Below are 130217 nucleotides of genomic sequence, written 5' to 3'. Positions count from 1 at the left end.
AGTCCTGGATTTAATATTAGCCAAAAATGCATACCTCCCAAAATTTGCATTTGTTAAATCGAGGATGGAGCAGGATTGGCCATGAGCACATAACATTATGGGGGTGAACACATGAAGATGGGCGTGTTCACAACCGTGGGGGGGGGGGCGTGTCTAGAGTTTCTGAAGCGCTAAGCTTACCCTCTACATGTGATCACAGTCCCCCTGTAGACCAGAAATAGTGTTTAATTTAGGCAAAAATAATATATGCCTATTTTTAGCACTTTAGTTTTCCTTTACAATGCAGCGCCGCTTTAAATTTAATCGCCGAAGATGCTGAACACGCCGGAGTTGAAGAATCCGGACATTAATACATTTACCCCCAGGTGTTGTGAAACTACAAGCCCCGGAATGCTTTGCCAGTAGATAACTAGCTAATAGCTGGCAGGGCAGCTGACTTGTAGTTTCGCAACACCTGGAGTGTCACAGGTTAGTCATCACTGGTATAAATACATCATATTATCTAGCGAAACTAAGATTGGAAACCCCCTATAAAAATATGTTCTTTCCATTGCAAATTGCGGCTCTGTGAAGCACAGAAATCAATGAGCAAAAACCGAGTTTAATTATAATATGAGTTAAACAGTAAAACCACAACCAAAGACAAGACTGCGAGAAAAGATTTATATTATGCCTTCTAGACTGTAATAAATTAACTCCTCGGTGTCACTCCATACATACAATATTCTTCCCGCACTGAGGACAGAGCCACCTGCCCATCAGCAGTGGGTCCCTGGAAATTTCAGATGTAGGCAAGCATGACGTCCACTGTTTGCCTAAAACAAATAAATTCCTGGTCTCATAAAAGAAACAACAAAAGGTGAAAAAGCAACAACGAGGCATCTGAGTGATACGAGAGCAATTACATTTAGCTGATTGAATACATCATCTTAAACAGGTCACTCCGCGACGAGCCAAGTTTATGGAATAAAAATCCAATATTAGTTTAACCTTCATATTTTATTATATTCTCATAACAATGACTATATATATATATATATAATATAAAGCAGTGAGAAATTTTCCAAAAACTATGGAACAGCTGGTCAATCTTTGTGTTATTATCAAATTCCAGCAGCTGTTAAAAAAAATCCCCAAGGCCTCAATGTACTTTCCTCGGTAATGTGTGTTCTTATACGGGAACCCATCGAATGAACCACGCAGGCTAATGTACACATAGAAATGACTTATTGTCACTTCTACCAGTTGCTACACGCATTAAAAATCCGTATTAAACTTCAATTATTACAACACTATAACATAATCCAATATCGCAAGACATAATTTGAGCCATTTCTACTATAATTATTACACATGACTTTTAGGCCAATGTGTATATTTATTACAGTAATTTCACAGAACGGGAACCTGAGTATTTGTCTTTCAGCTCAGATTGAAAAAGGTCGTATTCTCTGCTCATATTGAAGAAAATACACCCTGTAGCTTTTCTACGAAAATACCAAGAATTAGCCACTTTAGATTATTTATTGGATTACAGCATATTCGAGTATGGGATATATTGTTATGATTTGATATCATATTAAGGAATTTAATTTGTTTTCTATTTGTAGAACACTTAGATCTTTGACGGCACTGTTTCAGCATATGCCCTGCAGAAATGGTTGGGACCATAGTAAAATTGTGTTGGGGCCCTCAATGCTATATAATAAACAGAACTAATAGCATTAATAGCAATCTGGTACATTAGTCTGAATTATAATTACAGCCATTATAATCCTCATTATTTTCAAAATCATATATAACTGCCTGGATAAATTTGTTTTGAAGCCATATTAAGTACTTTAAGGTACATTAGTCCTCTGGGACAGGGCCCCCTTAATACCGATTATTTCTCAAATATTAACAATAGTATAGGATAAGCCGTTATTATAGTTGCTCTTAAACAGAAAGCCTCATTGGCCACATATACATAAGGACTTTATTCTGCCCAATCCACAAGAGGCTTTGGGTTAGGAATCTTTTGTGATCCATCGGTAAGGTATCAAAGCACTGGGGTCATGAGTTCCATTCCCGACCGGTACTTCATATCCAACTATCTTTTTCGACAACTGAAATTACTCCCTCAAAATGGTATAATATAATATAATATCTACAGGCAGCACAGTGGCTTAGTGGTTAGCACTTCTGCCTCACAGCACTGGGGTCATGAGTTTGATTCCCAACCATGGCAGCGCATTTCTCCTCCCCTGGCAGCCCATTTCTCCTCCCCTGGCAGCACATTTCTCCTTCCCTGGCATCGCATTTCTCCTCCCCTGGCAGCACATTTCTACTCCCCTGGCAGCACATTTCTCCTCCCCTGGCAGCCCATTTCTCCTCCCCTGGCAGCACATTTCTCCTTCCCTGGCATCGCATTTCTCCTCCCCTGGCAGCACATCTCTCCTCCCCTGGCAGCACATTTCTCCTTCCCTGGCATAGCATTTCTCCTCCACTGACAGCACATTTCTACTCCCCTGGCAGTGCATTTCTCCTCCCCTGGCAGCACATTTCTACTCCCCTTACAGCGCATTTCTCCTCCCCTGACAGCGCATTTCTCCTTCCCTGGCAGCGAATTTCTCCTCCACTTGCAGCGCATCTCTCCTCCCCTGGCAGCACATTTCTCCTTCCCTGGCATCGCATTTCTCCTTCCCTGGCAGCACATTTCTACTCCCCTGGCAGCACATTTCTCCTCCCTTGGCAGCACATTTCTCCTTCCCTGGCATCGCATTTCTCCTCCCCTGACAGCACATTTATACTCCCCTGCAGCGCATTTCTCCTCCCCTGGCAGCACATTTCTCCTTCCCTAGCAGCGCATTTCTCCTCCGCTTGCAGCGCATCTCTCCTCCCCTGGCAGCGCATTTCTCTTCTCCTTGCAGCGCATCTCTCCTCCCCTTGCAGTGCATTTCTCCTCCTCTGGCAGCACATTCCTCCTCTCCTTGCAGCGCATTTCTCCTCCCCTGGCAGCACATTTCTACTCCCCTGGCAGTGCATTTCTCCTCCCCTGACAGCACATTTCTACTCCCCTGGCAGCGCATTTCTCCTCCTCTGGCAGCGCATTTCTCCTCCCCTGGCAGCGCATTTCTCCTCCCCTGACAGCGCATTTCTCCTCCCCTGGTAGCACATTCCTCCTCCCCTTGCAACGCATTTCTCCTCCCCTGGCAGCACATTCCTCCTCCCCTTGCAGGCCATGTCTTCCCCCCTTGCAGTGCATGTCTTCCCCCCTTGCAGCGCATGTCTTACCTCCAGTCCCAGTCCTGCTGTCTCCATTATTATCATCACTCTACTTATCTGTCCTGTGGGATGAACGAGGTGAGTCCCAGGCAGTCTTAGCGAAACATATTCTCAGGAGATGAACCTTTGATTATGTCAGTCACAAAACTGCAGTACAGTGACGGTCTGGCAGCAAATCAGAGTACAGCTTCATTCTGATTGGCTGGAAGACTGTCTAAACTCACTGTCACAGTCCCCAGCCCTGCAGCCGCAGTAAGATCCGGTACAATGCAGGACAGTTGCAGGGATAGAAATACTACATTAGTTCTGCCCTTTATCTATCCCCCTTCCAGCAAAACACAAAAAATGACCTTACAGACCCTGTGGAGCCTGAGGAACTCAGATTGCTCATTAGACAAATAAAAAGAGAAAATAAAAAATGTAAACTAAAGTATAGTAAGTATTAAGTATTTATAGCATTCATTTCATTACTGAAACAAAATAGAAGAAAAAACATAATGAATATATTATCTCACCACTTATGCTGTGAATTAGATTATTTAATCTAAAATTAAAAATAAATCATTCTCAAGAACAAATTGGCAAATAATAGACAGGAACGTTGGCACTTTAAGGAAATATGTGTTCTTTTCCTTGAGATGTGGTAAACTTTTGATTTCCTGCTATCACCAAGTACAAGTCATTGCAACTACCTTGAACTTTTGTTGCATGTAAAATTCATCCTTGAGACAAGTTTTACTCGCTGAGACAAAAAAATCCTACAAAGAGAAAACAAAATTAGATAACAAATCATGGCATTAAACCAGATAAACTTTTACAGAAAATAAAACCAATGGCAAAGTTTTGATAGCAGGTCCCAACATGCAATCCCTCAAAGAAAATAAAATTGTATTAATATATTAATAAATAATATATCTTTTAAACATATATCTAATAGTCTTTTTTGTTCAGCTATCATCCTACAAATCATTATTTCCATTTCAGAATATCTCAAAATTGCAACCATACACAGACACAGTCAATCACAGGCATAAGGGGGAGAAGGAGGATCTTACAGAGCAGACAGAGCTCAGAGGGGCATTCCAAAGCCTCTCTGATCACTACATCATGTGCCATGTGACTGTGATTGCCATGGTAATCCAACCATAAATCACTAACATCAGGTTGAAGTTTGTAGATACCAACAGTCTTCTTATAGCCTGCGATTTATTTTAAAAAAACACCTTTTTCCATGGAATTTCTGGATCACAGTTGGATGTAGAGTGTGATGCCTCAGGAAAAGACACATGAATATTCAACCCACAAACCCTGAAACAAAGTCTACACTGTTTAATTAGAGGTAATTGTCCTACTTTCCTTAGATATGGATATCTGTAATTTACTAATCAATAAGTGCTATCCTATGAAGAGAAAATCTTGAGTCCTGATTCGAGCAGCAAGTGTGAAAAATACAGATCACACAAAGGACCTATTTAAAGATGGAATACAAGTTGTGCGCAAATTTGTTGTTTAAAAGAAAGTATGTAACTTGTGCTTATTCCCGCCCGCATTCAAATTTAAACGGGTTTTAAGATATGGTACGATTTGAATACTCGTGGAAGTACGCTCTGCACAAGTAGTGTGTAGTTTCCATAAGCGTAAACACACATACAGGCCGAAGTACTTTTTAGGAGCAATTGCACTATATTTAATACATCCATATTTACAATGAAATCAAAATGAATCAGAATGCACATAATTTTTATATAATCATAAATTAAAATAACAACTGGCATCAACAGAATAACAAATCAGCAAGAAAAAAAACTAATGTAAATATTTTTTTTTCAATATCAATATATTTGAGATTTTTTTTATTAAATCTATTTTAAAACAACAAAATAAGTAAATCATCGATGCGCACAATGCATACAAGGCGTATAGAAAATATCATCATCATCATTTATTTATATAGCGCCAGCAAATTCCGTAGCGCTTTACAATTGGGAACAAACATTGATAAAACAATACTGGGTAATACATACAGACAGAGAGGTAAGAGAACCCTGCTCGCAAGCTTACAATCTAGAGGACAATGGGAGTTAGAAACACAAGGGCATGTGCTACATCATATTGCACAATGTACCAGCTAGAATGCAAAGGTAAAAGTATTGAGTGGGCTGTGTGTGTTGCAATGTTGGTCAGAGGGTTGTTGTCTTGCGTTAGCAGTGTAGAGGGTGGTAATAGGGTAATCTAGGGAAATTAAGATGGTGGTTGAGGAATATCATAACCTTGTCTGAAGAGGTGGGTTTTCAGTGAACGCTTGAAAGTTTGAAGAGCAAAGTCTTACTGTGTGAGGGAGGGAATTCCACAAAATGGGTGCAGCCCGGAAAAAATCCTGTAACCGAGAGTGGGAGGATGTGATGAGAGTGGAGGAGAGACGCAGATCTTGTGCAGAATGGAGGTGTCGAGTGGGGAGATATTTCTAGACCAGTGAGGAAATGTATGTCGGTGCAATTTTGTTGATGGCCTTGTATGTTAGTAGAAGAATTTTATATTGGATTCGTTGAAATACAGGCAGCCAATGTAGAGACTGACAGAGTGGCTCAGCAGAGGAAGAACGGTTAGTAAGGAAAATCAATCTTCAATGTGTACAGTTGTCCTGTACTAGGTACTGAGACGCATGCGTGAAAGGTAGTAAACATAAAAAAAGATACGGTCAAGAACAAGTGTACACAGGATTTAAATTAGCTGCATCTGCATGAACACATTTACTGCATATGGCCTACGTTAGTCTGCTCCTTCCCTCCCCCGTTACGCCTGGCAAATCGTAAAGGGTCAGAAGTGTCAAATGCGCACGTATATGAATTCCATGGAAATTCTGAAGTTTATTTTCTGGGCATGAGGACTGCACAATCAAGATACGCTACGCAAACGGGCACATGTCCGGGCTTGAACCAGGCCCAAAGTGTTTCCACCAGATAATAAAAAGCCCTATTTATGTGTACAATGATAAAACTAGACCACGGGGCACATTTGCAGGGGAATTAGCATGACTTCAGCTCTACCTTCAAGGGCGATTCAGAATTAAAGTGGCTGTAAGAGGTTTTGTAAGGTTCAACCATCTTTATGAGAAGCTCACAGAGATAGTGGCATCTACTATGGGTATGTCATTTAAAGCTCTAGTGCGATTTTCTTACTGTGCACTGTCAGATTATATGAGCTGGGGAGATCAGGGCTTTATTTGTTGAATACAGGGTAGGAGAAGACGAGAGCCTTGTGTTGCAGTCACATACAAAAACATGTCACTTTGTTGGTGTTTTATTTTCGTTGTGGTTTTTACACGCCACATCGGTGATCGGTCCTCGGATACATTCAATAGGTCACCTCTTACATCATCCAGACGCAGTTTATATGGGAAAGATTTTTAGGCCATTAAACTGTACATTAGTAACACATGAAATAGGGACAATCTTGAGGGTCCCTTAAGCTGAGTACACACCTATGCAATCATACCTCAGATGAAATGTATGTTGTATGTTCTCTCCGTGTTTGCATGGGTTTCCTCCCACACTCCAAAAATATACTAGTATGTTAATTGGCTGCTATAAAATTGACCGTAGTCTGTGTGTATGTTAAGAAATTTAGATTTGTAAGCTCTATTGTGGCAGGGACCGATGTGAGTGAGTTCTCTGTACAGCGCTGCGGAATTAGTGGCGCTATATAAATAAAGGATGATGGTGATGATGATGAAATGCCTCTATAACAATTTCACCAACAATTGAAAGTCCCGATGAGCACGTAGATTCATACATACACACCTATAATAATTTACCTTCAGAACTGTGGTCTTCATCTCTCATAGCTATCTGCTGAAAATACATCTTTCCAGCGTTGATAATGATTTTTAGGAAGTTTATAAAACCAAATCAACAGATGCAATGTGTTTTGGTATAATAAAAAATATCTTGGGAGCGTACTCTCTTGCAATATCTGACCAAATGGTTGTGAATTTTGCGATCTGCATAGGTATGTACACTGCTTAACTTTCATTATTAATTAAAGAGAAATTAGCACCACTTCTTTTTCAGGCCTTTATTGAGACTTCAGATGTGACAAGTTTCCTGGCACAATCCCTTGAGGCCCATATTATTGTTATCATCAGCAGCAATTTATATAGCGCAACTAATTCCGCAGCGCTGTACAGAGAACTCACTCACATCAGTCCCTGTCCCATTGGGGCTTACAGTCTAAATTCCCTAACATACACACAGACAGACAGAGAGGAGCCGGACTACACCACCAAAGTCATTGACTTGATTCATTTAATTTCTACTACCAAATCCCCCACTCTACTGATGCCAAAAGGCTTTTGAGTGCATTGGTGTTTCATGAGTGCACATGAGTGGATTCTTCTTGCTTCCATAGGATTGTAGCACTATATCACTCCCCCTTTGCTAAGGTAAGTCTCTTGGACCCTGTCCCGATTACTAATGGCACCCATAGGGATTCCAGCTATCGCTATTAATTTTTGTAGTTTCTATGGAAGCCCTGACTATGGCTATCTGTCAAAATCCTAATGTCTCAGGCCTCCATTTAGGAGATAACGACTACAGTCTAACTTTCTTTCCAGATTATTTACTAACCACAGTCAGCAAACCGACCACGCCCTTGCCCAACTTAATGGCGGCATTTGGAAAATTTGGTTGCTAATCAAAATTTACTATGCTATATCCACAGCCCTTAACACCTGAACCCTACCCCCTGTGATAGCAAGCCTTCAGGTCGCCTTTCTGTTCAAATGACAGTCCTCCCACAGCCGCTATTTAGGTGTTGCCATTGCCCAGGACAATGCTCATCTTTCATTTAAATTACTCTCCCATTCTGGCTAAAATTTGTGGACAGTTCCGATAGACATTTCCTGTAATTTTTTCTCCAGAAGGCTGTTCAGGATTTTGATGGGGGGGATTTAAACCCACTACTCTCTTTAGATGTAGGTACCAGGGTGGTGTGCAGGTGCATGAGTTCATGAGTTAAAATCACACAATTGTCCGTAGCAGAGTTATGGAGTGGACTAGGGGAGACACCCCTCTACATATTTTACCCTGACTCTGCAAATGACTTAGTCTGTCCTATCCCACTGTGGGTCCCATGCATGCGGTTTGGAAAAACTTTGACCATGTACTGTGTTTCTGCATACCCCTCCCCATTGTATCCCATTCTATTTAATCCAGATTTTTCTCCTGTATACTCCATTCAAAAGGTGGCCTTCAGTGGGTAGGCTCAGGCAACTGGTGGTCTATGAGCAACTCTGCTCTTTCACGGAATTGCAGGCTAAATATTCTCTGGAGGAAAAAGAGTTCTGGGGTTACCTTCAAGTAAAGCATTTCTAGGTCTGAGGTAGGGGTTAAGACTTTTGGTTGGGACCTCTCCCACATTGACTCTTTGTACTTTGCATAACCCCACACATACCATTTCCGGCATTTAAAAAAGTCCCTTAGATGAGCTCCTTGTCCTTGCATTTGTGATGTCCTGAAATGAGAGATTTAGCTTCGGCAGCAGTGCAAGTGTCTTGGCCCAAGATATTTCAAGCTACGCATGGGTGCTCTTGGTTGGGAAACGCAATATTAACGATTATCCAGGTGGTACAGATGCCCACCCTCCTTACATAAATTTCACAACAGCTTCTTCGACCTGCTGAAGATGTAACAGAGCTCCCGGATAGCTTTACCATATTTGGTGGGAATATATTTATTATTATTATACCATTTTGGGTTTGTTTTTTTGGGGGGGGAAGGGGGTATTCTAGTTTTTGAAAAAGTTGGATATGGTCCTGTTTGACCCAGGTTTTTGGCTGCTTTCCCACACTAGCAACCTTATTTCCAAGTATAAATAGACTTTGCTGAAGCATTTGAATAATGCAGCTAGAGCAGTTATCATCATCTCCTCCGTCAATTACTGAACGATTCCATCGGATAGACTTTTACATAGCAATGGATGATATTATCTTGTCAGCTTTGGATAAATACTCAGACTTCATGTCTACTTAGGTCAGCTAACTATGGTCTAGGGCAGGGGTAGGCTACCTGCGGCTATCCAGGCAGGGCCGATGCCAGGTTTCACAGCACCCTGGGCAAAACTTCAGCCTACCGCCCCTGCTCGCCCCAAAACCATCTTCTCAGCCACTCACACACACACTTGACTTTTGAAAATAAATGAATACAAATTCTGCATTAATTGTTTAGGAACAAACACAGGATTTGTAGAGAGGAGTTTCCACTCCATGCCACCAGGGTGGGCATGACCATCACGTAAGGGGAGTTGCTGTAATTTTATACAGTGCTAGGCTGCTCCACAACTCCTTCCTATGCTCATCAAATAAACAGGCAATGCTGCGTACACAACTATTAGGTGCACGTAGTTTACCCTTCACTAGCAGAGCAGTGTGAAGTAGGACATACCTCACAATTGTCCTTGCAACGGGGACAAAGTCCTGACTGAGCAAAACAAGCAAACCCAAAATCAGGACTGCCCCATCATATTCAGGACTGTTGGCAGACTGTCCTGCTTTCTCCTACCTGTTCTTGAAGCTTTCCTTACCTGCAGCTGCTGGTGGCTTAAACTCAAATGCTGCTTGTCTGGATCCTGGCATGTTGATGCCCTGTTTGGAATAAAGGATAGGTACATAAATTATGGAACATTTAGCAATGAGAGAACCCTCTGGGCCTTCCTCCCCCAAATCAAGAGCACCCAAGTTTAATAATTAGGACTCCCTCCCTGCAAGCAGCCCAGACCTTAAATTAATATAATTCCCATTTAATAAATAGACATATTTCTCCAAACAGCTCTGACATTAAATTAATATAATTTCCATTTAATAATAAACTTATTTCCCTCCTATGATCTCCAACATTAAATTAATAGTTTTCACATTTAATAAATTGACCTACTTGCATCCCAAAAGTCCCGACCTTTAATAAGTAGTATTCACATTTAATAAATAGCCCTTTTTCTCTACAAACTCTGCCTGCTCCCATTCAATTAATAGCCCCCAAATCATCCCAGTACTATAAATTTATAGTCCCACATTAAATAGGCACCACCATGACAACACTTTTATATTAAATACCCCCAAATAAATAGCCCCTATCCACAAATTAATAGTTCCCACCCACCATTAAATGATTAACCCCGTGCTATGTGGAAAAACATAATACCTAATTTATCATTGTTTTTATCATTAAATAGCAATGTAATGTATAATTGCATACAGTAAGTACTTAAATAAAATGTCAGAAACACTCACTAAGGCATTAAATACTGCAGAAATGCAAAACTTGTTTTATAACATGTAACTATATTTTGTTTTGAGCAGCATCACCCTACTATTAAATTAATAGCCCAGACCTTTTTCCCAAAACATTAATAGAACTCCCTCTCTCCTCCCTGACCCTTACCTTCTTCCATGTGAATGTCAGCAGGTAAGAGTATCCACGCCTGTTTGATCCTGCAGCCCACCATAGCTTATCTTTGCCTCATCTGGGGGCGGAGCTTAACAGGCGGAAGGGGCGGAGCTTAACGGCTTGTTGTGGGAGTGCTGCTGAGACTCTCGATAAATGTGAATGTCAGCCCGACATTGTAATTACGGCTGAAACTAACACAACTGTGCGGCGGCCGGCAGCTTTAGATGTTACTTTAGAGCAGCGGCTGCTGCCTGCATGGAGTTCAATGCCTGCTCAATGCCCGATGGCCGCCTCAGTGGCGCCCCCGCAAGACCCAGCGCCCTAGGCAGCTGCCTAACGCTGCCTAATGGTAGCGCCGGGCCTGTATCCAGGTGTTGTGAAACTACAAGTCCCAGCATCCTTTGCCAGTAGATAACCAGCAGATAGGTGGCAAGGCATGCTGGGATTTGTAGTTTCACAAACACCTGGAGAGCCGCAGGTTGCCTACCCCGGGTCTAGGGACTATGTGAAACAACGCTTAGTTCCTCATAAAGCTTCTACCTTACGACCCGAGACTTTACCTCCTCCCGAGGCTCGTCTTTCTCTGACGCACTCATTTGTGATGCTCCCAATCAATTCTCATTTTTTTTAATTTGGTCTCCTTTGGTTTACACCTACTTCACCTTCTCCTCTCTATCGCCCACTCATCGCTCCTCTCCCACATTTTTCTTTTTCCATATATATATATATATATATATATATATATATATATAAACACAAATATTATGGTGTTTTACATCATTCTTGATTGGACTTTTGTGTGTCACTATTCATTGGATTGATGTGTTTTATCTAGTGCCAATGACACTTTACAGTTTCCCTTTTTCCTGTTGATGACCAGAATGCTAAATAAAGAAAATATTTGAAAACAAATTAGCTGATACTGTATCTGCTACAAAACCCATGTTCCCAGGTCATTGTATCATGTGTTTTCCAAGCAAACCCATATTTACAGAACACCAGACCTAATTATAGCAGTAGAGACAAGATAAAAAGGCAATACCAGTTTAATAAACATAAATGCATTCCTGAGAGAATATAAAACAAGGTGTAGCAATAAACCAGCATAGTAACATAGCAACAAACAGTCAAAGTTTTCTGTGTTTTACCAATTAGCCACTGTACTTAATTATTGATAATTCTTCTATAGTGCATTGACCCAAATCTCATGTCTGTCTGGTTTAACTTTAAGATCTGTTCTGGTAATGAAGAAGATGTAATAGCTCTGAGAAGGCTTTGGTTGCTTTTAAGCTGTTGTTGAACTAAATTTCTACCAGCTTGCAACATAAGGTAATTAAAAGTTGATTATCCTTATCATAACACATCCATGCGTGCATCCAATCAAGGAAATGTTTTGTCAACAAAAAAGGGAGAACCTTGCAAAGTGTTAAATAATATTTACTATATCCAAGAGGTTGTTTGTGATTCTCTGATGTTATTTATGATAAACAGATTCTTTATTTCCATGTTTAACCAACTTTGCTTTTACAATACATACAGTACCTTTTAGTGCTCAAGTGTGCCGTGAATGTGGTACATTTAAATATTATACTTGGATTATATGAAACAGATTTCCAGGGCACCCTTTTCTTTTATGAAACTTGGCCTTTATTGTAGTTAGAATATAATAGCTAATTTGTACATGAGGAATAAATGTAACTTATGCAGCCGGCCCCAACATGGCAACCATAAGTAGGGCACACGTACAAATGTATCTAACAAGTTCATAGCATGTACCACTTTCCGTGTGCTTGTATTTTGTATACTTTACGCTGCATTCTGATTTCCTTCAATAAAATGTTCTTACTGGTTGCTCCCTATCTGGAGTGATCTGTAAGGGGTTTTGCAGAATATGGGGTATTTTATGGTTACAAGCACCCCAGTTCTGGTCATAGTGGAATGAATGTCATTAAAAAAATATACACCGTTGGAAAATGTAATTTTTAACTCTAAATTCTTATGGATACATTTTATTTCAATCGTTAAAAGTTGATTGCAGCTTTATTATCCTGGAATTATTGCAGACAGGAATACTCCTTATATGTTGCAAACACCTCACCTGTGGTTAAAGGTTCACAATCCTCAAACCAGCATAGCTAAATTTATCAGTTTGCACCTTTGGAGCATACTGCATAATCATAACTGCGCCACCAACACACAGACTTGTATTTGTGACTTCTTTGCATGCAAAGATTACATAAATGTGATACATTTTTAAACACTTTGGGCAGAAATGATTGAAAGAAAATGCCCCAGTCCTCTGGCTTAGTAACACTGCAGAGGTCCTGCACCATTTTTCCAGATCACAGGGATTGTTGAAGCTGGATCCCAACTAGTCTGCAGTCAACGTATTGAAGAAACTGGACAAGTCACACAGTGGTGCTGGCGATGGTCCACTTAGTTTGTTTTATTTCAAATATTATTATGCTGGAGATCTCCACTACACTCCATATGCTGGTCAGTGTTTAATCTATGTATTTCTATTGAAGACAGCCCCTGAAATCATTTTAATCTAATGACTGCATCCTCATTTGACTTTAATTGTAGCAGATACTAGAGAATCCCATCGTAAGCCTATTATACAATAATAATCATATTTTTTAATCGTTTAATATTATGCTATTTTAGTGTTCTGTAGTTACCTTTGTGTGGATGTTAAGAAAGCGGTTTACTAAGAAAATGAGAAGTTACTTGGTTGCTGCCATGTTTCATGTGAAATCTGTCCTACAAACAAGTCACTGACTTTCATCAGTAAATACCTAGTCCCATTATACATTAGACTTTTTATATGTATCGCAGATTTTTACTTGTAATTTCCATTGTATTGTATATTCTTTACTCTTGGCTCAGCATTTATATCACAGTAAATAGTGCATTAGGGCTGACAGCATAGAGTAAAACCAAAGTCTATTCTATATATGCTACATATTTGTCACATTTAAAAGCATTAATAAATGTGTCTTAAATAAATTTCAAATCTGGAGGGTTTTATTCTTTCTGGAACAGGAGTAGAGTCAGAGATTAAAGGAACAGTCGTATTTGTGAATTATTCAAATGTTCTGTTCTTAATCTGGTCTTGCATTTTATTTTGTCCATTACAGTACTGCTTGCAAAATACGGGTTTACATTTATTATGAATAGGGTCTAGGTTCCCAAAGTGTGTGCCACGGCGCTGTCACAGGGGTGCTGTGGCCAGGGGATCAAGAAAAAAAAACAACTTACCAATCCGACGGCGCTCGGGACACAGCATCCTCCTCTCTGGCACCGCCAAATTGGTTATAAGAAAGAAGAAAAGATAGAAGAAATAGAAGGAAAAAGGTCAAGTATGGTAAGTAAAGAAACGGAGGGGAATAGTGATAGGGAACTGCAATGGAGGGGCAAAAGAATGAAAGAGGGGGCAGAGCGAGGATGCAGAGGGGGCACAGAGTGAGGATGCAGAGGGGGCACAGAGTGAGGATGCAGAGGGGGCACAGAGTGAGGATGCAGAGGGGGCACAGAGTGAGGATGCAGAGGGGGCACAGAGTAAGGATGCATAGGGGGCACAGAGTGAGGATGCAAAGGGGGCACAGAGTGAGGATGCAAAGGGGGCACAGAGTGAGGATGCAGAGGGGGCACAGAGTGAGGATGCAGAGGGGGCACAGAGTGAGGATGCAGAGGGGGCACAGAGTGAGGATGCAGAGGGGGCACAGAGAGTGTGGATGATGATGCAGGGGCAAAGAGTTAGAAATATAATTGAAAAAAATATATAAAATTATTATTTTCCCTTGGATTTCTGTGCATCTTTGCATACGGCTAAATATTTCTATGCCGACCTAAATACTTATTACGTTTTTTGACCCAACTGCTTATAAAACAGGACTGCTCGATAATTATTTTGGAGGGGTGCCTTGAAAAAATTATGTAGACTCTAAGGGTGCCGCGAACTGCAAAAGTTTGGGAACCACTGGAATAGGGTAATCCAGAATCTCACTCAAACTACGTTTTTTTTATTCATCTGAATTACCATGTAGTGAACGGCGCTGAAACAGAATCTGCCGTAAGGATTAATGCTCGCTAACGAAATCTGTGCACCGAGAAATTAGTGCATGTATGAGACAAGATTATAGCAATATAAAGAGGGGGGAAATATGTGCTTTCTCCTTGTGTATGCACACTGAACTAAAATATTGATGTTAGATCCCTGATTTCAGAGGTTCATCAACCATATACAGGCAAACATTTATCTTAATCTCCAACATGGCTTTATCCAAGTCACTAGGATTATTATGTAATCATTATTTTCCATCTTATTATTGCAAAATCGGTTTATTAAAAGCAACTATCACATCAAACATGCAGATAGGCCTCAATTAATAATCACACAAAGGATAATTGAAGCCAAAACTGAAAAAAACAGTTTTGTATGGAATATCCCAAGACGACCCAATTCTGAAAAGGTTATTAATCTGGGGTCTGGTGTTCAGACTATCCTACAGGCTTCCCAATTTCTTGCGTTAGCCCATTCATGGCATCTGCACACTGTGGCAGGTACCACGGTGCTGTCGGCTGTCAACATTTGTCCGTAACAGATTGAGTCGACCGGAGAGAGGAAAGTGCGGAGAACATCACGGGACTATCCTCTCTCCTGCCATCCCAGTCCTTTTAAGGACAGGCAACATGTTGTCCACCAGAGGGACTGTACAGGATCAAGAATAATACCTTAGATTTTAGCAGCTGACCCAGGAAATGAATATAACTTTTGAATTTTTGTCTACAGATAACAGAAACCCAAACAGGAACAAAAAAGAGTAAGAAAAAAAAAAAAGTTGGAAGAATCATAATAAGTGTTGTAGAGAAATAATATTTAACATAAGCAAACATGTCAAGAAAGTCGCATATGTGAACATAGTAATAATAAAATGAATAGACATTATAATTAAAAATAATAATAAAACACAAATTTTAAGCAAGCTGTTCAGTATAAACTGTAAAAAACATTTACCTTTTGTAAATAATGGACGAACGTATGTCTAATGCACAGAAAGAACGAACCTGTAATTAATATGTACAACTAAAACCTTTTATTTGGCAGTGGAAGAAATTCAGTTATAACGTGGAGGATACAGTGTGAATTTGTGTACGCGGAGAGGCTTTAATGTAATATAAAAGAAGTAAACATTTATTAAAGCTTATGATTTTTCTTTACATCTGTCAGAAAATTGTAATACACATATATCAAAAAAATAAAAAGTAGATTTAAGGTCACGGTAACAGGTATAGCAACATTTTAATTAGAATTCTAGAATCCAGGTGAATGCTGCTTGAAGCAGATTTATTTAAATTATCTTTGTAACATTGAGGCAATAATGGCAGTTATATACAGTAAATTTAAGTAATCAAAATCGTTTAAAGAATTATTACATCATGTTCCGAGAAAAAAAAAAGAAAATGTTGCAGCATTTAAATTTACAAATAACAGCAAATATAACTTTCTAAGGATTTCTTAGTCTCATATTATATTTAAATTTCAATAATCAGCCATTAGAACAAAAACATCTACAACTATAGAAAATGGCAGGCCACATACTTAAAGTAGACCTGTCACTGATTCCAGTAGCGTTATTATATTGCATACAAAATATCGCTTTTTATTTATTCAGCAGTATATAGAATTTACGCTACAGGACCAGGTGACATTTCTGCTTTAAGTTAATTACAAAAAAAAAAAATAAAAAAAAAAAATATTTTTTTCTGAAACTTTCCTATGAAAGAAAACTGTGATATTCCATATTATTTTAATATATTAATAGATATTTTAATTTAACTCACAACACTTATACAGTATAACCATTAACTTGGTAGATGCAGCTTGATGTAATTATGAAAAGGCCGAATTATTTTGGCACAATTTCTAGACTTCTGGTAGTGATTCCGAGAACACTGGATGACTGATTTTAGATTTTCCATTAATAGAAATAGTGTTTGAGCGGATAGTGATCTGGAAGTAAAAAAGAATAAGATAAAAAAAATAATAATACAGTTTTGTTAACTTATTTGCAGACAAATAGCAATATTGTAGCAGAGCATATGAAATCTTTGCAAAACTAAAAAAATGTGCTTCTGTCAAGATGATCCCAATGAGATTCAATAAATAGAAGAATTAAAATTGCCCCATATATCTACAGGAAGGTTATTAACACAAAGGGCTAAGGAGTCCTCCTAGTGGTAACTTGAACAGCCTAAGGCAACTTTAATTTTGTAATTTTCAGTAGCTCCTAAGCCTGCACTTTCACTCTGCTATTTTAAGGTACACATGGAGTGTAGAGTTTTAGACAGTGTTGATTGTGCTAGATAGGAAATGCCTCTGGCCATATTACTGAAATAGACAGCAAGGTAATATGGATGTAGACATCATCGGATTTCTTTACAATATACTTCTATATTGAATTTGCATGCTCAAAACAAACTTCTGATAAAATAGAAGTACTGGTTATAATTTCAGATGTTAACTTTGTATAAACAGCCTGAAATATTTCTAAATTACCCCCCCCCCCCCCAAAAAAAGAGCATATTATGGGGGAAATTGAAAACACTGGTTAATAGTTGCAAAAAAAAAAAAAAAAAAAGTCCTATAACCTGTAGCAACCAGTCTGGCGCTTAATTTAATTCTCTACAGTGCTCTAGAAAAAAATGATTGATTGCTGTTGGAAATATCATTTTGCAAATCTGCTTTCATAAATATCTCCAGATATATTTTAAATTTGCAACAGGATAACGCCTGGGCTAGAATGTAACAATAGTGACAAGTTAATCTTAAATGACATGAGAAAAAATTAAAATATTTGAAAAAAAATACAAATTTAGTATTTTCAAATCATTTGCCATATCTGGTCACTAATTCAAATTGTAACGTGAACTTCAGTAAAATTTAGGGTTTTAAAAATTACCAGGTTGGTTATATAGTTACACAAGAAACACTCACGCCAGGAGACAGAGACATGAGTCCATGACACACACTACACAAACCCTGCACCTGCTCAGTGCGTCGCGTTCGTAAACAAGCAGAAAGAAAATGGTTCAGAAACGGGAAAAGTCAAATTCCATCAAAGCATAGGTAATGTAAAGTTCACATTTAATTAAAAAGCACTGAGGATTATGTGTGACATTTAAATACTTCTCTGCTCACAAGACCTGCAGAACATTGGGCTTGACATTAGTGGAAGGCAACGCCAGACCAAAGTCAACTATTTTTAATCTAAGGTATAAAAAAAAAAAAAACAGTGGGGGATATTTATCAAGTCTGTGACAGCTTTATGGAGCCTAATTGGTCATATGTCCCTGTGATTTCGATGGGAGATTACAGCTAACTGCAGACAAGGTGCAGGGAATTGATTTACAAGTAAAAATGTCCGGATTGTGATGGCTCTAAGAAGAGAAATGTTGTTTAGAAAACTAAGTATGGAACAGGGCTCTTGCTGAAACCAATTGCTCTCCAAGTACATATTGTCAAAAACGTATGTTGAATTTGACCTTGTTTTTGGTCACACTCATTTTCTATGATTGCCGTCACTGCTGCAATGTGGTTGAATTTCCGTACCTAGAACACTACTGTTAATTGCTTTAAAAACTCATAATTAGACCTATGTCTGGCTGATTGATTTTTTTTTTAATTCTATGAAGATTCTAAAATGTGTCCAGGTCGCCACTTTCTAGGACGCACTCACCCTTTTCAGGTTGGCAGCCGCCTCCCCCGAGCGAATGGCAGCCATGATATTCTGGCGGAGGTGTTCTGGGTCAGGGCTTGGGAAGGATACTGTGGTCTTTTTTTCAGGAACGGGAGGTGGACTGTGCACTCTGTATTTTAGTTCAGGGGTTAGTGTCTACAAGACAAAATTTCTCTCTGTAACAACATTCTGAGGGTTAAACAGATTAATAGCACATTTTATTAAAAGCCACGTATTCGTGCTATCCTGTTAATTGGCAAAGCTATAACAATATCGAAAGTTACCTTAAATACAAATTTTCTACCACTCCCACAATCTTAACAATTTGTAATTTTTATAAAGTTAACTGTGCCCCCATCCTTCCCTATGTACCCAATTTAGCGCTGGCCGGGATGCAAAATACCAGGGGAGAGTGCAGGACTTCTCGCTCTCCTCTGCCGAAAAATGATATCATTGATCTGGACGAAACGTTCACCAAGGTGCTGCCTGGCCGTACTCTAATATACTATAGTGTGTCAACACACACAACGCAACTAGTGCTAACAGATAGACAGGTAAGAATGGGGGGGCACGGTTCTTTCTATAATAATTACAACAAATGGCAAAGCCTAGGAGGGAGAGAGAAAGTTTATTTTTAATGGGAGTTATCCTTTAAAAACAATAATCATTCGTTTTAACTGCACATACAAGATAAACACACTTCGTTAAAAACCGTATATTATTACCACATGTATGTAGCAGAGTTAGGCAACCTATTTTGGGTCCAGTAAAGATTAATTTATTATATGACGAGAGACAAACAACAATTATAAGTAGTAGAACACGTGGAATCTTGTGGCTCGGGTATACTTGCCACAACTTAACCAATCAACTTCCAAACCCTGGCCCGTGCGGTTTATATTTGAACTTCTCCATGCTCACAGCATGAGAGCTGAGACATTAGCAGGGATGAGAACCTTCTGAGTGACCGAACTATCTTCTATTCTAGTAGTGGATGGATGGCAAGTTTGCCGGCAGGGGACATGCTAGTCCGCTAGTGGATCAGAATGGGTGTTTTGCCCTTTAATTCGACCAAGTTGAATAGAAATATCTTTGATTTCTGAGGGACTGAATGTTTTACTACTGAAGTACACAGGGTTTTCAGAAAGGGAAATAAAGGATGTCATGAAAAATGAAAACAAGATATTGTTCCATATAATGGTGCACTTGACACTACGATCTACCTGTATCACTTTGACAGAAGCTGCACATTATTACTCTGTGTTGTGAACATTCCAATTCTCTAGGTAGTCTGTATCTGCTCACTGCCATGTGGATGAATGGGAGAGGAAGAACAACAACAAGTTGGACGTATGAACTCCCAGAGCTTCAGGTCACTGCTTCACACATCATCTCCTGATGCTGTTTCTGATTATCAGTTTGGCTTGGCTGTAAATATTCCAATGATTTGATTGGCTAATAAACAAGTTGTGATGAATACTGAAGATGGTGCTCAGTCAAATGCACCTTTAAAAAAAAAAAAAAAAAGGCACCCGAGGGGGATTTAAATTTGTGTGCTACGTATTTACAGCTGAAATGTCACTAAATGCATGTTCTTTCCCCCTACAATAATAACACAAAGTAAGACATTGCTGATCATAAGTGATGCAATTTTGTGAGAATTCGAGTAGGCGCTATAATTGGTAACATTGGCATAATTGGTTTTACAGATAATAAAAATCTGCACATCTGTTGTATCCCTAACATTGTACAGAACCTGGACTGTGATCAAAATACAAAATACATAATAACAAACGTATAACAAATGTTTCTGGCCCAAATCAATTTTAGATTAAATAAAAATGTACAAAGGTGATGGCATATAAAGACTCGAAAAAACCATGTTAAGTCTGCCCATGTTACTGGTTAGTTCCCAGGAAAGCAGCATATTTAAATCCATTACTGTTGCTTTTAAAATCACTGAGCATATCAATGCATTGATAGGGAGGGCCCCGCGAATTTAACTGAAGTCCTCAAACTGAGTGTCAGAAATCTAAAACATGTAGGGTAAAGAGAAGGTGCAACTGATTCAAAGTTCACAAGACAAAAAAACATTGCAGCTCGGTGCCATTTCCAATCTTACATGGACTTTTCTGCATACTATAGCCCTAGTCAACCCTCCTTATTCACCATTGGTGCTGCATTCCATGTTTCTTTCTCTATAAGTTCATTCTAAGCACTTTTTAGCAAAATAATACTCTGTAAGATAACGCCTGAGATTCTCTACTGTATTGAAAATGTTGAGCTGGAATGTGCATTGGAAACAGAAATGCTGCCTTGCAGGGACAGAACATGGCATCTGTGGGCCACGTTGCAAAGTTTGGGGGGATAGACGGGCATTTACCCCTTCCCTCTCACCTCCATACACCCCTGCAGTGGCTGTCATTCTGCTGAATCTTGTTAAATCTCTTGAGGTATTTTAATGTTACAAAACGAACCCCCCCCTAAAAAATGTACTATTTATAATATTGAATGTTATTTATAATGGGAAAACATACATGAACTTGAACCACATGTAAATGGAGGAGAGTGCTATTTAAATTTTCTAATATAGACTTCAAAATTCAAAAGTCAATCACTTGCATAAACAAGCATATGCATAAAAGCCTGCATCAAGGAAAATATTGATTCAAAATGTTACAATTTCTATACAGTACATAAATCTGCACTTTAGCTATAAAAATATATTGATACATTGTAAGCTCTCACGAGCCCTCTGTCCAATGTTTTCCTGCCTTCACTATTCTATTCACCTGGTATACCCACCCCACACCCGAACCTCCACCACCCCAACAGTCCACTATGCAACTTGTTTTACTGCAACCATATCAAACATATGCTTTGTACTATGTATGTCCTAGTCATGCTGTTTGTTCTTTGTGTTCCTTGATCTTATTTGCTCTCCTCCATTGTCCGGGGCTGCAAACCCTTTGGAGGTGCTTGTAAATAAATAATATTAATTGTCAAAATGCAACATTTGATAAGATTTACCATTGTTTTTGAGTGTAAAAAAAAAAACGGTCACATTTTTAACAATCCAGTAGCTATTACCTGACTTTCGGTCTGCTCCTGTGAATTTACTGCGAAGGGTGGATAATCGTTCTTGGACTCGCTTGGAGAAGTAACAGGAGACCATCCAATGGGAGCATCCACGTGTAATGTCTGTTTGACAGGCGAGGAACCAGAACTGAATGACTGAGACCGTTTAACTGCTGATGTGACAGCAGAAGCAAAAGGATTAGGATTTGTACTTAGAAATGGTCTTGGGGTGGCAAAAGCTCTCAACTTTTGCAGGCTTAATGGAGCGGACTGACCAGTCGGAGAGCTCACAGGTCGCGTTGTTTTGCTAGTTGTTGTAGAAACGGCTTCTTGTTGGTATTCATGATGGACAACCTGAGACGTTTTCTCAGCAGAGGGGACGTCAGGTAACACCTTTGTTGGTTCAGAATGTTTTCCTTCCAGAGATGGCACAAAGTCAACATTTTGCTTTGTCTCTTCAAATGACACATGCTTATGGTGTTGTACAGAAACGTTATAAGGAGAAACCTCAATTGGCACTTTGCTTTGTGTAGACTCTCGTTCAACATGAGACCGTGAGCTACTAATGTTGTTTCCAACTTCCAAGAGCATTTCACCATTTTTGACCTCAGTATGTCTTTCTGCTAACATTGATGTGTCCTCCTGTTTACTTTCCTCCAAGTTAGAAGACAAATTTAGCACATTGAATCTAGAAGGAAGTGTTTTAATAGTTATCTGTGAAGCCTCATTACCTAGATTCTTAAGTTTAACAGTACTGTTTGTGGCATTAGTGGAAGATTTTGACTTGGCAATAGCAGAGGTCACGTACATGCCCGAAGCTCTCCTCTGCATCTGTAAGTAGAAAGAACTTGGACCTTTTACTGGGCTTGTAGGACTTTGTTTTGTTTTGATCTCCGGAACAGTTGTACTATCAGTTTTTAAGACGGGCGCAGACGATATACTTCTTGCTAATGCAAAATGGACTTTTCGACTTGGGTCAGCGACAGTTTTGGAAACCGTACTTAGTGGGTTAACACTTGTACCCTGTGGCGAGTGATTCCCATTTTTCATTGCTGTTGAAAGATCACTTCTTTCAATAATTGGATCAAATCTTTCAATAATTGGATCAAATCTTTCAATAATTGGATCAAATCTTTCAATAATTGGATCAAAAGACGATGTAAAATTGCTATTTGTAACAGTATGATTTATCTCATGTTCATTCACAGATGAATATACATCCTGAGAACTTTCCGGCTCCACGTATCTTTCTACGTCAAACGATCTCTGCGGTACAATTTTGTAAGTAGTCATTCCAATCTTGGGAAGATAGTCTCTTGTGAGTTCATTGGAAGGCTTGGGCTTGGGTTCGGAATGTTGTCTATACAACTGGAATGTTTTTGATTGTGAACTCTCAACAGTGTTCTCCTGAACAGTCTGGGTTGGCACATTTTCCCTGAGACTGTTGACATGTTCCTTTTTATTTTCTTCTATTCCCGTTACAATCACCGTATACTCCTTGACTTGTGGCTGCCGACTTCTGTGACTGTTAAGTTCAGACTGGACATTATCAGTGTAGCTCACAGATGTCGAACAAGAATTGCCCTGAGAATTTACAAACTCCTCTTCTGCAGTTATCTTCAAATCGCTGTCAAAATTAACAGTTTGAACTGCTGAATCCTGCGTTTTTCCCTTTTCTGTCATAGCCTGTGTCAAATTCGCTTCGGTTTCAGCCTCAGCAATGTGGCTATTCGTTTGAAAACCAAGATTTGTCGTTTCATTGTGCTGCTCCAATGATTGGGTTTGTGAAGCCTGTTCTGTAACGATTGCTTTACTTTCAAATATTTGATGGTTCTCTAATTCCATGGTTGTAGTTAAAGATCCTATTTCACTTTTACCTTGTGGGGAGGAAAAAAAATAGGTTGGTAAAATGTATAACATGCAAGAGTTTTTAGAATTGTTTAAAGGGGCACATTAGTGCGACAGTGCAATGGGCTTATTAAGAGGTTCATAAATAAATTAGATCTAATAATGTATATTTTTTAAAAAAATCGTCAAAAGAAAAATATACAGTCAATACAAAGGCAATGCAGAAATCTTATGACAGTCTAGAAGAGTTGACTTATATGTAATAAAGTTTCTATATTGCCTCTCTAAAAGTCTGGTGTGCATAGGACCATTTTGAATGTTGATGGGAGTCTGTTCCTTTACTGTAAGCTGGCAGGTGTGCATTATCATTTCTCTATTTGTTAAGAGCAAAATACTGCTAACAACATTGTCTTCAATTGTTTTGTCCATTCTCCATTTAGCATTCCTGGGTTTGTGAATGACAGCTGTGTATTGGCATAGGAATACCCATGCCTGCAGCACTTTGCCTTGGAGCTCTTCTGTGTGTGTTCTGTTCAGAATGTTATGAAGGCAAATGAAAAAAGCATTTAGAAAGCACATCTTTTATGTAAAGCAATCTGTAATTTGAATTTAGTCCTCATTTATAGGAAAACACAATATTCATACGTAATCGTCTCCAAACCGTCTTTGCACTATATGTATATATGAATTTGTTCTGTAGTGAAGCTATATATATCTTTACATGTGCAGTTTGCTCTACACTTCATGAGAATGGTTGTATCTTTTTTAATAGTGAACTAGTTATATTACAAAGAGATGCATAACATCAGACACTCACCAAAAATTGGCAATTTACTCTTACTACTGTTAACATCAAGAGAGACCCAACTGTTGGCTGGTGTGAATGTATATAGGTGTGCATGTTTTAGTGCAGCGAGGCCTGACTTAAGACATGTTGTCTTGGGAAGAATGTGTTCTTTGTAGGGGCTATAACTTGCCTCCTAGATGATATCTCTGTTGAAGGAAAATTCCTGTATAGCTAAAGTATGTCAAGCATTTCATGCCATGTACATAAGTGTGGGCTATTGGCCATATTATGTGTTTACTTTAGTGACGTACCAAGTCCTGTGGCTGAATCTAGCCATTTTTCAAAGGGTTTGATTGAGTTTTCCAAAATCGAACCAAATTCACCACCTTCTCCTCTGCCACCTCAACCACAGGTCCGCACACCGGCAGCTGCCTGCTGGCAGCAGAGGAGACGGCCTCACCTATCATCAACTCTGTAATCTCTGCACCATTCTGCAGTCATAAGGACTAATGAGTGCTAAGTGCTCAAAGGCCTATAGGACTCCTTACAGCAGCAATTCCTCCCAAGTACCTCGACACTACTTCTGGGATTATCAGGACCCATGTATGCTCGTCGAATGACCCCGGGACAGAGAGAATGGAATGGAGGTGCCAAGAGATTCAGAAGAGGACTTGTAAGTTCCTGGGATAGAAGAGTCTGGCTGGAAGATGAGTGGGGCCTCTATTCAATGTATGGCATTCAGGAAAGGTTTCTGCAATCTGTTGCTTGCACTTTGAAGGGGGGGGGGGGGAGGGGGGGGCAGATCAGTCAACTGGTGGCTGGCAGTAAGGGGAAAATCTGTACAACATTTAAATGGCAAATGGGGGTTTGTGTGTAAAACGTGGCAACAGCTGGGGGTATTTCTCTGCAACGTAGTTTGCAATGGGGCGGTATTTCATTGCAATAATTGGTTTGCAATTTGTGTGTGTGCAGGGTGGTATGTTTGCAATATATGATTTACAGTGGGTTGTATTTTATTTCAATAGGTGATATTTATAGAGGTAATCAGTCTGGACCCACTTAGGGGTGGCTTTGGGAGCAGCACCTGCTTCCTACAATATGTTACTCTGCTGGAGTACAGTTGTTGTCTGGCAGGACAGAAGGTCAGACAATTAGCCTAAACCACCTCTCTCCCATTGGCTCCCTCTATGCATGTTATAAAATGTTTGATTTCCTGCCTGAAGTTCAGACAGCTTCCTGGGCTGCAGTTTCAGCTCCATTCTGCAAGCACAAATCCGGCTGCATCAGAAATCTCCATCCTGTGACAGCGAGCTGGGATAGGGCATGTTTGGGATAAGTATTCGTATATGTAAAGTGAACTACGCCATGTGTTTGCACATTCCGTAAATACAATTACATGCTCAAATCCACAGCATATTAAAAACTAATAATAATATAGTCTCTCTTTAAGTTATCCAAACAGATTATATTTATAAACTGCAGCTCCGGGGAACAGTTATTCCAGACAAATTTAAAGTGAAAAAAGAAAACAAAAGTTGATATTTGTTACAAGAAACAAATGTTCTGTTTGTCGCTACAGAGGTGACAGACAGAGTTTTGTAGCCGTGCATATTATACGGCACACGCGGAAAATACATCTCGGAACATTTACATAACGCGCGTCAAAAATGTCAACTTAATAACAGATTTTTGTATTATCCCTGCATTTTATGTCTGAATGTTGCTAGCACAACATTACTGGACTGAAGGGGAAGTACAGTAATTAAACAAGAGGGATGTAAAATGTGTTGACACCCCAGCATTTTTGCATCAGTTTAAAAGAAACCTCACATCACTCGTCTGTGCTATTGGGGACCCTGCTCCATCCAATAATCTAACTCTCAGTCTGTGGCGTTCTGCGTACATCCATTCCCCATCTCACATCGTGGCACTGCTCAGTCACATGCAGCCCTATCCTCACTAACAGAATGATTGGACTGCCTCACACATGATCAGCACACTCATCTTCTGAAATGCTTTGTGCTGCTGTGAACAGTGAGATGATCAGGTGGCTCTATACCCAACAACAGTGAACATTAAAAACAAAAAAAAATCCAATTTTGCAGAATATACTTAAAGTAATTCTAACATGCAACAATGAAAACATTTATATAAAAAAGTGTTTTCATTTCTTAGCCTGGCTGGAAACTCTGAAATAAAAAGAAGCTTCAAATGTTGCAGATGCAATGTCCTAGAGAGAATTATCCTGAGCCTCCGCTCCTTGGAAGGAGTCACATAATGCAGAAATCTGATTGTTCATGAGACACTGAGGCCTCAACGAAGTCTAAACCTAAAATGTGAGCTCTGATATCCTTAGGTTAGGGACTGTATGTGAGCAACAGTGAGGTCCACCTACCAGGCTACCACCTGCAATGAAAATGCTCAGTCTTAAAAATATGACAATTATCTTTTAGCTACAAGTTTTCAACCTTTTGAATGCATCATAAATTAACCCCATTAAACATTCCTGTGAAAGCCCATGGTGGTGAAGGGGTTCCCTATAAACAGAACCGTAACTTAAAATTCTAGTGCCCTGGGCGAGAAAGACAAATGCCGCCCCCCTAGCCCTCAATTTTAACCAAATTAACCTAAAATATTCCTAAATTGCGCCCCCCTTCAGTGTTGCGCCCTGGGCGGTCGCCCCTGTCGCACAGCCCTAGTTACGGCCCTGCCTATAAAGCACAATTATTTTATGTGGTTTGTAAAGTTTGCCACACATGCCATGAACAGAATGACTGGTGGCCAAATTGGACGATATCCTGCCACTAAATGCTTGGGCCAAACAGCTGGAACATCTCTGGCAATACTGGAGCGGTTTCTGTGGCTGGTAGATAACTGCACACAATCGGATTACGTTCATTTTTTGATAACATTCCCCAACATGCCATATAATGATCCCATGGTTTATGAAAGCTCTTTATAGACACTGCGGACATACATGGAGCCACAAATGCTGCGATACTGTGACATTTTCAAGATACTGCCTGCGATATAGCAGCTCATATAGCATAAATGTGGCAATTGATCTAACTAAGGGCAGGCCTGGATAAATACCAGGAGCAAGATATTGAATGTGTCTAAAAAATGACCACTGGTGTCTAACAGTTGGCCGTCATATCTATTACTGTCAATGGAATCACACCTTTCTCGGCTCCTACAAAAATATTGCTGATTCCTAGATTTAACTAGATCCTGAATTCTACATTACTTTGTCCACCCTTTGCCTCGGGGCATGTACAAGTGGGTTTCCCCTTGCGGTTGTCCGTTAGCCGAGTCCAGCTGTATTCACCTAGTGCTGAAGTACCATGAATAACAGTGAACAGAGATCATTGTTTATGGTAAATGTATTGTCAGTACTTACGGACACTTTGGAACACAAACAGAACAAGCAGCATTTAAGGTCTGTCCAACGCTTTAATAAGCATCAATGTAACTAACAATATATTCTGCAAAGAGATAAATGATTTATATGTTCACCGCCAAACAAGCTGCAGGGAAGTGCAGCCACACATAGCTAAATAACAAGTGAAGGGGGAAGGTTAGTGTGAATATATTATATATATAATATAAATATATATAAGTCGAGAATATTTAATATTCTCGACGCTCCTCTTCTGCCTCCCCCTTGCTGCCGTGCCCTACACTGGTTCCCCTACCGAATCCTTTTCAAACTTCTTACCCTCACCTACAAGGCTCTGTCCCACTCTACTGCCCCCTATATCTCCAACCTTCTCTCCATCCACACTCCCACCGGGTCCCTGCGTTCGGCCAATGACCGTCGCCTCTCGTCCACTCTGATCACCTCATCCCACTCCAGAATTCAAGACTTCTCCCGAGCTGCCCCCCTGCACTGGAATGACCTCCCTCGCTCCATCCGTTTGTCTCCTAACTTGTGCTCTTTCAAACGGGCGCTCAAAACTCATCTCTTCCTTAAAGCCTACCAGCCTTCCACCTAACCCTCTCTCCATACTCGCTCCCATCCCCTTGTTCTTCCTCTGTAGAGGGGTGCGCTTGCTCCCCCCTCTCTGACTCCCTTTGTGCCGGCTGTCTGTTTCCCCTCCCTTTAAGATGTAAGCTCTTATGAGCAGGGCCCTTCTCCCTCCTGTCTCTATACCTTCTCTTCTGCTCCTACTCCATTACATCTGCTTTGCCTGGAGCCTCTGAAGTCTTGGTATTACTCGTTTATTGTTCTGTACTGTTATTCCCTGTACTGTCCATTGTTTGTACGCTGCGGAAACCTTGTGGCGCCTTATAAATAAATAATAATAATAATATACTGTCAATGTGCTTATCCTCTACGCAGGGGTCATCACTCCTACCCAACAGTGTGTGTTATACAGACTTCCCATCAATAGAAGATGCGCAGTGATAGGGAAAAAATTCCAAAGTTGCTAATTGGGGGCACTTGCGAACAGATACAAGAACCACTGGTGATCTCTTAAAAAATGTAATTTATAATTGGATTTAAGCATCTACCATGAAGTCTACGGTGCATACTGTACTCACCACCTTTGTCGTATTCCAGTGTTGTACTTGCAGTCACAGTTTCTTCCTCTGTGCACGGATTTGACCTGCAAGACATAGTTATTGAAATCTACGCTGTGGCTTCAAAATGCATGGAACATATATATATATGTTTTTAAGTAGAAAAAGAACAGAAACTGAATAACTTTTTAGGACATGTGCAACCATCTTTAAAGAATAACTTAACTGTCATTATGTTTACTCAAACTATTTGAGTCACATATATGCTTTAGTTTTCCTATGCATTTATAATGTCTGCAGGGCTAATCTTTAATTATTAAGAGCATGCTTCTTTCCTGCACATGGGACTTCAGGCTTTAGCCTCGGTGCTAAATGCATTATCAGCATGGGGTGATCGGTAGAGCAGTTTTATAACTATAGAATCAGTTCAAAACACCTCAATGTCCTGTGAATAAGACTGAGGCTGCAGGTACTTTAACTGCTGTGACTTCAACAGTCCTGAACGTGTCTAGAGCCCACCAATCCACACCTGAACGTGTCTGAGCCCACCAATCCACACCTGAACGTGTCTGAGCCCACCAATCCACACCTGAACGTGTCTGAGCCCACCAATCCACACCTGAACGTGTCTGAGCCCACCAATCCACACCTGAACGTGTCTGAGCCCACCAAACCACACCTGAACGTGTCTGAGCCCACCAATCCACACCTGAACGTGTCTGAGCCCACCAATCCACACCTGAACGTGTCTGAGCCCACCAATCCACACCTGAACGTGTCTGAGCCCACCAATCCACACAGTGCATTATTGCAGAGCAAGTCTGTTTTCCTGTCTTCCACTCTGTGTCTGCTATGAGAGAGACACATACATCCCTCCTAACCTGACAAACTGAAGTAGAGGGGAGATAGAGTGAACAGTGGACATATTTAAAAACTCTTTTGCATTGGAGTGGGGGTGGGGGTAATTTAAAATGTGGGGACAGATTTATAGTTGGGGTAGGGAATATCCTAGATCAACTTTAAATTTCAGTTTAAAATAAAGCTATCAATTATTTGTGTGCTACATGAAAAAACAGCCAGTATTTTTTATACATGCAAAATAGTAAACTAATTTGCACCCCTTGCATTGTAACATGGTTTGTCCATGATCAAATTTACTCCTTTTTTTGCCTTGCTTTCCTTAATGATTCAGGCCCTGTGCGTTTTGTCCATTTTAGTACTCTTAATGAATATCGGCATGTTAGCATGTAAAACACTACCAAGAAAGCCTTACTGTGTAAAAAAACAAAACCAGTGTTGCATTTTTCAGTATAGCAGTGCCGTATGTGTCCACAGAACCCACCAAAACAAATAATAGGAAAATTAGAGAGATTATAAAACAGAAAAATATAGATTACATGGTACTTACGTAATTATTTCATCTTCTGAAATATTAAAGGTATTTTCTGCATCAGAAAGCTCAAAAGAATTGTGTGTTTCAGAAATCACAATTTCTGCATCTGAAAGTTCTTTGGCAGAAGATAAACTGGTTTCTTCATTGATCGAACCATTCACTTCTTCTTCTTTGGAAGTTGAATTGTCTTCTGCCTTGAGGCTAAAGCTCATCTCCTCCTTCTCCTCAATCTCCTGCAGCTCTGGTTCAGATATTACAACAACTGCAATCAAAACAGAAATCACAGTGAGAACAGAAACATACTGTATTGATATTAAAGGATATCTCCACCCAATGCTGAAACTTTTTGGTAGATAGTTCAACATCAATCAAATATCTGAATTACCCCAGGTGCGGTGTTCCACCCATTCCTACAGGCCCACAGATGTTTGGGACGATCCGGCAATGCTCTCCTCACTCCCACCAATAGTGTGTTGTTGGTAGACAACACATTGCCTGTGTAGGACACCTTCTTACAGGCAGGAGCAAGGAGAGCATCCCGCAGCAGCCGTTGGCCACTCACCAAATCTGGTGAAATTCTGGACTCCAGGAAAATAAGATTGGTATAAATGGTGAAAAAATGAAAACAGAAAATGAAAACTGAATTTTCAATTTTGGGTGAAATTATACTTTAAGAAAAATATATACAGTAAACAACATGACAGTGGGTGGTAGATTTTAAACTCTTTAAAGCCTGTAAATCATCAAAACTCAAACTCTCCCGTTACATTTCATTTTTATTTTTGTTACAATAATGGTTTTATTAAAGTTTTTTCTTTTTAGTTACATAGCACATGAAAAAAAACAGAAAAACGTACATTGTAAAGTACATGGGGGGTTACATTTCATTTTTAAAGAAAATATTTTAGGAGATACTTGACATGTGGAGTATCGCTATATGATATTTTGAAAATTCAAAGTCAATTGAGACAAGCAGAGATTTAATATAATACATATACTATACCATCCAGTCTGCTGCCAACCACAACAAATGCCTATTAGGTTGTGTACAATTCATACTAGGAAAGCACCTACCGTCACATTTATTAAAAAAATTTATTTCTGTTCTAACCAAAAAGAATGTGACCAATTGCTGCTCCTAACCCCTTTATATACTACATGACCAGCCAGCTACAGCAATTGGGCAGCACAGTGGCTCAGTGGTTAGCACTTCTCCCTCACAGCAAGTTAGACACACAGAGGCAGATGCAGAGTTGGTTGCCATAGTGCCCCAATTTGCATTCACTAAAAAAGCAATTGCACCTGTCTGGTCTGCATTAGTAGCATATGTGCCAGGCTAACATTGCTTATACCTAAACCCATTTTTATAACCATTTGTTTGGTTTGCATAATATGCATTTCCTATAAGGAATCAATAAAACATCAAAATCGTCTCTAATTGGGGAGAAACTCCCCGTCTCCCGTACATGAATAAAAATGCTTAAGAACTCACACAAATGCATAATATATTCGCATGCAATGAAGATCTATCAGCAATGAACACCTATCGGCATCAGCGGAGCATTGGCAAACATCCAATCACAAACAGTTCGCTATTGCTGGTGACCATCATCTGCTATTTGCACCACCCACATATAATACAGCTATCTAAAAACTATTAAAAATTTACTTTTCACAGTCAAGGAAAAATTGTGATTATGGTGTTTTATTGAACAGCAAAAATATGCTACAAAAGGTGGAATTTCAAACTAGTTTTGCCATAAAGTGAAAAAATACACAACGCAAAATTGCACGTCAATAAATGTGACCCTTTGTGACACCGGAAGAGAAATGCGGACTGCTGGGAAAGTAGTGCAGTGCATCACGCAGTGAAGAATAACGGTTAGCAAAGCAAAAGGGGGAGGGCATGTAGACATGTAGTACTGTGAAAATAACCTGCTTATTCCTAAAACCGCTTCATGAAGCCGGTTTCATTCGTCTCATTGAATTTTGTTTACTTGCAGTGTTGAGTTTAAATCTATTTCAACATACACACATAATAGTAAGTAATACATATATGTAGAAGGGCAGATAAAGCATTAGAGTAAGCATGCATTATTCCAAATTATTAGTGGATATATTTCAGCAACCAGTGTTAATAATCATCCGAAAACACTGTACAAATTGAATCTAATAGAGCAGTGGCTGCAGTTCAGCTACTTTCCAGCAGGTGTAGCTATAGGATTGTATAATCTAACAAGGAACTTACTGCTGCAGTAGATTTTAACCAGTGGATTTAACTTTACAAGAATATTATGTATCCTTATCTCTTCTGGAGTTTTAAAACGACTCGCAAAACATCACGACCAATTTATGTAAACATAGGTTAGTTTGCAAGTCTTTGATCAAAGCATTAGTGTGGTGTATGTAAGGAATAAAACTGCCCATATTTTCTATAGCATTAACCTCACAGAATCAGACTGAAGAATAATAAAAACTGGGAAAAAAAACAAAAAACATGTCTGCAAAAAATTCTCCCAGGGGATCATAAAATCAATCTATCCTTACTTACTCTATATACATGTATAGTCACGTAACTATCTAAAGGTTTATACATGAATGAGGTTTCTTAGCTTGGACCAACTATAGTTCCTAAATGCATTTAGTATACAGTGCCAGGGGCAAACGCAGGATTTGTAGAGGGGGGTTTCCACACCACGCCACCAGTGGGAGTGACCAGCATGCATGGGGGCGTAGCTATAATTTTAGACAGTGCTTGGCAGCTCTCCAACTCTTCCTATCCCCATAATATACATGGGCAATGCTGCGTGGACTACCATTAGATACATGCAGCTCTCCCTTTTCAAGCAGAGCTGTGTAAAATGGGGGCAGGGTCCAGCCACCTCAATTATACAGTGCCCCAGGCTTGGAGGAGGGTTTCCAGGCACTAGGAACCCCCCCCCCCCCCTCGGTTTGCCTATGAGTGCTGCCACAATATAATATAGTAAAGTTCATGGGCAGCAGGAAGTAATGAGCCACAAATGCCAAGTATTTTATATTGGAAACCCATTATTATTTCCATAAGGGAAGTCACTAGGAGTTATGAACATTTTCCTATCAAATCCTGCCTTTTGTATAGCAAAAATGGGAAGATTTCAACATCCCCCTCATCCGTAGAATCTCGCTGTAGACAAAAAGAGCACGTCAATAGGCCTCTGATTCATGTAACTGCGAGGTTCCCCATTTGTTATATAATTAAATGGGTGTTCCCACATACATGTTACAAAACTTTGAATGCCTTTTCCTTCTGAGAGAATGCCAGGATTTTAATATAAACTACCGTTGTCCAATACTTGGCACATGAAGCAGCATATAACTCCTTTAACAAACAAGCACACAAATGTTTACCTGTTGGAGAGGTCACATGAAGACTGTTCTCCTGGTTCATGTCTTCTGACACACCTGGTATCAGAGTAAAATGCAAGAAAATCATTATTTATTTTTGCATTAGTGTAAATAATAATACAAAATATTTACTTTGTTGATAGTTTAAAGACATGTGATGCATATACATACCAACATTTGAAAACCTTTCTAGGTACACATTGCCATTAGGTGCATATCTGTGAGTCTTTAGTGTGGAATACGCTATAGCTATATATATATATATATATATATATATATATATATATATATATATATATATATATATATATATATATATATATATATATATATATATATATATATGACACTACACCCCCAACATGACCTGATCATAATACAATTCTACTACACTGTATATAGGACACTACACCCCCAACATGACCTGATCATATTACAATTCTATTACACTGTATACAAATATAGGACACTACACCCCCAACATGACCTGATCAGAATACAATTCTACTACACTGTATATAGGACACTACACCCCCAACATGACCTGATCATAATACAATTCTATTACACTGTATACAGATATAGGACACTACACCCCCAACATGACCTGACCACTGGACATGATCATAATACAATTATATTACACTGTATACAGACATAGGACACTACACCCCCAACATGACCTGACCACTGGACATGATCATAATACAATTATATTACACTCTACACAGACATAGGACACTACACCCCAACATGACCTGACCACTGGACATTGTCATTATTATCCTTTATTTATAAAGCGCCACCATTACATAACACTGTATATTGTTTGGAGAATTATTCCTTCAATATACTAAGACATAAAACATAAGGTTAAGATGATCAAAATACCATTGTACAACAGTCAGTAAAAAGACACTGCATACACCCAACATAATCTGACCACAAAAAATGATCACAATATAATTCTATAACACTGTTCAGACATTAATACTACATGATCTGACCACTGGACATTTTACTCTAAACCCACAAAATGCCTTTTAGAACTCTACTCAACATGGCTTGACCGCTGCATATGATCATAATAAAAACCTATTGCATTTCCATGTATTCTGCATTGATAGATCCAGACCATCTACTCAGATACACTACCATATTCATTCCTGTTCTCGCCGTTGCTGTCCTGCAGTGTTTTCGGAGGCGGGGATGGCGGCAGTGGTGCTTTCCGCTTTGTCCTCCTTAGAGAAGAGTTGAATGAGGATGTTCCGCTGTGCTGAAAAGAGCCTGTTCTAGATCTGTCAAATCCAGGTAGGGCCTGCAAAGATGCACAGCGAATACCTTTATAAACAGAAAATATTCTATAGCACATAATTCAATGCATTCAACATTTTACATCAATATGGAGGAAAAAATAAATAAATCTTGATTTGTTGTTATTAGAAGTTTGTGTTAATCACAATAAAAACAAACGTATAAAATACCTTTCATACAACACACTAAGCTTTGTTGTGCTGTGTGATAAGTGGTTTTCTTAAAGTGGAACTAAAGCAGGCCTGTCCAACCTGCGGCCCTCCAGGTGTTGTGAAACTACAAGCCCCAGCATGCTTTGCCAGTAGACAACCAGTTGATAGCTGGAAGGGTATGCTGGGACTTGTAGTTTCCCAACACCTGGAGGGCCACAGGTTGGACAGGCCTGAACTAAAGTGAATATTCTCTTTCCTACCTCTGGGGGACACTGCGACACATTGGGGTATAGTAGTGGGTATGGGAGTTCAGGCACTAAAACTCTATGGTTTTTACTCCCCTCCTCTACTATGTCCCTCCTCTCCTGGAGAACTCAGTTTTTTTTTAGTGCCTTAGGAGTCAGGTCATTGGGTATACCCTGTTTAGTTAGATTTGTACATGTTTTTATTTTATTTTTTCTTATCAGGGTGCCCGCAGGGATCGATCCCAAGACCCAGAGGGAGTGACAGTCCTGGACTTCCTTCACTCTGATCCCCGCACAATGCAAGAAGTGGCTGTGCCCTATATCTTCCTTGCACCTTCTTGCCGGCAGTTCAATCCCCTAGACACGAGCTTAAAGATATTTTAGTATTTTTGGCAGCCATTAGGGCTTTAGGTGCCCATACAGTTATATAGCTTGGGGCACTGTGTAATTAGGTCGCGCGGGGGAGATAAGGGATCCATCTCTCCCCGCCGACGGACTGGCCGGCAAGCACCCCGCCTCCCTGGGGACAACGAGCAGCGGGGACTGTGAAGCGCTTCGCTCTATTATAGAGAGCGGCGCTGATGTGAGGAGGGGAAAAGCGCACACGCTGCCTGGGCATGTAACTCTGCGTGTTGTGCGTAAGCCTCCAACAGCCATAACTTTAGTATAGGCTGATCGGAGTAGCGCTGAGGAGAGGTTATTTTTTTAAATTCTGTCGGTGGGCGGAGCCAGAGAAGGGATTCCCGCCTCCATCTTCAGTCCCTGCAGTGCGGAGGCGCCAATTTTGGGCTCAGACACGGAGCTGCAGGCTAGAGTTTCTCTCCTCGGCTGTACCTCTCTGCTGTGTGGTATCGTTTTTGACTAAAAATATACCTGCATTTGATTGTCACTAATGTGTATTGAACATTCACTGGCAAAACTGTTTATATTGGCAAAGAGGTTAAGAGAGTATTATTACAATTTGTAACCTGGTATATAGATCTGGTGTACAAGTCTTGTAATACTGTCTGGGGTCTTCTGTTGGACATATTACTGGTGTTATATATTCTGTGACACAGTATCTACATACATACGACATCATATAGGACACAGTAGTCTCAGGGTATAAAAGAGGGGGCTGGGAGCCCACAAGTCATTTGCTCCTGGCTGAAAGGCAAAAAGGCTGATACCATGGTCTACCGAAGTAAACCAAAGAAGGCCCACACGCCCAAAAAGAGGCCGGTGAAAACCCCAAAGAGAAGAAGCTACCGGAACCAGAGGAAGTACGTGCCCACTAATAAAGGCACAAGGAAAGGTAAATATATATGGTCCAGCTACTGTATAAATTACAGTCTAGGCCAGTGTTGTACAAGATTTCTTTAACAAATTCTGTCTACCATGAAAAACTGAATCTTTAACCTAATAAGCTGTTATTTTTCATTGTTGCAGGTGACAGACGTAAACGTCTGACGTTTTAGAGGCATAAGACATGACGAAGGTGACCTGCGCCACCCACCGCCACAGTCACCTCATCTGATCCTAAACAGACCCCTCCCCTGACCTGAAAAAGCATCAGAAAACGCAAAAAAAAAGACAAAAATGAAGAAAAGGAAAAAAAATAAGTTAGCGTGCAAGGCTTAGTTACTCTGATCGTGTCAGCTTTCTTCTGCATGGGACTATTGCCATTAAGTTAGGTAACATTGAAGTTGCACCAGTTACTCTGATCGTGTCAGCTTTCTTCTGCATGGGACTATTGCCATTTAGTTAGGTAGCATTTAAATTAATCTAGGCGCAACTAAAAAGCATGGAATAAAAAAAATAAGCAGAATTTGGTCTCCTGTGATCTTTTAAGTATTAAGGGATTAATGTACATGTTATATGCACGCTGCACAAATGGTGCAGAATAAACACGTTTAAAAGTCTTAAGACAAGAAGACTAAAGTCTAAAGATAAATAAGGTTTTTGATATCCCAAACATCAAGAATTATGAATAAAAACAAAACTTACATATAAAAAAAAAAAGATAAATGAGGAATACATAATTATACTGCCCAGCCACAAAATAATAAAGGGGCGCCACAAAGCCAGATCAGTTTGTAATCTGGAAAAGAGCAGAGAAAAATTGTCTTGGAATACTCGTGGATATCTAATGACTGCCGGTAAGGAAGGGTTCAATAACCAGAGAGAAGACCAGAGACGACAACGGACATCATTGTCTAGTACCGTCTCGGATATTAATCCTGTTGGATGGTGTGTCATTTATCCCTATCATTGCTGATGGGTCTGAATATAGAGCAAATATGCCTGTAAGCAAATCTCTAATCTCCAGGTGCTAACCGCTTCCAGAATGAGAGACATAAATTTCCAGGATATTCTATTGAACAACTTTTTTAGCATCAAAAGACAGAAACATAGCAGGGATTCTTTTAGCATATATAATATAAGATTTATGTATTGACCAGTTTTCATACAGCACCTACATATTGATCTGTGCCTTACAGGAAATATCTTATCATTCACATCACTCTCAGAGGAGCTTACAATCTATATTCCCTACCACCCACAGACTAGAGTTAATATTGTCAAAAGTCAATGAACCCACCAGTATGCTTTAAGGCAGGCCTGTCCAACCTGCGGCCCTCCAGATGTTGTGAAACTACAAGTCCCAGCATGCCCTTCCAGCTATCAACAGGTTGTCTACTGGCAAAGCATGCTGGGGCTTGTAGTTTCACAACACCTGGAGGGCCGCAGGTTGGACAGGCCTGCTTTAAGGGATGTATTAGTATATTCAATGTACCCATTTGCTTGCCTTGGATTAGAAATGACTGGACCTTACAGAATTACTGTGAAGAAGGCTTGTATGGTCAACTAGATAATTTCATTGTTAAAATGCCAGCCATCCGTCGTGATCTGTTCAACTTCCAAACAATACCCAACACTGTGGTGTAACGGTTTCCCCTTAACCAATCCAACAATACACACTAACTTCTTTTTTTTTCCACGGAGTGTCAAGAACACATTTTTTTAAAGCGTCGTTAGAGAACCAGGTGCAAAAAAGGTACTTAAAGCCCAGGTGAGTGAAGAAAGTTATTATAAGATCAGGATATATGTATTGTCGACGAGACACGTTTAAGAGATACTCTCAGATTGGCACGCCATTCTGCCACTGAATAGTGCCACGAGATTGTTGTACACATGATGGCGTCAGTTATATACAGGCCCTTTCAGAGGTTTATAGATATCCGGGGGAAACCCAAATTAAGAGGCCCCAAACCCCCCTTTTCTAAAAAAAAACAAAAAAAAAAAAACATTAAAAATGTATTTTAAATTGATTTTAATGCTTAACTTAGAAATGCTCAAATTAGAAGTGCTTGACTAGTTTCTATTTTTTTTTTTTTTTGCGGCAATCAATTTGGAAAATTCGTCTTGCCCCATAGTTGAGCAATGATAGTTTTTTTACGGTCTTCAACACACTGAACATTTGTTCACCAGCAGCAACAGATGTTGGCAAACTGAAGAAAATGCTCATTGACACTGTGATGTTGGGAAACACCCCAGACAGTCCTAGTTCTAGGATTTCTGTAAGAGGTTCCTTTGCCTTGCTTTATATAAATTCGATTCAGGAAAATTAGTTTGTCGCTGAAATCTTGGGCGATATCTTCCTTGTATTGTTGCTGAAAGTTTTCAGCTGTGGAGCACAGGTCTTCAATACTCATTTTGTTGAACTCCCAAAGAAACTTAAACAAGTTACAAATCACTTCCAATGACGTACATCGACGATTAAGACCAGACAGAATGGAGTCTATAAGGAGGCAAGTTTGGTTGATTATTGTAAGTCGTTGTATCTACAAAGATGACATTAGAACAAATTCAAATTTCGGCAAGTACTTCTTAATGGACTGAATTTCTGATAGCGTTTGTGCAGATGGAGAATTTCAATATTTGATAAAGCCGTTCCCATAGAATGCAAATGATGTACAACTGGTGTAACAGAATCAATGCGTGCAGGCCATCTAGTTGTGGATATATTAGGAACTGAAGATCTGCACAGTTCCACAGTGAGTAATGGGCTCCTTACAGGATTCAGTACAGTCAACACCCACAAGGTTTAGTGTGTGGTTTCCACAGCTGGAGAAAACACAGTATGAATCCAGTCCAGTTTTCTACTTATAAACAATCTACTCCCTTGCGATGTTGCGAATCATTGATCCCGGGAAATCTCAAGGACAAGAGAGGATCTCATGTGTCTGTGTGGATAGATGCATCATGCGCAGAAACAGCAAGAAGCGCATGCGCCACCATGTTTAGGCGCTAGCTTTGAACTTTTATTACTTGGAAATTGCCAAATTAGCAAATGGATAAATATAAAGCACAAAACCAATAAGTCAGAAAATGTTGGGGCCCCCTGCCAGTTGGAGGCACAGGGAAATGTTTTCCCTTGCCCCCCCCTCCTCTAGTAGAGCCTGTTCCCAGGTCAATGAATGCTGCAACATCTATGAGAAAGTCCATTTCACTCAAGTCAATGATTTGTGTTTAGTGTACACACTGCCCAAATGGATATTCTACATTAGTTTTCTTTTTTTTTTTTTTTTAAAAAAATTGTTTTAAAACATCCATTTGAATTAAACTAGGCTAAGTATTTAGGAAAAGAATATACATTGTCATTAGAGCTCAATTACCAATATTGCAGAGCAGCCAATAAGCAGATTTTATATTTTTAATGCAAATTAGACAATGAAAGTCAGATATGGTTTAGAGCGATTTTTTTGCCTAAATGTACTGTTAGAAAGGCCCCTTACCCACTGGCTTCTAATGTTTATAAAAGAGCACAGGATCTACTGACCCACTCTCTGTATATGGTAGCGAGCGGTGAAACACTATCTTATCTTTAACTTCCTTGGCCACAATTGCAATCGCTGGTTCCCACACTACATGTACAAAGTGATCTGGCGTCTTCCTTACGGACAATAGGTAACTATCATACATAAGTCATACTGCCATGGAAATGTATTTCAGCATGACCAGTAAATGACTCTCCTTTGTATAATGATGGGAGCCTCTAGTTAGCCAACACTGATGGTTCTTAGCTAGTGGATGTAGGAAAGAATTACTAGTTACAGCTGTAAACGGCACACATAGATGTTTTAAATTACATTTTTGGTGTTTACTTCCACTTTAAATATATTTACAAGTTTAAAGTAAAACAAAAACAAAAAAAAAAATCACTCACCCTTTCTGTTTCATCCACGCTGACAGATTTTACGACACAAGATGAAGTACAGATCTGGCCGCGGGATATGTCATTTGCGGCATTTTGTGGCGGGTACATAGGCGGCAGCGGGGCTCTCCGTTTCTTTGGAACATCGGAAGGCAGCGTGTTTGAGTCATAGGACTTTGAGACGGTGTTCTCTCTCATCGCATTTGGCGGTTTGGTTTTATTGAGCAGAGGAGTGGCCGGGGCGCTATTAGTCTGGACAGAAGACAGGAACAGGATAATGTTACGGGTGGTTTAAGAAGCAATGGAAAAACAGAACTATATGAATTCCAGGACCTATATGTAGCTCCATGCCCTTTTCTTGAATATGCCAACATAATCTCACTCAATCCCCCCCCCCCTTCCCCAAGTACACTAAACAAAATATTGAGCAAAATGTTGAATAAGCACAGAAAATAATTTTGCTCAATTTTTAAAAAAAATAATAATAAAAGTAAAAGATCAGCTATGCAACGTTTAACTCGTCAGTAAAATATTACTTCAATAGAGACTATTAGGGGCATAGTCAGACACTGTGTCCATTAAAATACAACTGTGCCTTACACATAGAGAAGGCAGCCTATGCCTATGGACATCAATGAGGCGCTGTGTAGCCGAGAGGTGCACTTTAAAAGGAGCAAGTTACATTCCCTGTTTAGGGGTACAAAAGGCGCCTCTTTGAAGCCCTTGCATTTGGTAGTGGGATGAACTTTTATTGCCGGGTAGAGCGATGCCCCCAGTGGAACGGATAACATTATCTTTGATACTCATTGGGCAAGCTGCAGCATCTAAGTTGACATTAACCAAAAATGTACACAGAATACCGACCAACATTCCTGATTGGAAAATAGGGGCAAATTAGGGCATACCCCCAATCCACCCCTCGATCCTACCCATGGCGTAACCATTTTCTGCAAGGTCACAGCCCATTTGGGTAGAGAATGCCTCTTACCACCTCTGAAGATTGGGATGAAAATGTAAGATACAAGCAGTGCAGGACAGAACCTTCAAATTGTACAAACAGAGACTGAGGTTCTGAACGTTCCATTACAAGAGTTGCAACTATATTAGAATATGTTATAAAGATAAGGACATATTTACCTGATCACGTTTCTTTTTAGTACTTCTTCGGAAGAAGTTGAAGAACCGTTTGTCATCATTCTGTTTTATTTCCAGGTTCTGACAAGACTCTGTAAAACATGTTACACACGTTAACTAATAAACATGCTGTATTTACATGACGACAAATGTTACATCTCTTTTAAGATTAATAAATTTGGGGCAGATCATAATGTTATTTATAAGGATAGCGCCACTTAGGACAAACGTGTGCTCACGTTCTTCCCGTCAATGAATTGAAACTGAAGCTGATCAGAACCTTGTTTATCGAGTCTTCAATAAGAAGCACCAAAGTTCTGCCACAATCCGAGATATAACAAAGTCAGGAACTGAGCGCTTGCTTCCCTTTGACTGCTATGTGTAAGTAAACAAGCTTCTGAAGGCCGCACTACATTTCAATCCAAACACTTATCACAGAAAGTACACTCTTAATAAAATGTTTCAAATGTTGCAGAAAAGTCTATTTTACTTAAAGATATTTGGAATAAACATACTTCAGGACCTCATGTTTCAGGTTCATATGACCAGGCCAATATTCACATTTCTCAAGTCACTTTTACTTTATTATGTAATCTACCCAAATTTATTTTAGGTCTGTTTTTTTTGGGACAAGTGAAATATATTATTTCAGTAGAATTGCAGGAAGCTCACGAATTCTGCTTGCTGGAATTCGGTCAAAGAAAATCATCCCGCTAACCTCCGTACCGATCTTAATTTTACAGGGTTGGCAGTAAGAAATAAATAATAATTTTTAAAATGGGCAGCGTGCTCCCCTATCCAAATCCTCAACTAGCCCCAGAGCTGGACAGCCTTGGGCGGTTTTCCAGCATAACAGGGTTACCATGTAAGTCCAGTATACCAGGGGCTCACATGCCATAGTGTAAACTAGCTTCAGAATGTTCCCTTGGCTGGTGCGGCTATGGCTTCCCTGGAGTGACCAGCCCAGTGGCCCCAGTATAATGGACAGGAATCCCACCTATGCCCATTATAACAAAACAGTAAAAAAAAAAAAAACAATAAAAACACACACAAACCCCAAAACCTTCATTCACTTACTACACCCAGGAGCTGTTCAATGCTCTATAGAAACCACAGTGATGGTGTCCAGAGTAGGTAGACGGGGAACATTGCTTTCCATGTACAAATATTTAACTCAAAACATTGTGCGAGAGCGATCTACCGGCCAGGGTCCTGGCTATTACGTAAGGACCAGCCACTGTCAGGTGTTCCCAGTAGCTCGCTGCCCAAATTCTACAGAACGTAACTCTATAGCCTGGTGCTGTAGACCTTTCGGCAGAGCTGGATCCGGAGAGTCCCGGGGGATATTTACTAAACTGCGGGTTTGAGAAAGAAGCAACCAATCAGATTCTAGTTATTTATTTAGTACATTCTACAAAATGATAGCTAGAATCTGATTGGTTGCTATAGGCAACATCTCCACTTATTCAGACCCACAGTATAGTAAATATACCCTCAGGAGATACTTACCTCTGGGCACTTTGCTAATGGTTCGCTCTCTTGCCACTGGTGACAGGGCCCTTTTAACAAATGGGAGGACACATTTTTCATGAGATGTAACTGTATTTGTTTTTATTTTCATATATGTAATTATCATTGGGGGAAAAAGGAAGAGAAACTATTTAAATATAGATTTACACTTAATGATATAACTACTGTAATGAATGTATTCCTGAGACTGTGTTAATTCTGATTACATGGTAAGTAACACAAACAGACTTATGCAAGAACCTGCTCCAATCAGCTCTAATCTGCTAAACCCACAACCACCATTCACAAACTTTGATCAGTTACAGAAAGTTGAGCAGATTTATTTATTTTTTTAGCGTTACATTTAGACTTTGATAATAATGAAAGTGGAGCACTTGCCTTGCAAAGGTGGGGGCCTGAACCCTGTAGGAGATGTAGGAGTCGTTGCTAAAAGGAAAGAAAACCGAATTAAATGAAGATTAAATAAAAACAAAAAAACCCACAAAAATGCTGCAGACAGACAAAAGTAACTTAAATCCGAAATCAATTAAAATGATAAAATTAAACATTTGTATTTATGTCCAGCACAATACGTAAGTAGTGTTTTTACGTGTTGCAAATGGCAAAAAAACAAGTTATTCTGTCTATTGCTATTAAAGGGGTTGCCCACTTAAGGGGGAAATCTCCAAGTGCTCACCTCCTCCCCCCCATGTGACCAATAAATCACATGGCCATGCAGAATGCATGATTATAGAAGAGTTTTTACTAAGAGAACTAAAGAACTGTATTATAGTTTAGCAATCCTACGTCAACAACACATAATCCATATACCACTTACCTTTGCTGCGATCCAATGCATAGAGCTCCCTTAAGCCAAGATCATTGAGAGACTTTGTCAGATCTAGAGGCTTTTGGGACTCGTAGTCATGTAGCAACACTGTAGTACGTGGTTCAAATTCACATTTACTGCAAATTGAGGGGATGAGATCTTGTAGTGAAATAAAGGGGCTGACTCGCATCACCGTCTTCTGTGTTCTTTTGTAGTTTATTACAACGCGGACGGTTTGCTGAGAAACAAAAAATGGTATTTATGAGTTATTTCCAGCTGCACAAACTCAAAGTAATCACATCGCTGGAAGATTTATCTGTAGAAGTGATTAGCGTTTCCATGTTGGCGTACCACAAAAAATCAATATAGGACCCTTAGCTCTGAAAACACCATAGGAGTACATAATATCCCGGGAGGAAGTTTTGGTAAGCGAGTCATGATTCATTTTGGTTGTTCCAAGCATTTATCCACCATAAATGTATTGTCCAATGATTTTTTTTGGCGATGTGCACTTCTATTTACTCCACACTAAGTTAGCAGTATTGGAACCACCACAGTTCATATTCCATTGATAAAATGCTCTGCATTACTTAAGCTGCATTCTCATGTAATGCCTCAATGCACTGTGGTATATGTAGTGTTATAGAACTGCATTCCACTAAACACAGCTCTGCAGAACTACATATTCCACAATGCACTGGGATGTCATGTGACACCGTGTCTAGGATAACAGAGAGTGCACTCTGCCAGTGGAAAATAAACTGTGAAAGATGCTATGCATGCTTAACACACCTTATAACAATAAAAATAGAGGTACATGGGTCCTAGATATGGGAAGAACATCACAGCAAGTCTGGATCAGAAGCCCAATCACATTTATTATTATTTATTATCATTTATCATCATTTATTCATTTATTAATGCAGAACTGCACAGTGGAGAAACACAGTATAGTACAAAGGTGTAAAGGACCAACAGGCAATGTGCAAAACAGGCAAAGGCAAAAATACAACACAATGGTAGGAAATTAAGCATAATACTATACAAAAGACATAATAGGTAAGGTATATAACAATTAAATGTCCAACAGAACAAAGCAAGAGGCATATTACACCGAATCACAGTTGGATGAGACAGGGGAAGACTAAAAAACAGGAGAAGAGGGCATTGTTCGTGTGAGCTTACACTCTAATAAATACTTTTTTTGAGAAACCCTTTAAATCAACAACAAGTAAGAAATGCTTAAAGGCACAGACTATGTGTTCTGAAATTAGCATATCAACAAATCATTATCTGGGTTGTTCCCCAAAATTTGGGAAAGTGATATATCCTCTACAATGGGGATATTACAAGAGAACGTCCATCATCTGTAGATGGTTTGTGTAGCTGTTTACACACTCGCACAAATTCACAGCAGCTATTTGTACCATATGTACTCAGAGTTTTACTACTCACACAAACCTATAAACCACATGACTATAATTCTTTTTGTGGTTTTCCCATGAAGTAATATGAATATGGAAATTGAAATATATACAAAAGCAAATTTATTTAGAAGCAATAAAACTCACCTCTGGCACGATCGGACCAGGCTTTTTATTTTTGTCATCTGGATTTTTCGACTTCAAAACGACACTCTCCACCTCCAGCATTCCTATGGGCGTGTTGGGTTTGAACTTGAGCTGACTCTTATCTGCAGCAATGAGATCTATGGTGTAGGTGGATGGGTTTAAATGGTACTGACCACACAGGAACACAAGCAGGTCCATCGTGGGTTTGCTGTACAAACATAAGGGAAATATTTTCATTCATCAATAGTTATAAAGGGAATGATATAAAGTTTTAAATGATTAAGTGTACTGTTAAATTCAAGTTATCAGCAATCCGAATACCCCCACCAATGACTTCTGATAAAAATGACATCTCGGGACTGTGGTCTAATTCAAAGTGGAGTTTCATCATATCCATGGCGTGTGCTTTTATTATATTTTTCTATCTTTCAATAACGTTGCGCTTATTCCTGGAATTTGTTAAAGCAGAACATCTTATTCATTTAGTGGGTGAAGCCCAAAGGGCAGGGGAGGTAATTGTATTCCAGTATGTCAACTGTGGCGTGACAAGGCAGGAAGTTTATTGGCGAGATGGTAAGGTTTGTTCTCTGTGTAGAAAGCCACACCACTATGGGAGGAGATATTTTAGATTCGAACTATTAGAGATTTAATCTGTTGGTATTAAAGGGGTTGTATATTTAAGTGGCGTTAAACGTCACAGAAGAATTTTACAACTTTGGCACGTCAGTGCTATGAGGAGGGGGAGGTGTTCATTGACAGAGGATGACAACTGATCGGTTGTGACTTCCATGGCACTGAACACTTTCCCCAAAGCATGGCTGTCTGAAAGCTGTCAAATCCTCTGCCGCTTAAGTGGACAACAATGCATTAAATGACTGTAAATATTTTAAATATCACCTAAGCCACTTCATGGAATAAAACAGGCGTCAGCAACCTTTGGCAGGCGTGCTACAAGGTGGCACTGGAGGACATATTGAGAGTCACCCAAGTCCCGTCGCCCGCTCCTCCTCCTTCGTCATAAAGAACAACAACATGTTGTGTAGCGCAGTTCTGCATATTGGGGCTTCTAATAACTCTGCAGGCACCACCAGAGGTTCTCCAAAAGTCCATCAGCAAGACATCGCCCAGCAATCCTGGTATGTTGTATACCACAGACCACCAATGCATTAGACCTCTGCACCCACATTTGGAACGCTGCGTCCTACCCCACTACTGCAACTGGATCCAGCCTGGTCCCCACGCTCTTATCCTGGTGCCTGTTGGGGACACACAAGCCCCAACCATGTAAGTTGGGTATGAGCACACCCGGCACAGAGCGACAACCACTCGTGCGGGTGATCCCCAATTCCCACACTGACACCCTAAGTCGGTGCTCAGCAGGGGCTAATCGACCGTGGCTCTGTGTTTCCTAATGCAAACAAGTGCTGTGCTCAATGTCCTGGCAACCCTAAACTAAACATTAGGAACAAATACCCACCTCACACTCAATTGCAAATACTGCAGAATAAACTTCAAACCATATAGTGCTCACTTCAAATAAAAATTATACCAATACCTGAAAATTTTGTGCTGTATCAGAATCTGTACACATGTAAGTGGGACTTTGCTGCCACATAGTGGCCATTCTGCATATAACAGTTTAATAAACATTCTCCCTGCTAAATTTTAGCAGACTACCTGTGTAACCCTAATAATTTCTAATATAACGTCACTGTGTCCATTAGAGAATTATTTTATTTAACTGCAATCATTCTTCCTTCAGCATTAAAGTTAACATGTTTCTTTATTGGAAGTTTCTTTATCAAAAAGATTATTGTTTTTTAATCATTTCTTTTTTTTTTTTTTTTAATAAATTTCCCCCACCCAATTCTCACCTAGTAGGTTTTTAAAAAGCTGACTTCATACACAAGCTGTCAGTATTAAATCAATGTTTTCTCTAGGACAGTGTTTCTCAAATCCAGTCCTCAGGACCCCCTAGCAGTACATGTTTTTCATATCTCCTTGCTGGAGCAAAGGTGTATTCATTACTGACTGACACAGTGTAGCAGGTGGTATCATTATTTCACTGGTCACCTGGTAATCTTGCACTGTTAGTGGGCCCTGAGGACTGGAGTTGAGAAACACTGCTCTAGAAGATTTAAAAATAAAAAAAAAATCACAAACCCCCCCCCCCCCCCCCCAACGTTTAGAAACGCTTATGACAACGCTCCTATTTTTTCTCAATGTCAGTAAGCAGCAGAAATAGGCTTAAAGCTAGCATACTAATAAGTCAGCACTTCCTATTGGTCAGGAAAGCTGACAAATAGAAGAGGAAGCAGCGGAGAGGACACAGCAAAGCCCATATATGTTCTACAACATCCTTTTGTCTTTCCTGGCCGAACAGGTGGGGGAAATGTATTTAATGTTAGAAAACTCATTTATATTTTCAAAAATAAAATAAAACTCTCTACACCTCCTGGTTATAGGTCCACTTTAAGCCTTTAATAACTATCATCCGATTCCCACGTGTCTGTGGAAGTCAAGTAATTGGATGAAGTAAACCAAATTGATTAATATTGTTTTACCGTGCGATTGCAATTGATACGCCACGTGTTAGGACGTAATCGCACAGGTTAATAACACACACATTTACATTCACACTTGCACTTGTAAACAACACACGTCTATGAAGGTTCTGATCCACATTTGTTTATTAGTAAAATGTATTAGAGATTGTTTATACATAAATGATAATATATTAAAGGTATCTAAGACTCAGGATATAGGAAGTGTATCATGTTTAGTGTCATTTTGATATGCACATTACCATCTCTAATCCGCTACTTTCGGCTTTGCGATCGCTTCCTGCGATCAATAGTTATGGAAGCTAAAAGATTAATGGTCAAAATGACACTGTGTAGAAACTGGTTTAGATCAGTTTCCTTAAGCGCCACATGTTCAGCAGTTAAGGGTGAGGTGGTCACACCTTATCAGAGGAATCCTTTGAATGAACCTATGATCAACAAGCAACTGGAACATCATTAACCCTGAGCCAATGAAGACCCATAGACGTGATGCTTATAAGCACCCTGGCCATTGTTCTCTCTCTCTGATCCTGACTACAGACAACATGACTTATCCTGGGTGAAGCTCATTAGAAAATGTAACGTATTCTGTGTTTTTATACTTTCCTGCTTTAGTATAATATCTTTTATGCATAAAAATGGCTTATTATAAATCCTGCTATATTATGCAATTAAATATCTTTGTGCTTTGGAACCACACTAAATCGCATTGGACAATGTTTATTTAATAAGCGATAAAATGACTTTAATATGTCTCACACACATACCTGCCATTCACGATAGTTGATGTGAGTCTGTCACCAGGAAGAACTACTTTTAACTCAATGTCTCTATCGATAATATTCTCCTTTTGATCCATGTTATATTGTCCTGTGTCCCCTGAATCAAATGATGGCAAGCTGTCAGAGTACCTGGCTTCTCCGGGAGGAAGAGGAGCCTTGCCTTTGGCTTTTTTCCTAAAAATACAAGACAAATAAACAGTTTGTGTTAAATAGATTTCCAGCTGGCAAGTCATTTCTATTCATAATGTGTCAAAGGGTCACATTTTTCAAATATGTTCTATATTCTTAAAGGACCACTCAACCAACAAAACTTACATAAAAGCAACTACGAACATTTAAATAGTTAGAAACATAGAAGTTGACGGTATATAAGAACCGCTTGGCCCATCTTGTCTGTCCAATTTTTAACCTATTGTAAACTCAAACCTTCTTTGATCCCTTATGCTTGTATAATATATATATATATATATATATATATATATATATATATATATATATATATATATATATATATATATATATATATATATATATGCCTATAAGTCTATCCCAAGCACATTTAAATTGCTCTACCGTTATTAGCCTCAACCATCTCTGATAGGCGGCTAGGTAACACCTATTCAGATTAACACACTTCTGGCAAATGCCATTTACAAGGCTGTGGAGCAAACATGATCCTGTGCTGAGTTCTAATAAGGGCAAAACAGTCTCTCTACATGTTGGAATTCTGTTTCAGCACAAGTAAGTCATTGCTCTAAAAACCCATTGACTCAAATAGTTGCCATGTATATGCATATCCCAGAAGTCTATTCTCCTGCATAGGGGAGGCTTATTTGCATGTTCTGCTGTTAAGTAGCTTTAAAAGCTCCCTGTTTAAAGTGAGCTTAAAATTCACAAACATATATTCCGAAAACGTCCGAATCTCAACAGAACTATAGATATTTATAACAAAGATTGTCATCTGTCAGCAATCCCTTTGAAGTACGTACATTTCTATGTTCACTCTGATTGCTCATATATACTGCCGATGAACCCTACATGCAGGGTCTGATAAGCTGCATTAGTAGCGCAGGGCAAATGTACCACGTGCATATAAAAAGCACACCTGTACATGTCTTTAAAGTCACCAGTTACAGCAGATTAACAATTACTTTTCCAGCGGTTAACTATATGTATTATAGGCCATTTTATGAAGAAAAAATTTTTTTTTAATTATCTTTATTTACCGATAATGACACAGATCAGAATATCTGTATAAAGCTCAACAATGAAACCTGGTTTAGCACCACTCAGTGACGTCACGGCGTCCTATGTGTAGAAACATGTTGGAAATGTGCATCCTTGACGGTATACAGGTCTATTGTATATATCCAGTAAGTGATATAAAGGAATATTCTTAGTTGTATTTTTTGCATTGTTTTCTTCACATTCTATATCAGACAATGATTCATGCCAGGAAGACGTAAAAACTAAAGATTACCAGTAGGTGGACACTACACAGTGGAACCCTTGATCTACCATTGGCGACTCTTCTTATCTATATATGGAGGTATTTATTGTGTGTGAAGATATTTCTGGAATTTTTAATCTACATCCAGCCTTTCTAAAGATACCTTGTGTGTGTGATCATATCTGTAGGCTCATGGTTGTTCTTTATTTTCTTTTATCCCATTCTGCCATTAGTCACTGTATGTTTCCATGCAGATGAAGAGAGTAACAAATAAATAGAAGTCCCAGAAATAGACAGACAGATGGTAGAGAAAAATAGGCAAAAATGGAACTGGTTGCTGTGAGAACTCTTAAAGAATCATATAAGCAAAAAAGTAAACAGCGCTATAACCAATAACATGAATGAGTTCACAAAATGGTAAAAAAAACAACTGATTTATTGGATTACAGACATAAAAACATTAAATATAGATATATAGTCCACATGATAATATCACATCGCCTGAATACATATATACTTATATAGGCTCAATGTGAACTCGATACAAGTCACAGCTGATAAGTAGATGTTGAAGTGAATCACATTGTATGCCGGTGTTCTAAAAGGGGTTATACCATAGAGTCCTGTGGATGGTAATGAATAATTCATGAACCTAGTCCACTCTAGATAAAGAGTATACAATAAGCATGGGGACTACAATCTTACTGACAGATCTATCCAAGTCTATCCACCCTAATAAATTCCATATGAATCTCCTGGAACAACCTCTTCCAAATGATACAAGTGATCCAATAGATGTCAGTCTAACTGCTTCGCTAGGTACATAAATGTCCATGACAAAAAAAGTGTTGAAAGAGTCCGGTAAAACAGGGTACCTTAGGGTAAGGTGAACAAACCCACTTCTTTCGCTCCCTCCGGTCTCCGATGTGAACAATGAACAGCCTAACTAACATGGATTGGCATTCGTGGTATAACCCCTTTTAGAACACAGGCATACAATGTGATTCACTTCAACATCTACATATCAGCTGTGACTTGTATCGAGTTCACATTGAGCCTATATAAGTATATATGTATTCAGGCGATGTGATATAATTTGGACAATATATCTATATTTAATGTTTTTATGTCTGTAATGCAATAAATCAGATGAAGAGAGTAAACTGTTTGAGAAGACATCCTAGCAGATAAAAAAAAGCCTGCTTTTATCTAACCTATTTAAGAATATTATGTAGATACAAAGTAACACACTAATACAATTATATATATATATATATATATATATATATATATATATATATATATATATATATATATATATATATATATATATATATAATCTTGTTTAGAAAAAAACCAGCATGGATCTCTTTAGTGATCAGCCACAATTGTTCCAGAGACAAGATTTCTGCTTAATATCAATTGTTTGACTTTTATCTGTGAGTAGTAGCAATAACAATCTCCCTACAGTCCTCCATACACGGCATGGGCATCAAGATCACTTTCAAATTTGGCCACATATGTGAGCAACCAAGCTGGATGAGATCTGTCCGTTTTTGGCACTTGGGCAAAATATTTGGATCAGTTCCCGCTGTCAGGGCATGCTGGGAAATGCTGTCTGACGATGACCACCATTAGTCAATCATCTTCCAACATCTACAAATCATGCTCCATTCACATGCAAGAACAGGAGATGGCATCAACTGGGAACATTCTTCTCTGTGGTAAACGCTTCTGCTTAATCAAAAGAACCTGCTCTTTTCTTCAGTGCAGTGAAATGTAGCGCACATCACAGAGCGATTATCAGACAAACATTATCTTCTGATAATATAATAACACTGTGGATCATTATCAGACATTCCACTCATTGTTAGGCCGCCCAAGCAACAATATTGGACCAATTGGCCAATACTGAAGTGTATGCAGCCAGCCTACACTAATTGTTCCTGTGAGGTTACCTCTTTGGCGGTAAAGTAGATAAGAATGAAGTGACATTATCTGTCAGAGCTCAGCAAGTAACAGGGCGTGCTGTATTTGACTGAAGACGTTACTGTTTACATTAGTTGTCTAAACTGGCAGGAATTCATTTTCTGCGGTTTGATCTTGGGATGCATGTGACCATCTTTCAATGCTCTTGATTTACCTAATAGATGTAGGCTACACAAACATGTAAACCAGGCTTTGGCTTTAGTTAGTCTCAATTCAAATATCAGCAATAGAATTGTGTTTGACTGAGAATACGGTAACCCATAATTGCCTACTTTCCCGAAATGTCTGGGAGACTCACACATTTTTGGGAGTTTTCCCAGACTCCCAGGAGAGCAGGGCAACCTCCCGCATCCTGCCCATTTCGTTAGTGAAGTGGGTGGGGCGGGGCTAAATGTGTCACCCTGGCCCTACCCTCTGCTGTAACAGGTCAAAATTGGTATTGTTTAGCAGATGGGTGGGGCTTAATGACAAGAAACACGTGGCCACGCCCTCAAGACACTGCAGAGAGAATTCCCCTCCCGAAGTGGGGGGATCTCCAAAGTTGGTAAATAAGCGGTAACCCCATTCAAATCTCAGGCAAAATAGTGCAGCCACTGTTTCCTATGAAATCTTAAAACATATGTAATATGTGCTATATTTCAATGCACTGAAAAACAGTTTCTTTGGAACAAACAGGTGAGTTTGCCATAGAAAACAAGGTTCCCTGTGGCTCCTCTTTTTCGCCTGTGCTTTAAGTTCAGTTACACCACAGTAACATAGCTTGTACGGGACTGATTAAATCTTATTGCTGACTGATTACTGCATACTTGTACAATGTTAGAACGCGCCAGCAATGGCTTCTGTGCATCTGAATTTAAATTATTGTACGACTCGAAAACAATAAAAAATAAAAAAAAATACTCTGTTAATATCGTAACTACAAGAATAAAAAAAATGCAGTTCTTGTAACACCTTGTAAAATCACAATCTACCCTAAGGCAATTGGCAGGACATGAAATCTGGTTTCTTTGACTTCGGTCCCCAATAGTCCAGCTCCATTTCCTTCCTACCAACAGAACTCTTATTTTTTATTTTTAAAAATAAAATAATTAAAAAATAAATCTATCCTGGGAGTACATTTGAGCAGCAGCCTGCTTGACATCTCTACCCATACAGGTCTACAAATAACTGTATCAATATTTATGTTAGTCACTGCAAACAAACGCTGGTAACTTAGAAATAATAATATGCAGCCTGACCACGTGGCAGATTTAAGTAAATCTACTTAATTCATGGATACTAAAAAGAAGCTATTAATCGTACAGCTTGCCTTTTAATCAATTGTATTTTTAATTAAGGAAAAATATAAATATGTTTTATCATTATATATATATATATATATATATATATATATATATATATATATAAGTTTCAGATGTGAATTCACAGCCAGTAGCGGCCAGCTAGTAGTGGTGACCGTCATCCTAAATGCCCTCAGGCATCCACAAGCTACCGACAGGGGTATCCGAATGATTTCTGTACTCAGACTGTGCTTGCAGTCCCTCCTCTGTTCCATCTCTCCAAGCGTCAGATCTATATGTGGTCATAAGAGTACACTTTTTTGTAGACAGTACAAATACAGACCAATTCAGCATGAGCCACTCCATAGCTAGACCAATCAGCATTGTCCTGATAACCAGTGAAAGCCCTGCTAAATTTGAAAGTTCTCTAGCTTCAGTTGCCGGAGAATAGACTACATGGAGCTGGTGTGGGGGTGAATAATGCCTTTCAGTTGGGAAAGGGGCGAGGTCGGGGGGATTTTACAGATAAAAAGATTCTGAATGGAGTTTTCCCTTGAAGACTAACACCCGTGTTACAGAGTGTACACAGCGCTACCTGTCCTGAAGCTCTACTTATCTTTAGGGGATAGGCCTTCGCAAGTCCTCTGTCTATGACCAAGCCCCCGTGCCCCATCATCTTTCCGACATCATCAGATTTGAACAGAGTAGCATGAAAATCTGTTTATGTTTGTCCATTGAAATCATAGACAGAGGACTAAACACAATCCCTCTCTGCTAAAGAGTATATACAGAAACAGTTATATATAGGACAGGAATATATTTGCAAAATATACCCTTTACGGAAAATAAAATAAATAAATAAACCAATTGAAGCCTTACAATCTATTTTGCAAAATAACACCTAAATTATAACAAAACTCCATGAAAGTGGAATTTTCCTTTAAACTAAATTATATAGCGATTACAGTTATGCAGCACTTTAACATTAAAAAGGTAAATATACACATCCAAAATAAAATCACAAAGACTTCTATTAGTAAATCCAAGGTGTAGATGTCATTTCAAAGGCACCAGGTGCAGTAAGGTGTTCTACACAATCAGGACCAGCTTCTATGTTTGACTGATAGCTTGTGAATAGCCTGTCTCCTACATGATATCACCAGCAGACCAACAATTCTATGCTGAACACCTGCTAAAGCTTGACTGTAGCATTGGGAAGCAGAAATGACAATGGATACACAGGAGTGCACTTTTAGGACATACTCTATACTACTGGTATAAGTACCTGGATTTATCCAACTGTGGATTAATCCACTTGCGGGTAGATCTTCACTTTTACCGTAGTGATGATCCCTCATAGTAACACACAGTAAAGCACATTCAAGGCAGAGACCACACTGAGCATTTCATAGTCACTACATGGACTGCTTACTTGGCAATTCCATAGAAATCTGCGCATGACTGGGTAGCTAGCTGAGGTTAGTGATCCTTTACCGATTTTCAGTCACAAGTTTATATTGCACATGATGTATTGCATATGACAACACAGCATCGCTACATGTAATTGAATGCATTTATTCACATGCTTTGCTTTTTTAATTATATTTGTATTTATTTTTGTGGGATTAACTGTACTATTCAGTGCTGTAGCAAAAGCTATGAGTGAACCGAAAGCAGAAGAGCTTTACCATGCTGATGATTTTCACTGAATCGTCACTCAACTGAACTAAAAAAACAAAAAACAGTGAAGGCGTAAGAGACTTAGAGATGTGTTTGACATCACAATCTTCCTGCACCAATTTGCCAAGAGCCTCATCTCACCTCACCTGTCTGTGCGGAACCACCCACTAACGCCCAGTCTGTGGGCTTCTCCTTGCCTACACATGAAAACACTGGAGGCCTGTCCTCATTGTCACAGAAGTGGACAGGTTACTGCCTCCCACAGAATCAGCATACTTATCTCCTAATATACTCTGCGCTGCTGTGATCATTCAGATGACGCAATTGGCTACCAATGCTCTGGGTCCGTCCGTTTTAAAACAGAGTACACACGGACATACAGGGGATGCCAAAAGAAGGTTGTGTGACTGTAGTCAAGTCCACCTTAACAATGAATTCAGTTTTGCCCTTCGACATTCACTTGTGGACCTGCATTTGCACCACATTTCCAGGGATATCTTTATAGCGACAAACCCCTACATTTATTTAATTATAGAAACTTGAACATTCTATGTTCTTTAAAGACGCTACATTCCTTTTTCCATGCATGGTTTACCATCTTGAAAAACTGTACCATACAAGGATTCTAACATCTGACTGGACCGGATATAGGATGCCTACTTTTTAACGAGTTTGCCAAATTTCTTCCCTGCTAGAGCTGCCCCAGGTCAACTGTAAGTGATGTTACTGTGAAGTGACACCAGCACTGTTCGTCAGGAGCCTCCTAAATTGGGGTTCCTTGGCAGAGCAGCCGCACAGAAGCCTCGGATCACCAAACACAATTGCCAAATGTTGACTGGACTGGGTGTAAAGCACAACGACATTGGACTCTGGAGCAGTGGAAATGCGTTCTCTGGTGTAACGAATCACGCTTCATCATCTGCCAGAAGTTGCTGGATGCTAGGAGAAAGCTTCCTTCACAAAACGCATACTGCGAACTGTAAAGTTTGGCGAAGGAATAATGGTCTGCGACTGTTTGTCATGGTTTGGCCTGGAGTATTGGCTCAGCACACAAAAATGGTTACTGTCAGTAGATACATTTTAAACCAGTGATAGGCAACCCGATATACTTCAAGGTTCACATGAGCGGCCCTTTAACCTTCAAAAGGGCCGCACATTATCCTTAATCTCATTAATAAGTTAAAACAATGCATTTAATCAAAGAGACGCCTATCTGTAATAAAACATCACCAGACATTTTATATAAGTGTTACAAGTAATAACAAACATCTGGCAAGAAAGCAGGAAGAAGCTGGGCCGCAGGCGAAGACTGTTGTGTCCATCACGATGCAAACTAACCATATCCCACATCTATAGGTATTTTTTGCGCTTTCATCGATTCTTTTATAGAATTCTTCAAAACAAAAAAAAACAACACAAGTCTATACCGAACAATGTCCCCAAGTTGATGTTCAAGTCAAATGTTAAGCGATTACATATAGATAACACATACTTGCGCTCCCACAATGTCTGGGAGACTCCCAAAATTCAGGTAGGTCTCCCGGACTCCCGGGAGAGCAGGCAAGTATCCCGCATACGGAACGCACTCATTAAAATTACTCAATTTGCGGTGAATCGCGTCATTTTGCCCCCGCAACAAAATGATGTTTTTGTCGTGGGGGTGGGGCCAAAATGAAGTGATCGACCGCACCCCGCCCCCTCCAACCACGCCCCCTGACCTAGATCTCCCGGAATTGCCTTTTCAATTGTTGGCAAATATGTGATAACATATAGGCATCTAAATGTACTTTAAGTGAACCTTACTATTGGCAAAACACAGATAATCATTATAATACAGGCCTGACCAACGTGTGGCTCTCCAGGTATTGTGAAACTACAAGCCCCAGCATGCTTTTCCAGTAGATAGCCAGCCGATAGCTGGCAAGACATGCTGGGACTTGTAGTTTCACAACCCCTGGAGAGCCACAGGCCTGCTGTAGAACATTTATTAGAAGATTAGCAAATATCTGCAAAAGTGTGCACACTTAAAACAGTAGCTAATGACAATATTCAAAGTAAGCGGCTTTATCAAGTCTTATGCTAAAAGAATATGAATCGAGCAAGGCTGATTAACTTGCTGAAATGTCTAATCGTTACAACATCTACACAGACTGAAAAATGAATCATGTTTCACTTCTGTCAACCAGACACATGTCAGGAATTTTAATGTCCCATGTTTTACCAGTTAAAAACACTAGTCAAAAAAAAAGCCTGCCTGTACAAAAAAGGAAGTTTTATAAAAGATGGATTTAAAACACATTGGCAGTCTGGCACGCTGCGCGCACAGATGTTTAAACTGCTCCCGCTATGCAATCTGAAGAAATTGAAAATGAAAACACTTTCTGTTTCAGTCAAATCTCAATTACTTAAAGGCTGCAGAATGTAAACACAGCATTGTTATGTTCAGTGATCCAAGAGTAACATGTCACAATGCTGTGCAAACTCTGGATTATGCCGAAATAAAAGGGCTTCAGTTTGAAAGTTCCTTGTTATAAAGGGTTTTCCATGTGCTGAGGTTGTGATTTATAATATATATAAAGAAGCAGAATAACTGGGTGAGTCAGACGAAACAGCGTGCTAAAATGTCATTGGCCACTATGAATTTACAATGCATGTACAATACAGAGCAGACGGCATAAACATTGCCATTCATTTTCTATTGTTCTCTCTCTTTTTGTTTTGTTTTTATTATTGTGATTGTATTATTATTATATTATTATACACCTGGTCCTCCTAGATAAATGCATTGGTGGAGGTTCACAATTGCTTTAACATAATTGCAGTAGCAGAGATTTCTGATGCAATGGTTGTAATGACAACTGGCTCCAAACTGGAGGACATTCGCTCTTGTGCTGCTAAGAGCCAGCTGTGATGATAACCAGTGCATTGGGTCCCTCCTCTACTTCAGCACTCATGAAGCCCTCCAGCAGAGTAGTATAAGGGGGCAGCAGTACTGCACAAATTGTGGGCATCCTAGTGAAGGGATCCTCAAGAAGAACTTTTCATAATCTAGTTTCTGGAAAGATAACTAGACCCCGATGACTGGAAGCCACTGAAACCCAGTATCAAATATCTGTACAGAATTAGAAATATGTGTAGAATGCAGTGTATATAAAAGATCAAAAGACAGACCTGGTCTGGAACCACAACCTGCTTTACCATCAGCAACACAGATGTCTTGATAATTGCTGTACAGGAATGCCAACAAAGATGATGCATAAATAGGCATGTACATAGGACTGTACAGGCCATAGGTAAACGGTAAGTTCAGAGCGAAGGCTTAGGACATAGACCATGAGGAAGCGATGGCCTGAATTCCGAACTGAATACAATAAGCAGGCAGTGGATAAGCAGTTGTTAAGCACCTGTAGCAAACGGTCCAAGGTTAAGGTTCTCCGAGGAATAAAAGTACAAGTATAAGATAAACAATAGTAAAAATCCTCAACAAGAATCCGTTATCCGTAGAGCAAGTGAGTAACAGCAAACGCTCCCAGGTATATGAGCAGCAGATCACAATAAAATCTTCAGCAGGAACCCCCATACTCTGCAGTGACACAATGCTCAAAGTAAACAGAGATACAGCCACGGTCACATATGCAGGCAGCTGACAAATGGTAGCCGAACAGGATAGCCATAGTCTATATACAGCAGCGAACAAATGGCGATAAAGCAGATACTGTGAATACATCACAGGACATCACTGAATATTCAGGAAATCACCTGTGCATTCCGTTATTCAACTCTAATCTGCAGACATGTGAATCTCCATCCTTGTCTGACCATCTCCTTCTTAGCCCCAGTTCAGATGTCAACACAACAAATGCATGCGAGTTATACTGTTCTGACAGTTTTCTAAAGGATGCTTTTCTTCACCGTATAAGCGGCTTCAGGATGCTGAACACCAACATAAGTGACTACTGCTATGATTTGTGACAGTACTAGTCTGATGGAGGGTATTGCAAACGTCACCTCCAAAAAGGTTAAAAAATACTTTAGTACAAGCGGATTCATTTTTCTGTATCAATATTCTAATTAGTGCGTGATCCACCAATATTTTAGTGTTCTATAAATTAAAAGTGAACCACAGTAAGCTTTTGACAATCTTAAAGATTATGTCCCACCATGAAGTACATTTCAGCCTCCCTCTATCTAGGAGAATGGTGATGGTCCCGTGCCAGGGACCTGTGTATCTCAGGAGTAGTCACCACCAACAGCAATGCACCAGGTTCTCTCCCATTGTTGACAAACCAGGTTTCAAAACGAAGTAGCTCGGTGTTAGAATGAGAAAGGTTTGGACAGAGACGTGGCTGTGTGATACTAACAGTGCTGTTTTCACCTCCCCTTCCCCCTGATGGAGGCATAAGAGGGGGGTAATGTACAGAAAAGGGGAGGGCAAGTACTCCCGAACTGCGCAGGGATGCCTGACACACTACTCATATCTTTCTACTGGTTGGAAGAAAAGAGGCAGGTGACTGGAAATTTATTTTTCTGGGGGACATATCCTTTTAAGACTAATGCAAATAGGTAGGGAGGGCCATGATTATAAGAGCTTACAAACTACAGAGATAAAGTGGGAAAGATGCAATTTTAATTTCTGCAATTTTATTTCCCTGAAACATTGGGGGACAGCAACTGGTATCCAGGGAAAAAGTCCTGTAAGACATAGCCATTCAATTCTGTCTGTTTCTAGCTTATATGTGAAACCGAAAGCAAATGTCTGTTGCATGCTGTGTATTGTATGCGCATGTTCTTACAGCTTAACCTAGTATCATCTTGGATTAGCTGACAGCCCAGCCCCACTGCAAAAATGCATTGCAAAACTGGGTATACACTACAGATGCAATTATCGTGCAGATCCCACGATAAACGTCCATTTGGTCAGATATTGCATTAGTTTGTACTCTCCCACGATCACGTTTTATCATACCAAAGCACGTTGTATTGGTGGTTTGATTTTATAAACTTCCTAAAAATCACAACCAAGAATGGAACAATGTCAGGCAAATGTGGACGTGTGTATGCACTCACAACCAGCAGTGTAGGCAGATATCTGTAGAGTCACCATATTTTCAGCAAATGGTTATGAGAGATAAAGAGCACAGATCTGAAGGTAAATCACGTAGGTGTGTACACATGAATCGGAAAGGTCAACGGGACTTTCAGTCATTGGTAAAATCGTTACGTAAATCGCATCTGCAGCAATTTTCTGTAGTGTGCACCCAGCATAGAACTCATTAGGATCTTGTGACTGGATCATTCATAAGGACAGAACTGGCATTGACTCGCACTTTGGGCTGTATGTAATGTTTGAAGCATTTGCTTCCAAAATGTACACAATAGGGAAAGTAATCTCATTAGCAACACTGCTGGTAGCTGGTGCAACAACAATGTTTTCATTGCAACTAAATATGGCAATGATGCAGTATGATTAAATCTATTGTTGGCGATACAGGCCAACTGGCCTGGTAACACAGCTGGTTCCCCAAAACAAGCCAGATACCTGTTACTAACCCCATCAAAGTGGATCATTATTGGCTTGCCTGTAAATGAGGATGGAAGATGTCTGCTATTGGTTTTTAGGTCAGGTTATCATCCAACCACTCTAACAAGTGTGGTAAACTGGACACGTAGGCCCAGCACCAAACAACTGGATCTCTGCTAATTTATGCAGCATGTATGGATACCCAGCCCTGTGGTAGCGCAGAAGGGTCAACCCACGAGCGTGACCAGTACGAAAGATCTCAGCTGAGCACTTCCAAAGTATGATATAAACTAATAAGTCCCAGCTTACCAATTGGGACTCTAGAAACTGGACACATAACCATTAAGTATAAGCAGTTCCTAAGAAAAACTTCTAACAACACAAACATTTATGTAAAAGTTTACAAAGCTTGACAGAGCTTCAAGTATGTCACACTTGCCATAGCCCAGTGCAAACTGTGCATTCAAACACTGGGCCTGATTCAGAGTGGGATGTAAGAGTAACCGGAGAGTGAAAAAGCGCCGTGCCTTACGCAGTATTCAGAGCTAAAGATGCATTCAGGTGTGAATGATAGCAGATGCGTCTGCTTGGAAACAGATGCATCCCTCAGACACTTACCTCCAACTTGAGAACATAAACCTTTTATTTGATAAGTTCGGAATGCAATGGCTATTAAGAACCATTCAAACTTTAATAATCTGGCTAATACAGAAGGAAAAACTTCCCAAGTACAGAAAAAAAAAAAAATTTTTGTAATCTTTGCTACAACATGCTGGACAAATTTTAATCTATGGCCAAGCAATTACTAAAGTCTCAATAAGCGTTTGCAAACCTCTCATTACAAGAGATTTGTTAGTTTGGGTGCTCGTCATCATCCGCTACTTATATCTGCCCTTGACCACTCACAAATAAAAAAAAAACTTTTTCAACCATGAATCCGAAAGCAGTTCCTCCTATACACCCTTACTGTATGTACACTGCCTAATTTAGAATACCCTTTCCCTCCTCTGTCACACCTATTCAGGGGTAAGCAGTCGCGAGTGCATAAAAGTCGCAGGTCTGAACAGCCGCAGTTGCATATGTTCACTTTCTGGTAAGGTGTAGTGCAAAAACAACACAAAGACATGCTAAATGGGCTGACCTCTCACTCTGAATCAGACCCTTTATGCATTATTTTCTGCATTTAAGTAGCCTATATACTTTGACAAACATCGACAGCATGCATATCAACATACAATATTGCAGAGAACGAGCTGCAGTGAGTGGATTAAACTTCCAGAGGGACACGTGAAGTCTAAGGGGAGGGTATACAGACACTCACTGGAGAACAAGGGCTCCGCAGTTTAAAGAGGAACTACACTTAATCATTTACTTTCAGAGAAACATAAATACAGATCCAAGGGATACTCAGACCCCAGCATCCAGACCCCTAGATGCATTGTCCTGTCACTACTGGCATTAGTATATTAGATCTCTGCAATTTTTACCAAAATCAAGTGTTAACATTCAACCCATTACAAGTGACCCCAGATAAAAAGGTGTTACATAAATTGTTTTTCGTAGAAAGTGCAAGTAATGCTGGAGAGTCGTAAAGAACGTACCAGGCTGACATACTTACTGTTCCTCATCAACAGGAAAACAGAATTCAATCACATGCACGTTACCCCCTGACTGTAGTTTCCACACTATCACATGAAAACGCATGATTACATTAAAAGTGTTGTCTACGCTAGAGCTCTCTATAACAGCTCAGCTTTCCACATCCCATCCTATGGGAACAAGACAATCTCACAGCAGCAGACACTTTTGAGCCAAGATTTTTTTAAAAAAAATAATAGTTTATTTTTTTAACTAAAAACTTGTACATCTTGGAGGCAATGCTTTAATAAGAGCATTAGGGTGAGGTCAGAGTGGCAGCAGCGAAAAATGAAGAAACATTAGTCAGGAACGCCAAAAGTTTTAACTTGAGACTGATTGTCTTTAATGAACAACAGGGGGAAATGGTAAAGAAACATTAAAGGAAAGCTTTCCCCCCCGAGACAGCGTTAGCCCAGCTAACTTCACACAAACTCCAAAACACAACTCACTGACTCTAATACAACACCCTGATTATTTTAGGAAACTTTTGTTTAGAAATTTGCAAATGGGCGTCTTCTGTTACACTCCTATTATTTGAAGCTATTCTTAGCTGGGACTTTAAAAAATAATCCCGGAATGTTGACCAAATTAGTTTAAAAAAAAATAGATGTATGTATGGCAAAAAGTCTTAGTTAAAAATACACAGTGAAAATAAAATAGCACAAAGACCACAGCATTTTAAATCTAACATCGCGAAGAAAAAAAGATTTCATTCTTATTGGCTAAGTAATTAAGTAAATATTATTTTTAAAAAATTCTTAGTGTTCTACATTCCAAATAGGCCCCACCTAGTCCCAGATTTATTGAAAGTATTCTTACCTCCAACAGAACAGCTTCCACAGTTTTCCCTTCATTTGAACAAAGAAAATATGTTCTTTCAGAACGTTTCTAAATATATATATATATTTTTAAAGCCTTCTTTGTTCGTCTCACTGTAAGGGTGACACCTTCGTATTAACTAGCCTATTTATCCCTACTGTACACCTTCTTTCACTAGCAGCTACAGATCTACTAGCAAAGGCTAATCCTCCTCACTGACTACTCAGGCTATTAAGCAGCTTTATTATGCTACGCAGTTGTCAACTTTTCTTATGGGCAGAATTCAGTCATGCAAGGTTGACGATCGTTGTTATCAGTATTTTATTTATAATGCTGAGACCAAGATAACAACAAAAACCTAAATTGCTTCAACAACATATTTAATTAGCCTGCAACTAAGATGGGAACATTTTTTAAAACGGGTGCAGGGGAAACAGGTCATAGCAAGCTGACAGAGACTGTCAATTTTCTAGTGCACTTTAGAACAAAAAAAATTAAAGCAGAGTTCTGACTGGGGTAATAAAACTTTTTTCCTTCACACAAGTTTTCATAAATGCCCCCCTCAGACTTGCTATACAGAGAACAGGATATCTCCAGTAGTTGTTCAACTACAACCCAAAGTTTAGGCATGCTGGGAATGCCAATTGTGGCGCTGAACGTGTTCACCAGCTTATAGTGAATGAACCGGCTGCTTGCACATGAAAATTGGTTCAGGCCACAAAATGTACACGACAGATTAATTTTCCCCACTACAGAAGAAAGTTAAACGTAAGATTTAATGTGGTTTTGGACTTGGGAAAAGCATGTGGAGTGTAACAAAAACAAAAATTTTATTGCAGGTTTTTATTTTCGGCACTTGCTATTTATACCCCATTCATATTGCATGAAAAACCCGAGTTTTTGCCGGGGCAAGCCCTGCGACCCGGGTTTAGGTGCAGTATGAATGGTATAAGTGAAAAATCCCGGAATTTAGACCCGGGACTTGTGGTGGGGTAATTCCTGGGTCCGACCCGGGTCGCCTGCACTATGAATGGTGAGACATGGGTTTTTCAACCTGGGTCTCACCAAACACAATTATGACATTGAAAAAAATAAACCACAAGAGGAGCCAATCAGAACTCCTCTTGTGATGTTGCCATGGAGACCCGGGCAGATCCGTGCTCAGTATGAACAGGGTCTACCGGGGAATTTCTCATATATATATATATATATATATATATATAGTCATGATATACAAAACCAAGAAAAAGGGTGCAGGAGGGCACCTTACATCCTGGTCACCACCAGCCCAAATGACAGATGAGGAGACTCCATGTTTTAAGTGGTGCCCATACAATTAACAAGTATCTCATTTATATTAAGTTTTAATAAAACATCAATTATTTTGTGTGCATACTAATCATTCCTAACATAACTGCATGTATATACATAAAATAATAAACACAAACACACTTGTGGGAACAAAGGTAACAAATGTAGCTCTTAAAAATACAAATCTCCACAGGAAACAAACACCTCACTCTAAAAAATAAATATAATAAGAGATAAAGAAAATCATATCCCCACCCTCATGCCTATACACCCCCCTACCCCAATACCAAGAGATGCAATTCAGGTATATTCATATCATGTAATATAGTAAAGTGTTATGTTAAGATAACATGCAAAAGTAGATAGTAACATAATTAACAACATAACTATATGATTTAAACACACATACAAACATGTGTATATCTATACACGTGCACACAGATGTTTTTATTCTCATTTTGTTAATAACCATAATGTTTATTCATTTGTGCTGACTGAAAAATGCAAAAAGCTAATATAGTAAGACATGTACCTCCATATTCCTGCATCTGGAACACAAAACTCCTTTCACACTGCCTTTGCATTCAAACAAATCACATTTTTTACATCCATCATAACAACTGTGAATTCAATAACCTGTATATAGGTACAGCTTATGGCACTAAATGTTAGGGAACTGTTAACATACCACGTAAAGCATGGACAAATACTCATTTTCTGGGACAATTTGGAATCACCAGCCACACCTGACTCTTTCGTTTTGCAGCAGTGCTGGTGAGGGTGCAGCCATGAGGTCACATGATCATCCCAAACCTAACACTAGGGCTTATGTGTGGAGTTACAAGGTCAGTAGCCACATATGAAATCCACATGCCCCATGGCTTCCACACATTGGATAAATATATGTTTCCTGCATGTATAGTGTACATGGCTAATATTACAAGCTGGCTGATTGTAAGAAACAGTTTACACAAATCATTTCAGGATTTTTTGGTAAATATTATCTGAACCATTTTATTTTGGTTTTTGGTGCAGACTGTGACTATGTTCTTCACATGAGAAAGAAATAATGAAATAATCACCTCATTTTCTTACAGTTCATTTAGACTACCTGGATTCAAGTGTATATATACAAAAATTAAGTGTAGACGGGGCAAAATGTGAACTTTCTGTGCTCCATGATACAATTATGTCTCATATCCTAACACCTTATTGCTGTGAATGTGAATGTTATGCAATGTATGAGGAACTCTATCCCTGGCTATCCAAATGCTGTGGAACTACAAATCCCAGCATGGATATCATTGATGGGCGTGCCCTTCTGTTCTTTTAGCTATTTGTGGACTTCACCTGATTCTTGTTTGAGCAGCCCTCAACAATCACCTGAAAGAATTTGGCACTAGAAAAATTCTTTTTAATTAATCCTTTATTTTAAAAGACTTTACTTTTTTATATCTTCTCTGGTATTTTATCTGATCCACTCAGTCTCTACATTATGTTCATGTAATTCATCATTCTACAGTATGCAGAGTTACCCAACCAAGAAGTCTATGAGTAATATTCTCAAAAACTCAATATGGTTTACTGTAATATAAAAAGTGTATTAGAGGTCACGGTGGAGGTCTGTGACTTGTATAACGGCAGTCAGCATGTGACCAGCATAGGCTACATTATTACCATTAGAATACAAAAGTGATGCCAATGGTTATTGTAGAAACTCCTGTAAATAACATAGAATTCCTGAGCCCTGTATAAAAGTGCTTGGCCAGCTTAGTCATAGTTGCCAACCTTTAACGATTGGCCTCCGGGAGTCTCAGTGTAGAGGTGGGCGTGAGGGGACGGGGCTCCGCAAATCGCCTCACTTTGCCCCCGACCCCTGTGACATAATGACGCAAGAGCGTCAGTTTAGCACGGGGGGCGGACCAAAATGATGCGATTCTCGGAGAATTGCATCATGGAGGCTTCAAATCTACCCACTTCACTAGGAAGTAGGCAGATGCGGATGAATCGTCAGCTCTCCCAGGAGTCCGGGAGACCTACCCAGAATTCGGGAGTCTCCTGGGCATTCCGATAGAGTTGGCAAGTATGAGCTTAGTGATTTTATATAGGTGAAAGGCAACTGATGCACTTCAGGGGCGGAATGGGCGGCCCTCTAACCTTAAAAGGGCCTTTAACCTCAGTAATAAGTTAAAACAATACATTTAATCAAAGAAAGAGACACCTGTCTGTAATTAACATATCGGCCAACAAGTGCTACAAGTTATAACAAACAAATCTGATAATAAAGCAGGAAAGAGCTGGAGGTCACAAGTGAAGGGTCGGAGGTCCCCCTGTTGCTTACTGCTGCTTTATATCATACTTGCCAACTCTCCCGGAATGTCCGGCAGACTCCCGAAATTCGGGCCAGTCTCACGGACTCCCTGGAGAGCTGGCAAATCTCCCGCATCCCGCTACTGCCGTCGCGAAATGACGCGATTCGTGGTGAATCGCGTCATTTAGGCCCCGCGTCAAAACCACATGTTCGTTGTGGGGGCGGGGCCAAAATGACATGTTTGGCTGCGCCCCCTCCCACACTCTCGCCACGCCCCTCTGCCGGAAAGAACTTGCCCAAAGTAGGCAAGTATGCTTTATATGGTCATCTAACTCCTCTGTGACTTATAATATGCTTATAAATTATAGTATGAGGCACATTATTCCATAAATAGTATTACAATGCCTGAGTGAGCAACACAACTTGTAGCATGTGGTATGGGGGTCTCTAAGATACACAGCTTCGCTGCTAGGATTGAACATAAAGCTGCTTCTTTGCATCAACTTTAGACCAGTCTTAAGATAGGCGTCTGACATCCCAGCAAAAATTAATACCATGTTTAACAAAAGTACTTTTTTTTTTTTTTTACTAGCTTGAAGCCAATTACATTGTCAATGAAACAGGCGTGGCTCACTTAGAATGGGACCATAAAAATGTGGGAGCCAGTACTGTATGATGTCATTTAATTGTTAGCCTAGTGCTGAGGTGTCGCACAAGAAATGGTTCTGAATACAACAACCGTGTATTACACACAGAAGAAAGAGGAATCTCTACATGAGGAGTTATAGCAGTAAGTACAGATCAACACAGCAACACATACACTAGCTTAAAGAAAAGAGCAAAAAATATTATATATATATATATATTTGTATACAATAAAAAAAATGTACTGCTGATAAAAGTTACACTTGTGAAGAGCATGGTGGAGACTGTGCTCTACCAGGTAGAACCAAGAAAACCATCACTATTTTAACTAACACTGGTAGAAACCACTGAGGGATATCACCTGGCTGGAATTTTATAATCCTTGCTGACAAGTATAAGTCTTGATGGTAGTTTTATTAAGAAGCATAAACAGAACGGAGATGGGAGGGCTGGAAGTTTGGACATGTACACACAGGTATTAAAACAACAGCATTAGATACAAGCATAGACAAAACCTTGTAGATTGTCTTCACTTTAGCAGATCATTATTAGTGTGTCTCTTAATGAATCCCAAAGCTTCCCTGCAGCACAGTGTACTATGAACTTAAATGAGCATTCCCACAGGACTCCATTGTATGTCACCGAACACTGACGCTTCCCAAAACTGCAGGTTGCAACGTTGCTGGCTTGGAGACGCCAGGATGACGCGATTCACCGTGATTTACCTTATTAAGCCCCGCCCCCAACCACTTCACGAGGGTGCAGAGGTCTCTCGGCAGTCTCCCGTACATTCCAAGAGAATAGGCAACTATGCTTACAATTACTGTGTACAAATATTTTTGGATTCAGAAGAGGTGGCAGCACAAGTCAACATCCTTATGTGGCCCTGGCATCCATGTGGGTTTTCTGTAAAATTCCTTTTCAGTCACATCTGTAGTAAATTTATGTATAAAGTATTTCATAATACATTTAAGAGATACTCCAACATCATTTACACAGTGACTGGCGCCTCATTGTGCTGGTAAATATGCCGAAGAGGAATGTTTTGCATCCTTCCATTAGGAATGTGAATTATTTGTATAGATCATCTGCAAATGCCTGCAGAGAAAAGTTCCTATATGCAAATGTAACCTCCAATATATGAGCAAATGTTGAATCTCTTGTTACATTATTTCTGTTTATCAGAATGAACTAATCAAACAAGTTACATTCCAAAAGACAATACAATAGACAAGCTAAATGGAGATATGTGCACTTTCAATAGCAGCTATAAGGTATTAATTGATATTCTATTCACCCAAATCCAGTAGCAATAACCAAACACGTTTAACCGGCTTTGTCTTGAAATCCAAGTAAAGGAACACTATTTTTTCCCTTTGTATTTGACTAATGTGAATATTGTGTGGTGAATATATAATCATCTGCAGGTGGCAGGAGTTTTCATAGCTCCTATAAATGTATTACTTGAAGAGTATTGGCTCTGTTACTCAGCCAATGCGTCTCAGCCCAATAAGTTTATTTAACCCTCATATTGATCTTATTAATATAAATTAATCTTCTCAGAATGCAACTTGGGGTCATGACCTAGTGTCAGGGGTCAAGTGGAAAAGTGGTAATATTGTAGATGTTTCAGTCTGTGTTATTATAAACAACTATTATAACCTTGTAAAGAGACCAGTATAACAGACATGTTAAACTGTTATATGATCTATTGGAACACTTATTTGCCAAAATTGCAGAATGGCTTTAGTGAAACATTTTCAGTATACCGGCCAAAAGCGTTATATTCTCCTTGGAGTTTAAAGAATTTGCTGTAAAGTTTCTATTTGACACTGTATGCATGTACAATATTTGCATCTTTCCCTAGATCCCACATTGTTATACATTTTTCTATGGAAACCCTTGACTCTTAGGAAGGTGTATAAAAAAAAAAGTCACTGACTAGGTGTTTCCAGGAAGTAAATGTTTAAAAATGTAGGGGTTTATTAAACAAAGGGTGAAAATGGTGTTTTCACCGGCAATAGTGATTTTACCCTGTACATCAAGACAGACATTCAAAGGATGGGGAAGCCTTTGAATAAAGCATTTTTCTATTTTTAACCATTTGTGTTCAGGGCCATCTTAACAACATTATGGGCCCCCGGGCAAAGCAGTGCACCGGGGCCCCTAGATATAGATATAGATGTATACAGATACAGATACAGATATAGATATATAGAGATAGAGATAGATAGATGTACTTGCTCAGTGACCCTTGAAGGCTTTTTTTGCAGGTTCTTTTCTTTTCTAGGATTATTTATTCTCATTAAGAGCTGTGACTATGGGGCCCCCTTGCCCGTGGGGCCCCCGGGCAGCTGCCCATCGTGCCCAATGGAAAAGATGGTCCTGTTTGTGTTTTGTTCACTGAGATTAACCTGACACAGCAGTAAATGAACTTATACCACTCCGTGCCAGAATCGCCAAGGCAGCTGAGATTCAGTCTTCTGCCCAGGCAATATTTTATTTATAGCTTGTGGTGATAGGTGATGATTATCTGGTCACAGACAGAAACTGCAATTGAAAAAAGACACATTTTACAGAGCCAGACATATCTCAACACTATCCATTCGTAACTTACACGTGGTCGAGCGCCCGCAAGTTTTACTGTGTGCTTCTGAATCTCGGTCTGCACAACTCATACTTGCACCAACACGCCCATTATGGACGTCATTTAGAGTCGGACGCAAAATCCATGTAAGAAGTGGAGGAGTGGGAGTGTGCCGCAGCTTGGTAGGGTATTACGAGTGGCAAGCAACCCCAGTTGCGTCCCCCTCTTAATACCCTATCGAGCTGCGAGCAGTTCCTGGAGCGAGCTAACGCTTGCGCCACCTAATTCCTGCCGCACAGCTTTAGCCCTGTTTCGACGTGTGTTGCTTCTGCGCCTCACTGCGACTAGGATTTATTTACATGATCACGCCTTCACAAATCCGCGTTCCTCCCATTCTCTCGTAGTGAGTCGCAAGCTGTCGCTGTTATTTGCGTCCAAGATGCAGGCGGATTTGGTGCTTTCTGCACATGCGTGTTCGTGTTTTTATGCTGGATGCGCCTAAAACGGACATTGCGTCCGACTCTAAATGAGGTCCTATGTGTTTTGCCTATGCTCACACACTCCCTCCTTTCCCCTTTCTGCCTTTTCAATCGTAGGGTAGCTGCTTATATATCCCATATCAAGTGTATAAATATTCCAAACAGCTCAAATACAACACACACAAAATAGTTTTACTTCACAACGTTTATTTTACAGAACATCTTGGTTACAACTAATTCAGCTTTCAATCAACTTTGTCTTCCCGGTAGATTTGTTTATTTCCCTTGTCCTCGAATATGATGCGTGATAAGGTCAGACACATGCACTGATATAAAATCATATCAACACAGCAGTTCTGTTTAAGGGGGTATATGGGGGGGGGCTTGGTATTCAAAGTGCTTGGTGTTTTGGCTAAACTAATACCAAGATAAACTCATCCAAACTGCCTATAATTCAATTTAAATGTATTATGCAATACTTAGTGCACATAATTCCCATTATGAAATAATTTTTTTTTGCTAAGTATAAACAGTACCAGCCATTTTGAGATAAATCATGGCTGAGGTAAGCAAGTATAAAATGTTTATCACTTTCACGTTCATGGACAGATATGCCTCTTACTTCATGTTGTACATGTTTTTGATGCATTTCTAATACTAAACTTTAAAATACACCTTTAAAATGAACCTGAGACAATATTCATGACAATTCTACCTATGAATTCACAAGTAATCAATGCAATCACTAAGTCACGGCCTACACAATGGCTCACAATGGCTGCCTTTTCTGCGTGTGGGGGCGACAGTTCACTTTGTGGCATGTAGATGATAGCGGTCATAAATTAGAGATCTGGGGATGTATTTACTAAACTGAGGGTTTGAAAAAGTGGAGATGTTGCCTATAGCAACCAATCAGATTCTAGCTGTCATTTTGTAGAATGCACTAAATAAATGAAAGCTAGAATCTGATTGGTTGCCATAGGCAACATCTTCACTTTTTCAAACCCGCAGTTTAGTAAGTATACCCCTTGTTCTCTAGATACCTGTGTGTTATGCAGTGTACAATGGCCTGACTGAAAATAAAGTATTTCATATGAATACGAGATCTGACCCTCAGATATATGTACAAGAGACTGGAATAACCAGTTATTATGGCTGCTGTAATAGGTTTAATCTCTCTTGCAATTATCACTATGTGTTTTATTATGTATCTAACCTTTAGATCAGTAAGTGTACTAAGCAAAGTGATGCTAATCTCAGTTGGGGGTTCGTAATCTTGCTATAAGAAGCCCATCTGATAACGGCTGTAAAATTATCAACCAATCCTATTCTGCCAGGAAGTCTGCTGTGTACCGTGAAACATTTTCCTCATGATCACAAACAATTTTATAAAGCTCCATCAATATTTACATGCTATTAGTAGTTCCTTTATATAAGCCTAGTTATATTTTAGGTTGAGTGGGCTGCTAAGTATAACACAACCATTATGGATAACCAGTTAGGTGGTAATCTCTCCAAAGTATGGTATGTTTTACTTATCTGCGTTCACATGCAAGGTCCTGCACCCCCTCTGCTGCTAAATTAATACATAATAATCATTTATTATTATATTAATATTGTATTAATATTATTATTATTACATCTAAATGGGTATTGTTTGAGGTAAAAGTTATGTTGTAGTGCTGGCTTTTATGCAAATCGGTGTCCTTGGAAACATACTTTAAATGACCACATATTTCAGTTCTGATTGGTTAACTTTAATGCATTTTAACATGAAGATCGATCCCCTTGATCCTGTATAAACATCTAACTTGTGTTGCTTATTGTTTATTGTAGGCCTATTGGAACCTACAGTCAATACCGGGGGCTGGCTGGGCTGGGGGGCAATTGCCCCCTGGGCCGGATCCTTAGAGGGGCTACCTTGGGCTGGGAGACTGGGTCACCTGTATTTTTTTTCCTTTAAAATGTTCCTGATAGGCTGCTGAGTCGAGTCTTGCTCCCTGGGCTAAAATTTGCCAGACCTCCCCTGGCCAACACTTTTTAGGTTTTATGTCCTGAGATACTATATGCAGCCCACCGTCCCCATACTAATTGTTATATTTGACCATAAGACAAGACAAGGAGGGGGAAGGATTAGTAATTTGAATTTTTTGTTTTTGTTACCGTTTTTCAATCGTAGGGATGGAATGACTATTTAATCTCATTACAGGGCACGGAGGGTCAATACTTCGTTTCTCTTTGAAATGGTTCTACCAGACTAACTGCAAACAGATTGTGATGTGTGCATGACACACATTTCTTCCAAATGATCCCTACAAGTCATGTTAATATTATCAATATTAGATTCACCCATTATAAACATAGTGTATACCATTATCTGTAACTGATCTGACCGGCTGTGTTGTGGTTAGATTATTTCCCTAGAACACCCCATACACCTGGATTATCAGAGAGACCACAAGAGAGGAACGTGGTTACTTTCATTATGGGAAGTTATCTGTTTAACAAATTATAGCCCTGGTCATGAAGCTACCATAGGTGCCAATGCTTGGGACCTATGGTTTTCCACATAACGGTTTTCTGTAATATACTAAACTACATTTAAAAATTACCTCACCTGTATTCCACTCATCCTTACATCTTTTATCACTGCTCCTCATAGTGACTTTAGGAAGAATCACTTAGGGGCTTAATTAAAGTTGTAAGCAAGGTCCAATTTTAAGCATAAAATATGCTTTTTTGTAATGCGCACGTGCATGAGAAATGCTTATCCCTGCGTCCATATTACACTTTCTACGTGCCCTAACAGGTGCATCCTTGGGTCTGGAGAGGCGAATACTGGACAGGGAAGGGGTGTGTACATGTAGTTCAATTGCAGTAATTGCTCTATACTTAGAGGTAGAGACAGCAATGAACTACAATGTATCAAGGTAATTCATTGTGATTAGACCCAATGGTGGGATTCAGTTGATTCTCACCAGTTCGCCAGAACCGATACCTAATTTTAGGCTCAGTTCTCCGAACCGGTTACTACAGGCCGAGTCCACCCTCTTCGTTGGGGGGGGGGAGCAGGCTCTTTTAAAAAAATAAAATACACTTTAAAAAAACTCACCTGTCCGCGCCGTCGGCACTCCTCCTCCCTGCTGCGTCCGCACTGAATGTCGGGCGTGATGTTATCAGAGAGGAGTCTGCAAGAAGACAGAAAAGAAGAAAAGACAAGAAAGAAGCCGATAGAAAAAGTAAGTGAAGGAACAAAAGCAAGGGGGAGCAAAGACAGCATGGCAGAGTGTGAGGGGGGAGCAAAGACAGCATGGCAGAGTGTGAGGGGGGAGCAAAGACAGCATGGCAGAGTGTGAGGGGGGAGCAAAGACAGCATGGCAGGGTGTGAGGGGGGAGCAAAGACAGCATGGCAGGGTGTGAAGGGGGAGCACAGACAGCATGGCAGAGTGTGAAGGGGGAGCACAGACAGCATGGCAGGGTGTGAAGGGGGAGCACAGACAGCATGGCAGGGTGTGAAGGGGGAGCAAAGACAGCATGGCAGGGTGTGAAGGGGGAGCACAGTCAGCATGGCAGAGTGTGAAGGGGGAGCACAGACAGCATGGCAGAGTGTGAAGGGGGAGCAAAGACAGCATGGCAGAGTGTGAAGGGGGAGCACAGACAGCATGGCAGAGTGTGAAGGGGGAGCACAGACAGCATGGCAGGGTGTGAAGGGGGAGCACAGACAGCATGGCAGGGTGTGAAGGGGGAGCACAGACAGCATGGCAGGGTGTGAAGGGGGAGCACAGACAGCATGGCAGGGTGTGAAGGGGGAGCACAGACAGCATGGCAGGATGTGAAGGGGGAGCACAGACAGCATGGCAGGGTGTGAAGGGGGAGCAAAGACAGCATGGCAGGGTGTGAAGGGGGAGCACAGTCAGCATGGCAGAGTGTGAAGGGGGAGCACAGACAGCATGGCAGAGTGTGAAGGGGGAGCACAGACAGCATGGCAGGGTGTGAAGGGGGAGCACAGACAGCATGGCAGAGTGTGAGGGGGAGCACAGACAGCATGGCAGAGTGTGAGGGGGAGCACAGACAGCATGGCAGGGTGTGAAGGGGGAGCACAGACAGCATGGCAGAGTGTGAAGGGGGAGCACAGACAGCATGGCAGAGTGTGAGGGGGAGCACAAACAGCATGGCAGAGTGTGAAGGGGGAGCACAGACAGCATGGCAGGGTGTGAAGGGGGAGCACAGACAGCATGGCAGGGTGTGAAGGGGGAGCACAGACAGCATGGCAGGGTGTGAAGGGGGAGCACAGACAGCATGGCAGAGTGTGAAGGGGGAGCTCAGACAGCATGGCAGAGTGTGAGGGGGAGCACAGACAGCATGGCAGAGTGTGAAGGGGGAGCAGAGACAGCATTGCAGAGTGTGAGGAGGGAGCAAAGGCAGCAGGGCAGCGTGTGATGAAGAAGGGCATTACTGTGGCATAATATGAACATGGGGGCATTACTGTGGCTTAGAAATGGGGGCACTACTGTGTGGCATAACTTGACTAATTACTATTAATACCTCGATATTAGCAGCATAAAAAAAGAAATATTTTACACACATGTACACCTAGCTTTGACTATTTAACTGCCTCTTGATATTGATATCTTTTAGTATACTTAAAACAGTTATTAGGGAAGAGAACCGGTTGTTAATTTATTTGAATCCCACCACTCATTAGACTCCACTACAAACCAATCACAGTGGCTTTCTCACTCTATGACCAATTTGCAAGGAGCAGTATCTGATATCTATAGGGGTGGGGGGGGGGGGGGTTTGCTTATGAATTACGAAGCTGGAAGAATGAAGAGGCTCATTCAGTAAAGTGCCCACAAACCATAGTAATCAGTTCATGGATACCATATTATACAACTAGGTGTTCCCTAACTCCAGGACAGGCATGGCAGACTTGATCCAAGCTACCATCCAACCTGATCAATAGTTTCCATGTGTATGGATTTCCCCAAGAGAGTGCCCTTCTTTCCCACTTAACTCATATTTTTTTTTTTACCAAACTTCATACTGGTATTTACAAATTAACAGGACAGTCAGGGATAGGCTTCCAAATACTATTCTACTGTATTTGGCAGCCAATTTCAGGTCACATGGGGCTCCATTGTGCCACAGCTACCTGACATGTCAGCTGTTGCTCTCAATTTAAAAACACATATTTATGTATGACCTAAATATAAGGGCTCTCATTGTTTAACATTAGGACAACCCTTTTAGCAGCCTTTACGGAGGCGGGTGTCTTATCATCATCATTTATTTATATAGTGCCAAAAATTCTGCAGCGCTGTACAGAGATCTCAATCACATCAGTCTCTGCCCATTGGAGTTTACAGTCTAAATTCCCTAACATACACACAGAGAGACAGACAGACACAGACTAGGGTCAATTTAGATATTAGCCAATTAACCTACCAGTATGTTTTTTGGAGTGTGGGAAGAAACCGGAGAACCCGGAGAAAACCCACGCAAACACGGGGAGAACATACAAACTCCACACAGATAAGGCCATGATCGGGAATTGAACTCATGACCCCAGTGCCGTGAGGCAGAAGTACTAACCACTTAGCCACCGTGCTGCCATTTGCAAATGTGTGTAACTGAGAATTCTGCATTTTTATGTACAAGTAGAAATACCAGATCTATTACTGGTTAAAGCAGTGTTGCTGGGGGGATATTTCTTTGTATTTGTTTATTTCAGGACAACCCCACCCTTTCATGCACCTGCTGTGAACCTATAAAATGATTGAGCAACTTTCCTTCCTGTAATGTCAGTTGTTGCTGTCAGATTCTGCACCTCATATAACTGGTTACAGTATTTGTAACGAAAAAATAATAAAGTTTATCCATACTTAGAAAAACTCACTGCTCACCAAAACTATGAACAGCTACAGTAAGAGCACAACTAAAATGTTCTATTTGACAAATATTTCAAACTTATACATTATTTGAATGGTTTATTTGACCAAATTAATGAACTATCCATGATATTTTGATTATTGTTTGCTAAATGTTTCTAACGGCAACTGATATTAAGTAAAGTACACATATTTAGGAGCCCTCTGCTCAGCGTTCACCAGATTTAAATTTACAATGCTTTGTTATAATCCATTTCTTATTTTTGCCTATATAATGTCCATTCAAAAAAAAAAAAAAAAATAAATATATATATATATATATGTATGGTATCTATAATATAAAAGCCTAGCGGCGTGTGTTAGTCTGTGTGTGGAAAAAAAAAACAAGCTGCAGCGCCACCTGCTGGGCGGAGTTATACACTGACCTACTAAATTCTTAGCATTATCTAATATATAAAAGTAAAAGCCTAGCTGCGTGTGTTAGTGTGTGTGTGTGTGTGTGTGTGTGTGTGTGTGAAAAAAACTATTTTCTCAGAAAGGACTCATCCAATTGACCTGAAATTTGGTATACTGACATTATTTGACAAAAAAATTAGAATAGTTAAGTCAGTTAACTTCCATCATCCCCCCTCCCCCCCGTGGGAGGGGTAGTAAAGGCTAAATTTACGAGTTGAGGGGTCAAATTAATTTTCGTGAGGTAATTTTACCTCATGAACACACATTAAAAAGGGCGCTTGCGTCGGGAAGTAACGCTCTTCCCCTGAGGAGGCCTGGGCTAGGCCCAAATGCATGACAAGAACCTTTTTAAGACCTTAAGTAGCTTGATTTGACTAGAATGCATGAGTATCATGCACGGGTTAACTTGTATTTACATATATACGTAAACCCCTTCCAGTCAACAAATTTTAAGAAAGCCCCATCTGATTAATGTCGATGTACAGTAAAATATTCCATTTATCCCAGCAACCTAACCCCTTGGACAATGTGCTGTAACATAATGTAATACTCTACATAATCGTATATAATAATTCCTGCTGGTAATACACTGTTTCAGGGTTAATAAGCCAAATATATTCACACTCTTTTATAGCCCACTCATCAAAGCCAAGTATACTCTACATAGTCTTCTTATCAAATATTAGGCAATACTACATAGCTGAAATTCAATGGGAATAATAAACAATCACTCACAAGGAAACATTTTTACACTGAAATCCCTGATTACAAAATGTCAATTTTTTAAAAGTTGCGAGTTAATTAAGCCAGAAAAAGATGGGCAAAAGATTGTTTTTTCCTTTTCTTAAGCAAAGCTAAATGTTACCCACTGATGATTATAATTGATTGCAGTAGTCTAGACGACATGAACATGTTATTACACGCTTTCAGGAGTGTAGTTAAGTCAGGCCGTTGCACTGAAAATAGTCACTTCCTTGCTGGTAACAACGGCGTAAATAAACAAAATCTTCTGAAATGTTTAGTGCATTTTGAACTTCAAAGTAAGTCACTCTTACTCAGAAGACTGAAACTTTTAGTGAACATTTTAACTACTGGGTTTCAATCTCCACACAGGAAGAGCCTGTTTCATCCTTGTTAGAAATCTGCAGTGCAGGATGGGATTTTCTGACCAATCTGCAGCCTCATTCCTTTGTACGCTTGTGTAATTTTTCACTAATTTGTAATATCCTTATCATTTACAGTACATTATAATCTAGCTAAAACAAAGATTGTGCTTCCTTGGGCTTGGAGAGGTGGAACGGGGGAGGAAAGGAGCGTGCAAATGCAGACTGAGGATAGTAAGGGTGTGTTCATGTAATTGTGAACTGAGGCAGACCCACTCGAAGATGCAGATACATCTGTCTGTAACTGTATCATTTGTAGGTTTCTGACAGCTACTGCAACTACACAGCATGATGATGATGGTCGCCAGCACTAGCTAGCTGCTTCTGGTTGGTTGATTGCGGATTGACCTCTAAAGTTCTCTTCGTTGCTCATACATATAGTAGCACGAATACGGTGGCTCAGTGGTTAGCACTTCTGCCTCACAGCACTGGGGTCATGAGTTCAATTCCCAACCATGGCCTTCTTATCTGTGTGGAGTTTGTATGTTCTCCCCGTGTTTGAGTTGGTTTCCTCCGGGTGCTCCGGTTTCCTCCCACACTCCAAAAACATACTGGAAGGTTAATTGGCTGCTATTAAATTGCCCTTAGTCTCTCTTGGTCTGTGTTTGTGTATGTTAGGGGATTTAGATTGTAAGCTCCAATGGGGCAGGGACTGATGTGAGTTCTCTGTACAGCACTGCGGAATTAGTGGCGCTATATAAATAAATGAGGATGATGATGAATTTTCACTATCAAAACAAATGTTAAAAAAAAAATTTCTTATGACCTAGTTGAGTGTAAGTTTATCAGGTTGTATGGAATGGGCTTATGTCAACCCCCTTTTTCTGAGGGCCTATGCAGAGTTGGTCGCAATTTTCGCCTAAAACGCAAGTGTAAATTTGCTTCCCAAAAAAAGACACTGTCACGTAGTATGCTGAGTCTGACGCATCTCAGCTGATTGTCATCAGTATCACTTTGTATCTTACCAAGGGTAGACCACTCGCAAGAGATACGTTTCCTCGGAGAAGTGTCTGTGTCCAGGTCTACATCAGTCGCAGTTACTTGAGCACACCTTAATTGTACTTTGCCTACGTTTGCACCCCCTTGCCTCCCCCCTATTCTGCCTCTATAGGTTTAAGAAGTCATATACGCAAGATGTGACTTGGCTCTGCATACAGATGCAAGCATAAATGGGCATGCACAGTAGTGAAATTAGTATTTTATGCTATGCCAATCATCATCATCATCATCAACATTTATTTATATAGCCCCAGCAAATTCCGTAGCGCTTTACAATGGCGAACAAACATTAATAAAACAATACTGGGTAATACAGACATACAGAGAGGTAAGAGAACCCTGCTCTCAAGCTTACAATTTATGGGACAATGGGAGTTTGAAACACAAGGGCATGTGCTACATCATATTGCACACTGGACTTGCATCCAGCTCTACCTGAGGCCCTAGGCGCATGCTGCAGTTACCAGACTACCACTCGTTAACAAAGCAATTAACTTAACAAAGAAATGGCATTACTCTTCTCAACATCTACATAGACCATGATCAACAAATTACCCATTCATCATTTTAGAGATACAAATAAATGATCAAATGCGACAGCTCAGAGATAAAGAAATAACAACACCCAAATGTCATCCAGACATTCACAGAAATACACTATTTATTCTTATTAACACTAGTGCACACCGTAATAACACACGAAAATGGGCCGCAAAACTGTAACAACAAGCCATAAAATGCAATACATACCTGTTCGCTCACTATGCTCTGCATGCAGTGAAAAAAAAAAGATTCAAAGCATTAATTGTCCGTGCTTCAGATGGCTTCTACATTTCCTAAGGAGGAATTTGTCTAAATGCTTGGTCAGTGCCAACGTGTTTTCATTCATTTGTGTCATTGTGGGTTTGAGTCTGCTGATGCTGCATACTTATGTTATTTAATCTTTCAGAAATAAATATAACCACCGCAGCGTATGATCTAGCATATCAAATTGCATTTTCTGCTTTTTAGAAAATAAAATATAAAAAAAATGACACTGAACACGAAGAGGTAGTGTAAGAAATATTTTAAAGGCGCATTGATCTTAAATGTTACCGTTTAATGTAAGAGTGCTTAGTATAGGACAATACAGTTCTTAAGCTTGTTACAGGGAGTGAGATGTGTTTAGACCTTAACTGAGAATAGAATGTGAGCGAGAGGGCTTCAATGATGGGGGCCTTCCATGATAGGGGCCACATTTGAGGTTTAAGAGAAATATCCAGAGACTATCCTTGTTTAGATGTTTTGTCCTAGAAAGTGTCTCTGAAAACATTTTCTGTTTTTTTAAAATGTTTTGCTATCTGCCATATGGCTCCACAATAACTGGTTACATCTTGTTGATATCCAACCAGAAACAAGAAATTTACATTCATGCATGAAGAACTATGAGTCTTTATAGTTTATTTTCTACTATGTTAACTCCCGAGCCCTCCACTAAGTCACAGTCCTTGAATGGTGAGTTCTACCTTCTAGGTTCCAGATTATGTTAAAAAAGTTATGTCTTAGTAAAGTGTTGGCTAACCTGCGACACTCCAGGTTTTGTGACACTACAAGTCCCAGCCTTCCCTTCCAATAATAAGCAGCTATATATTGGCAAAGCATGCTGGGACTTGTAGTTTCACAACACCTGGAGTGTCGCAGGTTAGCCAACACTGTCTTAGTATAATGACCCTTTAAAGGGCATTGAAAGCCCTGACTACCTACCAATAATTGCAGTGATTGGATTTCGGCAGCAGCAGGACATAACTGGCAGGAGTCTCAGGGTATGAAGTGAGCCAATCATTTGATACCGTTGATGCCCTTAAGCAAGGTACGCCCTCTGCTGCCAAGTCCCCAAGCCGATTGCAATAAATATTCCCTAATCCTCCTTAAAATGACCCCGCTAACAAAAAAAACAAGTGTGTATTACACAATAGTCTAAACTGTTGACACATTTTTTTTGTTTTTTTATTGGGGTTGTGTGCATTTTCTGTGCGTCAACGAAGTGCTAATGTGTTCCTGCCCTTCAAAAAGAGTAAACACATGTCCAAATGTATGTAAATCTATATAAGCTCTGCAATCACATCCATATCTGATATGAGTGCAGAAGACATCATTGGGACTGTGGTATCTCCTTTCTAGATATTCCATATCTTGATTTTTGGTTTGCTTGTAACTAGCTTTGTCAGTGTAACTTTACCTTTGTTGTATTGCATCATATAGGAGTGAAGGTCAATAAAAATTAGGCTAATGACCTCTAACAACAGAGAAGCAAACAGGGTCTATATACGGACCACATTCATTCTTCTACAATTTAATTCTGGACTACTTCATAGTATTACCTATATTCATATTCTAACAGCATAATGAGCTTTCTATGAATATCATTGCAGAGTAAGCTTGTAGTACTCCCATCTCTTAAAAGATGTTTATATTTTAACAACAATCATTTGGCCACCAGGGGCGCTGTTAGATTGGTGTTCTGGGGATTCTGCTGTTATATGCTGAGATAATACCCTCCCACCCCTTCCACAAACGCCTGACTTTCTAGCCAGCCAATGAGTACCCTTGACACATAACATATAGGAAAGTTTTTCAAAATTCTACTGAAAATGGCAGAAGAAGAATACGCCATTGAAGTGGGGCGTAGGAGAGTGCATATGTTCCTAACAGTAGGTGTCCTAGTTTTTAGGCACCTAATATTTTGATACTGGTGGGGGTGGGAGTTTAATGAATGTGTCGTAGACGTCTCCTTTAAAATATAAAGATAGAAATGTGAAACATTCCGTTTTTGCAGTGTTTGGTAGATATATGACTCATTCTTATCAGAGCTTGTGATATTCTCATACATTTTACAGACTTGATTCAACATGATATCTATGCTGGATGTTATCTATTATAAAACAAAACATCTCATAAAGGGTCTTTTAAAAACATAATTTACAATATCATATACACTATGTGCTATAAGGGTGGTTACCCAATTTTGAACATACCAATGACCGCGTATCGAACGTGATCGGCTTTGACATGTGGGGGTTAATGCAGAGCTAGAAGTAAAACGGGAGTAACGTAAAAAAAGATCACGGAAAACAAGTGTATATACACCCATATCTTGCGCCTGGTTTAAGATAAGTCATCATCATTAGCACATACTATGAGTGCTTCTTCAGGTCTGCATGTTTGCACGCCCCTTGCGTTAACTACCAGGCCTCTACAGACGCTGATAAGTGTAAATACCAGAATTGCGCAAGTCTGCAAAGGTGTGCACTCATTTTCTGGGCATACGCAGAGCAATTTCAGGCAAGGTATGCTATGCAAACTTAACCCTAACCTTCTTGCTACTTCGCTAACCTCCCTCTCTTGTTCTTCCCTCTCTCCCCTAGCCCCGACTTTCTCTCCCTTACTTTAATGGCTCCCTCTTGTGCCTGTTTGTTCACCCTCCCTTAAGCAGGGTACACACTACACAGTTTTCAACCAATAATCGGCTAAATCAGCCGACATACGACCGCTCGTTCAAAAGTCGGGTCAGTGTGTGCAGTGACACGATGGTCGAAAGTCTGCCCAAATGGACGATTGTCGCCTCATTTGGTTGGTCGTACCGTTTAATATTTTCGTTCCAATCTCGCTTCCGCTGTGTAGTGTGTATAAACTGCCGACCGATCCACAACAGTGAGTATGAAATTACAGTCATTGCTCACGTCAACATGGCTGTAAAAAGTCGCTAACGTGAGGTCCGCTCTTCCCTTTATCGTCCTAAACAAGGCTAGTGTGTATGCAGTCCATGGACCGAGCGATCGGACCATCGTTCGCATGTAAAATCGCTCGGCATAAAAAGTTGGTCGAAATTTCTGTAGTGTGTACCCAGCTTTAGGATGTGAGCTCGTATGAGCAGGGCCCCTCTCCCCTCCTGACTCCATACCTGTTCTTCTGCTCCGTCTTTACCCATATGGAGTTCTGAAGTATTGGTACTTTGTGTTTATTGTTCTGTACTTTGTCACCCTGTATGGTCTACTGTTCGTACTGTGTACGGCGCTGCGGAAACCTTGTGGCGCCTAACAAATAAATGATGATAATAATAATATGTCAACCCTGTTGTGTGTAACCAATGCTTACATGTTACACCCACTGACACCCTTCTAGTGAATGCGAGTGAATAAATTCGGCAGCTGCCACTGCTATCTCTACCAACCATATGTGTAAGCGAAGTGGCTGTGGGATCAATGAACCCAACAGGGTTATTAATACACATACAGATCTTAAGAAAACTCATATATAAAGTCGTGCCTACCTCCTCCCTGTCATAAATACCTAACAAGTTATTTAACTTAGCTGTTGGAGAGCACAGGTTTTCCAGTCACACTGATATCATGTGATCATTCAGAGCCAATGTGCTGAAAGCTGACAGACTGATAAGGTCACAGGATGTTCTCAGGAGCACAGTGAGCATGCTCTTGCCAGTACATGGGATGTCCACATTCTCATGAATACTCATGGGATATTTATAGTTACCCAGAAGATAAATAACTTCATACTGGCATGTAAAAAGTGAATACAGAAGAAACTATAAAGCTGTAACAAACAGTGAATGTAACATATGTCAGACAGTCATGTTCTTATACTTTAAATCAACAGTGTGACACTTTCATACTTTTAAATCAAACATACTATACATTCTAATTTTAGGACCATAGTTTCAAGAAAACCGTGATCTTTCTCTGAAGGATGATATCACTATTAAAAATATTAAAGTGTAAAGTATTTTAGGCTGGGTACACACTACATAAAATTTCACCTGATGCAACATCGTTAACGATTTTACCAAGGACAGAAAAAAAAAAAGACCCGATCAGCATGCCGATTCATGTGTACACACACTATACCAGTGGATTCCAAACTTTTTCAGTTCAAGGCACCCTTAGGGTCTCCATAATTTTTTCAAGGCACCCCTGAGCCAAAATTATTACCAAGTGGTCCCCTGCCTTGCTTACCACTGGTCCTGGCCAAGGCACCCCTGTGAGATCGCCGAGGCACCCCAGAGAGCCTAGGCGCACAGTTTGGGAACCACTGCACTATACACAATTTACAAAATGTACTTTCAGATCTGTGCTCTTCATCTGTCATAACCATCTGCTGAAAAGATCGGGACTCTGTAAACCCTATAGAGATCTGCCTACACTGCCGGACGTGAGTGCATACACACTGCAGAATTGGAACAACATCGTTCCATCGTTGAGTGAGATTTTTAGTTCGGTTTAAAAATCAAATGAAACAATACGATGTGCTTTGGAATGATAATCGTTCATCGTTGGAGCGTACACACTAATGTGATATTGGGCTGAACGGTCGTTTATCGTGTGATTGGCCCGAAAATCGGCTGCAAACTCTGTAGTGTGTACCCAGCTTTAGGGTCAGCTCATGAGGACGTTCTCCAGCTATGCTAATGGGTTGTTATGTGCTATACAGTGTATGTTCATTGCATCATGTTGTATTAATAAGCCAGCAATACACTTTAACCCATATTTGCCAACTCTCCCGGAATGTCCGGGAGACTCACGAAATTCGGGTATATCTCCCGGACTCCCGGGAGAGCAGGCAAATATCCCGCAAATGGCATCTTGCTGGCAAAATTTTGACCCCCCCGCAACAAAAATGGCATTTTGTAGCGGGAGCAGGGGTAAAATGACGCAATTCACCGCGCCCCGGCCCTTCCGCCCTCCAACCACGCCCCCCTGCCTGGGATCTCCCGGAAAGAAGTTTAAAAAGGTTGGCAAGTATGCTTTAACCTCAAAACTATTCTTTGCTTAAGTTTGGAAAAAAACCTTGACATAGTTTAAGTATACCTCTGTGGATAGGCTATGAAACAAATTAGGGGTTTGTGATGACCTCTCCTTTGTCTGCTGTCCTATTTTCAGGCCATCCGCGCCCTTTGCAACATCATACCCTCCCCCCCAGCCACTAGTCGAGTCATTGTATTGTGAGAGGATTATTATATATTAATACGGTTTACAGGAGTGCTTTGGAAAGAGATAAGGGTATTACGGAATACAGACAAAGATAACTTCATTATGTCACAGTTGAAGGAAGACAGTGCTTGAGAATTAGGATATCACAGAATGTGGGACAACAATCCAACATTTACATAAAGGGTCGAGCAAGCATAGGAAACATGATTTCATTGTTACATGGTGCACAAGGTACTATATAAAGCAGGTATTATATAAATTGTGGCATGTTTCTCTATAGCAACTTTTTGCACCATGCAACAATTAGAAAAAGTAGCCAAGTGTTAGTGTCACTTTAAGTTATGGTATAGCTGCATTAATAGAGCTGATCACTTTCACCATCGCTAATTGCAGGCAAATATTTCTCATGTACGGGTGTGTCTCAGTGCAGCATAACAGATATTGTAATGGCATATAAAACATGAAATACAGAGACTACAAATATAAATTCTGCTGGCATTTGAGAGATGTTAAGTTCATGCAATTCCTTACACAAGCACAATGCTATCTTTGTGCAGTGTTCTGGGGGTTGGTTTAAGATGTCTTTTTATATGATTGCACCATTTTTTCCAAGCAGCCTTAAGTGAAATTCTTATTCATGTGGGGGGGAAAGGAGTTTAACTTGGGTCAGTGGAAATAAAAAATAAAAAAAGGTTTGTATTATCTGTGCATATTCTAATTAAGATCTAACTAGTAAATGATGAGCAATTACAGACAGGGCTAGATAAACATGTAACACTTATAAAGTTCAGAATAAAATATTTTCCCATAACAAGCCAAAGAAAAGCCGTTAGTATGATATACGGCACACACTATGCAATATTTCACATTTGTTATAACCAAGGAGATCAATGTATTGTGGTTGCTGTATTATTGCTGGCAAAACAATTGTTATATTAGCCTTTTCAAGGCTACTATAACAAAATCAGAGATACAAGTTGATCCCATGGAAAAAAAAAAGATATCCCACAACATTCACAAGCCTATATGTTAATGTTTCCAAACCCTTATAAAATGTAAGGTATTTGTTGCAAAGTAATTTTTTTAGTCTTCAATACACCGGTATACAGTGTCCTTAAGTAACCAGACAGGAGGTTTCGTGAAAACAAGTTGGATTTGTAAATTTAAATTAATTTATTAAAAAGGCATGTTTCATACATATTTGTTATCACTATTTCTACTGCAAAAGATGGGGCAGATTGGTCATATTTTTGATGTAAATAATACCACTTTCATACTGCCGCCCCTGCAATATCCCGGGTTTTTGAAGCCGGGTTTTTGCCGGGGTTTGGAGCGTCCCAGCTCAGAAACACCATTCATACTGCACCTCGGACCCGGGAATTTCCCGGGTTGACCCCATTCATACTGCACAAGTCTGTGCCCTGGCAATTTGTGGGAGTCATCACCAGAGCAGTTTTCATTGGCTGAAAAATGGTGATGTCATTGAAAGGTGACTGGTTAATGCTGGAACACAGCATTTATATGTCTCATAATCTGGGGATGTGATGATTCACGCAATCAATATAATGTGTATAGTATTTAGGATCTAAGTACCTTTCTTCATCACTCAGCGACTGAACTTATCATTCGGATTCCTGCACAATATTTACAAAAAGGTATGGTAAGAAGGTGTGTACCAAGATATTGTGATTTAAAGGTGCAGGGATAATAACTATTGGTGCTTAGAATTTAATTTTACTCTATGGTAATAAAACGAGGCAGCAACTTGACATGTACATTGAGCTTTCTTCTTTGTGACCCCTCTGTGGCTGAAGAATGAGCATTATACAGCTGCAGGGACTGGCTAAATGACCTTTAATTGTTGATGACCTTTATATACTACTTATATTCCAAATTTAGTGTACTTGTAGCTCTATTCTGGTTGATGTTCTTCATTTTCTCACAATCCAAACCCAATTACTACATTTTACTCTTTCCCCTTTTAATAAAGAAAACTAAAGGTTACCTTCAGTTCCAAAAAAATGAATGTACACAGCACAGTAGAATCACTGTGAGATATGCTGCACACAGATCTGTACTATAAAACATACCCCTCACCATTGCCCCACAGTTCTTCATGATTCACTGACAGGCAGACAGCCAATCATCTTGTTTTCTGTGCAACCCGGGTTGAAAAACCCGGGTTTTTCCATTCATAGTGCAGGCAACCCGGGTCCGACCCGGGAATTACCCCTCGATAAATCCCGGGTTAAAGACCTGGGTTTTTAGAACCGGGATTTTTGACTTGTACCATTCATACTGCACCAAGACCGGGGTCGTTTGAGCTCGACCCGGGAAAAACCCAGGATTTTGGTGCAGTATGAATGGGGTATTATTTAAGGCTCAGATTGGCTTCAGGATGGTCTAGCCCTATGGATGTTCTAATGCTGTGATTGGCTGCAGGTTGCTCTAGCCCTTTGGATGTTCTAATGCTGTGATTGGCTGCAGGTTGGTCTAGCCCTTTGAATGTTCTAATGCTGTGATTGGCTGCAGGTTGGTCTAGCCCTATGGATATTCTAATGTTGTGATTGGCCTAGCCCTTTGGATGTTCTAATGCTGTAGGTTGGATGAGCATTGTGAATATCCTAATCTACTGATTTGGATACAGGTCGATCTACCTTTGTTAAAGTAATAATGCCACAGGTTAGTCTGGACCAGTAAACGTTTTGCTACATTCGTGGATCCCCGAGAAAAAACAATATAAATAGACACTCAAACCCTGTGAAAAACAACCTAATATGTGTACCCAAAGACTGCGGCCTTATTTCAAAATATCTCCCGTTTTGGCATATTTTGGACACATTTGCACATATATAATGTGCATCCATCTGTTAATTGCACCAACTCATTCATAAAAGAACTATTGCATTTCGGGTATACTTAGGAATCACTTGAGTTGGTTTTGAGCAGTTGAAATGTGTAGTGAGATGAAAGGCTTGCTGAGATCAACGGCAAAACATGAGTAAGTAAATGTGTGAAAAGATGATGAGAAGAGAGGGGAACAATTTCAGTGTTTCTGTGTACTAATCTACCACATATTACTGATTTAACATCACCTGTCAAAAGAAAGTAAACATAGGACTAGATTTACTAAACTGCGGGTTTGAAAAAGTGGAGATGTTACCTATAGCAACCAATCAGATTCTAGCTGTCAATTTGTAGAATGTACTAAATAAATGATAACTAGAATCTGATTGGTTGCTATAGGCAACTTCTCCACTTTTTCAAACCCGCAGTTTAGTAAATGTACCCATAATGGTCACTAGACCATAGGTAGATCAGCCACTATAGCCAGGCTAAAGACACACAGCTTCCAAGCCCTTACATGAAGTGCACGGTTGCACAGATCAAGCCTCATATTCAATGCATACTGCAATAAGCAGTTACATTCACTGGATTATACAGCAAGCCATACTTATAACTCTCAGTTTGAACAGACGACTGCTAGGAGCCTTCCAGCACATCTGCCATTGTTATAAAACAAAACCGATTATGGAACTCTTTCATGAATAATATCAAGTCTGCCCCATCCAGGTGGGCACGGCAAGTTTACCAAGCAAGACTGGTATATTGGGAGGAAACAAGCATATATTGGGAAACACAGCTAAAAAGCTGAAGACAACAAAAGTTACAAACAAAACAAAAAAAGTGTGGAGGACTTTGTTCCAATGTGAGACTAAGGCTGGGTACACACTACAGGTTTTTAACTCGATTATCGGGTCAATCACACGATAAATGACCGTTTAGCCCGTTCTAGCATTAGTGTGTACGCTCCCATGATCATGTTTTATCATTCCAAAGCTCATTGTGTTGATTGATTTGATTTTATAGACGGACTATTTTATTTTATAAACAATGGAACGATGTCAGGCAAATTCTGAAGTGTGTACACACTCACCACCAGCAGTGTAGGCAGATCCGCATAGAGTTTAGAGTCACAATCTTTTCAGTCGATGGTTATGACAGATGAAGAGCACAGATCTGAAGGTAAATCATGTAAAACGTGTATAGTGTGTACACATGAATCGGCTGCTGATCAGGAATTTCAGCCGTTGCTAAAATCGCTAATGATATCGCATCGGGAGAAATCTTCTATAGTGTGCACGCAGCCTTACACTATGAACAGATTGTGTTGCGAAGTATGAGGGAGCGTGGGTTGATTCAAGGATAAGGACAGTGTGAACATAATGTAATGGTAGGATTAATAGACGTATAGTATTTTTAGGGAGTGAGCAGGGTGAAAAACTGAGGAAGCAGCTATTGTACATACACAGGCAAATCTGGTTGTTGGGCCTGAACTCTTAGCAACCAGATTTGTGTCCAATTTTGCCATGTGTACATGACAAAATTGTACAGATCCTGTGACTGAGCTAATCACCGAGCACACTGTCAGATCGCAGACATCAACTGACAAGGATTTCAAGCAGTCCAGCTTGTGGGCAGCACAGTGGCGTAGTGGTAAGCACTTCTGCCTCACAGCACTGGGGTCATGAGTTCAATTCCCGACCATGGCCTTATCTGTGTGGAGTTTGTATGTTCCCCCCGTGTTTGCGTGGGTTTCCTCCAGGTGCTCCAGTTTCCTCCCACACTCCAAAAACATACTGGTAGGTTAATTGGCTGCTAACAAATTGACCCTAGTCTGTGTGTCTGTCTCTGTGTGTGTGTGTGTGTGTGTGTGTGTGTGTGTGTGTGTGTGTGTGTGTGTGTGTGTGTGTGTTAGGGAATTTAGACTGTAAGCCCCAATGGGGCAGGGACTGAGGTGAGTGAGTTCTCTGTACAGCGCTGCGGAATTAGTGGCGCTATATAAATAAATGATGATGATGGTGATGACATCTGATCGATCCTGGGAATGGAGGTGATTTTATACAAACGCATGCAGTGATACAGGGCCAATTTGGTCTAAAGCTAATTAACTAGCCATCCATATGACTGCATGTGTTGGTAGCTTTAGAATGAAGTATAAGACGGTGTACGAGATAGATGGAAAGTTTGCTCTGGCAATGTACAGTGGTGGCATTACATTCTGATCATACTGTGATGTGGAATATGATGACACAATAACAATAATAAATAATTTGTGTGGTATAAGGAATTAATTTTTGGAGGCCATTACACGGACGATTAAATGTTCTAATCGTCAAAATGTATTGTGAAGTCAGTGAAAGCGATAGCTTTGTTCGCTTGTTTATAAATGAGTAATTACCAAGCAATTAGTCAGTGATACACATAAGTAGTCCGTTCAAATCCTGAGCACTCCACAATTCACACAGTATTTTCACAGGACAGAAACAAGTAGGACCAGTTCATTTAATCTGAGATTGAACATTTCTAGGGAAGCCAATCTCAATAATGAGCTGTTAAAAGAAAGTATCACATGATTTCAGACAGTGCCTTAAAAGGATAAGTGTAAATTTGTGTAATAAAGGATAAGCACTGTAGCATTGGCTGAGTGTGAACACTCTTTAGACTACGGATCAGACTTATTTTATTGAACAGAAAGTTATATGTTTGGCCAAACCAGCTTCATCCCTTGTACAATGCAGGTCAATTCCTAACCACAGAAATGATTGCAAGTTTAATTTCAATTAACCTGGGATAATTCAAGGAATGTGAGTGGAAGCCTCTATTCCAAAATGTGATTTTTTTTCTGGGTGGCAAAAAGGAAGTAAAATACTTTATTGTTGAAAAACAATGCATCTGAAAACAGATATAAAATACCTTAAGAAGGAGGAACAGCAGTGTTCTCCCCAGCACCTATTTCCCGGGTGCTCCACCCGGCTATTTTTACTTGCAATCTGAGTCCTATTATAGTAGAATAAACCATTGTTTCTCCTATTATAACAGGCACTATGTGAGCACTACAGCCAGCAGTGTGTGTTAGACCACTGACCACCAGTCTGACCAGTCCTGGCAGGTGTGGGCAATAACCTCCAACATTTTTCAATATTATTGCAAAGTATTACAACTGCCCCCACCTGGCTACTTCTTAATGCCACCCGGCTGCTACTTAATGCCACCCGGTTGGCAACATTTTGTGGGGAGAACACTGAATAGCAAGTAAAGCAACTTTTTGATATTAATATAATGGTTATACTTGGGTAGCTTAATTAGTTTATACTTCGCTAAACAGATAGAGAACAATTCTCTGAGCGTCGCAATAGAGCGCTTGTTACTGTTCACCATTAACTGCACCAGAGTTACATAGTGTAACTTCATATGTTTCATCTCTATGTCCATCACGCTTTCTGCTCCATCCTTTAAACAATAGATAGGAGTTGCACTGGATGTGCACATTGGACACCATGTTCCTGAAAGGGATGAATGAGGAAAGATCTATTTCTAGGTCTGCTCTATAGAGTATTAGTATAAGATCTTTATGCATTATTTATATGTTCATCTTCTCCTGGCTTTATTGTTTGCTGATTTTTTTATTTTTTTGAAAATATGGTTATTTTCACTTATTAACGTAAGCTTGCTTTTGTTTATATTAGAACCACATCCTGATTACCATGGCAACCATATGTCTGGTCTGAGACGATGTCATGCTGGAACTTGCTGTCATCGCTTTCTACTTTTTTCAGAGTCTGGGATATTTTTCTCAAACGTCATGTAAATAATAACTCTCGTCATGGTTACCGAGCTGACGCAGACAAAGTGCACCGACATCTCATTTCCCTGGCAGCAATATTATATGCTACAAACACCTTACAGGGTAATGCACTTTTTGGGTCAGTAAAACTGTATTGAAGACAGTATTGGTGGAACTGTACATAAGGGAGTACTCTTGATATAGGGATTATTTCAAAACATTGGGGTCTTTTTCTACTTATCTTTATCAGACCACATTGCGTTATTTGTGGTATGTAATTTGATATTTATGGATAAGTATTAGCCCACAATTGGTATTCCTTGCACACTGGTGCCATATGATATGTATATGTATTTTTGCACTAAATTACATACAATTTGTTTCTGCATCACTCTTGGTAGATGTGCTCTTATTACATTCAACATTACATTTATTTAAATACATTATAATATGCACCCCAGCTTTTTGTGTATGTGCTAATTGCACATTTTACGTGTGCTACCCTATTAACAATGTCTTTATCCTTTACAGAAAGCAGACATTGCTTTGGAGTGTGGTGCTTCTCTATGTCACATCACTTTGGAACATGTAAAACCGAGAGCTTGTGTGAATGGCCGATGGGTTAGCTCAGAACTATCCACTTTTATTGTGCTTTAGAGGCAGAAACATATGAAAACATAATAACTGTGTAGTATGTTGTTTACAACACTGAGTTCTACTCTCACAACGTTGCATTTAATATTTTATACCTTCTTGTTTAATCCACTAATCTGCTTAACCAGTTCTTTGTGGTATACTCTAAGAAGAGCGGCACATAAAAACCTAATTAGAAAAGCAAACTGTATATAGTTCTGTCTACTCCATTAAATTTTTTCCATGGAGGAAAGGAGCAAGTGAATGAAATGTCTACATACCAATTAATTCATCCTGGAAGGTACCTGAGCAGCACCCCTTGGACAGTTTGCCAGTGTGAGGACAACCTCTCATGAATGCTTGATCCCTGCCCTACTCTTCTGTAACGGAGAGTATATACACAAATATGTTTATTTATAAATTAGAACTTCATTTATCTATTGACGGAGCAGTGAGTTTGAAGTGAGTTTTCTTTCCATCTTAAGAACTTTAGGAACTAGCAGGAAGAAACCCTGTAACCTGCTCCCTAAATAGAAATATGAGCTAATGTTTCCATAACAATATCTCTCCTGAGTATAATAATGGGAATTTATAATATCGCAGCTTGTGACACTGACCCTGTCCCTCAGCACTAGTGAGCAACCTCAACAGTAAAATAAAACTTGATGATCAGTGAAACTAAGCCATTCTCTATTTATATTTGTATTCTTCTATGTCATATCGTTCCCTTTATAAATACATTTACTGACAAACTTAAAATAAATCTTTTTCATGTCTTTTTGAGATGGAAAACCGCACTCAAAAACACTCATAATATTTGTACATCAGACACAAGTTTTAAAGCGTCACCATCACCCGCACATAGAGGATTTATGGGCTGATACATTATAGTGAGCATGTAGCCTATCCATTGACATCACCGAGGCCTATCAATGAAATGAACAAGTCATTTTCAGGGACGTTTTGCATGGTTGACAACCTGTCACCAGTTTAGATACAGAAGTATCCTCCTTTAACTATCCTTTCGGCCCAACGTAACTTAAGAGTGAGAGATCCTATGTGCGAGTGTTATTTATTTAATACTTGCTGGGTATAATGGGCAGGGGTCTTAGAGGCTCCTGTCCGTTATACTGGACCACTGGGATGCTTGATACTGTTAATTATCACTGCCCCCACATTTCAGGGGTGTTGAGAAGAGCCCTAGCACCTTTCAGCTTAGGGCTGGAAGCCTCTGGGAGCGTGAAATGAGGGAAACATGCCGGTTTTTGAGGGTCCAAACCCCATAGAGGCACCAGCCCTCAGCTGACCACCATTGTGCTGATTCTCACTATAGCAGTGGAATCTTATGGTACCACTGCAATAGTGGAACCTTATGGCTTCCCTGTTACCGTGGAAACCAGCCTAGTCTGTCTACTCCTGGGACTGGTTGAGTATTTGATGACGATTGCATGTGGCCTTTTTTTTTAAAACCACTTATTTAGTTTATTACACAGTGTTCTGTGTTTTGTCTCGTGCCTCTCAGCACATCATTGCTTGTGCAAGACTTGCGTTGACAGTCTCCGCCACCCGTCCTATATGTGATGGTCATTGTAATTAGGTTTCACGGCGTGACACCCATAGGAAGGAGAATGTGTCCAGCTCTGTAGAGGCAACAGAGGGATTTTTGGTGGAATTTGAGTATAATTAAAGAAGGACAGAACTGTAAACAACCATCGTACTGCCCAAAGCCCGCTGTACCGGTACCTTTCATTGTCATAAATTCACCCCACAGAACAACATTCTTATTAACTATTCTGAACATAGTGACCTTTCTATGTGGGAAGGTGGGGGGAGCGAACAGGATAAAAAATCCACTGTCATGTGATAACAACATATTAAAAAAATATATGTTTTTTTATCTTGTTTGGCTTATATATTGAAATAGTAACATTAATAGATAAATAATTGTAGCCTAATAGAATTAATAATAATAAGCACCTGCGGACTGTTACCTGAAGTTAGGAGCCATAGCGTTAGGTAACAGTCTGCTCATTATCACTGCAGCTCAAAACCAAACACTAAAATGCGTTCAGTCTTTTAAATGGAAGAGAACTGGGTGTAGTATTGTGTCCTCCAGCTGTATGTGACCTGTGACGAGAGCCGACACTTGGCTTCAGCCAACAGGGGGTTAAATAGGCGGAGCCCCCTATATGCTATATATGGCAGATTATCCCTTGATTTCACACTCTGTTATATTCACCAGAACTGTCGTATGACAGAAATAGACGACTAAACAAAAGTTCCACACATCTAATTGTATGTAATTGTGATTTTGTCTGTCATTTGTAGCACAAAATATACTAGAATATCCTAAGTCTATAAGGTTAACTTTAGGTGGAGTTCAGTTAATATTTTATTTTTAGATGACATTTTGCACAAAAGCCTATTTTTACTTGTTGGAGGTGCAGTTCTTTCACAATGCTGCAAAACGACAACAGATTTGTGCAAGTTTTTGTTTTGTTTGTTGTTTTTTTGTTTTGTTGTTTTTCAACAGAGGACTAGAAAATACAGAGTTTATATTGTATCAATAAAGCTGAAAGGAAAAAGAAATTACATGTCACCTTATATTTAAAAAGAACCACATTTTGGTACTTGTTTTCCTGAATATTTAAATTAAAAAAACAGCTATTTCAATGTTTGTTGGTTTTCGTATACATAGTTTGTAAGAACAGGTTAGCAAATTACACAACATGATTTCTCTATATACCTGCCATTATTTATATGAACGTAAGATGACATATTGGACCTCATTTAGAGTCGGACGCAAAGTCCGTTTTAGGCGCTTCCAACTACAAAACACTATCACGCATGTGCAGAAAGCACCAAATCCTCCTGCATCTTGGACGCAATTAACACTTGCGACAGCTTGCGACTCACTACCAGAGAATGGGAGGAACGCGGATTTGTGAAGGCGTGATCATGTAAATACATCCTAGTCGCAGTGAGGCGCAGACGCAACACACGTCAAAACAGGGCTAAAGTTGTGCGGCAGGAATTAGGTGGTGCAAGGGGTTAGCTAGTTGCAGGAACTGCTCGCAACTCGATAGGATATTAAGAGTGGGACACAACTGGGGTTGCTTGCCACTCGTAATACCCTACCAAGCTGCGGCACACTCCCACTCCTACACTTCTTAAACTGACTTTGCGTCCGACTCTAAATGAGGTCCATTATTTGTTACATATAACAGTGACCTAATTAGCATGAAAAACAGTAGTACATTTGCTTGGCATGACCAAACAACAATTAAATAAATCTTATTTTGGATGTGGGCATACAGTTGTTTTACTAATCAAGTAAATACTAAAGGTGCTGTTTACAAAAATAAATATTTGAATATAATGTCCATTCAACCTTCAGTTTATCTGTGTTTGAATATAATGGTCATTAAACTGATACTTCTTTTTTGATGGAAGGGTTAGGATACTTAAAGAGACCTGACATTCTAAGGTGTAGATTGTCGGCAGCCAATCATTGATTATTCATCTAGACAAAAGTACTTCTCAAAGTCTGAGATTCCACTGGGGTTAAAGAACAGCTCTTTACAAACAGCATTGCCGTATTCGTGTGTGCCAACCTTGGCTCTGGGGAACTGCACAAACAAGTTTTACTGCTATTTAATCCAAATCTTCTCTGGAAGGATACATAATGCACATATCATGCATTACATTTCTCAAAAAAAAAGTTCAAAGCAAATAATCCAAGTTATGTAGGAACAAACTAATACATAAAAACAAACAGCAAAAACAATGCAAAATAACTACCTATACTCCCTATACTGAAGTTACCACATTTAGTAATGCAGCAAATGTATATAAGATAGCATTGAAGAGCTTTCAATAATTCTCAGGACCCTATATACACACACCTATTCACATTGTCTCACTGGTTCCTATGTCCTTTGATATTATTACTTTTTAGCACTTATATTGTGGAACAAATTAAATTTACTAGGTAAACCAGCTTAGATAAGGAATATCTGCACAATTTGGCCAATTAAGCTAATTTTGCTGGGTTAAGAGGCTTGTGGATATTAGGGTATTCATTAATCAGCCCTGGGGATAGCACTGTGGCACAGTGTTAGTATTGGTGCATCACATGGCTGGGGACACGAGTTTGTATGTTCTCCCCGTGTTTGTGTGGGTTTCCTCCTGGTGCTCCGTTTTCCTACCACAGTCCAAAAACATACTAGTAGGTTAATTGGCTGCTAACTAAAATGGACCCTAGTGTGTGTGTTTGCATCTGTAAAGGTTAGGGAATTTAGACTGTAAGCTCCAATGGTGCGGAGGATTGGATGAAAATTCCCTGTACAGAACTGCCGAAAGTGGTGGAAATAATGGAAATAAACAATAATAAAAAATCTCTTACCCCTACTTTGCTGCAGTCTATGTATCATATTGCCAACTTGACAAAACCGATAATACATGCACTAAATCAAAATATGACTAAAAAAAGAATATAATTGGTATTTACTTTGCATTAAAAGCAAAGTTGTGTAGCATGTTCATTATTGTGATCAGTGTGGCAGAAAAGGTAATACTATGTATTTACTGCACAATTGTCCAGGTCACATGCAGCCTGGTGCTAATACAGACCCATGTCCACCACATACAGTCCTAATGCCCAGCATAGTAAGACCAACGTACAGCATAACAAGCTCATGCCTCCCATATACACCCCTGCAACCAACACAACAGTCCTATGATGCTAGTATGTACAGCATTATGGCACCATAACAGTCCCATGATACAAGCATATGTATTCCCATGTAGCTATTTCAACCCCATGTAACCATAACAACTCCACGCTAGAATATGATGCAACACGGCACCAAAACAGTCCCAACCAAGCACAGCAAGAATAGTATTCAGCCATGGACCGGCACTGGTGTTACCGTTCAGCACCCTCTCCTCTTACTAAATTAATAGGCTTCATTTTCATGAATATTGATTCACCCCCAAAAAACATCTGTCTCTACTGCCTTGGTCCTCGCACTGTGCAGCGTAATGGTCCGCTCAGCAGACGTAACAGTGCACACCTAGGGCCTCATTTAGAGTCGGACGCAAAGTCCGTTTTAGGCGCATCAACCAAAAAAACACTATCACGCATGTCCAGCAAGCACCATATCCGCCTGCATCTTGGACGTAATTAACACTTGCGACAGCTTGCGGCTTACGAGGGAAAGGGCGTAACGCGGAATTGTGGAGGTGTGACCCGTAAGTAAATCCTAGGCGCAGTAAGGCGCAGACGCGACACATGTCAAAAAGAGGCTAAATCTGTGCGGCAGGAATTAGGTGGCGCAAGTACTGTATTACGAGTGGTTTGTAACTGGGGTTGCATGCTACTCGTAATACCCTACCAAGCTACGGCACACTCCCACTCCTACACCTCTTAGACGCACATTGCTCTGACTTTAAATGAGGCCCCTACTCTCCAATATCAGGAGACGCCTCTACATACTAGATGTTCACCTAGGTGTCCAGTGAAGAAGAAACACCCGATGAAGCGTTCTGTTCAAAAGTGTAAACGTCATATGAAATGTCCAACTTCCTACTGCTTTACAGCCACCCCTCTCATCAAGCTGAACTTTTCCGTTCTTATGATAAAATAGTGCTCAGTTTAACCTAATGTATAGCTTACATTAACCATTAACCATGAAAGTCAGGAGACTTTGGGGCAGTCGTTATTACATGTGGTACTTATATGAGGCTGAAGTTTTGTTCTGTTTTACGGTTTGACAAAGTGTGCGTAAGGGTGCACTTCTCCCCCGAAATGCAACTGGAGGGGGCACAAAATGTACCCCCATTACAATTACAGGAAGACTCAGAGCTAGTGCAAAACTAAAGTCCTTTTGTCTCCCCTTTTATTCCATGTAAAAATCTTGATCAGCTAAATGAAATCTAATTTTTGCACTTTTGAACTAGGCGCACTGCCGAGCTCATTCCATACATTGCCAGGTACACCCTTACTCCACTCAGTTCCTCCCATTGGCTGGAGCAAGATTCCGCTCCTCCGCATACACTGCCCCCCTGCTCCTTTAAACCATGCGCTTTGACGGAAATCTAGGCGCACTCGTGCAAAGCAATGAAGCATTTTTCAACATGCCTCAGCCATGTTCTTCTTCTTTCTAAATGAGGCTACTGTATGTCGGCAACTACTGTACATCAAAGAAAAATGATATTATAGGATTTCTATAGGTTAAACAAAAATCGCTCCAGGTCACCTGTAAAAGTAACACAATCAATTTTATCGATTCACTATGCATACAATATAAAATGGCTGTGTCAACATTCTTATCAATAAGCCCCATTGGGAATTTACCTCCAAGCAACCAGCTTGTGAAGATTTAAACTACTTTTTGTGTTTCTCCATGAAGCGGGTGACATTATAGCCTATGACAACGCTGCTCTCTGCGTGACTGCATGCATGGGAGAAAGTTAAAGTCAGACTAATACAAATCTTTATTAGTCCATGTGACATTGAGAACATGAAAGTAACTTTAATTATATACTGTGCAAGAAATTGAGGGGGAACAATGGAAGTGAAAACAATCTTTATTAACAAACTGTCAAATGGTTAATTTCCAAAAGAGTGGCGGCTAATGAGTTTCACATTTCTCTTCCACATGCCACTGTGGGGAATGCGACTTAATAGGATCTCACAGCAAGATTGGAATGTTCTACCACTGACTTCCAACCTTCAGAACTCCAGCACAGGTGACTTAACTATTTCAAGGGCCCCGGGTCTTCATAATCTTTCTTCACCTAAGCAAGTTTTAGCTGAAAATACCACTCAGTTGTGGAATGTTTTAATCAGCATTAATTAAAACACATTTTATTCACTCTTCACATGCAGTAGTTTAATTCGGCCACCGCATGTAAATTCATTTGATGTCGAACCCACATAGACGCTCCACCTGGCACTGGCTAATGACATTAGCTGTCGAAGCCGTCTTGCAGCGGTGCTCACTGATAACTTGGATGGCGTACAAAAATGCAGAATTAAATAAGGACCGGGACGCTTACAGGCGTCAGCAAAGGCCATATTAAGTCATATTTATTCACATAAACAGCATAGGACAGAGCTGAAAAGTAACACAAAGCCCAACAGTTTCAGAGTAACCTCCTACAGGTGCCGCAAACTTACTTTACTTTTGGTGCTGTTAGCTGAGTCCAACGCAGGCAGGGTAAATGCAGCTTTAACACATCATCATCATCATTTATTTATATAGCGCCACTTATCCCGCAGCGCTGTACAGATAACTCACTCACATCAGTCTCTGCCCCATTGGAGCTTACAGTTTAAATTCCCTAACATACACACACATCTGCCATTATAGAGATGATTGATTTTATGGTAAATGTGTTCAACGCTCACTGGTTTGCAAGGCTTAAAATAAATCATTCTGCATTTCAGGTGCATCCCACGCTTATTAAGTAAAGAAGAAATTCACAAAAGCCCACCGCTTTACACAGAGTAGAGCCAATCATATACCACCATATAACACTGCACTCGTTCACCCCCACTAATGTTGCAATCCCCACCCTCAGCCACACTTGGCCCTCTTATCTCAGCTCTGCCCTTTTCTCCATAGATTGTAAGGTCTCTAAGGGCCCTTGCTAGCCTATATTTCCACCTCTGCATTACTTTATCTGCCTGTCTCTGTTTTATGTATGCTTTGCTCTCCCCAATCTCCAGGGCTATGAAGCACTGCATTACAAATCCAATAACAGTTATAATATAATGATAGGCGTTTTAGCCAACATCATGGGTTATTGTACCCAGTGTTAAAGAGGCCTTATTGGGAGAGGGATGCTTGTGTCCACCCAATTCCTCCTGCTCAATTCTGCTTGGAATACCACAATTACCATTGTTTATTATGGAAATAATTAAATATATTCTGAACTGTTTATTATCAATTACTTCATAATGGCAAAGCTTCTATTTTTACCATGTTTCTTCTCTGACATATATACACTATGCATGCATTTAGAAAATAGCAAATTATGTATCTTTAAAGAGTACGTGCCACACCGAACAACAGAAGATGATCACAAATTTCATTACATAAAAAAGTTCAATTAGACTAAAAGTTTCAGGGCCAAGCCATTTTAAAGAGAACCCTTTTTGTTGCTGGCATTGAGCGACTTCACTCCATGTGGCACCCTGTAAATAAAAGTTATTATTAATAATAATAATAATAATTGTGCATAGGAGGTCATGTGATGTGGAGGTCACATGATACAGAAACTAGCTGCTTTGGGGCAAAGTTCAGTCTTAGGGCTAGATTTACTAAACTGCGGGTTTGAAAAAGAGGAGATGTTGCCTATAGCAACCAATCAGATTCTAGCTGTCATTTATTTAGTGCACTCTAAAAAATGACAGCTAGAATCTGATTGGTTGCTATAGACAACATCTCCTCTTTTCAAACCCAGAGTTTAGTAAATATACCCCTTATTCTCTGCTTTTGAACAACCAGACTTTTTTCAATAAGAGCCAAGACCATTGGTTAAGCTTGGCTGGACATACAGCAAAGCATAAGGCCTGGGGCCAGTGGGGTATTAAGCAGAAAAAGGGATTGATAGGAAATAAAGCTGGAAGGAGCTGGGTGCCAAAGGTGATCTCTCATCAGGAAGCATTCGTATGGATCTCTGTCATATGTGGCCATACATACATATAAGTGAATCATTTTAAAAATAAAGATTAAAAATGACAACAAATAGGATAACAGTGTACATGGGCAGTACAGTGGCTCAGTGGTTAGCACTTCTGCCTCACAGAACTGTCATGAGTTAGATTCCCAAACATGGCCTTATCTGTGTGGAGTTTGTATGTTCTCCCCGTGTTTGTGTGGGTTTCCTCCGGGTGCTCCAGTTTCTTCCCACACTCCAAAAACATACTGGTAGGTTCATTGGCTGCTATAAAATTACCTTAGTCTTGGTCTGTGTGTGTATGTTAGGGAATTTTGACTGTAAGCTCCAATGGGGCAGGGACTGATGTGAGTGAGTTCTCTGTACAGCGCTGCAGAATTAGTGGCGCTATATAAATAGCTGCTGATGATGATGATGTACTTGCTGTTACACGCAGTGGAACCTGCTATTTATGGGTAGAACCGATATTCCCCAAAATTCTTGCTGCAATTTCATGAATTTTGTCTCCAGTCCACAGAACGGCTTCTTCCACTGTAGGTAGGCAGCAAATGCATCTTTAGTCTAACGTGAGCAACTGCTTCAGATTAAGCTTTTTCTATAAAACCCAACAGCAGGAAAACGGCTCAGAACCTTAGGAGTTGGCATTGTGTTTTTTATTGTGTCATCTTGCAATTTCCTCTGCACGTATTACCAAATGCTCTCCTATACGACGTAGACTTTTATAACATCCCTGAAATAGAGAGGTCTGGGAAACGCACTTTTAATTTATTTTTTTTCTAATAAAACACATTTTATTGTAGAGACCATATTTTTTTTTTTTTTTTGTCTGTTTTTTTGAAGCTATTTTTAGTAGCACAGTAAAAATGTTGTGACTTGAAACCCCTCGCAGCAGAAGTACGGGCAACATACAAGCAATAATTGAGATTTTCTAAACTGCAGAAACCACTGAAAACTCAAACCAATGAGTTTTTCCTATTTCCAAACCACATACAATTTAGCATATACATAGCAAGTGTAATTAGACTGCGTGACAGCTAAAGCTAAGCAAATAAACTCAATTGTTCCATTGTTTGTCTTTAAATGGTATGTCAGGGTGACTGCTGTGTAAAATACTGTGTACAAGCGGGTTAGGAAGACAATAGATTGGACTGCTATTTGTTAAACAGGCTTTTGCAGCTGACACACGTCTTAGATCACGTTTAGTTCTCTACACAACTGTCAGATATTGTGAGGTTTAGGAAGGACACTAACGTGCTTATTATCATTTGCTTTAGCACAAAGCCCTCTACAGAATCTAGCCAGTATCATCTTTGTTATTAAGGTATAAAATACTTTATATTTCACTCTGGGTTTTAATCATACTTGCCATCCCTGAATGTCAGGGAGACTCCCTGAAATAGGGGTGATCTCCCTCACTCCCTGAAGAGTCTGGCATTCTCCCTGATGCTGAGCCAGTACAAGACGTGGTTGGCTTCGCCATCTGTGGCATGATGACACCGTTCAGAAATTGTGTCCTATGTCCCTTGTATTGACTCAGTGATGTCACCAGTTCCCAGTGAATTGATTAACAGGAATATAAGTTCAGCCCAGAAAATGTCTGCTTTCACTGCGTGTAGGTGACAGGGACAATTAAATCATGTTAGAGGACTTACTTGTGTACCTACTTCCATGCTAAAGCTGTATCCACTATATAAAATGCTACCCTGCTTTATGAATGTAAGGGGGCTGTTCTGAGTGTTAAGCAAAATATGATATTAAAATATTTCATTGTAGTTATTTCCGTAAAAGTGTTCAAATGTCACGGTGACAAGGAAATAGAAATTCTCAAGGTGAAATATGAATCCTAAATACCTACAGTTCAGCTATTTGGTGGCTGCTGGTCTGGCCCTGATAAGAACAATGCACAATACCTGGGAATTGTGTAAAGATGTCTAGTATGATTCTTTATAGACCTTAGTTTTTCTAGTATTGTGTTATTGGCCTCCATCCATGTACACGTCCACATCTGTGAAAAAGAAATACAGGTCTCGACGTGGAGCTAAAGTGAAGGAGCAGCAAGATATCCTTTGTTTGAAAATCTCAGCCCTACATAGACATGCATTCCAACTTTGCGGCTGATCCAATAGGCACACATAGATAAGGGACCATGGCCACACATGGTGGCTTATCTAGCGCTTCTAAAGAGCTAGGCAGCCCCTTAAGGCCACCTCCCTTCAAAAGACCCATTCATTTCCGCGCACTTCTGGGACAGGAGTTTTTACGGCACCCGTTCTCCACTGCTCTGTTATCAGCACTTTTACCGGAGGTAGAGAAAGGGGTGCGTGGTCACAACCCCAGGAACATGTGTGCATGCCGCCCGTTCAGTGGGACACACCTCCCAACATTCCGATCCATGGGACAACGCTGCTCCGGTTGGCATGGCGGTTCAACGCCCTCCAGTCGAAACTGTATTGTGGACAGTTGAGAGGTATTCATATGCCAACCCTAAATAACCTCAACAATGCATAATAACCATTTTTAATTCCTGCCCAAATACAATTATATCTTAAAACAGATGAGACATGGTGGAAGTAAGGTTCATGGACCCCTGCCGTGGTGGGGAAAAATTGAGGGTAAAGCATAAAAAACCATCTACAGTCACTACATCATTAGTTATGGTACAGCTAGTACAATTTTATATAAGCACAAATCAGTCAAGACAACAGTGCTTATTTAATAAAATGGTGCAATTTGTAGGGATACAATAGGGTGAGTGTTTGACTGATTACAGACTGTGTCCTATAGGTTACTATGTCTGCAGCTATGGACTAATCATTAGGTGATTCAGGCAGCCAGAGAAACTGGGCACAGCTAGGGAAGACGTGTACTAACGTAGCCCAAAATCGGAAACTGTGTCCTAAGTGGGCATAAAAATGGAATATATCTGGCAAGTGGGCACAACAAGGGAAGGTATGTACTAACTTGGTACAAAAAGGAAAGATGTATACTAAGTGCGTACAAAAGGCAAAGTAAAAGTATTCATTTTAAATCATACTTAAATCACGTCAAGACTATCAAAACTATCAGAAGCCAACTATTTGCTTATAAAGACGGGATAAACCTGCACCTACTCTGTTGTAGATCTGTCCAGCAATCACAAATTTATTGCCTAAAACCATACTTGCCAACTCTCCCGGAATGTCCGGGAGACTCCCGCATTTTGTGAGAGTCTCCCGGACTCCCGGGCGAGTGTGACAATCTCCCGAATTCTGCCCACTTCACTAGGAAGTGCCCCACTTCCTAGTGAAGTGGGCAGAATTAGATCCCAAACGCCGCGATTCCCGGTGAATCGCGGCGTTTGGCCCCGCCCCCGCTGTCAAATGACGCAATTTGCGTCATGACGTCACAGGGGGCGGGCCGAAATGACGCGTTTTCGGCCACCCCGCCCCTTCACGCCCCCCTCCACTGGCTGGCTCCCGGAAGGGAGCTGAAGAAAGTAGGTAAGTATGCCTAAAACCAGTTAGCATCTGTTCTCAATTGAAGACATCTCTGAGTTATTGGCAGCCAGAGTAGGACTTGTTTAGTGTAATGGCTTCCCAAACTCGTCTAAAACTTGTAGTTTTTTATGGTTTTGAACCTGCTGCAACATGGTTAGGACATGGTAAAATATTAGACAGTGTGAAAACAAATTTCAACAAAAGTCTAAGGCAGTGATGGCTAACCTGTGACACTCCAGGTGTTTGTGAAACTACAAGCCCCAGCATGCTTTGCCAGTAGATAACTAGCTGAAAGCTGGCAGAGAATGCTGGGACTTGTAGTTTCACACCTGGAGTGTCACAGGTTAGCCATCACTGGTCTAAAGGGTCAATTGTTAGAATTAGCTGCTGTTGTCATAGTAACGTTTGTCCTTAAGCCTCAATGGTTTGACGCTTGTCACTGTACTGCAAACCACAGATAACTCGGGCCTGGACAAAGTTATCCAAAATGTAGCAGCTATGGCCAAAAGTTAGGAGCTAGCAATATTGTAGTCAAAATTTGCAAGCCATGCAGAAATCCTGATAGAATGCGCTTACTGATTACACACCAGCCTGTAACGCCACAAACCCATTTTAGATCTGTGCATTGTTTGTGAAGATCAGAGGCATTGCCTAATTTGTCCCGATCTTCCAATCAGGAATGTTGGCATGTTTGCCCTCAGTCATGAGCCAAGAGGCTAGTTGTATAGTTCAGTAACAGGTAGAGAGTCAAAGGTAAAACAGGTAAGGCCAAAAAGCAACATTAAAGCTTAAAATAATATAAGACTAACAAGTATTTATTGTTTGACAGAAAACAACATGTCACCCGCACAAGCTGGAGGCTGAAATTTGTAGCTGAACTAGTAATTATGAGAATGATGTTTAAACAACAAAGAGAGATCAATTGTGCTCTAACTGTATAGAACCATCCAATATATATAAATGTAAGTAGAAATTTTGAGGATTTCACTTCTGTCGCAACCCTGTTAGAGGATGCCAACCTCCTATATAGAAGAAAACAATATAATATAGGGGTGCGCCAAGTGGGAGATAAACTAAAAAAAATATTATTCTATATAAAAATATTTCTAAGATGACAGATCTTTTAAATTATCATCATCATCATTTATTTATATAGCGCCACTGATTCCACAACGCTGTACAGAGAACTCACTCACATCAGTCCCTGCCCCATTGGAGCTTACATTCTAAATTCCCTAACAGACAGACACACAGACAGAGAGAGAGACTAGGGTCAAATTTGATAGCGGCCAATTAACCTATTAGTATGTTTTTGGAGTGTGGGAGGAAGCCAGAGCACCCGGAGGAAACCCACATAAACACAGGTAGAACATACAAACTTCACACAGATAAGGCCATGGTCGGGAATTAAACTCATGACCCCAGTGCTGTGAGGCAGAAGTGCTAACCACTACACCACCGTGCTTGCCCAATTATATATATACACATTTATTAAACATTAAAACAAAACCTAAAGACTGTATACGAGGGGGTATATCCAGACCATATAGAGGAGTCTCATACAACGGGTGAGATTACTTTACATACTTTTTTCTATTTTTTTGATATTATGGATTAATATCCACCTTTGAACAATATCATATTGCTATCAGGATCCGGTTGCTGAGAGAAAGTGTACTGGCCAGACACTGATTCTATCTATTAAGAAGATGAATGACATCTGAACATGTATAGACATATGTCATGTTGAAACCTTTATTAATATCCAAATGTAGTACTATTACCTTCTTTTCTGTGCTTATTTAATGTAATGGCACAATTGTGCTATATTGTGCTATATTGTTCTATTACAAGCACCTATAGAACAGTATTATGCATATATTGGTGACCAATACTTACATGTTACTATTTCTTGTATCAATACTTGATTTTTATGTTTTGTTTTAATGTTTAATAAATGTGTATATATAATTTACAAGATCTACCATCTTAGAAATATTTTTACATAAAATAATATTTTTTTTATGTTATTTTGGATGTCCCACTTGGCGCACTCCTATATTATATTGTTTTCAATTATGAGAATGATACCTATTAATTCTCTAGGAGAAAGTGGCAGCACTAAAGCTTCCCACATAAGCTGTTGTATCAGTAGCGATATCTTGCAACTGGCCCGATACACAGCAGTGTGAGCCCCAATACCAGCTAGACGCTAGATAAAAATCTGATTAATATTGGGTTATTGGGCATGTTTGTATCTGACTGCATGTGGTCATCTTCCATACACACTAACTGGCCACGGTGAGGCCGGAAGTGATCCAGCCACTCGATCCATGCCCTGACTGGCTGAATGTTGTCCAACTTGACCACCCAAAGGAACAGTAGGAGCATCTTGAGGCATGAGGCACCTGATCTTTCTGCTTTCTAGTGATTTGATAGGCTTCAAGCTCAGGGCTCAGTCCATAACATGTCTACCTCCGCTGTCTGTGAATTTTTCTTGTGCAAATTACCATTTCCTGTAATAAAAAAAAAAAGACTGAACGAAACAGAGATCTTCAAAGGATGAGCTGGTTATGTGAAAGGGGAAATGGCTTTTGAAATGTGTCATCTCAGCTCTCAGACTTACACGCAAATCCTTAAATCACTGCCTGCTTAAATTAGCTCTCTTACCTACATGAGCACAGTAAGAAGAGCATTAATCTTGTGCGTGTGGATTCCCAGAAAGCACTGTAGGTAATGATCATTTCGTGGTAGGAAAAAAATATTATTAAAAGGTCTTTGAAAAAAATTGTTCAACTTATATTTATGTCTCGAAACTCTAAAACACTAGGAAAAATGTCCATGTCGACCAGGGATGGACAACCTGATACACTTCACGGGCCCTCAAGAGCGCTGCACATTATCCTTGATCTCAGAAATAATTACAGCTAATTTATTCACTAGAATACAAGATACAAATAATCATAATTGTATATTCTGAACTTATTTTAAGACTGTCCCACTTTGGATCATAAATTCCTGCAACACATCCAATCCCCTGGTCGTGATAGACAAAGCGATCTTGGCACAGTGGTTGGGAATCACTGTAATAGTGCAAGAAGACTGAAGCTTATATTTGATTGGTTGTCCTGGGTTCAACACTCAACACTTTTTTTTTTGTACAATGTTACTTATACACTGTTATAAAATAGGCCTTTAAATATTAAAATACAGGATACAATTAAGCATAATTGTATATCCTCAACTTACTTTAAGGCTAGATTTATTAAGCTGCGGGTTTGAAAAAGTGGGGATGTTGCCTATAGCAACCAATCAGATTCTAGCTGTCATTTTGTAGAAGGTACTAAATAAATGAAAGCTAGAATCTGATTGGTTGCCATAGGCAACATCCCCACTTTTTCAAACACGCAGCTTAGTAAATCTAGCCCTAAGAGTGTCCCATATAAATTCTTGTAACACATCCAAGCCCAATTGTACAAAACTACAGACATACATTATGATTTGCATGTGTTTCAGAGAGCCATTTCTTATACTGAAGGAACAAGTCACGGTGACAGAGTGGGTGATATCTCTGTCACAGGGGTATTGAGAAATCTTACAGGGTGATATCTGCCTGAGTTTATGTGTTCTTTTGAAGTTGATTAATTTTCTACAACAGTCCAAAGGCATACTGACAGCATAAATAGTTGTCTTCTAACTAAATTAGCCCTATAGTGTGTGTGTGTGTGTGTGTGTGTGTGCGTGTGTGTGTGTGTGTTGTGTGTGTCAGTGGTGTGAAAATTAGACTGCAAGCAATCAAACAGATGTGCATGAATATATAGAGCATACTTAACAACTTTTTTAAGTTGGTGTCCGGGAGACTCTCTGTAGCAGGTGGGCGTACAGGGGGCAGGGATTCACCGGGAATCGCAGCATTTGGGATCTAATTCTGCCCACTTCACTAGGAAGTGGGGCACTTCCTAGTGAAGTGGGCAGAATTCGGGAGATTGCCACACTCGCCCGGGAGTCCGGGAGACTCTCGCAAAATGCTGGAGTCTCCCGGACATTCCGGGAGAGTTGGCAAGTATGATATAGAGCTACTTAACACTTTCTCTGCGGGGCTGTATAATTCTATCACACTATAGTCTGTGAGTTGTACAAGGAAATGTCAGTGACACTCTAGGCCATTTACCATTTACAAATTTAGAAGTGAAAATGCTTGTAATACTATTTCCATTAAGGTTATATTAAGTAAACCTCTAAACGCAAAGGTTCCAAATGGAAACATATCTACTATAATATTTGCTCTGACAGAAGTATCTAATTTTGTTTTAAAGGTATCTGTAGAAGGTTTGCATACCACAAGTAAACGTAAGAGGAAAAATGACTACACCCCTGGCTAAACTAATCCTGCATTACTGTGACCTAGGTTCAGGCCCTGTCAAGCAAACAAATTCTGAAAATCTGACACTTGAGACCTTAACATTCAAAAATAAGTCAAATTTATCACAGAAATGCAGGAAATCTCTAACAATACAATAATAGCAGAATTAAAACCAGCTAAAATCTCAAATAATTCCACTCCATGGGGTATATTTACTAAACTGCGGGTTTGAAAAAGTGGAGATGTTGCCTATAGCAACCAATCAGATTCTAGCTGTCATTTTGTAGAATGTACTAAATAAATGATAACTAGAATCTGGTTGCTATAGACAACATCTCCACTTTTTCAAACCCGCAGTTTAGTAAATATAGCCCCATGTGTATATCTCCTGATATAAGCACTTTTACTGTACAACTATAGTCAGTAATGCAAATACAACAAAATTTGTCAGGCACGTTTTTGTCACCCATTTCAGCTTACAGTCTTGTTTTGTCAACACCAGGAATTGAAATAGTCACCAACGATTCTCTGTGTCAAGTAAGAAAAAGAGAAGACGAAAAAATTCCCACAAAATTGCACTCAAAATTCTTAAATTGAAAAAAAAGTTGTAATGTATATTTAAATTTATGTCTTGTGAGTGCAATTTTTAGGGTATTTTTTTTTTTTCATTCTTCTTCGGTACTACACTTAGGGACGGAATGGTACATTGCTGGACCCATATCTAAATTTGGGTAATGCCGTTCTCGACTCCTGGGCCCAAGCTCTGATTTCTTCTGAACATGCGCAGTCTATCCCAAAGGACATGCCCCCTCAGAAAAGACCTCTGCTCTTTTGAGAACAGAGCCAGGATCTCATGGGGGCGGTTGGGGTCCTAGAGTGGGTGGCAACCTGGCATTTTAGGGGCATCCTCACTTCCGGGCCCTGTACCCCATACAGTTACGCTCCTGATACTAATATATCTTGTTAACCTAATGCTCCACCCTCTAATCATTTAGCAGCGACTTATTTGCTCAATAAGCCCAAACCTTGGAAGCTGAAGTTGGCATGTCACTGTTAATCAATCAGTGTATTTAATTACTAGGTAATCCCTACTAAATATGAGGTTATTCCAGCTACATAAAATGTACTGATAGTGTGATAATACTTTGTATATTATTATTACAAAGAGGAACACACTGCAGAAAAACATATGGAAAAATGAGGAAAAGGCAAAGTAAGTACTTTCAGTAACTATGAGATAAAAAGTAAACTTGACGGCCTAGTTATTATCGCTACATAGATAAAAAAAAGTGCAGGTAGATAACGGTTATTAAAAGATCGACACAAACTCTTAGCGCTTTTAAAAAATTCCCTGCAAAGCTGCGGTTTGAGAATTCTAGGCAAAACGTCAACATTTCTCAGACCAGTCTGCCCATTTTGTGATGTCACTACGCGCGGACATGCTGGTGACATCAGTCGGCAACAGGAGTCGTTAAATGTTGAGAAAATTTAAAAAACAAGCTGTTTGAATTCAGGGCTGCACTAGACAAGAGAGATGTTTCACAGCCCGGGAAAATTTGCAGAAGATGAGTCCCACTATTTAAGACCTATAAAGCTACTACTATACACTAAAACATATCATTAATAATGATTAAAACCATGTACCCACCATATAAGCTGTTATACTGCCATAACCATTCAGCCCTTGAAAAGACACTGAGCCTGATTCATTAAGGAATGTAAGACAAGAAAATGAGTAACTTTGGACCTTGGCAAAACCTTGTTGCAATGTAAGGGGTGCAAATTAGTTTATTATTTTGCACATAAGGAAAATAGTGGCCGTTTTTTCATGTAGGACACAAATACTTGATAGCTTTATTTTTATACTGACATTAAAAGTTGATCTAGGATATGCCCTACCCCAAATATAAATCTGTCCTCACACTTTAAATTTACCTCCCCCTCCAATACAACATGGTTTTGCCAAGGTCCAAAGTTACTAATTATTTTTTTTGCTTTACTTTCCTTAATGACTCAGGCCCACCATGACAAGATTTAAGTTTTTATTATTTGTTCATTTTTATTTTGTTTTGTGATGTCAAGATTAAGTTACAGGATAGCATTATGCCTCAGTAATCTCATTGGTTTCAAGTGAATTGATAGGCTAAATTCTAAGAATATTGATTATGCTGTGTAAACTGTGCATAGGGGACACGTCTATATTCTCTCTAGGGGACAAGATGCATTTTCACCTTGAATTTGTATGTGCTTGGCAGCATTAATCTTTGAAGCACAAGAAAAAGTACAAGTCACTTGAATGGAGGGGGAAAAAAAAAACCTTTTTGTAGCTGTGGGCATGCCAAGGAAGTATTAGTCAACCTTCCGGACAGTACAGTTTTCTGTGACTCAGTGTGGTTACTGAAATAATTCATTTTCTCTCAGCGAATCACACATTTTACACGATGGCACGATTTTTTTTAAAAAAAACCTGTGAAAGGGACTGAACAAACGTCCCTTATAAAAGGAATTGCACAATGTTAATATCCTCTGCCTTATCAAAACTTTGTAAAGATTGAGACACTGGAAGATGCATCCTCACAATTCTGAGTACAATGGCTAAGTAACACCTTTGCTGTGATTGGTCAGCGACATAAGAGGCTATATTGATTCATACTGGGCTATACACAATTTGGTGGTAGTACTTACAGAATGCAATAATGTGAGTGACAGACATCTGCTTTCACTGATTAACATGCAAACCTAATTGGCTGCAATGGCTAACAGCATATTTGCACTTTATGCTTAATTTATTGCACTTATGAGCACTGTATCCTGCAGCAACCACAGAGACCATTGAAGGGCAACTAAATCGAAACAATTACATTTTCATATAAAGCATTACAGTAATAATCACCATAAAGTCTCACCCACAAAGCAGCTTCAGTGAAAAGATAACGGCTCTGTGTGAGAATTACTAATCTGAATATTGCCCACAGCATACCAGGACACTGCAAATCTGTCACTCAGATAATAGCTCCGTGGTTCCAACCCTTTACTAAGTCACGACACATTCCAGAGTAATATAATACCTTTGTGAAACAAGCATTTTGGTTTTTTAATTTCCTTTAAAGAAACACGCTACTACATCTCTCTAGTCACAATAGCCGACTTTGGGTCTTTTGTTTTTAAAACAATTTTCCCGGCTTTGCATACAGGGTCTGATTCAATAAGGCACATAAACGGCGATTTTGTGCGTATAATCTGCATAATTACTCTGCACATGACCAGTAATGGACCGTAAGCCACAGAACGTTGCAACTTCCAATTCTTCTTCAAGCAAAAGACTACGATTTCAGGGATGGAATGGGGCAGGGAAGGGGCGTTTGCCCGTAGTAAATGTACAGTAAGGGCGCGCCAATCTCAAGGCGTGCCAATCTCAAGGCGCGCCAATCTCAAGGCATGCCAATCTCAAGTGCACGCAGCAGCGTCCGATTCAAGTTCTGGACATCTCAAAGGTCCCTGTATGGTAGTGTATCTCTTGCTCCAGCTACAAGTCTAGTCTGACTGACAATTACTAATGATGACGGCTGCGTATGTATGCTAGGATATGTGTTTGCAATCAGGAGCAACTGTAAAAAACTATTTTAAATACAGTAGACATTAATTACATTCACAGCACTGGAGTCATGAGTTTGATTCCCGACCATGGTCTTATCTGTGTGGAGTTTGTATGTTCTCCCTGTGTTTGCGTGGGTTTCCTCCGGGTGCTCCGGTTTCCTCCCACACTCCAAAAACATACTGGTAGGTTAATTGGCTGCTATCTAAATTGACCCTAGTCTGTCTGTCTGTCTGTCTGTGTGTATTTAGAATTTAGACTGTAAGCTCCAATGGGGCAGGGACTGATGTGAATGAGTTCTCTGTACAGCGCTGCGGAATTAGTGGCGCTATATAAATAAATGGTGATGAAGATGATGATGATTACATCATAATAAATGTATTTCATAGAAAAAAACCAAAAAACACTTTTTTAAAATTTTATTAATCATCATTTATTTATATAGCGCCACAAATTCCACAGCTCTGTAACGAGAACTCATTCACATCAGTCCCTGTCCCATTGGAGCTTACAGTCTAAGTTCCCTAACATACACAGACTATCGTCAAATTAATAGCAGCAAATTAATTGACCAGTATGTTTTTGTAAGGACACCCACACAAACTCCACACAGATAAGGTCATAGTCGGGAACTGAACTCATGACCCCAATGCTGTGAGGCAGAAGTGCTAACCACTGAGCTCCCGTTCAACATTAATTATCCTGCAGTGTCTTGTCTGGTAGAGCAGAGCAGATCTACACCCGTATTCATCACCACACATATCTTCACACATCTACTCCTCGTTGAACGCAGACACATGTATACTTGATTCACGTGTTTTTTAAAAAACACACATTACGCCCAGTATGCCTGCCTTAATGAATCAGGCCCAAAATGTTATGTGTAGCAGCATAAAGGCCTAAATACCAAAGACAAAAAGTTTATTTTAGCGGCCACCCAATGCTACACTGTCTCCTGGCAAGAGGCGGAGTGGTTGCGCAGTGGGAAGAGCTATGTACTCCACACCTGACAACACTTTCAGTGACACATAACGCAACACATCAGTTTGGAACCTCTGCGCCAACTTCTGCACAACCCAAGAGACATGCAGCATAGAGAAGCGCCACCTCCTGAACATACTGGCTTCATGTAGTGGAACGAAACAGAAGTCTGCTGCACAAACTTTGCTTAAGCTGGGTACACACTACAGAAATTCCAACCAACTTTTTATGCCGAGCGATTTTACATGCGATCGATGTTCCGATCGCTCGGTCCATGGACTGCATACACACTAGCCTTGTTTAGGACTATAAAGGGAAGAGCGGACGTCCCTTTAGCGACTTTTTACAGCCATGTTGTCATGAGCAATGACTGTCATTTCGTACTCACTGTTGTGGATCGGTCGGAAGTTTATACACACTACACAGCGGAAACGAGATTGGAACGAAAATAATAAACGGTACGAAAAACCAAATGAGGCGACAATCGTCCATTTGGGCAGACTTTCGACCATCGTGTCACTACACACACTGACCCGACTTTTGAACGAGCGGTCGTATGTCGGCTGATTGAGCCGATTATTGGACGAAAACCGTGTAGTGTGTACCTAGCTTAAGTCTCTTCAGTTATTGCAGACATATTATTTAGCTCCCGAATGCACAGACTTTGATACATGTTGATGCCCAGAAGCTGCTCTAATTGTTCTTTAAACTGTAGCAGGAAATAAACTAAAAAGCTTTAGGCTCCTCATCTTTAATCAAGAGCATGTTATGATTATTTCAATCACAATGACAAGTTGCTGTTATCGGGCATCATGTTGCTATCAACAATGCCAGAAGCACTGGCCTCCGGCTGTGACTTGGCTTCCTCACCCTTATCTCAGAGCAAAATAACTTTCTGTTACTATAAGGGGGAGTAAGATATCGTCAGCAGATTAATAGGGGGCCTCTATTATTCTCAAAACACAAGTGGTCTGATTCATTCATTAAGTAAAGCAAAAAAAATTGTAACTTTGAACCTGGACAAAACCATGTTACAATACAAGGGGTGGAAATTAGTTTATTATTAAATACTGGCTGTTTTTTTCATGTAGCACACAAATACTTGATAGCTTTATGCTTACCCTGAAATTTAAAGCTGATCTAGGACATGCCCTATACCAACTATAAAGATGTCTCCACATTTGAAAGTTACCTCCCCCTCCAACGCAACATGGTTTTGCCAACGTTCCAAGTTACTCATTGTTTTTTGGTTTACTTTCCTTAATGAATCAGGCCCAAATTCCCCAAATTTTTTAAATATCCAAGTCCTTGCCTGGAAAACTGTGGGTGTGTGGAAGCAGACAAAAGAATTTACTGATATGATGTTTGATTCTTGCATTTAATGAAAAAGGCATCCAGCCTTAAAAAAACATCTACAAATATTTGCAATATATATTTTATGGAATTCTCTCCAACTCCTGGGGGTAAATGTATTAAGCAGCGGATCTGTTAAATCACTGATATTCGGCGACTGTGACGGACATAATTGAAACGGCAATTTTAATAAAGGCAAATCCTGGCGAATTTTGCCTTTAATAAAATTGCTGTTCTAAATATGTCCGTCACAGTTATAGAATACCAGCCATTTAACTGATCTGCTGCTTGATACATTTACCCGCTGATCTCTAAATTACATACATGTCTACTCTCCCGGAATGTTCGAGAGTCTCCCAAATCCTGGGCTACCGGGAGAGTAGTCCAGGTCCCCGGATCCTGCATCACTTTCTTCGGAAATGGGTAGTATAGAGCCTTGATGATGTAATTTGATGCCTTGTTGACTATTAATGATTTATAATTCTTGAGACTTTCAACAGTGTAATGTAACTAACATGGCAACCACAGTCACATGGCACATGATCTCACTTTACGCTGTAAAATGCTCCCCCACCTACTAGGCCATCACATGACATGCTGAGAGCCTGTGTCTGTGTAGCAGACTGACTGTGTCATGTAGCCATACTTATTATCCCTCCAGAGAGATTTTGAAAAGGAGATAATGATTTCCAAGTGTATAGCTAAGAAAAGGACACAAACAACCAATCAGGTGTTAGCTTTCATTTTCTAAAATGCACTAGAAAAATGACATCTTGAAACTGATTGGTTGTTATTGGCAACACCACTTTTTTTCTCTACACTAGTTTTCATAAATGTCCTCCAATTGGGCTGCAGGGTAAGTGAATGAAATGTAACCACCCATGCAGTGACATTGTGAGTCAGATGTGAAAGTAGCACATGGTCATGTAGTTACAATGTGAGTCAGCACATGATCGTGAGAAACGGATACGCCCCTGTCTCATGATAGTGATGGATATAGCCTAAGAGGAGAAATAAAGTAGCGACAGAGCAATAGATAGACCAAACAGCAGAGGGTAGGCTTTGTTTTGATGTATACTGGGTGTAACTAGATGGTAAGGTAATCACACTACGGAATGTGATATTTAGAAACAAATAAGGCCCCCTCCAATTATTTTGCTCTTTAATTTGACCACATTTTAGTTTAGCTATGTGTTGGTCAAACTGAGACATTTCTGCTTCGTGTACCCTAGTAAATTGAATTTTTTAAGTGTAGAAGGGGCAAATGGAGCTTTCTTATGATGCTGTAGTTAAATAAATAACATTTTCAGTTTAGATGCACTACAACCAGTGAGGGGCAAGTGTGTCCCTCCAGCCTTCAAAGGGGCCACACGGAGGAAGGAGAGAGACCGCAGTGCACTCCCTCTACCTCCGGGTATCCCGCATGACCTCCCTGCACTGTGCAGAGGAGGTCATGTGACACGGAAGTCGGCTGTTCTAATAAGATCGGAAGCAGCTGGCTGGGGGTCTACAATAGATGGCCAACGGCACCCTGTTGCTCACCACTGCACACATAGAACTAGGCACAGTTAGCAACAAACAAAAGAAAAGAAAAAAAAAGATTCATGATTCTTTCCACAGTTGCTTTTACCCAATTAGTGCAACTCTAGAACGTCATCCCAAAAATTGTATACAGATACTAATATGTGCACATTATGTAAGGTACGACGGAATTCTAGAGTCTAGAAATAAAAGTAAGCTTAATTATATATATATATATATATATATATATATATATATATATATATATATATATCTTTACAATTTATATATTTATTTATTAATTTATTTATTTAGTCTCAGACTCCCCCACTATCAGCATTGGTGGATGCAGTATAAACTGTAACAGCAGTTGGTACATCAGCTGTTAAGATGGCCACACACATGCCAATTTTGCTGCACTGGTACCCAAGGCTGGCATTGACTGCAGAGTTCTAGGTATGATTCCACTCGCTGGAGTGATTGCTGTCCATGCTCAGTGAATGTTTATGTAATTCAGCACAGCTGAAGGCCCAGCACGGAAATTTATGTAACAATGGTGGGTGGGCATCAAGGGGTTTAAGGAAATGACATCATATTTTACACCCCAAAGCTGTACACTAATAAGGGCTACAATCATATTAGATACTGACCCGTACAGTCCTGTTTTTTTTTAAGTTTTGTACCTGTAAATATTCCCCACCTATATTATACATGTTTTTAATAGTGACTAATGCTCTCAGAATGTAATTTTAACTGTCTGTTATTCTCCTGTATGCTGTATAAATGAAAATATATAATAAACAAGTATTTTGTGCTATGATCATGTCCAGTGCTCAGGTAAATGTTAACTAGCTGTAGTATCCTGTTTGTATACTATGTAAAACAATTGCATTTTCATCATGTCAAGTGGCTGGTTTTGTTTCCCAGACAGAGCTGCCCACCCGGCAAGCCCCATTTACTATTTACAGGATACCAGTGGTTCCGCACACTATACCCAGCCAAACAATGCTACGGCACTGCCCATTCATGTGACCATTGTATAACGCTGCCCCATTCTCTGCTGACTTGTGTACAATACAGATCTCATATCCTGATGGCTAGCCTATATATATAGATGTACATTCCTGGTGATAAGAGGACACTAAAGAGCCCATTGTGTAGTAAAGATACATTTCAGAGTGTGGTGTCTAGTGACAAGTGTATTTCCTTTTGGCTAGAGTATAATAAGGAACATATTACCTGGTGGCCAATTTGCAATACAGAGCCTATTACCACACAGCCAGTGTACAGTACAAAGCCTATTCCATTGTGGCCTATCTACAATATTCCCTGGTGATAAGTGTACAATGCAGATGTCACTGTCTGGAGGCTGATGTGTACTGATGAGCTTACCTCCTCCATTCTGCTGGGACTCTGCTATCAGTCTGCTATACTGGCTAATAACAGCTCAATTATCTCTCCTCCACTAAACTCCAGCAGCCAATAGGAGTTCGGTGGAGGACAGGAAAATAAACGCAATCGGCCAATCAGCCAATAATAGACAAGCTGGCAGCTATCACTTTCCTGTTCTAATCTTAACTCCACTGTAGAGTGCTTGGTCAGTGGTATTGGTGGGTACCGCTCTCCAAAGAGTGTGTATATAAAGGGTGCACACTGCTAGCCCCCCCTCCCCATGCACCTACATACATACAAATGCACCAATCCCCCATGCTACTTTTCTCGCACCCGGAAAACACTTATATATGTATACAGAAAAAAGAGAAATCCAACGCTGTCCTCAATGAGTGTATATAGATAGATAGATATGCAATTGATGCTGCCTATGGGGATAATACAGTATCATTATCTCTGATATAAATTAAGTGTATTTTGCCCCTTGGCGCTCCACACTTTACATGTAGTGCACTACAGTTCAAATAACAATATTTAAATAAAATCACATTTGTTTACAATGAATTATACAGTAGTTCTGGCCAGATATATAAATAGATGATGATGATGATGATGAAAATCCTAAGGATTGTACAAAGAACAAATGATGTCCATATTCAAGGCATGACTTTCCCATACTGTAACTGACTGCAAAAAGTTTTGTCCGGAAAAAAACACAATTTAGTCACAATGAAGCTCTCGGTGACTAACATCATATGATCCGCATTGTATTTCAGGTACTCTGAGCAAATAGTTCTCCGTGTTCTCAGAGACAATGCAAAGGACAGCAGGTTCCGACATGCTCCAAGGAAATGCCTTTCTGACATTACACAAAAGATTAGTGTCTCTACACCCTCTACGCTCAAACAAATTCCACAGCTCTTATTTTTTGCATAAATTTGTTACATGCCATAATGTTATGTCTGATAGATTATGTCTGACACGTCACAGGTTGTTTAAAGATTGAAAAGAGACTCTTCACTTTTTTTTTTATATCCCCAAATCGATAACGTGATGACATACTGTACATTCAATTTTTTTGCTGATTTTTGTAGAAAAAAGGATCTTAAAAATATTTGTAATCTACATATTTACTGGAGATTCTAATGTGTCAGTTCATTTTGAAAAGACTGAGGTCTTAGGCTGGGTACAGACCTATGCAATCTTCAGATACAATTTCTGTACCGATTTCTACAACGACTAAAAGTCAGGATGTCCTTGCTAATTCATGTGTACACACCTACACGATTTACCTTCCGATCTGTGATCATCTCTCATAACCATCTGCTGAAAAGATAGTGACTCAGTACACACTCTACAGATATCTGCCTGCACTGCTGGCCGTGAGTGCAAACACACTTACACATTTGCCCGACATCATTGATCGTGATTTTTAGGAAGTTTTGAAAACCAAATCAACAGATGTGATGTCTTTTTGTACGCTATAACTGGATCGTGGGAGCGTACACACTCATGCAATATCTGACAACAACATTGTTGCAACATTGTATAAAAAAGTAACAGTAGCCTGGCTGGCTGGCCGGTTGTGAATTGTGTGTTCTGCGCGATAATTGCATAGATGTGTACCCAGCTTTAGAGCAGTGATTTACTACAATAGACCTTGGCAGCCAGCTAGGCTACTGTTACTTTTTTTTACATTGTTGCAACAATGTTATTGGCGCTAAAATTCTGCATTTATAACGTAAGCGCGTGTAAACAGATGTGAAAATAAAAATCATTGTACAAAATGAGAGTACATATATGCGTTTTTACATGTGTGTAAACTTGAGCTGTGCTGCAGTGCCTTTATGGTTTACAGCTACTCGCTCCATTTGAGTGCATCTGACATTTGTCAATATAGTTGAACCTTACATTTAGCCCAGTGGGAGCGCAATTATCAATGCAATTAGATGTAGTTAGTTAGTGTTTACATCTGTATTTCCACTTGAGTTTGGCTTGAACCAGACACATGATTAAAGGACACAGACTGAATGCATCTAAACACATATTACATACATACATAAACATAAGGCGGTTTATATGAGCTTTTGTTGGCATTTCTATACAAGCTAAAAAAATGCATTGCAAACAGCAGTGTTTATAGCCTTAGACAGGAGCAAAACAAACACAAATGTATAGTAAAGATGTTGTTTATAATGAATTCAACACTGAGCCTATTCTTCATCAAGCATAAAATGCTAACTTCTTTTAAATGGATTATGATAGTCCTCCCTTTTTGCAAAATCATGGCTTGTAAATGTTTGCATACAAGACTCGTGATGTGTACAAGAAGATTTAGTCTAAGCACCTAGCAGCATAATTAGCCAGGGAGCTGTCAGTATTAAACAATAAATGCAATCAAAAGTATATATTCTTAATTTAAATAAATGGCAACATCGCCAAGGAACACCTTAGTTTGGCAGTGGACAAGTGTCGTTTCACATTATGCAGCGTTGGGTGGACAAGAAAGTAAAAACTCTATTTCTATAGATCAGTCCATGTCTTCTACCCCCCTCCGCCCATTCAGGCACTCTCTTAGGAACTCTCTCTGACTGGTGTAAAAATTGCAGGTTGAGGAAAACATTTTGGGCTTCATTTAGAGACGGACGCAAAGTCCATTTCAGGCGCATCCTGCACATTTCCACTGACAGGACATGCGCAGTAAGCAACAGTTTTCTGCAGTTCCGTCTGCTTTTCAGACACAAGTGTACACTGTGACAGCTTGCGTCTCAGTACGAGGGAAAGGGTGGAACACGGAGTTATGTCGGCATGACCGTGAATAATTCAGATACTATCGGCGTCTACCCGCAAAAACTACCCTAGTCTAGACGCAGGTGGAACACACGTCAAACAAGACTGAAAAAGTGCGGCAGGAATTAGGTGGCGCAAGTAGTTAGCTAGCTGCAGGAACTGGTTGCAGCTTGGTAGGGTATTACGAGTGGGACGCAACTAGGGTTGCATGCCACTCGTAGAACCCTACCAAGCTGCGGCATACTCCCACCTCTACTCTTTTATGTAAGTCTTAAACGCACATTGTGTCCGACTCTAAATGAGGCCCTTTGTTTTCATTTTTGTGTGCACGGAATAGAGGTCCTAACTCAATGACAGAGAGGGATTGCTGCTACTTAGGTAGTGCCAGACAGGTATAACGTTTGTTTTTGTTTTTATTTTCTGTTATTTTTATTTATCCAGAACAACAACAAAAAAGCAACATACTGGTTGATTCGTACGTGCTGGACTGAGTCTTTTATCCCCGAGTGATTGATGTTGCGTTCCAGCATGTACACCAAAATATTTGTCATAATGGCTTTAATTAAATAAGCTTGTTCAAGTTTCAACAAAAATCTTGTACTTACAATATAAATTGTCTCTCTTCCTGTCTGTGAAATCAGCACTCACCAAGTGTAAAATAATTCAGATTTGTGATGTTACTAAATGCTGGTCACACTTTGGAATATCTCAACAACTGTGATACCCCAATAATGAGCCCGACCAAAATTGCGAAGATCATTGTTAAGGATGTTGGTAAATGTCCAGTCTGCTTCCACTGTCATCTTCCTATTGTACAAACAGGCCCCAAAAAGAGAACAGTGCATTGCTGAAAAGAAGAAGCTGTATTTTGCCCGGTGGTCACGGTAAACTCCTTATCGTGACAGGTGCGGGATTGTAGGGATTGTTCTCTTAAGTAAAGATATCCAAGGCCTTATCTATTCCTGTCAATAAGGAAGGTGTCGCGGATGCATAGTTTATAGGTTGATAACCACCTATCTGATATTGTGGTGAGTAGCCTCACAGATTTATCCACACAAATAAAAATAGATATAACTAGGTGCCAGGTAAACTTGAGGGAGACTTTAGCCATCAGTTCAGATTACAGGGTACTATCACACAAATGTTTAGTTTAGTTACCATTTCTTTCAAGTCACCTCCTGAATATCATAACCATTGAACAAAACAGTTCTGCAAATCATCTCATGGCCTTCTGACAGCTGGTGACAGACACACAACACCCAGGGGCCTAACATTAAACTGCCAGGGTCCACAGCAACATTTTGGAGAGGGGACCAGCGATCTGCGCCAGAAGCCCCCACACTGCTCTTCTGAACATGCGCACGGGCTGGTGCATGCAAAGGGAGTAGCGAAGGCACAGTGAAGCAAGTCTGGTTTTTCCATTCAGGAACTGAAAGCTTAAACAGAGCTTCACCGCAAATGCACCAGCCCACATGCATGCTCAGAAGACAAAGAAAATGCCTCCGTAGCAGATGGACAGCACTGTCAGGCCCCCCAATACCACCAAGACCCCATTGCAACCTCATTGATTGCTCCGGAGGCATTTTGAAGCTACCATTTAGATGTCCATGGGCTAGAATGTCACAATGGTCCCCAAAGCTGGCTCAATGAGCATAAGTAGGCTCAAATATGCAGATATGTCTATATATATTATCTTTAATAATGCTGAATTTATGAGATGGAACTTTCATGTTGTTTTATCAAGTTCCATTCATATAAACAAGAGCTAGAAAAAGCTAGAAAATAACTTGAAGGACTGCACTACAAATAAGCTGTTCAGCGCAACCCAACGCAATAGGTATCCCCCAACCAGTGTACACTATTTCATCACCATTTATTTATATAGCGCCACTGATTCCGCAGCGCTGTACAGAGAACTCACTCACATCAGTCCCTGCCCCATTGGAGCTTACAGTCTAAATTTCCTAACAAACAGACACACAGACAGACACACAGAGAGACTAGGGTCAATTTTGATAGCAGCCAATTAACCTATCAGTATGTTTCTGGAGTGTGGGAGGAAACCAGAGCACCCGGAGGAAACCCACGCAAACACGGAGAGAACATACAAACTCCACACACTATTTGACATTATTTTATAACAATGGCTATGCATTATTACACTGAGTAGTATACATAACATAGTGTTTATCCTTAACTAAATATGTCCACCATGCTCTCTGTCACTCCTCGGAAGCAGGCTGCCATTTTAGGAGAAAGGAGCTCCTGTAATTAAACAAGAAGTCAGTGACTAACAGCCAGGCAGTCCTGCTTTGCAGAAATGCACGGTGTGGATCGGTCAATTCATATGTAGGGGCAGGACCCGTATGGGAAGTGCTTCAGCCGCCTGTATTGGAGTGGGGGGTGGGAGGTTATACTTTACTTTTTTAACAGAACCACAGTGAGATATTAGGCTAACAATGAACAATGCATTTTACCCTCATCATTCATATCTGAAAATTTCAATTCTGGGCTTTTGTGGTCCTTATAATTTCCAGATAATTCCGTTTAGACGTAACTCTGCTCCTAAACTACGTCCAAACCACGAGCAATGTATCGTCTAAGCTGAGTAATCTGGGTCCTGATTCATTAAGGATCTTAACTTAAGAAACTTCTTATTTTAGTCCCCTGGACAAAACCATGTTACAATGCAAGGGGTGCAAATTAGTATTCTGTTTTGCACATAAGTTAAATACCCACTGTTTTTTCATGTAGCACACAAATATCAACTTTAAATTTCAGTGTACAAATAAGCTATCAAGTATTTGTGTGCTACATGAAAAAACAGTCAGTATTTAACTTATGTGCAAAACAGAAAACTAATTTGCACCCCTTGCATTGTAACATGGTTTTGTCCAGGAGACTTAAATAAGAAGTTTCTTAAGTTAAGATCCTTAATGAATCAGGCCCCTGGTATTGAAACACTGAAGCACAGTTCTGAAAGTTTTCCCATGATCTAGAGACATTTATTTAGAGGACAGGAGAGTGGGTGGGTGAGAAGGGAGAGGAAGTAGAATGGACCACAGAGGACCAGACACGGATGCCTGCTGAGTGCAAACAAACTCACTATCCCCTACCGAAATGATAGTACAAAGAATGAACATCAAAACAGACAGTATTGTCATATTTACTTTACTGCTTCCAATGTAAACAAAGAAACATTTTGAGTTTATTTCTCTTTTGAAATATTGGTGTAATGCGAACTTTAACCCTTTGCGATTACATAGGCAACCTGCCATTCACTGTGTGTCTGCATAATGATGGCTTCTGTTTTTAACACTATCATTCCCAGGCAGCTTAGTGGAAAGAGAGGTCTTGAGGCAGCTCAAATATAGTGAGAAGAAATGGTGATCTCTCAGAAAATGGCAACATTTAAGAAACAGGTGATATTGCTTAAAACTGATTTGCAGTCTTGAAGGTTTTCGTTACCCCGGTCCATTTATAATAACTTAATAAAACAGACATCAGCTTTCCATACACTGTCAGCCAGGGTATCACACAGACATTACAAGTTAAGGAATCTCTGCCAAACGCCCTTTACAAACCAGCTGCCAATATATTTCATCCACCAGAAAAAAAAAATCGAATTAGCCTATTTTACGATAGTAACACATGTAGAATGTCAAATGCAACCCCAGAAGATTAACGTCGGCAACAGAAACGTATCAATCTGTGCTGGTTCACTTCACAAATCTTCCTTACATTTTTGTAGCTCACTTGTGATACTACCAAGGCAAAGCCAAAAAATGCAAAGTACTAAGTTTCTCTTCATCAAATATGTGCAAAGCTCACCCCCTCCTGCCAACTGGCACAGAAAAGAAATCCTGGGTTAAAACCGATGTTTAAGCCATATATTCAATATCTGACATATTTGTTTAACTTATGTCTGATATTTTCACAACTCCTGCCAGACGTGACCTCAGGAACTCAAATATATATGAATCTCTTACAGTGCACACAAACGGCAAGAAAATATTAGCATATATATATATATATATATATATATATATGTATATAATGTACATATATATATATATATATATATATATATATATATATATATATATATATATATAAAATTTATATATATACATATAGGATAATGCGCCTCCTACTGTATATTATATAGATATTATATCTTATTATAACTTATGTGACCATATATAAGCACATGCCTTCACACAGGAAAACACTCAGTAATAATGGAGATGTTGCCTATAGCAACCAATCAGAATCTAGCTGTCATTTTGTAGAATGTACTAAATAAATGACAGCTAGAATCTGATTGGCTGCTGTAGGCAACATCATCACATTTTCAAACCCGCAGTTTAGTAAATATACCCCCCAATGTCTGTTATAATCTACAGTAGGGCTAACTATTTCTCATAATACAAACCATTTGCCCAAGTGTCAACATCAGAGCAATTCAATTAAGAGCCATGAACACACTGTTTATACATATCTTATTCTTACAGGATTTCAAAAACATATTAATATCACTTGTGTTTTATATAGCTATAATAAGCTTTCAAAAGGCTTATTACTGCACATCAGCAGGGTTATATAATTAATGTAATACCAAGCAGATTATACAAGGTGATCCTTACATGTTATCTCCATAGGTTTACCTAAACTAGGCACTCACTGGCATTACATTGGCGTTCTTTAACGATTCTTAAGTGAAAACAGAAGTCAAGTGCCCAAGGCTGGTGGTAGTGGGTATGGTAACACTAGTGTGATAATCACTTACATCAGTGATAGGCAACCAGATACAGGGGCTGCATGGCCGACTCTCACAAGGGCCGCAGATTACCCCTAATCTCAGTAATAAATTAAAACAATACATTTAATCAAAGAAAGAGACACCTGTCTGTAATAACATATCAGTAGAAATTTTAAACAAGTGTTAAATGCTATAAGAAGCTTGACGCAGGTAGGAACTGCTGGTGAAGACTCAGAAGGCCGCAGGCAGCCCAAGTGTGGCCTGTTGCCCATCATTCATATATATCCATTTTACTAGCATTAAAAACGCCAGTTAAACACATGCAATTAACGCCTGAGCCTTAGGCGTTCCACTGTGGAACACCTTGGAGTGATGTCATGTAAGTGGATGGAGCCCGTTCACTAAAACATGCATCAGCAGGGGCAGTAAGTCTTTCTTACCTTGGACAAAGCATATCCAAAACTACCTACATACATGCATATCTACTGACATGTATTACTAACTGGCTGCCCACCACAGACCTCACCTCTGCCTAATCTCTCCGTGGTTGATATACTAACACAGTGCAAATCTCCAGCAAACTGTGTTGTTTGTTAAAGCTGCATTGCCACCTTTCCGATGCCCCAAGACCTGCTCCATGCTGCCATTTCCCTGCGGCTCTATGGTTTGTCGCACAGCACCAGCCAGAAAACGGAGGCTATATGACAGTGCAAGGGACCGGAGAACTGATCCAAACTACAATGACGGAGACTATTGATTGGTCCTCCACTCACACACCCCCTCTCCGCAGCAATTTTAAAATAGCGAACTTACTTAGTTCTATACTACAGAAATGGAGGAGCCCCGTAGCAAAAAAGGCTGCATGGAGCAGGGGAGTAAAATGTAGCTATTAGGTGGAAACGCAGCTTTAAGGTGCCCAATCCAAACATGTTCTAAAATTACAAATTGTCTAACCAAAGTGCTACCAGGTGAGCAGATGAACCTATACCAACCAATCATATATTACTTTAGCCTAGAGATATACAGTATATATTAATGAGAATAAATTTTGCATTGGTTAACGTGAATTAACGACAAGACAGCATTTTCCCTTTAGATTTATACGTTATATAGCTTTACATTGTTGTACATACATCAGTTCCCCTGTACAGTTCATACAGACATTATAGTGTATACACCAAGCAGGCCAACCATGGCCCTTTCATTTTACGTTTCCCTAGACTTACCACTAGTCATAGAAACAACTGCCCCTTCCTATTATCCACCAATGGTCAATGGTAGCAGCAACATAGTCAGAACAACAAACCGAGAACCTGAAGAACTCCGGGGGGTTTAAATTTCACCTGCAAAGTCGCCGAGTTCCGCCGACTTGCAGAAATCGGAGTTTCATACATTTACCCCCTGATGTCCTATATCGTTACCTTCCAGCATTCTCTTCCATTACTTGTTATAAATGTCCCTATATATATCCTATATACAAAATCATTCTATAAAGTTGTACAGTATAAAATCAACCAGAGCAAGCTCTGATACAAAATTCCACCATACAGAGTATTTGAGTGTTACTCCATGACAGAACATACCACACCTGTTGCAATACAACATTTTTAAGCACAAAAGGCAATTACCATATAAAAATACATGAACAGATTACGCTGTCAAAAAAATATGTTTCTAATAAAATGCTGATGTGTGACTTCAAGGAGGTCATGAGAAAGTGAGAGATACAGGACAGGTATGTGGTATGTGCTATATATATAATATAGAAAATGCTTATAGATAGTAAAAGGATTATATCTGCAAAATATACCCTCGGGTTCTATTTTGCACATTTAAATTAAAGAGAAGAAAAACTCCCTAACAGTGTAGTTAGCCCCTAAATGAAACCAGTTCATAACAATTGGCACATTTGGTTGCATACACTGAGGCATTATTAATATGGTAAACTAATATTAGACATTACGTTTGACAAAGTGAAGTCACACACCTAGGAGACCTACAGAGAGGAACTGAAAAACATGTCCACATATAATTGGCTTTCCACCACTAAAACGACAGAAATTATGAATATTATGTATATTGCAATCTACAACAACTGTTAAAAATAATGCATTGGGTACAAGTGGAATTTTGTTTTGTTTTTAATGTTGCACCCAAACTGGGCAGCTTTATTTTAACACTATACAATGCTGGCATAGGCCACCACTGGGCAACCTACAGTGTCGTAAGACAAAACACAATAGTATGCCATCACAGGACAGCCTATGGTATGATACGGTCTTAAATAATGGCATAGAGTTTGCAGGAGCTGCACATTTTAAGATTTTGAGCCTGGGCACCATGACCCCTGTAAAACACCTGCATGCAGCTATTTCTATATTTCTCTGCCAATAAGCATTGGAATACATGGTGAGCATATGACAACATAAAATCCCAACACATTATAAAACAACACATTGTCTGGGGAACTACGCTGACATCTATTGCCTACTTTATTTTCCAGCCTAGCTATTATGGGAGATAGTTCATGAGTCAAAGCTTGCACAACAGGGTCAGGAGTCCACTGTCTGATTTGCATGCAGTAGATACCATGGATTTGTTTCCATGTACTTTCCAGTTATTCTTACCCTGAAGGAGGCAGAGATGCTTCAGGGCTGGAAGTTTCAGACCAAGATCCCGAATCGTCCATTCCCAGCAGGCAGCGTCTCCTCTGGGTGCTGAGCAGAGTCTTCCGCACGCCAACTGTACACAAATTCACAGAATCAGTTGAAAGCATCCTGTCACCCCCTCCTTTCTCAGATCTTATCATTCTCCTTCGGATCCACTTAACCTCAACACATTTATATTTGTACAAGCGGTCTGTACACTCATCTGAAACTTACCGTCTCCTATATCAAAGTGGCGGCTTTGATATTATTACCCATGCAAGTCTGGAGAAATTCCACTATCACATGAAGAATTTAAAAAAAAAAATTGCTTTTGGCAATAGTAGCTGTCAAACCATGTCAGTCCCAGACCAAGCTTTCTACAGCAGATTTGCAGGTACTGACTCATGCACAAAATGATATGACTTAAACGACAAGTAAGCAAACTGGCTCCCCAGCTGTTGGGAAACTGTAAGTCCTATCATGCTTAGCCAGCTGCATGCTGGGATTTGTAGTTCTAAAACAAGTGAGAGTCACAGGTTGTATAGCTATAGGGTGGGCAAAAAAAAAAACGAATTACACCCTTGTTAGCAAATGTTTCCATGGCTTCACATGTAATGCAGGTTGTCATGTCAAGAATAATACACTTGCTTTGCAATTTGGTTGCAGGGGAAAAAATCATAAAAATACAAAATATTATATGACTAAATGAATGTGTCAGCCCTTACCTTGCTTCTACCTTTCCATTTGATGCTTAATTTCCCACTAAAGTTACAAGGTGCTGTCGTCAGTTTTCTCTCTTCAGTCACAAGTTAACAACCATATGGCTCAGCCCCTGCAACAGGCACCTAGTCTGTGCCAGCAGGGCACCTCACTCACCCACCACTACTGCACCAACCAACCACACCTACAGCAACTTGCTCCAAGGAGTAAAAAAAAAAAAAAAGGGAAACTTGAGACCAACCTTCTCTTCAGTGATTCCCTGGGAAACAGAGGCTGTCTGTTCTGCCTCGTCCTTGCTGTGCCAGCCTCTGTGTTCCCTCCCTCTCTCTCCTCTGCACAGTTTAACTCTCTATCTGCAGCGGAGCTGGGAGTTTAACATTCAAGTTCGGACTTGATTTGCTGGCTCAGTCTTGCACATTATGCAGATTCTCTCTCTCACTCACATTCCCTTTTCGGTCAAAGGAGAGAACGTCTTGTGTTATTTTTCCTGGCTCTGCAGCTGGGAGGGGCAAAGTCCAACAGGGTATTGCACAGAGCACCTGTGAGGCTGAATACACACATACACACACACACACACACACACACAGTGCTAGTGTCACACACAAGGGACATGTTGTTCCTCCCGCCTACTTGTGTGTATGTTATATACCTTCTGCATTAGCTATATATGTCTGCTATGTGATATAAATTATACTGTTCTACAAGAGTTTCACCTCTACCTTTCTGAAGGGTGCAGGGGTTTGAGCTTGATGGTGTTATTTTAGCTTATTGTTTTGAATATTGAAATACCTTGTTATATTAACATTAAAAGGACACCTATGTCACTTTGAGAATAATGAATTAAAAACTATTAAACCAGCGCATATACCCACTAGATAACAGCTATAGGAATGAAAAATCAAATGACCGGCTGGTCATTTGATTTTTCATCCCTATAGCTGTTATCTAGTGGGTATATGCGCTGGTTTAATAGTCTTTAATTTATCTTTTTGTGGGTCTGCCACCCTTTTTCTCCAGCTGCAGTACTCGTAGACCTATCCGTGTAACATTTTAGCGCCTGCACTCTCTTTTATTGTATACATACTTTGAGAATAGTGCCCTATAACAAATATCTACTCCCCATTTATGCGTACAGCTTATACCCCTTTCACATAGAAGCATGGACCCGGGAATAACCCAGGTTGTGTGTCGGTGTGAATGGGTCAACCCGGGATTTTTTAATCCAGGTCTCACCGAAACTTATTGAAAAGTAAAAAAAAAAAAAATCAACAACATCACAAGAGAAGCCAATCAAAGCTTCTCTTGTGATGTTGCCAGGGAGACCCGGGTTTAGCGTGAACCCGTTCGACCCAGGAATTTGACGGGTTGGGAGGCTCGGTCATCCGGCAATATCCCAGGTTCATACACCCAGGATATTGCCGGGGCTATCACTGTGCAAGTGGTATAACAGGCTGCAAAATACCCAGGACCAAAGTGCGGTGTGAAGAGTTGCAACACGGGTTGAAACCATGTTCATTATCCCGTGTTTGACCCGGGATATTGATGAGAAAGAGGTATGAGTGAACTTCAGTAATTCTTAAGACAGGGAAGGCGTCTATATTTGGGGGGAACTATTTCTAAATGGTCACCAATTGCACAATATCTTTAATTAGTTTTGGACAGCTATGGTAATAAACCTACCAAGGATTATTTATCATTGAGC

General features: G+C 39.9%; 1 protein-coding gene across 4 annotated transcripts; it reads right to left on the bottom strand.

The window, feature by feature from the left end:
- Nucleotides 1–15785: 15785 nt before the first annotated feature.
- Nucleotides 15786–128930, bottom strand: COBLL1 (cordon-bleu WH2 repeat protein like 1). Of its 4 annotated transcripts, none has more exons than XM_075180737.1 (15): nucleotides 128757–128930; nucleotides 127775–127889; nucleotides 48748–48936; nucleotides 45417–45624; nucleotides 43855–44083; nucleotides 43416–43463; nucleotides 41511–41599; nucleotides 40386–40625; nucleotides 34621–34783; nucleotides 33469–33522; nucleotides 30097–30343; nucleotides 28710–28774; nucleotides 21542–23406; nucleotides 18452–18607; nucleotides 15786–16725 (listed from the first exon to the last, which is right to left on the bottom strand). In XM_075180737.1, exons 2-15 carry the CDS (start codon nucleotides 127834–127836, stop codon nucleotides 16639–16641), a joined length of 3702 nt encoding a protein of 1233 aa, XP_075036838.1. In that variant the 5' UTR covers nucleotides 127837–127889; nucleotides 128757–128930; the 3' UTR covers nucleotides 15786–16638. The 4 variants fall into 4 exon arrangements, with proteins under 4 accessions (XP_075036838.1, XP_075036837.1, XP_075036839.1 ...); XM_075180736.1 differs by lacking the exon at nucleotides 128757–128930 and adding an exon at nucleotides 128521–128692; XM_075180738.1 differs by lacking the exon at nucleotides 128757–128930 and adding an exon at nucleotides 128030–128172.
- Nucleotides 128931–130217: the final 1287 nt, after the last annotated feature.

This window comes from Mixophyes fleayi, chromosome 7 (genome assembly GCF_038048845.1).
Source record: "Mixophyes fleayi isolate aMixFle1 chromosome 7, aMixFle1.hap1, whole genome shotgun sequence".
NCBI classification, from domain to species: domain Eukaryota; kingdom Metazoa; phylum Chordata; class Amphibia; order Anura; family Limnodynastidae; genus Mixophyes; species Mixophyes fleayi.
Note: the sequence above shows the minus strand (reverse complement) of the source record. Positions and strands in the feature narration are given on the sequence as shown.

Coding starts and splice junctions, on each gene's coding strand:
- COBLL1 (XM_075180737.1), bottom strand. CDS start 127,836: ATGGACGATTCGGGATCTTGGTCTGAAACTTCCAGCCCTGAAGCATCT. Junction 48,937..127,774: donor GCATCTCTGCCTCCTTCAGG/GTAAGAATAACT, acceptor TTGTATTTTTAG/GAAAAAAGCCAAAGGCAAGG. Junction 40,626..41,510: donor CTAAAAAGAAACGTGATCAG/GTAAATATGTCC, acceptor TCTTCTGTCCAG/ACTAATAGCGCCCCGGCCAC.